The sequence below is a fragment of the Prunus avium genome, chromosome 2 (assembly GCF_965620075.1).
Source record: "Prunus avium chromosome 2, drPruAviu1.hap1.1, whole genome shotgun sequence".
In the NCBI taxonomy this organism is placed as follows: domain Eukaryota; kingdom Viridiplantae; phylum Streptophyta; class Magnoliopsida; order Rosales; family Rosaceae; genus Prunus; species Prunus avium.
This window is the reverse complement of record NC_142285.1, coordinates 30616379-30760557: the sequence shown is the minus strand read 5'-3', so window position 1 is coordinate 30760557 and position 144179 is coordinate 30616379. Positions and strand designations below refer to the sequence as shown.

The window sequence follows — 144179 nt, the reverse complement described above, 5'->3', positions numbered from 1 at the left end:
GGAGCAAACGGCTGCCAAGCTACCCATCCCTGGCAAGCGAAACGTCCTGATCACCAGCGCCTTGCCTTACGTCAACAATGTCCCTCACCTAGGCAATATTATCGGCTGTATTTATCTGCTCCTTTTTTTTTTCCTTTTAATTTTTCGGAAACCAAACAGATTCTTGAAATTAATTCATGTATTCTTAGATCATTTTAATTCATGTATTATTTTTGTTGTGTTGGCTAGGTGTGTTGAGTGCCGATGTCTTTGCACGCTACTGCCGTCTTCGAGGCTACAATACGATATATGTATGTGGAACTGATGAGTACGGCACGGCGACGGAGACCAAAGCTATGGAAGAGAAGTGTAGCCCCCAACAGATTTGTGACAAGTAAATTTTTCAGTAAAATTTATATCATTTGGTAAACTTAACTTCTATTTATTGTGTACGTTTTATTGAAATTTATTTCAAATGGTTATATTCTTGTAGATATCATGTAATTCATAGGGAGGTTTATAAGTGGTTTAATATAAGCTTTGACAAATTTGGGCGCACATCGGCACCACAACAAACGGAAGTATGCCAAGCGATTTTCAAAAAGTTGTTGGAGAATGAATGGCTTTTAGAGAACACAATGCAGCAGGTAGCATTCATTGGCTTGTAAATGTGTCTTCTATTGGTTTAGTCACTGATTTGCATGCTTATGTCCATGTATTGCAATTGAGTTATGTTTTAAAGTGTATTTCTATAATTTATTTTAACTTGAATTTGTACTGTAATTCAGCTTTACTGTGATACATGCAAACGGTTCTTAGCCGACAGACTTGTGGAGGGGACATGCCCGACTCAAGGTTGTGACTATGCTTCTGCACGAGGAGATCAATGTGAAAACTGTGGAAAGCTTTTGAATCCAACAGAACTAAAAGATCCTAAATGCAAAGTATAGATTTTTTCATACCCTTTGTGTGAGAGTTTTTTTTTTCCTCACATGTAACATTAAATGGAGAGATGCGGTATTGTTACAACCTTATATTTCTCATTTTTGTCAATTGCAAGCAGGTGTGTAAGACAACTCCACGAATTCGTGATACAAATCACTTGTTTCTAGAACTTCCTTTGCTCAAAGATAAACTGGAAGAGTATATCATTAAAACATCAGTGTTTGGGTCTTGGAGCCAAAATGCTATTCAAGCGACAAATGCATGGCTCAAAGAGGGACTTAAACAACGATGTATTACTAGAGATCTAAAGTGGGGGGTTCCAGTTCCACATGATAACTTCAAGGACAAGGTTAATACTACACTTATGTTAATTCTACTAATTTTTGTTAATGATTTTCAAAATTTGTTACATTTGTTCTAACTCTGCTATTGGTAGGTTTTCTATGTGTGGTTTGATGCTCCGATTGGATATGTATCAATTACTAAATGCTACACTGATGAATGGGAGAAATGGTGGAAAAATCCTGAGAATGTGGAGTTGTATCAGTTTATGGGCAAGGATAACGTGCCATTCCATACAGTAAGTATCGTATTCTCAGCATTTCTTGCTTCGAAAAAGAATTTATTTCAACTATGTACTTATTTATTTTTCTTTCAGGTGATGTTTCCGTCAACGCTTCTTGGAACTGGTGAAAATTGGACTTTAATGAAGACTATTAGTGTTACTGAGTACTTAAACTACGAAGCAGGTATGGACATGATTCTAGAAGACTTTATTTATAAAAGCTCAAAGTTTTTGTCTTTGTGCAATATGTACTAGGTGATCTAAATTTTAATGGTTTTCACAGGAAAGTTTTCTAAGAGTAAAGGTATAGGGGTTTTTGGAAACGATGCAAAAGATACAAACATTCCTGTTGAAGTATGGAGATATTACTTGCTAACTAATAGGCCTGAGGTAACTTTAATGATTCCCATCTTCCTTTTTGACTTTTATTTTTATTTTTTTGGGCGATGGTTTGTAATTCATATCCTTCTTTCTCTGTATCTTTGTTTACTCGTTTTAATATTTTGTTTTTTGATGAAATAGGTATCAGACACATTATTTACATGGGCCGACTTGCAAGCAAAACTGAACAGCGAATTGCTGAATAATTTGGGCAACTTCATAAATCGAGTTTTGAGTTTTGTTGCCAAGCCTTCAGGTTGGTCAGCATTTCGTTTTAACATGCATGGTATATGTGGCACTTTGCAGCATATAAACTAACAAAATCCATGTACAGGTCAAGGATATGGTTCCATTATTCCAGATGCTCCAAGGGCAGAGTCAGATCTTTTAACAGAGAAATTAGCTGAAAAAGTTGGAAAATATGTGGAGCAATATATAGAAGCAATGGAGAAGGTAATTGATATTTAGATGACAGTCTTGTTGCAAATGACTGGAAGCTTCTCCTCCCCACCTTCCTTTTTCACATGTGTCTTGCATTGGCATGACATTCCTATCTACATTTTGTGTAGGTTAAACTAAAGCAAGGACTGAAAACAGCAATGAGCATTTCTAGTGAAGGGAATGCATATCTGCAAGTAAGCACGTTTTTAATCCCTGTTTGAGAGACTTGTTTATGGATATGTTCTTTTGTTAAGTATATTGCTTGGAAATGGCTGTGAAACCGATTATTCAGCTGCCGCTAAGTTGCATCATCTGTAATTACCATACAGGAAAGCCAGTTCTGGAAGCTTTACAAGGAGGACCAACCTCGTTGCGCTGTTGTTATCAGAACTTCAGTCGGACTAGTGCATCTTCTTGCTTGTTTGTTGGAACCTTTTATGCCATCATTTTCTCTCGAAGTAATAAATTCTGTTCACAGATGATTGTGTTAGTCTGAAATATTTCTTTGATCATGTGATATTACTATAATCATCCATGCTGATATATATATTTTTCTTTAACTGTATTCAAGGTATTTAAGCAGCTTAATTTACCTCCTAAGACGCACATATCACTTTGTGATGATAAAGGAGATATTGATAGGGCAAGACGACCTTGGGAGATTGTACCTGTTGGTCACAAGATTGGGAAACCAGAGCCATTGTTCAAGGAATTGGTATGTCTTTGATGTTCTTTGTCTTTCAATGTTGGACTCTCTAGCCTGCCATGATATGATTGCTGCATCACTTGCCTACTATTTGTAGATTCTAATTTAGTGAAAGTTTGTACTTGGACACAGAAAGATGAAGAAGTGGAGTCCTTCAGGAAGAAGTTTGCTGGAAGTCAAGCGGACAGGAAGGAGAGGGAAGAAGCTGAAGCAGTGAAGGTGGCTGCACAACTCAAGAAAACGAAAGTTTCAGGTTAGAATTTCCTTACGTTGGTCTGGTCCACAAGAAAGCAAGTTTCAGTTATTGCTAACATAAATATATATATATATATATATATATATATATATATATATATATATATATCTATTCTAATAATCCATTTTTGTAACAGACAACAGTGGAAAGAAAAAGCAACAGGCCACAAAATCTGCAGCTGAAGCAGAGATTTCCATTTCTAGACTTGATATTCGGGTTGGCCTCATTACGAAAGCTCAGAAGCATCCGGATGCTGATTCGCTTTACGTACAAGAGATTGATGTTGGTGAAGGACAGACTAGAACAGTTGTGAGTGGACTTGTCAAGTATATACCTATCGAAGAAATGCAGGTTTGTGTTTGCATCTACAGAATTTTTAAGAATAAAATTCGAATTAATTTCCGTAACTTTTAGGAGCACCTACTTATCCATTAGTTTATTCATATTAATTTTTCTGTGGCAGAACCGGAAGGTCTGTGTTCTTTGCAATCTGAAGCCAGCAACCATGAGGGGTATTAAATCACAAGCAATGGTTCTAGCTGCTTCGAACAGTGACCACGCCAGGGTTGAATTGGTCAATCCGCCTAAAGCAGCTCACGTTGGCGAGAGAGTTACATTTCCAGGGTTCGCAGGTGAGCCTGATGAGGTGTTGAACCCCAAGAAGAAAGTGTGGGAGACCTTGCAAGTGGATCTGCATACTAACACTGACCTAGTGGCCTGCTACAGAAATATTCCCCTCACAACATCAGCTGGTGTTTGCACTGTATCCTCAATTTGTGGGGGGTCAATTAGATAGAAGATAGTTAATTCTCTAGACTAGAGGTTGAGAAGGAACTAAAAAGAAACAGCCAATTTTAGATTTTTTGTTGTAAAATGACAGTAACCAATGAATTTTTTTTTTCTTATGGATGGGAAACCACTTTTTCTTGTCTTTTGGGTGAAAAAAAGGAAACGTCTAACAAAAATTTGGTATTTGAAATAATTTTGCATATATTGTGCAACTGCTAGTGCTACCACAATAATTTTGCATATAGTATGTTAACCATTCTGTCTCGCCTGCCTGCTGGCCCATGAATTCTTCAGATCAGGCCAGCAGGCCGGTCGGACAGGCCGTCGAAGCCACTACTTTGACTCATTTTATGCAATTATGAACTCCACGGAACTTTTTCGTCTTTTATAACACTAAAAAAGGGGAAAAGAAACAACCTTTGAAGCCCAATCTGCATATGTGCTAATAGCATGTCCCTTATATAGGCTGCTCCTTGTAAGTACGCACCCACAAAATGGGTGGGTTTAAAAAGGCAAATGAGGCTGTAAACATAAAAGCCAACAACAGAAATACGAAATAATGCGCTTTGGGTGTTCTGGTCTTCAAAACTTTGTTATTTTGCACTTACCTGATATTAAGACAGAGGCACCAGTGACGAGATGATGATCGGAGCGGCGACGGCGAGTGGCTTCTTCGAATTGGAGTGGCGACGAGGAGTTGCTTCTTCGAATTGGAGTGGCGACGGCGAGAGGCTGTGTATCGAGTTGAATTGGAGGCGCGGTGAGAGGAAACGTTGTTGACACTTACGGATAGCCCCGGTAAGTGTTGTTAACACTTATGGTTGAAATCAAGTGCGACATGTCCCATTGTATCTCTGCGGAACCTCCACTTACATATCCCCATTTGTAATATGTAAATAAATTAATATTATTTTAAATTGACTGGGCCAAATTGATCCAGTTTTTGTTGGCTTAATATCACAAAACATCCACTATCAGATTGCATACTTTTTCTTTTTTGGCTGACGTGGCATATATATTTTTTAAAATAATTAAAAATGAATAATTACCAAATTGTTTCACTTGTAAAAATCACAGTTATAACTCAACCGGCAGCATGCACAAGTTAATAACGCGCGATTGACATAATAGGCCTCTAGCCTTACAATTAACCCCAACTGAAAACATTTTACAAACAGAACGGAGTTCAACACAAGTAGAAATAGATAAAGATTGCCCTAAACAAGCTCGGGCTTCAGGTCGTCGATAAAATCCAAAACTAAACAACTCTCGTAAATAGGATTCGATCCCAATGACCAAATTAAAGTCCACAAAAATATGGTTTACCTTGCGGCTGGACCTGGGTGAGACCCCACGCTACCTACGTACCCTTACTGAGGGATCAAGTCACACGTAGTTCTTCAGTCAATAATCACGAACCAGATAACATACAATTATTTTCAATAATACCCACAAGTTTAATTTTAGAATCATCTTTTCCCTTCAAATAAAATCTTCATATCTCCGCCCGTGAACAACAGAGCCATTTTTCTTTACTCACTCCGTACTCAAGACTCATGACCCAATAACCCCCATCCCTTTAACAATGCACATATGCTAACCACAATTCTTTTAAACATTACTCTTTTTCCCGCCATAGTATAATAATCATTATCCCTATCCTCGTTACTTTACTACACACCGGAGAATCCAATGCCACGTGTAGTAAAGTAACAGTAATCAAAATGTCTGGATCCTTTGCCACACGCCTGAATAATCCAACGCCACGTGTGGCTATGCCAAAACATGTTCTACGCGCGGACACAACTTTATCGCACGCCAGAATATCCAACGCCACGTATTATAAGCTAACAACATAACCATATATGCCCACACATCGGATAATCCAATGCCACGTGTGGGTACAATAACCAAGGGAGGGTACTTAGTTAGCATGGTGTAATCCCATATTCACATAGCCCAACAACAAAGTACCCCAAACTCGTATAATCATAAGGTGAATAACAATATATCAACTTACATAATCCATATTTCGAAAAATCATAACTTAAAATATCAATATAGTAGAAGCATATATATCCTTTCCCAAATCATGAAAAATCATAAGAGATGCATGGTAATTTAATAAATAAAAAATAATGATATTTCAAACAATGTTCACTCACTCCAAATAATTATAGCCTAGACCCACGACTCACCTTCACACCTTGTTAATTAAGTATTCCATAAGAATAAAACAATCTCATAAATCCAATATAATCAAAGTAACTCAAATAACAGTCAAGACTTGTGGATAAGGTCGTTCTAGTACTTCTCAAAGGGTGAAACTACCTTGGAAGACTCACGGTCAACCGAGGGGTCAAACTGCTCAAACTTTGTCAACTGGGCCCGCGGGGCCCACAACCTTCGATTTTCGATCCAAAAGTTCTTATAGGTTCAACAAGGTTTAGGATACACGTCCTACAAGTTTAGTCCGAATCGAACAGTCGGATCGTTTGCGATCGCACCATCGGACGGTTATCGTTTAACGCAAACTTTAAGTTATTGAATCGGAACATCCGGGGCTCCGATTCACGATCCGCAAATTTCTACACGATCCTCGGGATGTCTACATCAACATATATTGAAATGAAGTCGATCCAAAAATCCGAACATATCGAATCAGGATAACGCCTAATATGCAATATCCAATCGATGATCAAACGATAACCAAATTCAAATATGAGCATATCGTCGTACTCAGGACGACATGGGAATTACTTTAGGACTCCAAGACCGGCCAACAAGTGGCCCACGCACCGCCACATGCTCCGGCATAGCGTGGGTGTCCAAAGCGATTTCTGACGATCGGAAAAACTCCAAACCGCCAGTCAAAACCTATACTTACATGATCAGCACATTGAATGGAGCAAGTTTTGTTCGTGGACCAACCCCAAAAAGTGGCCGGAGGTGGCTGGAATCGAGGGCCAAAACCGGCCAAAACTTTAATTGCTTAAATTCGTTTCAAAATGCAGAAATTAAGCCTAAATAACCCAACCAACAGCTAGAACACATCGAGAGGATGAAAAAGCATACCTAGATCACAATATTTGGTAGTTGGAAACGTCCGAACGAGGGAGGAGAAAAACAGGTAGAAAATCGGCCGGATTTCTGCACATTTCGACTAGAACTGGCGACGGTGGCCGCTGGGATCGGGTGGGGTAGGATGGGGGAGACTGGCTGGTCGTTTTGGGACCGGTCCTAGCTCCGATGGCTAGCCATGGCGACGGTGAAACCGTCGCTGCTGTACAACACCGGGGGGAGGGGGGGGGGGGGGGTTGCACTAGAGGGAGAGAGAGAAGGAAATTTGAGTTTTTAAAACTTGGACTTCGAAATATTTACGGTTGTGCCACTGCACTTCCGTAGATCATAACTTCTTCGTTACAACTCCGATTCGAGTACACTACATGTCTACAGACTCATCTCGATACGATCTAGGCAATTGTACCGTTCATTTCCCCCAAATCCTTCCGGATTAAAAAAGTGACCAAATTACCCTTACCCCTGGAGGCAAAATTGTAATCTCAAAATTTATTAAATTAATCAAAGTATTGAATCCTTTAAATTTAGGTCAGGATGTTACAGTCCTTCTTGTTTTTTTTTTTTTTTGTCATTCGTGGTCCTCAATGTTAATATGGGTACTCACAAATGGACCCTGCTAAATTTTTGGTTTTTTCATTTAAATTCATTAAATTTAAAAATGAAAAAAAACTAAAATTTTATGCATTTTAGGGTTTAGGGTTTAGTGACATAAAGCCTTCATAAAATTTAAAAATGAAAAAACCTTTGTGCATAAAATTTTGGTTTTTTCATTTAAGAGTTTGGTTTTTCATTTCTAAATTTAAAAAACTCCCTTAGTTTGCTCAAGTGGCATATATGTGGAGCCCACATCTCCAATAATATAGTGTCACATGTATTTAAAATGCAATATATATTTTTAAATCAAAAAATCAAAAAATTTCACGAGGACCATTTGTGAGCATACATATTAACCTTGAGGATCACAAATGACAAAAAAAAAAAAAAAAGATGCAATCTGATAGGTACGTGAACCTCAGGGACATTTTGTGTGACATATATATATATATATATATATATATATATATATATGTCACGTCCGCAAACTAATAGAGTTTGTGACAGAACCTGACGTCATGGACCATTTGTGAGCACACATACTAACCTTGAGGACCACTAATGACATAAAAAATATATATATAAAGAAAAAGCACGTAATTTGATAATTTCGTAAATCTTAGGGACGTTTTGTGATATTAAGCCGTTTTTATTTCTAGAGAACAGGAACTGAGTTTGATCTTTTTGATACACAGTTTTTTTCGACGCGGTTTGATTCTGTTGTCCGGTTTTTCGGCCCATATGTCCACCCCTAGTTGAGACTCGAAAGAGGGTAATATTTGTAAGCTTTTAGTTTGTTTTAAATCATACATGAATGATTGAAGGAAAATGCTCAAGCTCAACAAAGCATGTTGATTCCGTACTTTAAGAAATATTTCATAAATGTTTATGGACAAAATCATTTCTCTAAAGTAAATCACGCATAATATTAAAAGCACAATCAGCTTGGTATAAACACATGCGGGAAGAATAATTCACAATGTAAGAATAAACACACATACCATAAGTCCAAAAACGTAATCGCCCAATGTGGTTCTAGTCCACACATTATTGTTTGTTGATCCAAATTCTTTATGTAGGATTACCTTCCTTAATGGGATGAGTCATATTTGTCTTTGGCTATTTTTTGTTCTTATTATGTCCCTCCGGTTTAAAAGGGTAAGTTATTGATTTGTAGGACATTAATTTATTATTTTTTATTGACTTATTTACACTAACACTTCCTAAGATTTCTTGTGTGTTCACAAAATCCCCTCAGGTCTCAAAAATTACAGGAATACCCCCTGAGGTTTAAGTTTGTTTTCACAAAATCCCTTTTCGTTGATTGTTTGTCCAAAATTTGATGATTTCATTGAAATTTTTTATGCAAATGGAAAAATTAACCTCAATGAAGTATATGCAATTTAATCTCAAAGGCCAACTTTGTCATTTGGAGAATGTTTTTGTATAAAATCATCAATCTTTGGATGAAAAATCAATGAAAAAGAGTTTTGTGAAAACAATTTAAAACCTCATGGGGTGTTCATATAATTTTTAAAACTTCAAGAAGTTATGTGAAAAAGACGAAAACCTCAAGGGGTGTTAGTGTAAATAACTTTTTTTTATCTATATATATAAAGCAAAAGGCAAAGAATGGTGAAACATTCAAAATACCAAAAAATACCCTTGGTTAATGCAAACATTAAGAATTGAAATTATTAATTAAATGAGGATAATATGGTAAATTCACACTTTTTCATATTAAAAAAATTTAAATTTAAAAGAAAAATAAGATGATGCATCCTATTTTTATGGAACACAAGCACAACTACCCATTATCTTTTTTAATTATAAAATAAATTTAAATATTTTTTTTAAAAAAAAGCTTCTTGCAGACGCAGAAGCGTGTGCAGAGAGGCTAGTTTGAATTTAATCACAGGTCTATTTATTGAATTCTGAACATTTATAATCAACTTCAGTTTGTTGTTTTGAGCAAGTGATGTCGGCTGCATTGTTTCACTCACATTGGGTACGTTGTATTTTTTTTCAAATATATTTGCCAATGCCAGTGATTCTAATGTTGACATTTTTCTTCTTTGGTAATTCAATTTCTCACTCATATATCATGATTTTTTCTTCTCTGTTTTATTTGTCGTTAGGTTGAGTTTTGTCCTTGCTACCTATAGCCTATAGGCATGGTTAATCAAGTTGTTTTAATTGTTTCTCATCATTTTTCATATTCGTAAAATACTTAATATTCAGGTATTAGGTCAATAGGTCAACGGGACATATTCCGCATAAAAACGCAAACCGGTAAAATATCTCTTTGATGCACCTATACTCAACATATTACCTATTAACCTAATACCTAGCCGATAGATAAAGTTGAAAATGATGTATCATGTACCTCCATTGCAGGTAAGGGAAATATTCAACTCAATACTTAAATCATTAAGCTCTTAAGTTTTATTATTATGTAAAAAGATAAAAAAAAGTCATCCAACTTAATACTTAACTTTCGTACATCTAAACACACACCTCATCACTCTTCATGTTAAGTTTTAGAAAAACACAAACATATGGGCACCTGTAACCACGGGAGGAACCTCTGGCGTTGAAGTAATTAAGCCTAGAAACAATATATATGATGCCTAGGCCATAATTGAGTTGATTAAGCATGAAATTATTACATTAAATATTTGACTTGAAAGATGTTGTGCTTTCCCAGAATCGAAGGATGCGTTTTTATACTTGCCTTCTGAACTAATCGCCTATGTAATAACCAAGCTCAATCTCATACCCATGCAAGTGTTCAATACACCCAAGCGCATCGAGATTATATTCCTACAACACCTCAGCATACCATTTCTTCGTGCTTATCTAGTCAAGACAGCTAGCAAGGACTGTCCCCTAGGCTGTCTGTGTGGTTTTTTTTTTTCTGCTTTGCTCCTGGGCGGGTCTGTCCCCTAGGCTGCTATCCTTTTCATTCCTTGTTTCTGTTCCTTTTGGGTTGTTTTCCCTTCAATGAAGTTTCCCTTTCGACCAAAAAAAAAATCAGTCAAGACAGCTAGCAAGGACAAAGGAATATCCGAATATGCCTCTTGTATATTTTCGATACTGTTCTAGAATACATACAATTGTATAGCTATACCTATATATATATATACTCGCATTACACAGTGGACAATTAGGGTTTTAGTCTGCAGCTTTATTGTATACCAAATACATCAATGAAATATACAACTTTCATCTCAACCCTCTGAATCTTTCTGAAACTTTCCTTTCTTGTGTAGAAGCTCTTTAATTTTTCTTTAAAATTATGGGTACAACAATTGCTACCGGACCAAATAGTTCTCACAAAGTTTCTGCAACTATGGAAAAAGCATGTCTCTTCACTATAACACCTTTTCTGCAAATTCATTTGTTTATTTTGGTGTTAGCCATCAAATTTCTAGAAACAATTATAACGTGTTATGAAGGAGGGTGGGGCGCTATACAACCTAGCTACATTGAGACATTGTCTCCGAGGGGCGAAATTCTACTCTTAAGGACACTGACTACACACATCAACCTAAATCTATTATTCTACTCAAGCATGAATGGAGATCTAAGTAATAACAAAATAATTATGACATAGAGACCTTTGACTACACGCCAAAAGTATTTTGTTATTATTTTGTTTATTTTATTTACAATGCAATGTAAATTATAAATCATTAAAAATTATTTTATGTGATGTTTTGCAAGAAAACTAGCATCCATCAACCAAAATTTTCCAACAATCTTAAGAGTAGATCGGATGCTACCTAACTTACACTGCAAAGCATAATGATCTGCCTACATTATTAGCAAACAATTCCTTTGAGCATTATGAGAGGAACAAAGGGTGATACACTTTTTTTTTTTTTTTTTTTTTTAAACAAAGGGTGATACACTTTATAATACTAGAGTAGAATAGAATTATATCTCTTGAATACTACGTACTTTCAAACTTGGTGTAAAGATATGGACCCTTAAATCTGAGTCAAAAGCATCCAAGGTTTATATTGGTATGAGTACCTTATGGAAATATTTCTAATAGACATGCAGGATGAATTTGAGGTCAAGTGGTGTAACAACATCTTGGCTATGTCCCTTAGTGGAAGAAAAACCAACATTGAAATGACTGCATTGTGAGAATATCTTGTCAGATATCCCTTTATGGAAGAGGTCAGCTTTGCTTGTGTCTATGCGTTGTGATATTAGGCTGCAGAGTCATATATTCTCCTGGCTGTGGATAATTCTGCCTCTCTCTATCGGATAATGGTGGTGGAGAAGTATAAAATGTTTTTAATTTATTAGCTTTATCTTAAATGTTTTGATTTGATTTGTGTTTTTTCACTGCTTTTAAGCGAAGTCTGTCCAGTTGTTCATTGATCTGTTACCTTCTTAAAAAAAAATTACTTCACAACCGAAATCCAGTCTACATATAATGAGCAATTACTACAATAAACAACAGCTACATAGAGAGCCTGCCAGTCTGAAAACAAACTACATTGCATCACTGATACATGTTCCAATCTACCTTGGCTTAAATAAAGGAGACACCCTCCTCCGAACAATCTCTTGAATCTGCTCTGAAGACAAAACTGATGCAGCACTGTCAAAATCGGCATTTTCCATCTGCTGACGCAATACAGCTGCGAAACAATATGTTATTCAGAATACATTGGCTTTGTTGTTCTTTGAATCTCAAGTTGGGATTGCATTCGCCTTCCTAAACTCCCATCCAATTAGATAAAACAAAACCAAACTTTCTGTCGTTCGAGTTCCAAATTCTTAATCGAATGTGAGCTAAGAGATAATATACAGCCACATACCTTCTCAAGGATTGCAGATTGATCATCCAAGGGAAATTTCCGCATGTGCTTTAGCATCTCCAGTTGCTGAAAAATATTTACCTCTGGTAACATCCACCTTTACCATTATAGTTGTTATATTTGAACAGACATTACCTGCTCCTGTAATTTTTCTTGACTATGCATCCTTTCCGCAAATTCATCTGCTCCAAGCTCAGCTTCATCACAGGCCATCTCCTCCCTGTCATTCCATAGATGAGTACCACTAACAGCAACATGCAATACAAATATCCGAACCTTTCTTGTTATCCTTCCCCACCTTTTAAAGGTAAGATTTGTAGTTTTAGCCCAATATCTAAGGCTAACACACATGAGCACAAGGCTTACAAGTTACAATGAATTCAAGCACTCCTTGTGATTGTTACTTCAAAAGGCAATAAGAAATAAACACTAAGCAGAATTTTTAACTTCAAAAATGGGCAGAAGAGGATTACCTTGCAATGAACTTAGCTTTATCTTAAATGTTTTTTTAATTTATTTTTAATGACCGAAATAGTGTTCTGATATTGGAGAAGTATAAAATGATGATATTTAAACCAGTTTTATTTCTTGGACCACAATTTCATTGGGTTATAGGGTGCAAGAGAAGGGGATTGTCAAGCTGCAGTAGCCCGAGCTCATAATAGAACTTATAATGGGAAAAACAACATGCTTGACACACTGGGGTGATATCCCTAGATTTTTTTTTATTTTATTTTTATTTTTATGTCAGAGATGAACTTGATTAATCCTCTGACAAAATCACTATGTCGAAAGCTAGTGAGTGATACATCGAAGGGGATGGGGACTTTTGCATGTATCAATGGTCAACAGCCTATGTATAGGTTCATATGGGTAAGAACAAGTTACTGGTTGATCTGGCCTGCACTATCAAATTTATATGACTAAGAATTCCTCCCTATGGTGCAGATATAGTGAGGTTGAACTTATAGATGGGGTGCTTGATTACAGTGCATTCTTGATGGATTCACCTATAAGAGTGTGGAAATGCGGCCGCTTCCTACGAGAGCTTAGGCAATACTCGTGAATATCCAAGTGGGCGCATTGCCCATTCGCACCAATTCGCTTGAACAAACTTGAATCTGATAATTTAATGTGGGTTTTGAGTCCAGGAGGGACTCACAATAAAAAATCTTAGTTCATAGAAAATATTATTTTCACCAAATTTGTGTGGCTCATGACTATCATATTCTAAGGCTTTCATAGTCCAAAAGACACCAGTTCTGATGCATTGAATTTTCACTTTTGCTTATTGACAAAAAAACCAAAAAAAATAAATAAAAAAAATTAACTTTCCTTATTTTTTTTTTTTAAAAAAAATATGTGGGGGATTGTTGGATTTTTGTGAGTATTTCAAAATAAAGTTAATTTATTATTTGATTTATCGGAAAACTGAAATTTTGAAGTGTTGTTGGTTAACTTGATTTGATTTTATTATAGATATTTCAGAACAAAATTTATTTTTAATATCATTGTTTTGGACGTTGGTGCAATGCAATTGTTATCATTTGAAATGGTTGCTGTTAATTTTCTGTTTAGTACCATTTAATTGGTCTTCAATTTCGTTGTATTTAATTAGCATTTAATTGAATTTTTTTTTTTTCAATTTATTTGATTTCAGCCGAAAAAACATGCAGACCCATTGCGTCAGTTTTGTACTCACCCTTTATTATAGATTTAATTGCTTAGGGCACGTTTGAGTACAGAGGAACAAGAGGGAGAATGGAAGTGAGAATAAGAAGAGTGAATGAAATTAAGATGGAAGATGAGACGGGAGGATTGGAGGGAATAAAGTTCTTTAAACTGTTTGCGTGTGCCTCTAAGATTAGTCACATCCTTTAGGTCTTCATTTAATAACACAACCTCTAGTGTTAGCTACTAAGTCACGTGCTACTTACACGTTGATTAGTTGTATTTGAATTCAAGCAATAAGCATCAAGATTGTAGTCGTACAATGGTCCTCGCTGGCAATGGATAAGGACCTCCTCTGTCTAGGGTTTTGTCTAGTCTAGGGTTTTACCCAGTATAGAAACATTGTATTCATTCTTTTGTAAAGTAAGGCAGAAGCCAGTCAAATATATAATTTTCAGAATCAATTTTTTCCTCAGACAACTTCTCTTTCACTCTTACATCTCTGCAATTTTCCATCAAGAAATCTTCACAGTAAGTACTCACTTTCTATCTTTTTTTTTCTTTTTTTTTGATGAAACAGGGGGGAAAGAACCCCAAAACCCAAAACAACAACTACACAACTCAAACCAAACGAGGGTGACCACTCACTTTCTATCTTTCAGTAAATCCTCTATGTTACTAATAATTCTTATGACTCTACATAATTATATGATCAAATAAATAGTTACACAAATACAATTTCTAATAAACATTAAAATTTTAGTTTTTAGTTTTTATTTCTTGTGTTAGAATACAGAGGAAAAAGAGGGAGAATGGAACTGAGAATAAGAAGAGTGAATAGGATTGAGATGGAAGATGAGATGGGAGGATGGGAGGATGTGAAAACAAAAACTAAAAATTGAAATCTATTTGAAATTGTTTTTATTTTCAAGTTTTTGTTTTCACTTTTATTACTCATTCCTATCCCATCATTCCCTCTCATCTCATCCTCACTCCTATTATCACTTTCATTTTCCTCTATACTCTAGTTCAAAAAATGAAAACTAAAAACTAAAATTGAAATGGTTATCAAACGGGTCAGATTTTGTAACTTAGAGTTTGAGAGCCTTCAGTTTTGTCCATAACGTGCAAGTGTTTATAACCCAACGTCCACTTGGAAGCTCCATCCCCTATATAAACCATTCGCGGGCTAAGTTTGAGCAATTGACCAACGTCCACATGATCCTCCGTACAAAAGAACTCATATGTGTACGGAAGAAACTGAGTTGGTTATGAAGAGAATTGCACGAAAAAGGAAAGTTTCAGAATTCAGAGAGAAAAGATATTTGTATTCAATGGTATAACGGTATACATATGAGTCAAAGGAGTTGTGGATGGGTCTGTAATAATATATATATATATGCTGGTGTGTTCCAAGTCTGTGCTGGTTTTGTATCGACCTGGGTGTGCTGAGTGATTTTCTGCGTGCGAATAAAGTTCTTTAAACTGTTTGCGTGTGCCTCTAATAATACGATTGACCTTGAGCTTCCATTGCAGCCTCTGATGATAAAGTTCTTTCACATTTGGAAATTATTGGCACGACCGTGATGGCAAGTGGTGGAGCATATGCACAGAAATATATGTAGAAATCTATATTTTCTTATTTTGTTTGAATTAATGAAGTGTAAGGAAAAGAAATATAAGTACACGACTTATGTACGGTACGTATAATTATCCTATATAGTGCTACATGGTGCTACCACCACACAAAAATTCTTTTTTCAAAAACGAGTAAAAACCCATTAAACATATAATACATCAACAATACTAAAATGCACACTATTTCTATTTTTTTTCTCCCTAAATTTTATGTGAGAGATCAGAAAACGTTAAGGCTTTGGAATTATATTGAATTTGTTGCTATTATATATTTCCTATATAAAGGTAGGTGGTTTTACTATTATTGAAGTGTTCCATTTCTCAGGGGAAGATTAAATGACATAGCTAGTGATATATGTCTCCCGAGAATGGCGCAGTCACCACTTTTTTTTTAGTTGAGGGGCAATATGGTCTAGACCAGTAAAAAAGAGCCTTAACTAATAGTCCCATGACATCTTGGTACGTAGTAGGTGTATAATAAACCCCCCTTCTCCCTTCCTAAGTTAACTTTGGCCAAAAAGAAAACATTTAGAATTCGAATATTAGCTCCTTAAAAACAAAACCTTAACTGTCTTAAATAATTTCCAAGCATTCGAACATGCACACACAAAAATCCAGAGAGGGAGCTTTAAGAGATCCATTGGAGGACTCACTAGTAATGTAGTACAATATTCACATCCTCTATTTTTTTGTGCAAATATTACCTCTAGTAAGTCACGTGCTACTCACATGTTGATTAGTTATATTTGAATACAAGCAATAATCTCAACTACAAGAAGGGGTCTCTCACACACACAGGACGTGTATTCAATTTAGATTTAAATTGATTTTAAAAGAGTTATAAAGTTTATGGAGTTTAATTGAATTTAATTGAGTTTGACCGAATTCTACAAACTCTAACATAGATTTTGACTGAATTCATGTATAAATTTTAACTCAGTTTGTTAGAGTTTTATTATTGATTTTAATGGAGTTTATAACACTCAAAAAACAAAGGGTTTAGGGGTGATAACGGTGGTGATGGCGATGGTGGTTTGTGGGTGATGGTGGGGGAGGTAGCGGTGGAGGTGGTGGTAGTAGGAGTGAGGTGGTGGAGGTGGGAGTGGTGGCGACGGCGGCGGTGGTGGTGGCGGTGATGGTGATGTTGCTGGCGGTGGTTGTGGTGGTGGTGGTGGCAGTGGCAGTGATGGTGATGGAAGGTGGGGCACTATACAACCTAACTACACCAAGGTATTGTCTCCAATGGGCGAAATCTACTCTTAAGGACAGTGACTACACACATCAACCTAAAACTATTATTCTACTCAAGTATGAATGGAGACCGAAATAATAACAAAATAATAATGACATAGAGATCTTTGACTACACGCCATAAGTATTTTGTTATTATTTTATTTTATTTACAATGTCAATGTAAATTATAAATTTGAGGCCATGTGGTGTAACAACATCTTGGCTATGTCCCTTAATGGAAGAAAACCAACTTTGAAATGTCTGCATTAATATTGTGAGAATATCTTGTCAGATATCCCTTTATGGAAGAGGTCAGCTTTGTCTGTCTATGCACTGTGATATTCAGGCTGCACAGTCCTGTTCTCCTGGCGTTGGATAATTCTGCCTCTCTCTATCGGATAATGGTGGTGGTTGTTTGGTTTCTCAGCTTTATCTTATATGTTTTTTTAATTTATTTTTAATAACCGAAATAGTGTTTTGATATTGGAGAGTAAAAAATGATGATATTTAAATCAGTTTTATTTATTGGACCATAATTTCCTTGGGTCATTGGGTGCAAGAGAACGGATTGTCAAGCTGCAATAGCCCGAGCTCATAATAGAACTTATAATGGGAAAAACAATATGCTTGAGACTGGAGTGATATCCCTAGATTTTTTTAATGTCAGAGATGAACTTGATTGATCCTCTGACAAAATCACTATGTCGAAAGCTAGTGAGTGATACATCGAGGGGGATGGGGACTTATGCATGTATCAGTGGTCAACAGCCGATGTGTAGGTTCATATGGGTAAGAACAAGTTACTTGTTGATCTGGCCTGCAATATCAAATTTATATGACTAAGAATTCCTCCCTGTGGTGTAGATAGTGAGGTTGGACTTATAGGTGGGGTACTTGATTACAGTGCACTATTGATGGATTCACCTATAAGAGTGTGGAAATGCAGCCATTTCCTATGAGAGTTTAGGTAGTACTCGTGAATATCCAAGTGAGCTTAGGCAGCCCATTCGCACCAATCTGCTTGAACAAACTTGAATCCGATAATTTAATGTGGTTGTGAGTTCGAGAGGACTCACAATAGAAATCTTGGTTCATAGAAAATATTATTTTCACCAAATTTTTGCGGCTCATGACTGTCATATCCTAAGGCTAGTCCAAAAGACACCAATTCTGATGCATTAACTTTTCACTTTGCTTATTGACAAAAAAAAAAAAAAGAATGAATTTTCACTTTTGCCCTAATTTTTTTTTTTTTTTTTTAATATGTGGGGGATTGTTGGATTTTTGTGAGTATTTCAAAATAAAGTTAATTTATTATTTGATTTGTCGGAAAACTGAAATTTTGAAGTGTTGTTGGTTAACTTGCTTTGATTTTATTAGATATTTCAAAAGAAAATTTATTTTTAATATCATTGTTTTGGACGTTGGTGCAATGCAAATTGTTATCATTTGAAATGGTTGCTGTTAATTTTCTGTTTGGTACCATTTAATTGGTCTTTAATTTCGTTGTATTTAATTAGAATTTAATTATTGAAGTTTTTTTTTTTCGATTTATTTGACTTCAGCCGAAAAAACATGCAGACCCATTTTGTAGGTTATATACTTTGATTTGCTGAAGGTTTGATTACCAATTCAATTGCGTCAGTTTTGTATTAACCCTTTATTATATATTTAATTGCTTAGGGCACATTTCAAATTTTAGTTTTTAGTTTTCATTTCTTGTGCTAGAGTGCAGAGAAAAAAGAGGGAGAATGGAAGTGAGAATAAGAAGAGTGAATGGGATTGAGATGGAAGATGAGATGGGAGCATTGGAGGGAGGAGTAACAAAAGTGAAAACAAAAACGAAAAATTGAAATCTATTTGAAATTATTTTTACTTTCAAGTTTTTATTTTCACTTTTATTATTACTCACTCCTATCCCATCATTCCCTTTCATCTCATCCTCACTCCTATTATCACTCTCATTTTCCTCTATACTTTAGCACAAAAAATAAAAAATAAAAACTAAAATTGAAAGCCTTCAGATTTTGTGACTTTGAGTTTGAGTTAGCCTTCAGTTTTGTTCATAACGTGCAAGTGTTTATAACCCAACGTCCACTTGGAAGCTCCATCCCCTATATAAACCATTCGAGCTAAGTTTGAGCAATTGACCCACGTCCCCTATATAAACGGTATACATGTAAGCCCTGCAGCTAAAACCCTAGGTTTTATCCATTGTGTAAAATGAGTATATATAGGACTGTACAGTGGATGGGTATGTAATAATATATACATGCTGAGGTGTATTCAAAGTCTGTTTGCTGGGTTTGTATCGACCTGGGTATGCTGAGTGAGTAGCAAGGGTGCACCTTATTTTCCTTTGCAAAACTTTGCGTGTGCCTCTAATAATACAATATAGTACAATATTCGCATCCTCTATTTATTTTAGGCCTTCATTTAACGACGTTCTTTGCAAATATTAGTCACATCGAAGATCATTATAATAATACAACCTCTGGTGTTAGCTACTAAGTCACGTGCTACTCACATGTGGATTAGTTATATTTGAATACAAGCAATAATCTCAACTACAAGAGAGGATCTCTCACACACAAAGTGTCATAGGATTCGAATTTGAGATCACTGGTATGCAAATTAAAGCCCTATTCCACTGTGACACACTCCGTTGACTGTTGTCTAGTCATTTTGTAAAGCAACGATATTGTCAGCTATATTACTATGATTATAAATACTCAAACTCTCTTGTAAGTGTTAACCACACTCTTAAATTCACTGAACACACCCTGTATTCAATCTACTCAACACCCAGACAAAAGATTCAAATGCTGAGCACAACACTCCTCCTGAATCCTGATAAGCATCAAGATTGTAGTCGTACAATGGTCCTCGCTGGCAATGGATAAGGACCTCCTCTGTCTAGGGTTTTGTCTAGTCTAGGGTTTTACCCAGTATAGAAACATTGTATTCATTCTTTTGTAAAGTAAGGCAGAAGCCAGCCAAATATATAATTTTGAAAATCAATTTTCCTCTGACAACTTCTATTTCACTCTTACATCTCTGCAATTTTCCATCAAGAAATCTTCACAGTAAGTACTCACTCTCTATCTTTCAGTAAATCCTCTATGTTACTAATAATTCTTATGACTCTACATAATTATGATCAAATAAATAGGTACGCAAATACACTTCCTAATAAATACTAAAACTTTTATATGATAATAATGAATGGCTATTTCATTTTAAGCTTGTTTTTTGTATGCATAATTATTAAAAACCTAAACAAATATAAGATGGTTCGGATTATTATTTGAATCGTATTGCGACCAGGCATATATAGTCTAAAATATTGATAATATTGACGAAATATTGAGGATATTATCATTTTTTCGGGTCAAGGATATTTTTGAACTTATCCATACACATATCGTATAAATATCAATAATATCGGAAAATATCGACATCGATAATTTCTCTCACACTTCAACAACATTTGGCGAAAATATTTCTATAATATCACTAGAATATCGATAATATCGAGATGATGAAGACAATGAAAATTTTGAAGACTTATTTACACTAACACCCCATGGGGTTTCTTGTGTTTTCACAAAACCCCCTCAGGTCTCAAAAATTACATGAACACCCCCTGAGATTTCAGTTTGTTTTCACAAAAACCCTTTTCGTTGATTGTTTGTCCAAAAATTGATGATTTCATTGAAGAAAAAAAAAACTTATGTAAATGACAAAATTAACCTCAATCAAGTATATGCAATCTAATCTCAAAGGCCAACTTTGTCATTTGGAGAATTTTTTTTGTATAAAACCATCAATCTTTGGATGAAAAATCAATGAATAGGAGTTTTGTGAAAACAATTTAAAACCTCAGGGGGTGTTCTTGTAATTTCTAAAACCTCAAGAAGTTTTGTGAGAAAGCCGAAAACCTCAGGAGGTGTTAGTGTAAATAACTCAAACTTTAACCTTATATAAGAACTCTATGTGGTACTAAGTCACTCATGTATATGTATAAAGTGTAAAATATTGTAGTAAATCGTTATAAATAAATGATTATGGTGCGTTTAATCTTCTTTCATTAATTACTACATATTTTCTACACTCGCAGTGTTTGTCATCTCGCTATATAATCAACTTAAATCAATTAAACTCATCATGCAATGCATTTCTGACAGGACCCGACCCAAATTTCTCTTTGGAATTCGAGCCAAACCCTGTGTGTGTCCGACATCTAGCGGGTGCCGTGCACAAATGACTAAATTGCCCTTCTAGTTAAAATTCAATTTATTTCAAGTTCGACTTCTGCCGAAAATTCGGCAGAGTTCGGCAGAGTCTTCCCTGTAATTTAATCATTTGTGCCCGGCACCCGCCAGGTGTCGGACACACACAGGGTTTGGCTCGAATTCCAAAGTGGAATTTGGGTCGGGTCCTGACAATTTGGTATCATAGCCACTCTGCCGTGTGGTGTGAGTGTGTCAACGAGGACGTCGGGCCCCTAAGGGGGGTGGACTGTAATATCTCACATTGACCAACGGAGAGAGGGTGATATGCCTTATATGTACATACCCGCCTCCATCTAGCACAAGGCCTTTTGGAAGCTCAATGGCTTCAGAGTCATGGGAACTCCGAAGTTAAGCGAGTTTGGGCTAGAGCAATGCCAGGATGGATGACCCACTGGGAAGTTGCTCGTAAGTTCCCAAAAACAAAACCGTGAGGGCAGAGAGGGGAGCCCAAAGTGGACAATATCGTGCTACGGCGGAGCCGATCCGGGATGTGACAATTTTGAAATCTATTTGAAATTGTTTTTACTTTCAAGTTTTTGTTTTCACTTTTATTACTCATTCCTATCCCATCCTCACTCCTATTATCACTTTCATTTTCCTCTATACTCTAGTACAAAAAATGAAAACTAAAAACTAAAATTGAAATGGTTATCAAACGGATCAGATTTTGTGACTTTGAGTTTGAGAGCCTTCAGTTTTGTTCATAACGTGCAAGTGTTTATAACGCAACGTCCACTTGGTCTCCGTACAAAAGAAGTCATATATGTGTACGGAAGAAACTGAGTTGGTTATGAAGAGAATTGCACGAAAAAGGAAAGTTTCAGAATTCAGAGAGAAAAGATATTTGTATTCAATGGTATAACGGTATACATATGAGTCAAAGGAGTTGTGGATGGGTATGTAATAATATATATATGCTGAGGTGTGTTCCAAGTCTGTGCTGGTTTTGTATCGACCTGGGTGTGCTGAGTGATTTTCTGCGTGTGAATAAAGTTCTTTAAACTGTTTGCGTGTGCCTCTGATGATAAAGTTCTTTAAACTGTTTATAATAATACGATTGACCTTGAGTTTCCATTGCAGCCCCTGATGATAAAGTTCTTTGACATTTGGAAATTATTGGTAAGTGGTGGAGCATATGCACAGAAATATATGTAGAAATCTATATTTTCTTATTTTGTTTGAATTAATGAAGTGTAAGGAAAAGAAACATATAATACATCGACAATACTAAATGCACACAATTTTTTTTTTCTTTCTCAAATGTTACTGCAGTCTGCACTAGTTCATTGGAACATAATTTAAACTCCCATCATGGTTGGTGCTGTAATATATTTCATATTTCTTTCCTTCTCCAATGTAAGGATGTTTTAAATACTCAAGGAAAAATATATAATGTCACATATCCTGCCCCCTTCATGGGAAGGCCAGCCCAGTTCTTCCTTTACTCCCTAAGGCTTTGGAATTATATTGAATTCGTTGCTATTATATATTTCCTATATAAAGGTAGGTCATTTTACTATTATTGAAGTGTTCCATTTCTCAGGGGCAGATCCAAATGACATAGACATAGTGATATATGTCTCCCGAGAATGAAAAAGTCACCACTTTTTTTTAGTTGAGGGGCTATAGGGTCTAGGCCAGTAAAAAAAAGTCTTGACTAGTGGTCCAATGACATCTTGGTACGTAGTAGGTGTGTAAGAAAACCTCTTCTCCCTTCCTAAGTTAACTTTAATTAGCCAAAAAGAAAACATTTAGAATTCAAATATTAGCTCCTTCAAAACAAAACCTTAATTGTCTTAAATAATTTCCAAGAGTTCAAACATGCACTCACGCAAAAATCTAGAGGGAGCTTTAAGAGATCCATTGGAGGACTCACTACATAATTAATGTATACAATATTCACATCCTCTTTTTTAGGTCTTCATTTAACGACGATCTTTGCAAATATTAGTCACGTGCTACTCACATGTTGATTAGTTATATTTGAATACAAGCAATAGTCTCAACTATAAGAGGGGGGTCTCTCACACACACTAATGGCATGTTTACTAATCCGTAATTGGATTAGGAGGAATTGAATTCATGAGGAGAATTAGATTCCAGATTCCTATTGAAGTTGTTTACTAAACCATATGGAATTGAGGTAAAAGTGGAGCTAATTACTAAAATGTCCTCGTTGTTGTTGGGTTAAAGTAGATGATAAATTTGGATTATATAGTTAAGCCTTTGGTATTATTATTGTTTTTTTCTTTTTAATTTGAAACTCAATTAACACTTGTCATTAATTTGAAGCGCCAATGGCTCATATCAAAAAGTCCTTTTCTTGTTTTCTTTTTTCCTCGTATAGTCGATTATCCTTGTCCATATCCCATATGTGAAGTTTTGCCTGAAGCAAAAGTTCTCTAGTTGATAGGAAAAAGATGGGCTAATAATCTATATACAAAAACTTCTGATAAGAACTAATAAATTTGAACGGCTTCTAAATAATAAATAATTCACACGTATTGTTAGTAATCCAAGTCCTCTGACTTCAATGCCACATAGGATTACATTCCTTTTCTAATTTTATGATGTAATCATATATATATTTTTATTTTTAAATTTATTTTCATATTCCAATTATGCCCTTATGATTTAAATCGGGAAAGACTGATTTATATCATAATAATTAGCTAATTAATACAACTATTGATTCTGATTGCAATTCATAAACGGATAAGAAATTAATTTTAGGCCAATAATTACTATATTTGACCTTTTAGTTAATTATGATTTGAATTTATAAAATATTTTCTTGTCTATCCATTTTAATTTTGAAAATCCCTTGATACAATAAATAAATTTCCTATAATCTTTCTTCTTCATCTTCTTCTTTCTTCGTTCTTCTTTTTCTTCTTACAATCCTATGGAGGAGGTATAATTATCTATGGACTAGGAATATACATCAATGTTAATTAGGTATGGATAGGTAAATTACCTATGGAGGAGGTATACATATGAATGCTATTTATCTATGGAGGAGGTATACATATGAATGTTAATTACTTATGGAGGAGATATATCATTGACATATCCCGGATCGGCTCCGCCGTAGCACGATATTGTCCGCTTTGGGCCCTTCTCTCTACCCTCATGATTTTGTTTATGGGAACTCATGAGCAACTTCCTAGTGGGTCATCCATCCTGGGATTGCTCTAGCCCCAACTCGCTTAACTTCGAAGTTCCCATGACTCCGAAGCCAATGAGCTCACAAAAGGCCTCATGCTAGATAGAGTTGGGCATGTACATATAAGGCACATCACCCCATCTCCGTTGGTTGATGTGAGATGTTACAATCCACCCCCCTTAGGGGCCCGACGTCCTCATCGGCACACTCGCACCACACGGCCGAGTGGCTCTGATACCATTCTGTCACATCCCAGATCGGCTCCGCCGTAGCATGATATTGTCCGCTTTGGGCCCCCCTCTTTGCCCTCAAGGTTTTGTTTCTGGGAACTCACGAGCAACTTCCCAGTGAGTCACCTATCCTGGGATTGCTCTAGCCCCAACTCGCTTAACTTTGGAGTTCTCATGACTCCGAAGCCAGTGAGCTCCCAAAAGGCCTCGTGCTAGATGGAGGTGGGCATGTACATATAAGGCACATCACCCTCTCTCCGTTGGTCGATGTGGAATGTTACAATGATATGAAATTACCTATGAATAAGGTATACACAAACCTGGAAAAGCAGGTAAATCAAACCACCCAAAGACATATATACCTCACAAACCTGAAATTACCTATAATTGTAGAAATGTGATATTAATTTATTGATTGCAGTAATTAGTAAAATTTAGAGGATTGACTGTACAATGGCAATATGTGTAAATGTTTTAAAAACAGTGGCCATGGCTTTGCATACTTGGATGGCCTATTGAGTCGCTGGACCCAATTCTACGTCAAAAGAGAGGTGGATTGCATTCATAATTCAAACTCAAAATTGGACCTATATCAAAAGACCCCTATAAATAATTATCAACGTCTCAGTGGCAAATTCTCCAAGCATAATATGCAAATCTTTTACATCACATTAGAAATATATCAAAATACATCATATGGGAACCTATCAATCAATACAACATCATGTTGTCAACAAAAGGGTCATACTCTCAGCAAGAGTCATAATCTCTACTAAATAGTCATAATCTACCCAAAAGTTTCATAATCTCAACAAAAGTATCATAGTATCTTCAAAAGATTCATGTGCTCAACAAAATGGTCATGACTTGTTCCCAAAAGTATGCTGCCAGCAAAAGATTTATTTGCAAAAACTCCCCCCCCCCCCCCCCCCCCCCCCCACCCCCCAAAAAGAAGCAATGTCTTCATCACCTATATGCCATATTGTGCCCAAGTTTGCAACAAAGTAGTTATATATTCTCTTTTCGATTCATCATGCATGGTAAAAAAAACTCTTAGCAAATCATGTTCTTTGGCCAAAAAGTTTGTCACTTTAAACAGTTACAAGGAAGTCAAAAATTCCATTTTGATCAACTCACCATGAAGTTTATCTTGAAATTAAATCAAATTTATTTATGTTGAGAGAACATGAACTAGACCACCAAGCTTAGGTCCCACTCCGGCTATAGCTTGTGCCATAGAAGAAAATTGCCTAGTCATCTCATCTACAACTTTTGGCCTCTTATTGCGACTATTGTTAGCAACACTTGATGTACTATGTGTAGGCCTTTGTTGTTGGGTATTTGGCTATGTAAAGGAAGCATCAAAATCATCAAGCCCCCTCGAATGGTGACCCTGAATCAACATTCATGTTCACATTTTCAACAAAATCATTGTCCTCACCTTCATTGTGATTCATAGTTGCATCTTCATACCTAACTTCTTCATCATCATCATCCGCATTACCAATATTTGCACATACAACACGATCTTTTCCATATATCACTCCCTAGAGATAGTAGTGTAGTGGAAATGGTTTATCATACAAACCACTTGCCTCTTTTTAGACTACACATATAATAAAAACATATAAGTAAGCATTCCAATGACATGTAATACAATTGTACATGATAACAAATTTCAACAAATAAGTTTTTTAGTTGCTTGATGTTGCTACAACTACAACACAATTAGGCTCACCATTTATAAGTAAGGCACATAAAGTATCATACAAAATATAAGCATCATATATTGGTTTTATAAAGAGGGAATAAGAACTAACTAAGAAGTGTACCTTCACCCACTCGTCATATACATTTTTCTCACACACCAACATGATTTTCTCTTCATTCCATCCAAATCCGATTAAAGATAACATCTCAGTTAGGGCAAAATATTTTAACTTCAATCTCTTGACTCGTGATTCAATATGAGGAGTGCCTTTAATCCACAACTGGGAATTTTGGCTTCCAACATACATTCTAACTTGCCCAAGTAACCATTCTTAAAACCAGTGTCAGCTCGCCACGTCGTGTCATGACATAATTCCTTCAATGACTCCATCAAAGCTGCATCTTATTGGCTATCCAAAAATGTTTTTGTTAGGCCCCTCTTCGTTTCAAATTGGACCTACACTCCATACTGCATTAGCAACAAACATAAGTATGAAACCTAACCAACATTATACATTCCCTTCCTTTTATAAAGTTGTCAATCAAACCAAAATCAAAGTATCTAAACATTCCTTACTAACATGTTAAACTAATGAAATGTAAATCACCATACAAAGATTAAAAAAGAGAAACAATGCTTTATTTAAAAGAAGCATTCCAAACTTTATTACAAAAACAATGAGACATACAAATAATGTCTATGTCTTTATAACATTACACGCACATTAAAAATAAAGAAAACATACCTAGTTGCATTAACTTATTAAGATTCCCTAGCTTCCCTAACTGCTCTACAAGTGTTAAACATTTCTAGTGCAAGGTTTTGCCTCAATGTAGTCCACTCATCTGAGGACTCAAAAACGGTAATGTAGGCATTCGCTTATAAATTCCCATCTTGCAATTGATTGTTCATAATATCTTCTATATGATCTACAAGCATCTCTCTTCTTATAAAATTATGGAGCATACAACACGCTGAAATTATACAGCGCTGTGTTGTAATGTCATAAAATGATGGACCCATAAGAATTGGCCACTACATTTTTAATAATCCAAAACACCTTTCAATGACATTCGTAGCGCTTGAATGTCATATTAAAAAGCTTCACACCCCCAAACCTAAATTAAGCATGATGGTTGATGAAGACATGGAAGTTTAAATTATGCATTGTCCTCAAGCGAAACGTCCTCATCACTAGCGCCTTGCCAAGGTCGAGGACGTTATTGACGTAAGGCAAGGCGCTGGTGATGAGGGCGTTTCACTTGTCAGGGATGGTAGCTTGGGGGACCTTCTGGTCCTCCTTAGAGGTCACTGTAAGGTCTCCCATGTCCAGCTCTCTCATATAGTGGCTGAGCTAGAAGAAACAGGAGCTTAAAAGCCTACAACTCGGAAAAATAATAAAAGTTAATCTCTTTCTAATATTTTGTTATCTGTTTTCTTAGTTTTGGAAATCAAACAGAGCATATTATATTCATTATATATTCCCCTCAGTGACCAAACATGTATCCCTGTATTTTACGAAATAATCAAACGGGAAACCACATTGTTGACCAAAAACAAAAAGGGAAACCACGGGCTTTGGGGACTGCTTGTATAAAAAGCACTTATCTTCGTAGTCGCTTGTTGTAGAAGGACATTGAAACTTTTTAAAAATAATAATAAATCAATTCTTTTATGACCCACTAGCCAATTGCTTTGTTTAAAAAAAAAAAAAATTATATTAGTAATTCAATTTAAAATTAAGAAAGAAATGCCTCTAATTGTGTCCCATGAAAATAGAGCATGTTCTCATTTTATTTTTTATTTTGAATTTTTTTTAAAAATAAGTGTTGTTAATTTACTATATTACCCTCGATTGCTTTCAGTGAACTCACTCTTCTTTGAGCACCTACATACTTGTCTCAGTGTCTTTCACATGAATGACTTGAGACCAGTCATCCTCTTAATTAAGCAGATATAGCATGTATCGATCTTATGGATTATCAATGCATATTTGATAATTATATGACTAGGAACTATTTAGGATATTAGGGTTAAAGAGAAAAGTCGCATGAATCTAACTTCTTTAGATTGTTTGCTCTCTATCTCATATCTTGGACTTCTTATTTAAATTAAGCATAATTCTAATACATGAAATATCCTTACGGGATGTTGTCTAAAAAAATATGCTTAAAGGATCACATAATATAATTGGCTTTTATGACATACTTCTAATATGGTGCTCTGCGACACATGGTGCTTAGTTATGTTTTGTGCTCGGAGATGTTTAGTATTTGGCTATACTCTGTGCTCAGCGATAGTGTCACGACCCGATTCGAGAATAAGGAATATTCTCAAATCATGGTGTGAGTCATACCATAGTCATAAGAATAAAATCCTAGAATAATGATATAATGAGAAATAGAGCCACAAATAATACAAATTTACTTAATAACACAGAATCATAGTCGCAGTAGCTCGTAGTTAAATACACACTAAGATCCTTATCAAACGGTTGACTACTTATAAATATTAATTATACAATTCAACAACAAATACTTAGTAGCCTGGTAGAAACCCACTTCCTCAAACTTCGCCTTGAATCCTACACAATCTATTAGGGTATGAGCATTCTAATGCCCAGTAGAGTACCGTCAAACCCCTCAAGGTCAACTATCACAGTTAATCAAAGTGTCATGCGTCAAACAACACAAAATACATAAATTATACAACCAGAAGAGATAAATAAATTTGCATATGTGATGATGTCATGGACTCACTCCCTTATAATCCCACTAATTCATACCTTAGGGTAACAACCCTGCATGTCTCATAATATGTTTTACTATTGTGACTCCTAATACCCTAAAATTTGAACTACCGCTCATCCATCCCTTAACCCTATTTTTTAATAACGAATTTCTCAACTTTTACTTTTCATTAGAGGCCTGCTCCCATCACCTCAACATATTCAAGCCATGCTCCCATCACCTCAATATATTCCACATTTTTACTCATATATATATATCTAAGGTCTTCTCCCATCCCTTAGATATACCTCAACCCAAACACAAATTCAAGACACAACCGTATTTATGATGCATATGTAATGCAGCTCATCATTTATCTATGCAGAATAAAATACAAATGATAACAATAATATTTCAAGTTTAATCACATGAATAATAATATTCACCCAACATCAAATAATATCCATGGAGTAATATTTTAAGTTTAATCACATGAATAATAACATTCACCCAACATCCACTAATATTTCATCGAACATCAAATAATATTCACCGAGCAAAACAACAATAATGTTCATATTTATAGTATTATATAGGGCTGGGCATTCAAACCGATAACCCGGTCAAACCGCCCAAATCAAACCGATGGTTTGAGTTGGTTTGGTTTTTTTTCAATCTTTTTTTGTCATCGGTTTGAACCTAAAGCAAACCGAAATATATGGTTCAGTTTACGGTTTGCTAAATTCAAAACCACGGTTTAACCAAACCAAACCGATGGTATTAAAAAAATATTATATATAATATTATTACAAGAAATATATATATATATATATAACACATAGTTTCAAATTTTTTTTCCTTCTTCTTCTTCTTCTCTATCTCTCCCTCTCTTTTTTCTTCTTATCCTCTCCATCTCTCCCTCTCTCCATCACTTTTATTTCTTCTATCTCTCTCTCTCTCTAAGAAAGCCAAAAAACCCAAACCGAACCAAACCAACCCACTAAGTCTGGTTAACCGAAGTGGTCGGTGTTCATCAACTATGGTTTGGTTTCGGTTTCCAAAATAGCCAAACCGAGGCCTACGGTTCCGTGTTCGGGTTGAGCCCAAAATCGAACCAACCCAAATCGAGCCCACCCCTAGTATTATATATAAGCACCAAGATTAAAAATGATATAGCCCAATCATCGGGAAATCAGGAAACCCTACCTCGTGTCCGACTAGTTGGATTACTGAATTACCCTTCCAATTTTAAACGTACTTGTGTACTAACAATCACTGGATTTTTCCTCTCGAAAATTTGTAGAGACCCTCAAAACCTATATTGGTACAACTCCAAAATTCAAGCCTATTTCCAGTTCCTTTGTGGAACTTCACAAGTTCTACCCGAAGAATATAATACCTGGGCTCTGATACCATCATGACTCACACCCTAATTCGAGAATATTCCTTATTCTTGAATCGAGGCGTGACAGATAGGCTTGTAAAAATGTCCCAAGCCCGATCCTGTTTTTGGGCTATGGGTTGGCCAAACTTTGTATTATGCCCGGGCTATGTCCAGCGCGTTCTATGAATGATAGGGCATGAGCCTTAACTTTTATGCTTATTGGACTGCTTATAGTCTTAAAAATTCGTTGCCCTTAGGTAAGGCCTAGACTTAGCCTATTTAAGATAAGTCGGGCCTATTTTACATTAAGGCCCTAAACGCCCGTGATTGGGTAAGGCATGTTTTAACCTTTTTGCCAACCCGACCGACTCATTTTACAAGCCTATTCGGCGATGTATGGTACTCGGCTATTCTATATGCTTAGATAGGCCTTGTGCTATGCTATGCTCTATGCTTTAAGATGTTTCGAGCTCAGATATGGTCAATGCTCGAAAAGGCTTTGAGAGATATGATTTGGAGGATTAAGCGAGCTCAACCATCTTAACAGTTAATAAGTAGTAACTCTATATTTCAACATGAATGTTTGTATATTTTGCATCGTTTCAAAAATCCCACATACATTTACTCATAGAAAACTTTCTTGTAAAAACCATCAAAATTATATCACCTATAATACGTATTGCACAAAGGTAAAAACTTTGAGCTTTCATTAATAAGGTGTTCTAGAATCATGCATCCATAATTTAACTAAACATTTATATACATTCAAATTTAAATTTTGCACAATTAGTGGTCATAACTAGATTGTGACTAAAGCATTACTAAATAGACAACCAACCTACTTCATACTTTAAGTACACAATAACACTGATAGTTTTCATCAAAGTCCAATTTTTACTAGGTCCAAGATGTGTTAATGGAAACATCACCTGAAAGATAAAATAGGCACGGTTGAGTTGATTATTTTTAGAAGTACAAAATTCTTATACAAATGGAATTATTCACAAAAATAATGAAAACATGACTATGACAAAAAGCATGCTCTCGCATCACCTTTGCTCCTTTGATTATAGCGGAACTCGGGCTGATAGATTTGAATAGGAATGTTAAAAAATAAGAACATTAACCTCTCCAAAAAAATTATGATTTCAGACTTTCAGTTTCACAATCATATATAGTATGATTTCCAATAAGATGGTAATGGGCAATAAATGTTGGCAATTTCTTAAACAATCGCTCAAAACCTACAACTATACAACTACGCTAAGGATATTTAGTAAATGCAATTACCAAACTGTACTTGGCGAGGTGTATTTCGAATAGGACATACATTGTATGGTATGACACATTATCCTTGCCCATAAACTTATATAGTCCACATTCTCAGAATTCTTCCACCACTTCTCTCAATCATCAATATAACATTTAGTAATCTCTATATATCCACTCGAAGCATCAAACCACACATAGAAAACCTACCAGTAGCAGAGTTGGAACAAATGTAATTGTTTTTGAAAATCTTTAACAAAATTTAGTAGAATTAGCATAACTTAAATGTATAGTATTAACCTTGTCCTCGAAGTAATCATGGTCGAAATTTAATCCCCAACATTAGATCTTTGGTAATACATAATTGTTTAAGCCCATATTTCAACCATGCTTTTGTCTCTAGAATGGAATTCTAGCTTTAAGACCCAACCATCGATGTTTTATTGATATACTTTTCCAATTTATCCTTCATCAAATGGAGTTCCATAAACAAATGGTTTGTATCACAAATTTGTGGAGTTGTTTTACACATCTTCTTGTCCTTAAAGTTATTATGTGGATGGAACTCCCCCTTCATATCCCTAGTAATATATTGTTGTTTAGGCCCCTCATTGAGAAATGCATTTGTAGTTTGAATGGAATTCTGCCTCTAAGACCCAGTCACTGGTGTTTTATTGATGTACTCTCCTTGAGCAAAGGGAGTTCCTAAAATAAGTGGTTTGTATCAAAAATCTGTGGAGTTGTCTCAAAAATCTGTGGAGTTGTCTTACAAACCTGCTTGTAATGGAAAAAAATGAGAAATATAATGGTGTAACAACATCACGTTTCTGTCTATTTAATGTCATATGTGAGGAAAGAAAAGTTACTCTCACAAACTCTTATTTATTAACTCATTTTGTAGAAAACAAGAAAAAGTTACGAGGGTTTCAAAAAGGTTATATGCGAGAACATAACTTGAGTATTTTAATCGAATGAGGAATTCATGACTCATTCTCATGTTGGAAACTTTACATACTGAAGTTTCTTGCTTTTCTTTCAATTGAGTTACATATGTTCATAACGTACATACGCACATAGAAATTTATTTTATACTAGTAATGGATATGACAAATGCATTTAGGATCTTTTAGTTCTGTTGGATTCAAAAGCTCTCCGCATTTTTCACATTGATCTCCTCTTGCAAAAGCATAGGCAAAGCCTTGAGTCGGGTATGTCCCCTCCACAAGCATGTTGGGTAAGAACCTTGCATGCAGCACAATAAAGTTGAATTATCGTATTAAAAAGTTACATTCACGAAGGATATGAGAAAATATGTACCTTACATTTAGGATCTTTCAGTTATGTTGGATTCAAAAGCTTTCCACAATTTTCATATTGATCCCCTCGTGCAGAAGCATAGTCAGACCCTTGAGTTAGGCATGTCCCCACCACAAGTGTCTCAGCTAAAAACCGTTTGCATGTGTCAAAATAAAGCTGAATCATAGTACAAATTCAAGTTAAAATAAATTATAGAAATACACTTTAAAGACATAACGCAATCACAATGTATGAACATAAACATGCCATCAAAGAAGCATTAACTAAATCAATCAAATAGAAAATAATGGATACAATTACAAGGCAGTGAATATTACATGTTGCATTGTGTTCTCTGAAAGCCATTCATTCTCCAACAACTTCTTGAAGATCTCTTGGTATACTTCTGTTTGTTATTAGACCTGGTAATATTGTACACGACACAAATTCGCACAAAATTATCAGTATTTGGGTTGAGCTTAATGGGTCAGGTTGAAAACGGGTGAACCCGTTAGCCACCCATTAAGGAGGTTAATTTTGTAATTTTGCAAAATATATTTTTCTTTTCTTTTCTTCTTCACTCTTTCCTCTTTAATTTTCTTCTTTCCGTTGTGTCTTTTGCTTTTTTCCTTTTCTTCTTTCCTTTTTGTCTTTTTCTTCTTTCCTTTTTTCCTTTTCTTCTTCCTCTTCTTCTTCTCTCCACTCAACGGACTCCGCTAGCCCAACCACCAGAGTCCACCGATGAGCCCAGCCAGGGATCAAGGAGGAGGTATCTGGGTCGGGTTCCACAGGGTGATTGGTTCTAGAGTTGTTGGTTTTGGTTCTTTCGGTCAATTTTGAATTTTCTTTCTTCCTCGGTTTCTTTTGTTGTTGGGTTTTAAGATATATGTGAGAGAGATATATACTGTTTTGGGGTGAGAAGACTAAAATGAAGAGGGAAAGAGGGAAGAAAAGTTAGGGTTGGGGTTTAGGGGAAAAAGGACCAAAAAGGCGTGTTGGCTGGCTGGGTAAAAAAGCCGTGCTGTGATAGTTTTTTTTTTTTTCTCTTATAGTTTATTCTTAACGGGTTGTGTCGGATATTCGTGAATTGTAACAGGTCATGTTCGGGTCTAGTATTTATCACCCGTTAACTTAATGAGTCGTGTCGTGTTAACCCGTTAACGACTCGAAACCCGTTAACACAACCCGTTTGCCATGTCTATTTGTTGTGGTGCCGATGTGCGCCCAAATTTGTCAAAGCTTATATTAAACTACTTATAAACCTCCTTATGAATCACATGATATCTACAAGAATATAACCATTTTAAATAAATTTCAATAAAACGTACACAATAAATAGAAGTTAAGTATATCAAATTATATATAAAAAAAATTGAAACATTTACGTGTCATAAATCTATTGGGGTCTTCTCTTTCCATAGCTTTGGTCTCCGTTGCCGTGCCGTACTCATTAGTTCCACATACATATACCGTATTGTTGCCTCAAAGACGGCAGTAGCGTGCTAAAACATCGGCACTCAACATACTTGGCCAACACAACAAAAAGAATACATGAATTAAAATGATCTAAGAATATATGAAATTAATTTCAAGAATCTATATGGTTCCTGAAAAATTAGAAGGAAACAAAATAAGGAGCAGATAAATACAACCGATAATATTGCCGAGGTGAGGGACATTGTTGACGTAAGGCAGTGTGCTGGTGATTAGGATGTTTCGATTGCCAAGGATGGGTAGCTTGGTATCCGTCTCCATGTCGTATTTATCAGTTACACATATGTATACCGTATTGTAGCCTCGAAGATAGCATTATGGTCTGCTTGTAGTTCGTCATAGGATACCATTTGGTTATGGCATCGAGGCTGCTTGTAGTTCATAATGGGATACCATTTTGTTATGGCATAAACGTCTTGGACATCCATCATTTCATTATTTACGTAAATGATTTCCATCATGGTTTTTTAATTTTGTTGTTTCTAGATCATTGTGAGACTTGTGAACTTGCTAAACACCATTGTGTTTATTTTCCAATACGTCTTCATCAAAGTGTCATTGCTTTTTCTATTATCAATAGTGATGTTTGGGGTCATTCTCATGTCACTAATATCTCAGGATCAAAATGGTTTGTTACTTTTATTGATGAATTTCACAAGTCACGTAGGTTTATTTGATGAAAGACAAAAGTGAAGTATTTTCTATTTTTAAGTTATTTCATCGCATGACTCGCACTCATTACAACTTTCTATCAAAGTCTTCCACTTACATGATAGTGGGAGTGCATAAATTCTAGTATTCAATCTTATTTTTCAAGTGATGGGATTGTTCATCAAATATCTTGCAACTATACCCCCAACAAAATGGAGTAGTTGAGCGGTAAAATCGTCATCTTGTTGACATTGCATGTTCCTTGCTTATTTCCATCTAGGTTCTCAAATCCTATTAGGGAGATGTCATTCTTATTGCTGTTCACCTCACAAATAGGATGGCTTCCCTTTTTTCTTCAATTTAAAACACTTTCCAAGTGTTTCGTCATCTTGCTCCCTACCAACTCTTAATCAACTTACACTTCAAGTCTTTGTGTTATGTTCATATTCATAAAACAAACAAAGGTAAGCTTGACCTTCAAGCTCTCAAATGTGATTTCTTTGAGGTAATCCCCCACAAAAAAAGATTATAAGTGTTTTCATCCTCCACCATGTCACATCCCGGATCGGCTCCGCCGTAGCACGATATTGTCCGCTTTGGGCCCCCATCTCTGCCCTCACGGTTTTGTTTTTGGGAGCTCACGAGCAACTTCCCAATGGGTCACCCATCCTGGAATTGCTCTAGCCCCCAACTCGCTTAACTTCGGAGTTCTCATGACTCCGAAGCTAGTGAGCTCCTAAAAGGCCTCGTGCTAGATGGATGCGAGCATGTACATATAAGGCACATCACCCCCTCTCCGTTGGTCGATGTGGGATCTTACAATCCACCCCCCTTAGGAGCCCGACGTCCTCGTCGGCACACTCGCACCACACGGCAGAGTGGCTCTGATACCAAATTGTCACATCCCGGGATCGGCTCCGCCGTAGCACAATATTGTCCGCTTTGGGCCCCCCTCTCTGCCCTCACGGTTTTATTTTAGGGAGCTCACGAGCAACTTCCCAGTGAGTCACCCATCCTGGGATTGCTCTAGCCCCCAACTCGCTTAACTTCGGAGTTCTCATGACTCCGAAGCCAGTGAGCTTCCAAAAGGCCTCGTGCTAGATGGATGCGAGCATGTATATATAAGGCACATCACCCCCTCTCCGTTGGTCGATGTGGGATCTTACACACCAAAAAAATATTTTGTTTCTATGGATGTTTCCTTTAATGAAAACCTAGATGATTTCTCTAATTCTCTTTCCCACACTTCCCTTCAAGGGGAGACCATGACTAGCCAAGAGAAATCTTGGGATGTTATATTAGATATGGAGAACAAAATACATAACAAACATCTAAGTTATATAAATCTAGAAAATCCAAATATCAAAAGTACTTCATTGAATCTCCTATGATAGGTCATTGTATGTCACTATTTCATTCCACATATCAATGAAAAAAACACCTATCGAGCAACATGACCAGCCATTAGACCTGGCAAACGAGTCGTTTTAACGGGTTTCGGGTCGTGTTCGTGTTAACCCGTTAATTTAACGGGTTGACACGACACAGCCCATTAAGCTAATGGGTGAGAAATACCAGACCCAAACACGACCCGTTACAATTCGCGAATGACTCGACATGACCCGTTAAGAATAAACCCCCCCAAAAAAAAAACTATCCCCCAAAACGAGCCAGCAACCCCCAATCTCTGCCCTTTTTCTCCCAATTTTCATCTTTCATAAACACCATCCAAAAATCTACAAGTTCAGGATTAGTCTTGCATAATGATAAAACAAGAGAAGCAAAATAGTTGGTTGATTAGATTATTTATAGATAAAAAAATGACAGAGAGGGAGAGAAGAAGAGAAGAAAAAAAAAAGGAGGGGAGAGATGGACAATTTCCGAAAGGGGAGAAGAAAAGGAAAAAAGTGAGAGATTGAGAGATGTAGAGAAGAGAAAAAAAGAGAGGGGGAGATGAGAAAGTCGATGAAGAGAGGAAGTGGAATGAAGGAAAAATAATATTAAAAAGATAGAGAGAGAGAGAGAGAGAGAGAGAGAGAGAGAGAGAGAGAGAGCGAGATAAGGAAAAGAAGAAAGAATATATAAAAAAAAAGGTATGATGTTGGGGATATGAGATATTTTTTTTAAATATATTTTTATAAAATTATAGAATTACCCTCCTTAACGGGTGGATGCGAATATTCGCGAATTGACCCGACACGACCCGTTAGCTTAACGGGTGGCTAACGGGTTCACCCGTTTTCAACCCGACCCATTAAGCTCAACCCAAATACTGATAATTTGATGTGAATTCGTGTCGTGTTAACGGGTCGTGTGCAATATTGCCGGGATGCTCTCGAGACAGATAATCCTGATGTATAATCTATTTAGTTTATGCTTTCTCATGTTGACCATAATGTTCAAACTTATCCTAATTCATTTGATGATTTAGATTTTCCAATTGTCTTCAGAAGATCCCAACGTACTTTTCCATTAACACATAAATATCATATTTTCAGTTTTATGTCTTCTCATGATTCTCACTATCTTTTAAACGGTTTTCCCATAAGTTGTCCTCTATATCTATTCCAAAAACTTTACATGACGCATTTTACAACCTAGGGTGAAAAAAGGCAATGGTTAAAGAATATTGAGAGCTCTTCAAAATAATCTACTTGGGAATTGGTGGAGATACCAAGAGGGAAGAAAGTTGTTGGTTTCAAGTGTATGTTCAACATAAAACATAAGGTTTATGGCTCAATTTACATGTATAAGGTTAGACTGGTAGCAACATGATACACACAGACTTATGACATCAAGAAACGTTTGCTCAAGTTGCTAAATGAACACTATTCATATTCTCTTATCATTAGCAACTAACTTGGAGTGGACCCTTCAACAATTTGATGTCAAGAATGTTTTCCTTCATGGTGATTTAGATGAAAAGGTGTGCATGGACACTACGATGAACACATTAGAGGGAAGGTGTGTAGATTAAGGAAAGCATTATATGTCTTGAAGCAATCTCCTAGGGCATCATTTGGCATAATCTCATGAATTATGAGAAAGTCTGGATATCATCCGAGTCAAGCATATCATACATTATTTTTTCAACATTTTGAAAAGGGTAAAATTTTTATCATTATTGTTTATGTTGATGACATTGAAATGATAGGGAATGACCTTGAAGAAATCAAGAGATTGAAAGTTCATTTGACTAAAGAATTTGAAATCAAAGACTTTGGTATCCTAAGATATTTTCTTGGGATTGAAGTAGCTTATTCCGAGCAAGGATCTTCGTTTTAAAAAGAAAGTATGTGCTTGATTTTTTAACAGAAACATGGATCCTAGCTTATAAGTCAATAAGCACTCCAATAAAACAAAAACAAAGACTTGGGTTCCTAAGATATTTTCTTGCGATTGAAGTGGCTTATTCAAGGAGGGTATCTTCGTTTCACAAAGAAAATAGGCTTATTTACTGTAATGCCCCCTGAAACTTTGGTTAAATCTCACTTTGCCCCCTGAAACTTAGAATGACCCACTTTGCACCCTTGACCAAGGTTCGGTGTACCACGTTGCCCCCCGCCGTCAACTCCATCCAAAATTCCGTTCAGTTTGATGACGTAGCAAGGGTATATTTGTAATTTTCTACACCTGAATTATTTACACACTAATTTAAGTGGATGACTTGGCAAAGTGGAAGCTACCTCACATAAACCAAAAACATGATAGGATATTCTTAGTATATTTTAATTCTTAATTTCTAAAAATAATTAAAATACAATCTTGCACCAACCCACCATCCCATATGATCTGGGCTAGATCTCCTCTTAGAACTAAAAATAAATACAATCCCAACAAAAAATATACGAATGAAATTATAGAAAAAAAAACATTATTGGAAATAAAAAATTTAAAAAGATAAAAACAAAAACAAGAGTCATCATCTTCTCCACAGCACCACCACCACCACTCCCAGCCCACATCACCATTTTATCTCTCCAGAAAACCCATCCCAGATCTCCACTTAGTCAACCCAGATCTTCCACCTAGCCCGCGTACCACCGCGAGCAAATCTGGCTCCCTACTTCGTGAGCACTACGCAAGGGAGAGACACAAAGGGAAAGAGAAACATATATAGAGAGAGTTTGGGTCGTGGGGGGCTGGGTGTGCAAGAGAGAGACACACACAAAGGTAAAGAGAAAAATATACAGAGAGGCTTTGGGTCTTGGGGGGCTGGGTCTGCGAGAGAGAGAGAGAGAGAGAGAGAGAGAGAGAGAGAGAGAGAGGTAGAGGAGCTTCGGGGTTGGGTCGCGGGTATGGATGGGTGGTGCCTTATGCCGGTATGAAGCTCCACCATCCATCACTGGAAGCTCGCCGACGAAATCTCGGAAAAAATAGAGTCGCGGCCAAGGTTATTTCAATGTCACGATCAATATGCTTTACCATTTGGATAGAAATTACAAAAGAACAAAAGTTACTTTCAACAAAATCAAAGATTTCACGTACTATATTTGGAAAGAGGGTGTAGGGATGGCAACGGGCCGGGTATGACAATACCATCCCCGTCCCCGCTCTCCATCCCCGAACCAATCCCCGTTTAATAGGTTTCGGGGAATCCCCGTCCTCGTCCCTGTCGAGGGACTATCCCCCATACCCGCCCTGAATCTTTGATTTTTTTTGCATAAAAAATATTTATCATACATTTTAACATTAAGTTTCATATTAAATTATCATTCAAATTAACTATTGCAGGGGTCTTTTTCTTCCGGCAGCTACAGATGGGCTGGGCCGCCGTAAGGAGCAAAATGGCTTAAATTTCCCCCTTGTGTCTGAGTTCAAAGATCAGACCCCAAAATGTTTCGAAAGGGTTGTAAAGCCTTAGGAAACACCTTGGTTACCTTCACCAACGAAAATAATGGCTGCTTACAAATAAATTCTTGGCTTGGCATGAGAAGCTTGTGGCATGGGAGCAAAATCGACATGACTTTAGCACCGAAGAGAAAACTGAGTGTTCTTGGGGGAAAAAATGGTATTAAGGTAGGAGATGGAGAGTTTGCAAAGAGGTTTGGCTGAGAAAGGAGGGAGAGAAAGCTTGACAGAGACTCTGTCAAGTGTTGGAACAATCTGCCAGAAGAAGAAAAATGGGCAAGCAAAGCACGAAATTACTGAGTTTTGCAGGTGAGAGAGGAAGCTTGCTCTCCAGATGTGTGTTGTTTTTGGTTGGGTAGAAGAGGCCTCTTTTATAGCCGCTAGAAGCTATCATTTTTCAAGAAACCCTAATGGTTTCTATCCAATTTGGCCAAGATTTTTCCTTCCTTTCTCCTCCCATCCCTCAATCCTCCTATTTTGGTGAAATCCACTCTGCCCAATCCCACAAAATCAGGGATTTTTGGGAGCTCAATGCTCTTCCCGCAGCTGCCTCAGTGGAGAACTTCTATTTTCAGCCATCCTTATTCCTTCTTTTCTCCCTTTCTTTTCCTCCTTCATGGTCAGATCTGATGAAGGAAAGAGCTTGGTATACATGTTGGTTCGAAGGGTGGCTCCTTGCGTGCCAATATCTTTTGGTTCCTTGGATGTTTTGTTTGAAAACTTGTTCCTTCCCTCCCAATAGTTTTGTATAATGGACCTTCAGACTTCCCCTTCGTGGATTCTGTTTTTTCAGCAAGGGGCTGAGGCTTTTGCTGCTTCTCATTTCTAATTGTATGGACCTTCTAAGATAATGGGTTGGTTTGTCAAAATAAATGGGCTAACCTCAACAAGTGTTGGCCTATTTTTTGTTGAGGTGCTGGGCTAATTTGGTTAAGCTAATGGGCTATTTCAGTTGGGCTTTTTGGTTGGGATATTTTCTCTTTGTGCTCATCCACATGTTTGGGCCTAAGAAATGGGCTTGAGTTCCGAGGCTCCCAAGCAACCCGGGACTTCCATTTCTCGGCCCAGCAATGGGCCTCATGTCGATTTATTACCATCCATACCACAACCCACTCAAGCAAGCCCCGGGTATTTGAGTGGCTTAGGCCCACTTAAGCTTGTAACGTGGCGTGTTGCTTATTTGCTTGGCGTGGCATGTGTGTAAGTGCATATGATGAACTTTCGCGTACCCAAATTGGGTTTCTTCTCGATAAGGTATCGCATTAAGCCGAGAATTTATTTGGGCCTAACCGTGGATTTTTTGGGCCTCAACAACCATAAAGTTCAACTCAACTATTCAAAAACACATCGATATGAAAATCCAGAGAAGATTAGGAAGAATTAGGAGAGGGAGGTTAACTTAGGGTTAAACATAAATATTATAATTATATATTTATTTATTTAAATATAAATATATATATTTTCAGGTCGGGTTCGGGGATGGGGACGCCAATACCATCCCCTCCTCATACCCGTCTGGGATTTTTCAAGTTCGGGGATCCCCGTACCCGATACCCGTTTGGCCCCGAAATCTGCCCCCGTTAGGGTCGGGGAACCGACGGGGACCCGCCCTCGCGGGGATTTTTGCCATCCATAAGAGGGTGGGTGGGTATGGAGGCGGCTGGGGAGAGCGGGGCCAATGTCTCAAAGATTTTACTCTCTGGGCGCAATTATTTAGGTGGGTTTAGGGTTTGCTTTTTTTTTTTTTTTTTTATAAATTTATTTTAGTTTTATGTTATTTTATTGTGTTGTTTAATTAATTTCTATTTTTTAAAAGTATTTAAATGTAAAAGATTTTTTTATTAACATTTTGGTCATAGTGGAGTGGGCCCCATTTTGCCACGTCGCCCACTCAGATTGGTGGTAAATGATCAATGTGCAAGAAATTACAAATATACCCTTGCCACATCATCAAACTTAACTGACTTTTGGATGGAGTTGACGGTGAGGGGCAACGTGGGACATCAAACCTTGGTCAATGGTGCAAAGTGGGTCATTTTAACTTTCAAGGGGCAAAGTGAGATTTGACCAAAGTTTCAGGGGGCACTACAGTAAATAAGCCAAGAAAATATGTGCTTATAACACCTCGCAGTGTTAGGGGCTGGAGTCTACATCCTTATCTGATTAGTTACTTGAATTAAGAGAGTTGTTATTGGTACTCCAAAAATTATTATCATACTTCTTTTTATTTACAAGAAAGAAGTACATGATCACTATTTTGAAGTGCAAATACGGGTTGTTTTGATATTAAAAAATAATTAAATTCTAGACTTACTATATTTTTATACCACATTGTGTGCCACTTCTCTAATAGATGTGGCCCATTGTATTAGTGGGCACAATTTTTAGGCTAAAATCACAAACTTTTAAAATTTATATATAAATAGTGAATTTGATAGAATATTATATATTTTTTAATACTGGAACTTGTACTCATCTTTATCATACTTCTTTACCAAATTTCAAAATCGTCTTAGAACAACAGAAAATAGTTGTTTACAAGTTGGAATGAAAAGGAAAAGAAACTTACACAAATATTGGCCGCAGGATTGAAATATTTTACTGTTACAATTACGTAGATTAAATCTAGGCTGTCAGATGAGAGGATAGCACGCAATCAGGTCAGGTCCACCCTTCGCGGCGGCACTACCTGACCAACCGAGACTTTTGCATTTCTTCTCAAATTTTGGCCCACGCAAGGGCGTTTTTTGTTTTGGGCTGAAAACCCAATTTTTGAGTTTGGCCCCCTGTAGCGTTGGAGACGGCCTAACCGAGCAATCTTCTGTAAAAGAAAAAAAAAAAACATAGCTTCAAACAGAATCAGTCTCAGCAGCTTCTATTGGGGTGGTGGTTCCTCAGAGATCCTCTCTCTCTCACGCTCTCCCAAACACCACCGTTTCCCAATTTCCTCACTCCAAAACCCCTCTCTCTCTCTCTCTCTCTCTCTCTCTCTCTCCCCAATCTCCTCCCCCAAATTCTGAACCACCGAAAACCTAACTTTCCACTGTTGAACTTTTCACCGTCTTCTATCCATTTTTTATTTTAATTTTTTTCCGTTATTGCGGATCCTACTTCTGTGCTCTAGAGATGGACATTGAGCAAAAGCAAGAAGAGATCATCGATCATTTCGTGAAGCAAGCCTCGTCTCTCGAAGGCTCTGCCCTCGGCTCCCTCGTCGTCGAAGCCACCTCGCACCCTTCTCTCTTCGCCTTCTCCGAGATTCTCGCCGTTCCTAATGTTCTTCAGGTTTCTTTTCTTTTTCTTTCCTTCTCTGTTTTGTTGTGAATTTTCCTTTTCTGCTCTGCGGTGGTAGAAACTAAGAATGAATAGAGAATTTGAATGTTAAGTTAGGAAATAGGAGATGATATCCTCACTGCTACAACTGGTATTTTTTTTTTTTCCCAATTAATGATGGCCAATGGATGTGGTGGAATATGATGTGGTAAATTTTTAATTTTTAATTATTTGGGATGTTGTGCTTAGCTAAACAGAAATGTTATTCTTGTTTTGGTTGAGAGAAGGGTTCTGTTGTTTTAGGAGTTGGGTCATTGATTATGAACAAATAATGTCTAAATCACAATTTTGTTGTAGCCAAAGAGAAAATTAAATTGTTTATTATTGTTATTGGGTTTTCATACTACGAGTGTCATTGTAGGAATAGTTCTTTTGACTCTGTAACATTTGCAGCTTGAAGGAACAGAAACTTCTGTGAGCCTGGATGTGCTTCGCTTGTTTTCACAAGGAACATGGAGTGACTACAAGAGTGAGTGTGCAAAACTTGCTTCATCTTTTGGTCCATTTTCTCATTAGTGAATCTCTAGCTGTTAGTTTGATTGCTTTGGCCTTCTTGCACCAAATTGATTAATGTTTCTTTTCTGCTTCTATGTCTGATACAATATCAAACGCCCTGAACTCTAAATGTAAGTGTTAAACCCTGTTGCAACATGGAAACAAAAATCAGAAAAAGATAACCCAAAAATTGAGCCGCCATTGGAATGGTCTGTTGGCATTGCGTAGTCTGCACCTGAAGTTCAATATATATGCGTGTAGATGTACATATGTAGCCGAAGAGAAAATTAAATTGTTATTGGATTTTCCTTTTCCTTCTATTTGTTTTCTTCTTTTTCTTGGTGGGTAGTTGTATTTTTAGCGCAAGTTTTCGGGGTCCATGGTGATATTTCAAGTTGCATATATTTGAACGTTAAATGGTTTTATTATTCAAAACATATGCAGCATCTATAACTACCAAGTGCAGAAAAAAAAAAAGTTAAAAAATACAAAAGAAACAAAAGAACTTTATCTTCATTATCTTCAATTTTTTATATAAAAAAACTACTACTGTTTCTTTTAATGTCCCTGGAGTTTGGCTGAAATGATACCACTCCATAACATTTAATCGTTTTCATTTCCACTACAATAATTTCCAAAATTTTGGAGGATATAATGTCTTAAGAAATCATCTGTTAACTGTTGACCATTTTAAAAGGGAACACAGCTATAATTTTATGCGCCATTGCCTCTGTCATCAACTCCGTAACATTATTAAATCCATGGTTCTCTTTTCTTATGTTTTTTTTTTCCTTATGGTAAATTTTATTATTTTAGAGAACTACTTCCCTTAAATTTGTCTGAGTTTTTGTTTAAAAAAAAAATTATGTAAGCTTCTCTATGGCTTATTGTGATGGAATTTAAGAAACTGAAACATAGTTCAATTGTAGGTGATGCCAGTCGTCTTCCCCAATTGGTCCCTGATCAAGTCCTAAAGCTGAAGCAGCTCACTGTTCTTACACTAGCTGAGACAAACAAGGCATGATTCAAATGCGTAATCCTCTTATTTTTCAAAAGTTGTTGGCGATTTACATCTCTGAATGTGTAGTAATGGTTAAGGCTATATGGTTTCAATGTGATTATGTGGAGTGTGTCACTTCTGGTACTTTATGTTCTCCATGCTTAACAAATGTCATCCTAAAGAAAAAATTAAAGGATATAGTGAAAAATGCATCACTTTTGGACAAGTCCTTTGGACATAAATTTGTCTTAATTGCACTTGGAGCAAATTGACTGCAGTTACCAATACCGCTACCGCTTAAAATTGAATTCTTATTGTAATAGATTATGGAGCCTGCTAAAGTACTGGAAACGCAGATTTGAAAAGTTAATTGAAACGGAATGCCAGAAGCTTATTTGGTCTAAATCCAGAAAAATAGAAGTGTTACCTATCTTAGTCATCTGATGCCCGACTCTAGTGATTGATCAGATCATGAGCTAAAGGCCTTATGATGGAGAAATTCTTCTATAACTTTTAGTATGTAAGGTAGCACTACATTAGCTAATGAAATTTATCCCATTCCTGTTTTTGTTATAAATCAAATGCTGATGCATCAAGCGTGTTTTTTTTCCTCATTCAGCTACACTTGGGGATTTTCTAGGTCACTATTGTGTATTCGATTTTCTTAAGTATTCTTGAAAGCTTTTGCAGGTACTACCATATGATCAACTAATGCAGGAGTTAGATGTTATAAATGTACGTGAGCTCGAGGATTTTCTCATTAATGAGTGCATGTATGCGGTAATTCTTCTTTCATCCTGCTACCTCTTTTTTTTCGGTTCTATATTGAAACATGGACAAAGCGTTCTAGTGAAGGATGTGGAATGAATAATGATAACTTTTAACGAATTATCATTCAAATACAGTCCAAGTGAAAGAATTGAAATCAAATGTGTTGAAAAACCACTATTCTCCCTTGTCTTTCTGCCAATCTGTCTTGGTGTGTGCATATGGGCGGATGATTATTTGATTATTTCTACAACCATTGAAATAAAATGTGTTCTCGCTTGTGTAAGAATATTCTTTTGAATATTGGACAGCAATATCTGAAAGTTGTTAATGTTAGTTTTGGTCGATGAAGCACGGATATTCCTAATATTGCAGGTGCAGAGTATCCGATATGGATATGGCCCTGATGCCCCCCAATACACCTTGACACTTGTCGGATACAGATTTGGAGTATTCTGTTGACATTTTTGTAAGTTTGATGTTTGGATATAGTGCGACATGCGTTGTGTACATACGCATCTGGATGCAAGAGGTGTTCTTTTGTGATTTTTTCTCCTAAAAAAAGGGGGGGGTGTCTGAGGTATTTTAAAAAGTTTTCAAATTATTTAAAAAAACCAATGGTCTGAATATTACTTTAAAATGTTATGGGTTAAATGTGAAATAAACAGCAGCTTCTTTAATGATTGTTCCGCGACAAAGTTGATTTTCTAGCTAGTAGCTATTTGTAACAAACTAATGAGTAATCACACATGAATGATGGAATGGAATCAATGGATATAATCTTTTCCTTTTGTCTATTTTTATGTAGTATCTTTTAAATTATGAACTAGATTCCTACTTTCTTGGTTGTGTAGATAACCTTTTTATGATATATATGTAATGTTATATATACTATTTTATTATGGATGAGATGTGTGGTGATTTTTAGGTTTGTTTTCTTTTAGGGCATAGTAAGAGGAAAGCTTGACCAGCTGCGGAAGTGCTTTGAGGTTTGAGCTTTATTGCTGCCTTTGCTTTAAATTATTGGATTTTTTTTCTCCTTGTTTTCGCTTTCCTCTTTCTTCTCTTTGGTTTCTTCTCATTCCCTTTAGGTATTCAATCTTGTGCAAAGCAGGTCCAGTTTGCTGCAGGGAGAGACCCCAGACCTGGACAACTTGGGAGTATGATACACACACTATCAAACTGGTAACATCTCTGATTTTGATGGCATTGGTGTAGTTTCTCTACCTCTCTTGGCATCTGCATTATGATCTCAAAACATTAATGTTTTTCCCTGATTGTGTGAAAGTTTCATGACTGTGAGGTGTATAATCTCATGCCATGGAGCATCTTTTACCAATTTGCTAACAATTTTTCCAACGAAGATTCAGAAAAAAACAAAAAAACTGAAAAACATGGTCCCATATCTAATGAAGTAATGTGTTCTGATTTTTGGCTGCTGAGTTTATGATTTATGAAGTTTCTTCTCTAGATAAAAAACTAATAGAATTGTCTAAATTTTCTGAGTGAAAACATAGGTTGGATACCTCAAACAATCTTCTTATCGCGATTCAAGAGAAGATGAAGTGGGCTGATACTATGACTGAATTGGCCAAGGAACACAAAAAAGAAGTCGAAGATAGGGTGGAAGAAGTAAAGAAGTCCTCTTCCCACAAGGTCAGTTTAATCCAGTTTTATTTTTTGTATTGCTTCTCCAAATAATCCTTTCCTAATCAAGTGGACAAGTTGCACTTGATGATTTGGACATGCCATAGTAAAGAATACTTTATGATTTTTATTTTATTGATATGTTTCTCTACACCAAATGTGCACATCAAGGCTTTTGTGATGATCTACTCTGAAGCTAAATAATCACTAGATGAACGAGCACTTTGTTCTCACCCCACACACAGCACCTACCAATGTGTTTATTAGAGTCTTTTGTTTAGTTATTGGCTATATTGGTCGATGTGTCTTACTTACGTTGTGGCAGAAGTTCCACACTGTAAGCAGGCCGACACTGACTTCCGGGGGCACGAGGAGATTTACTCCGAACCTGGTGGAGTGATGGACTATGAGGAAGACCGAAGTAGACCAAAGAGGTAATGCATACACCTCACTTTCTTAATTATGATGTGTATCTACAGATGTTTCTTGCATGTGTTCAATTCTACCAAAAAACATTTTTAAAAATCAAATTCTCTCTCTTTTCCTCACGTCCTTGGGGTAGGTGGTCTTACCATGTTCCACACAATAAAATATTCATGAACCTTTATTGCAAAACCTACTACGTGCATTATTTGAATATTTGGTTTGGATCGTCAATATGATTTGCCTTTACTCTACTTTTTGACTTGGAAATGCAGGAGACGGCATCCGATATATAGATGAGAGTTAAGAGGTGGAAAGGATGAGTGTGTTTAGGCGAGTCTGAGTAGGCTTGATTTTTGTTCATGGCTTTCCCAGATGTGTTGATTTTTCCTTTTTGGAGACCGTAACCTCTCTGATGTTAAACCTTTTTCTTTGTTGTTTTAGGCTCATATTTCATATGTTATTTAGCTTGTCTTCAACCCATTGTTATTCCAATTGAGTTTACAAGAATGAAACCACATTTATTGGTGCGGCTAACATTGTTCATGGATTCAGATACTACAACTGTTCTTGTTTCTCAATGTGTCTTGAGTTCAGTGGTTCTTATATTGGTAAAAATTGGGGGTGAATGGTTCAACTTCCCATTAATGATTTTGAGTGCCTTTTTAAGTGGCTTTGTTTCTGGGTGCTCTTGTTTCTTTGTTGTTAGATCGGATACGGATGGTTGAGATACACAATGGAAATCTGGTTGATTCAATACTTATTTTATATTTTTTCAATTATTCAATCTCAAGTAAAAATATGCTAGTTATTCTAGGCAAAGTGCAGCACAAGAATGAATGTTTTCTTATATGTACGAGTTAGGACAGTTGCATGCACTCAGTCCAGAGGTAACTTCCTTGTAAAAGCATTCACAAGTGCCTAACATGCAAGCTTCTAAGTTTAATTTAACCCATTGAGAAAAGAAAAAAGTTTTATTTCACCCAAGTAGACATTTTGAATTGAATATTTCCACTTCTTTCCTTTGCATAGACACCAACCATTAACATTATATGGTGTAGCGACAAGAGTACCAAGTACTTTGATACAATTTTCCATTACTCGATAGTGAACAATACTCCATCTGTTTTGTAGAATCATGTGTACTTATCAAGCCAACAGGATGCGTGTGTCCAACGCAGCCATTTTGCAAGACTACCAAGGCGACGCCGTGTTGAAGAGGCTCCGAGGAAGCCACCACCTGAGATAATTGGTTAGACATTCTCGATCGAGATACTATAATCAGGGCCAGCCCAGGGTGACGTCGAAAATAGACCCTATATATATACCATACAAGAAAAATCTATGTGAATGTAGATATTATAAAATGAGATCTACATAAAATCATTTATTTTATATATATCTCTATATAAGAAAGGATCAAAGACAAAATAGAAAATGAGAGATGTATCTCTACATAATATTATAAAATGAGATATATCTATGTGGTTTTTTTATATGTATCTCTACATAATATTATAAAATGAGAGATGTCTATAAAAGCATTGGATTACTAAAAAGAACCTGCTTATTTTATATACATCTCTCTATAAGAAACTATGGAATACCCAAAAAGAAGGAAACACACAATGCTGAGATTCGAACTTGGGGAGGACTTGAATTAAAAACCAGGCCTAACCAACACCGACGTCATTACTTTATGTCAATATGTCTCTTTTATTTATATAACAATTGAATATACCTGACAATGACCAAAAATTTAAAAAAAAAAGTTGGGGCCCTCCTTGAGCCAAGGCCTAGGGTGGTCGCACTTCCTGCCCTAGCTCAGGCCGGCCTGACTATAACAACGTTTCATATAGTACTAGAAGGCCCTGTTTGGTGGGCTGGACTGAACTATATATATTTCAATTAAAATGGATAAGAGTCTAGTCTGTTGTTTGATGGGCTTAATTGTATCACAGACTGGATATTGGACCTTGGATCCAAGTCCCAAATACCTACGGCTCTGGAACCCAACCTCAGATGTGGGTTTACAACAACATAAGCTCCTCTTCCTCTCTACGAACGTGAGCTCCTCTTCATCTTCACGAATTCGAGCTCCTCTTCTCTTTGTGAACGCAAGCTCCTCATCATCTCCCTCAGCCTCCTTCACATCGTATGTTCTATGGTTTTGCCTTCTTCTCTCTCCTCTCACTCTCCCTCTCTTCTCCTTTCTCATGCCTTCTCAAAATCGGTGATCTGGGGTTTTCTTACCGATCTCAAATGGGTGTTTGTTGTGCAAATAGGGTTTGGTTTTGGGAAATTTGAGTGTCGTTTTGGTCTTGTTTAGCATGGTCTGGGGTTGATTTGTTTGTTTTTTGGGGGATTCATGTTGTGGTTGTGCCATGGGTATTCACAATCTGGGTTGATTTCTTCTTTCAAAAATGCTCAGATTTTCTTGTGGTGAATCTTTCAAGTTTCATAGCTTCATACAATCGATGTTTTCGTTTGTTTCCCTTCTGTTTTGCTATTCTGTTTTCCAAAATTTCAAAAAATATTTTATCCAGTCCAGTCCAAAGTAAGTATAACATCAAACAATAGACTCAAAGTCTGGTCCAGTCTTAACCAGTCCAATCCATTAAATCCAGTCATATCCTATCCGTGCCACCAAACGAGGCCGAAAGGTTTATGTAAGGACGGGTAAGAAGAGGATGTACCAAACGCCAAACTGCTTTCTTTCATAGTTGATTTCTCTTGCAACAAATATAAAATAAATTATTTTCACAACACAGCAATGTCAAATTAGTCCTAAATTAAGTACCTCTGTAAATTAATTTGTCGTGTTTTGGCCGACATAATCTAACACCTAGATCGTTGGAAATAAAGAATTGAGTAAAATTTGAAGAAGGAAATACACCATGTGTACACCATATATTTTAAATATTAAAAGACAGATAATAGAAGTTGGTCATTGTACGTATATGTATTATTAACATACTATCATACGTTGACCCAAAAAAAAAATATATACTATCGTACGTATAAGAAGGAAAAAAAAAATAACTTTGTTTAAACATTGCACATGCATTTTATAATATAATAACAATTATGAAATAAAAATGAATAAACAAAAGTGAAAATGCCCAGTTCTGGACTTTGAAAATGGAAAGTTGAAACAAGGTGGCATCTGGCTCAGTGTACATTTGAAATGGCTTTGACCAGAGGCCACGTAAGCAAAACCGTATTTAATTTTAGAAATAGTAATATTTATGGAAAGTAAAAATCTACTGCGAGCTATCGAATCCCTCTTTCTCATTAAAGCAAAAACCTAAGATAACTATAAATGGCAACAACAACAACAACAACAACAACAAAAGTACTATTCCTTAGAGAAAATCTGTGACTTGTAATCTAATCCGTAATGTAATAAATCCGATCCGTAATTTAATAAATCTGAAGGTTCCCTTGTATGTCTTAAGATTTAACAATAAAACTTTATAAAATATAAGATAGTATTTGGATAAGTAGAATTGTAAATCATGTTTTTAATTTCATTGACGAGCAAATGGGTCAACTCCTTATAAATTCAGATGACGCGTCGCGTATGTGTTGTCATTGGGTTTCACGCATAGGTAAATTAATTGATAATTGAAGGGGAGATCTAACTCTTTATAAGCTCTTAATACAACCATTGGGTTTAAACTTTCCAACATGGATTCACATCCTCACAATCGTAACCCTACAAATTATTATTATTATTATTTTGCTTTTAAGTATACAAGAACAAAGAAAAAGACAAAGAAAAAAGAATCTAGATCCACGATATAAGCCAACAAAGAGAGAAATAAGAAAATCGATCACCCATCTCAACTACAACAATATTCTAGGGTTTAGAATTAAATACATGATAATAATTCATGCCCATGTGTGTAACACGCGTACCTGGAATCCAACATACCATGCTCTCAAAATCTAACAAAACTGCATATAGATTCGATTAATTTAGTGCATAGTGCTAATTAAGTATCAGATAATTTCTGTACGTGACTAAAGAGACACATGGATTCCATTAATTATTTCACGCACTGCCATGAAACTTGAAGCTTCATTGAAGCTGCCTCCGATACCATATGAGCTCATATAAAGCTTCATTGAACAGGTGCCAACGTTCGATCGATCATAGGAAACTCAGAGCTTCGACCCACTCAATCGATCATAAGTGCGTGTATAGTTCAGGAACATGTACGGAGAGACAACCTTAGAACTAGAATCTAACTTGGCTCTTCTTGAGTCCATTCGCCACCATCTTCTCGATGATTTGGAGCCTCAGGCAACGAGTTTTAGTGGCAATAATGTCTCGGTGACTTTCCCGTTTTTCGTGACCGAGTATTGGTGGGAATCATCTCTTGAAGCCGAAGGCGTGGACAACACCATACAGGACATGCTTGAAGCTTTGCATGACGTAAATTACGTTGGATGTGTTGTGTCCGACGACGAGGTTCAATTGAAGGAACAAGTGGCGGAGAGTGCTGTTCACGCGCCAAGGGGGGAGAGGCATTATAGAGGCGTGAGAAGGAGGCCGTGGGGGAAGTTCGCGGCGGAGATAAGGGATCCGGCAAAGAACGGCGCGAGAGTGTGGCTTGGAACTTATGAGACCCCGGAGGACGCGGGGCTGGCTTATGATCGAGCCGCATTTAAGATTCGCGGCTGTAAAGCCAAGCTGAATTTTCCTCACTTGATTGGCTCGAGTAACGTGGAGCCCGTTCGGGTGACCCCTAAGCGGCGCCGCTCGCCTGACCAATGCTCTTCGTCATCCTCGTCTGCTTACACATCGGATAATGGGTCTTCCAAGCCAAAGCGAAGAGAGGCCGGGGTTGATAATCACTTGGCAGCTTGAGATATAAATTAATATGAGTTATGAAAATACTTGTATAATTAATTAGCTGAGAAATGGTTCTTACTGCTAGAGTTGCATTTCTCTTTTCCTTATTTTCACAAGGAAGAAATTTAGGCCTCACTCTAATCTTGAGTGGGGGAGCATATAAGGGCAAAATGTTCATCCTCGTTTCTTGTTGATAAATTAGGGCCCGTTCGATAACGTTTCGGAGAATGTTTTCTTATAATATTTTCAGAGAATGAAAACAAGAAAACAAATTTGCATTTTCAGGAAATGAAAATGCGTCTGTTGCACCGACACTCCAAACTGCTGGAGTGTCGAAGTGTCGGACACGCCGACACACCGACACGCCTCCGACACGCGTTGGACACGGTCAACGGCTGGGACACGGTCAAGACACGCCGCTGACACGGTCAAGACACGGCTCCGACACGGTCAAGACACGGCAGGGACCAGATTGAAATTTTGAAAATAAAAATTGGGGTCTAAACGTGATTTTTGAAACTTTAGTGGACTGATTTGAAATATTTTTTAAAAAGATGAGTTAAAAGTGGAAAAAGACTTTTTTAAACCTAAATGAATCCCACATTTTTCCCTTTGTTTTCAAATTCTTTTTTCATATTCTCTATCTCTATTTTCTTTTCTTATCTCCCTTTTCATAGCAGTAGAAGAGTTGAATTTGGTGGTGAGGTGAAGATTATTTCATCTTCTTTTTTTTTGAAGAGAAACACAACAAGAATGACGATTCTTTCTTGCAAATCGTGACCAAGAAGGACGATTCCTTCTTGCAAACTCAAGTTAGGCTTCACAGATTTTTAATTTTGTTTCTCTGTTGTATTTTTTGTGTGTGGGTATTTTGTATGATTGTATCTGTTTGGAGCTTTTTTTATTTTTAATAAAAGTCTTGTTATTAGTTGTTGAGTATATTTGAATTTGTTTTATTAATTGGGTATTAGACTATTAGACATAATGAATGTGAACCATGTTTTATTTTGTTTCTCTGTTTTGATGTGTTTTGTATCTTTGTATGATTTTATCTGTATTTGGTTTTTTATTTTTAATAAAAGTCTTGTTTCTCTGTCTTGAAATATTGAGAATTAATTATTATTTTAATTGCCGTGTCCTAGCCGTGTCCGTGTCCTACTTTTTTGAGATTTTTCGTGTCGCCGTGTCGCGTTCCCGTGTCCCCGTATCCGTGTCCGTGCAACATAGGCGTCTGGTAGATTAATTAGAAAACATCTTCAGAAAACAAAAATAATGAAAACGTGTCTGGTAGTACAATTTGAAATAATAATATGTGAGTTATTTTTATGAAAACGTTTCCCATGAGAATGAAAACAACTTTTTTCTGTTTTCTACAAGTACACATGAACTTGTTTTCATTTTATGAAAACATTCTCAGTTTTCATTCTCAGTGTTTTCTGTTTTTGGGCCACCAAACGTATTTTTACCTCATTTTTGTTCTCTGAAAATGAAAATAACCCCTTAAAACATTACCGAACGTCCCCTTAATATTTAAGAAGTCATGAAAACAAAGTTCGACTAGTTAACCTAAATGGCCCACTTTGGTTGCTATTGGGCTAATTTTTCAATTCCTTTGGGTTTCATTCAGAAAGTATTTTACTTGAGTTCATAAACCCAAGTAATTAAACCACTCTCATAAAAAAAGAAAAGAAAAAAAAGAAATTAGAGTTATAATTTTGAACGAAACAAACTACAATTGCAATTGAGTTTAATTCAATTCATTAAGCTCCAAAAATAATGGCAAGTGACTCTCAGTATATGAAGAACTTTCCTCTACTATAGGTCCGTTTGGTTCACGGAAAGAATTTGATGAAAAATTATTTCCCATGTCTTTTTCCGAAGAATGAAAAATGGAAGATTTCCCAACCCAAGTCATGTTTTCCATGAACGTGATGCACCCTAAGCCTAAGGTGAATGTGTTTACATATACAATCTAGTAAAGCATTGAGCATCATATCTGTTTTCCCATTTCTTCACTCAGTGGCTTATTTGGTTAAATACCTAGTCTTGTTTTTTTTTTCCTAGTGTGAATGTCTTTTAGAACTTTTCCATACTTCTCGAAGGCATATTATAGTCAAAATATGATTCCACATGTTGATTTGCAGGTTTTTATGTCAAATATTGAAACATGTGTTCATATCTTCTATGTTACACGTGCAGGTCTACTATGATCCTTTAGGAAGACAAAGAGCCAAGTTCTCGAATTCTGTAGAGATCAACAACGCTACGAAAGATGAAAAGACAAAGTTGAAGTGCAAGATTGTCAATTTTGTTTGGGAAAATTACTTTTATTATGTCCAACTACAAAAAATAAAAAAATAAAAAAATCCGATCCAAAAATAAACTACAAAAAAACCAAAATGAATAATCCAAGTACTCAGATGGCCAAAAGTCCGTCATATGTGTACAACTCGTCCACCAACAGCTGGCCGTCAAGTGTTAATGAGTCCACTTGAAACACATGAAACTGTTCAGCTGCTTCTTCCGACTTGGCTTTAGTTGCCGAGTCAACTCCACTCTTTCTCCTCTTAAGCGTCGGGGATCCACCATCATCCGACGACGTGGCTGACGAAAACGATGGCTCCGGCGAGCCACGCTTGGGAGCCACACGACCGGGCTCTGAATCATGTGAACCAATGAGGTGAGGAAAATTAAGCTTAGCCTTGGAGCCACGCATTTTAAAAGCGGCTCGGTCATAAGCCAAGCCAGCATCCTCAGCAGTCTCATAGGTCCCCAGCCACACTCTCGCCCCGTTCTTCTTTGGGTCCCTAATCTCCGCCGCGAACTTCCCCCACGGCCGCCTCCTCACGCCCCGAAAATTCCGGGCACTTGGCGGGGCGTGGTTTACACGCGCCTCCACCTTGACATCATTTGGCCTATCCAAATCATGGTCCAAGATTGCAATTGTGTCACCCCAGCCCTCTAAACCAAAGTGAGCATGGCTAGAGCTTGAAGTACTTGGAGCACAATCATACAACGGTGCATCATCTTCAGCGACACTGGCCAAAAACGTTGCCTGGGTTTCGAAATCGTCATCTAGTAGATGCTGTCGGATTGACTCCAAGAGAGCCCAGTTGGAACTTGTAATGCTTTCCGTTGACATTTTCCGAGTTGTAGATCTGCTTCTTTTTTTTCCTCAAGAGTTTGATGATGGTGAGATGAGTTTGATTTCTAAATCTGGATTGTTTTTGAAGTTGGGACATATCAGCCTTATCAGGATTTCCATATATACATGGAGATGTGGGGAGAGAGACGTCTTGCTTGTGGGACATGTCAGCATTATGTTATTATATTGATGTGGTTGTTGCTATGAAACCTCACTGGTTTATTTTCGATCACATGTTTTGAATGCTTCAAAGAAGTTCAAAGAAGGTATTTTTTAACACGTTTGTGTTGGCTTGATATTGCTTTTGTTAACTGGTTGATTGAGGAATAAATATAAAAATATTCGAGAGTCCAAAGCATTGTTTAATAATAAAATTTGAGCCCGTTCGTAATCTTTTTATGTGCGCATGTACAAAAATAAATTATGGTGCTGCATACGACAAAATAAAATAAAATATAATAAAACGAATTAAGTTCATGAATTGGCATAGTAAAACACATTATTGGTGATTATAATTTATGTACTTGCAGTTTTGTGCTCGAAATGGATGAGGTCATGAGTGTAAGACTTAGCAAATTTCGTATGAACACTCACATAGTAACATCTGAAACCTTTAACTATAGCAATCATTATATATATATAAAGGAGGCTAATAACAATAAAACATTCATTAAATAAAAATAATATGGTAAATTAACCCATTTTTATATATTTTTTTTAAATGAGAACATAAGTCGTAGTATTTTCATGGGACAGAATTAGACTCATTTTCTCTTTTTTAATTCTAAAATGATAAGTAAAATGGAAAGCAACAACAAAAATTAGATTGTTACATGTGTGAGCATGTGCCAAGGGCTACTCTTTTTAATTCTAAAATACAAAAAGATAATTTTTAATAATAAATAAATAAATAAACTGAGAGAAGCATGTTTAGACGAAATCCCTAGCTCCCTCTCTCCCAAAAAAAAACACTCTACATCCGTTTTGACTTTGAAGAAGTGGGAGGGGGCGGCACAGGCCGCGCGCGCGGGGGGGTGTTGGGGGAGGGGATTGTGGGGTGTGGTGGGGTGGGGTTGGAAGCTGTTGTTCTTCCTCCCCTCTCCCCTTCTCCTCTTTTCCCCAATTTTCAGAGACATTAGGTTTCCCCTACTTGTCTTCATTTTGTAATGAATTTCCTCCACTTATCATAGGCGAATACGTCTAGGCATCGGATCTCCACCCACGTTTCAGTGTTGGATCTCTACCACTATCTTTTTTGCGGTTTCTCCATGTTTAGAATAAATCGCAGAGACTCTTTCGGTTTTATGTGTAGTTTTCACATCTTCTTTTGTGACAGTTTTTCACATCTCCTTTGTGAGAGCTTTCGACCTCTTCTTTGTGAGAGTTTTTATTTTTATTATTATGACTTGGTTTTTCAAGCTTTATCTATTCTTGGTTGTTCTGAGTTTACACTCTTAGTTGGGATGCCTATGCTCACTACTAGAATATCATTCACTACATACTGATAGATAGATACAAATGCATAAGGGTGGCTTTTGAAAGTTTTAAGCAAACTGATAACTCAACAGTCCTTGTTAAAAATAAGTGGGATAGACATCAGTATCCAATACAATTAAAATGAATTCACACTTTTGCTTAATATGGTTTTGCTTCAATTGAGTCTCTTATCAGTCCCAATTGGAGAAAGCCGACTACCACCAGTGAGGCTCCATTTAGAAAGCTGCTTTTTGCAGCTCAAGTCGGATTAGTTGGCTACTTTTTATCCTTTTTGCTTCTTACTTTTCCAACTAATAGAAACTGATAATTTTAAATTGAATCTAAAAGAAAAGAAGATATTTTTAAATGCTTTTTACAAATATAGGAAGATATATATACATTACAGATATTTGCTTTTTTAAAATATTTTAAAATGCTGGAATTTGACATTTCCCGCTAAAATGCCATAAGTTTGCTCCTCCACTGTGGAGAACATCAAAAAAATTAATTTAAAAAAAACTATGAATTTGAAATGAGATGGATGCAGTCTCCTAGGCCACTTTCTCTTTTCTTTATCTATTCCCGAAGTGTCATCCATCTTCTTCTCATCTTTAGTATTCATCTTCTTCTTCTTCTCTATCTCTTCTTCTCTGCAACTAAAAACTGAGAGAGAGAGAGAGAGAGAGAGAGAGAGAGAGAGAGAGGCACAAGTTAACAATGGTGCTTCCTTGATATCACTGTGGAGCACGACCACACCTCGAAAACCCCAAAACGGACGCCTACAGCATCCACATGGTAGGATCTGGAATTAGATTTGGATTTACTCTGTTTGTAGATAAATCTTTTCACTTTGTTTTTTTTATTTCACTAACAAGGACTGTTGAGTTATCAGTTTGCTTAAAAATAAGTGGGGGTGGTTGGAATTTGAAAATTCAATTTTGGATGGATTTTTATTTTTCTAACTAGGATTATAAAATTCGCTATGTTTGTATAAAATTTGGTTTTAAAGTGTTGTTTCTTTAACGTGTTGTGTTTTTTTTTTTTCCAGCCCCTTCACAGAGTCAGTTGGAGCAACCCTAGATCCAATCCAGCAGAAGAAAACGCCAAACCAGACCACCTAAGAATCCATGGGAAATATGTAAAGCTGTTTTGTTATTTTACATTTTAGGCTCATTTTTTGTTGGACATAATTTGTATTCTGCCTCTTATTTTCTAATAAAGTTAAGGTTTTTTAGTGCATGTTGTGTGATATGGTTCTCTCTTGGAGATTCTCTCAGAAATTAATCTGCATAAATATTGATTGTTATTGGAGGGATTTTGGTAACAAAAGGAGGAATTGTTGAATATATTTGAACAGTTTTATTAGTAGTGATTCCAGCCCCAAAAAAACATTTTCAAAATTCGGCATTATTGGATAGGAATCAATATTAAAATAATAGTGCATAAATTTTGAATTTTAAAAATGAGCTTTTTTAAACAATTGGGGACTGATGTTAAAAAATACTATCTCAAATATCAGACCCTCCAAAGACACCATGGCTTGAACTGTGGCTTGGCTGATAATGTATTTCTTTATTTGAAAATATTGAAGGACTGAATTCCAAAATGGTATCCTATAAGCAATAGCAACCCCAAACTAGGATACTGATGTAAAAATGGTGGCTGCATAGTCTCTATTGTTTAGTATAGACAATTAATTGTCTCAAAAATCAATTTAAGAGACAAATCAAACTCAGTATCTTCTGTGAGTTTTTTTAGTAGTGGCTAGATTTTCTTCGATCATGCGTGATCGTTGGAGGAGCCCTATATTATCTTAATTTTGATGTTAGATCACTATGTTATTGTAATGGCCCTTTGTGGCTAGTTCATATTGACTATTTGTGATGGCTTTTTTGGCTGAATTATGAATGCAATCCAAGAATTTCTCAACCAAAAAAAAAAACAATTAGAAGCGTGTGCCAAGGGACTGGTATATCTAAAGTAAAAGCAAAACTTATGAATATATTTTTAAACAATCCTGAATGCTCGCTTAACTCTGTTCACGCACACATGAGCTAGCGCTAGTCGTGAAACTAGTTTTCACTAAATAAATAGAAATATTAAAGGATAATTTTTCCGTGATTTCACATTAGCTAGATTAAAATGAAACATGATCAACAAATCTCGAGATGATTTCACGTGAAGTCATTTTTATGGACAATTTTTTAAAGGATATCTCAAATCGAGAGTTCTAGTAGTAGGTATCATCTCAGATCAAACTGCTGTAAAACATGTCCATATATTTATATATCAGGGAAATACAGGTATCGCGCACACACGAACATGAAAAAGGTGCTGCATTGATCCCAGGTTCTACACTAAAACAATTTTCTTTACCAGCAAAGGAGATAAGCGTGGAGAAGGACTTTGAAATTACACACTGTTTCTTCTTTCGTTGAACTCCAAGTTATTCAACATCAGCTGCGTTTTTTTTTCTTCCATCCAAAAGATCTTTGACTTTTTTATTCTTCTTTATTTCTTTTGCAACCACTTGCATGCATGCGTACGTCTAAATATTTGTTCCTTTCAAGGTGTAAATAATCGAGGTTATGTAAATATAATAACATAATTATAGCCAATGCGTTCCCACCGGTGGTGGATTCCCCCTTTCCCCTGGCACCCCGGATCGAACCCAATAGGATTTCTTTCTTCCAAAATAACCAAAAAAATATAATTATAAAAGGCCCCTGAGGACATGTTACATGACATCATGTTCCAGTTACCTTAATTAGACTCGATTAATATATACTTTCATGAAAAATTCCATACAATACAAACTACCTGGTCCTTCGTAGTTTTTATTTTATTTTATAAACTTTAATAATACTTTATCAAAAGTTCCTTCATAGTGGGAGTGGTTAGATGTACTAGCTTTTTTACAATTAAAACTTTGACTTTTTGACAAGAAAATTATTTACATTGGTTGCTTTTTCATTGTACTAACCAATTAAATTGATTCAGATTGAAACATATGCTCCTTTTCTCATCGCTGTACACACAAAGGGCGAACTCAGGAAATTTTATAGGGGTGGACTAATATTTTTTAATGGGAGATCCATTATATATTTTTTTTTTCTTTTTAAAAACAAGTTTGCATGGTTTTTTCGGTGAGGGGTTTACATGATTAATTGGCTATAGGCTATAGGTTTTTTTTTTATATGGAAAGAAAATGAGTGGTAGCAATTATTCTTCAATTAACAATTTTTAAATTTTATGGGAGCACACATAGACATAGGGAGTGCAGTCATATAAATGTACAATTGCACAATCACAAGCTACAAGCATTCAACAAAACCAAGGGACAACTAGACTATATAAAAGCATAGATCAAGTAATGAATAGATTAAATTTAAAAAAAATGACGAGTCATCAATAAAATCCTAGAAAATTGCATAAGAAAAAAAAACCCCAAAATTTAACACCCAAACTCTAAATCATAAAAAGTTAACAATAACAATTGAAATTGGAAATTAAACAAAAAGTAAGAGAGAAACTTACTAATATTAAAGAACCCATTGGATATAGATTGATACAGGAGGAGACCTACTACTTCTAAGCTCTCAAGTTCAAATATAAAGTTATAGCTTACATGGATGGGTAATAGAAGAACATGATATTTGATGTGTGGGGGTGCCTTTAGAGATAAAATCTTACGATTGTGATAGGCTAATTTCAACAAAGAGGGGGGGGGGACTATTTTTAATTCACTTGGGTTGACTTATAAAATTAATATTAATTTTTTTTATCTCCAAATTTAGCACTGGGCTAGAGTGGCTCTAACCCATGCCTAGATCCGTCCTTGCGTACACATATAAACTAAAAATACAACTTGTCTTTTAAATAAGTTTTAGACAAATCTTTGACGTTTTTTCAAATATAAACTAATCTTCATACTAAATTGTGCAATGTATTTTTCTAATCTCGTAAATCACCAGCGATGTGATTCCCAAGGAAACGTTATTTTTTTGAAAAATAAAAATAAAAGTTTCATATCTTATCGTAGTTAGGGAAATTTGTGTGACTAACAAGGGGAATAGTTTTTTTTTTTTAATACAGAAAGAGGAATTTTTTACGCACACACTAACAGTTTAACTCTTGGGGTAAGTGTAAAGCTTAGTGCTTTATCACTCGAATTGAAATAATTTATATAAATACTCACGTTTTACATATTGAATTGCATTTGTGGGCAGGTGGACATGTGAGCCTCCTCTGTCGAGTCTGAGAGTATGGGCGGCCATGAAGAGGATTATGGGCTTCATGTGGTCAGAGAATCCTTCCATGAAAAGCAAGTTGCTTATCATGATATCCATTATGTCTGTTTCCTAATTCATTCTTCATGAAGACTTTTTTTGACCAAGTAATTACTTGTGTTCTTTTTTCCTTTTTTTTTTTGTTTTTATTATTTAGAATAAGTGATAGTAATTATTGATGAGCAAACAAAAGTACAAATCAACTGCTGTGATATGGGTAAATCGTTTCTAATAACCAAACACAACAACCCGTTAAACTTTTTAAAATTTTAAAAAAAAAAAAAAAACTAAAGAATTGATTGGTTGTGTTTTGTATACCAAAAAAGTTGAAGTCAGAGTCACGTTTGATTGATAATGTTTTCTACATTAACAAACAGAATATATCGTTTACTATATTGGGAATAGACCTTGTGGAATTCATGCTCTCTTTTATTTTGTTTTTTTCAACATTAAATTATAGTACTAGTTTTTCTTCTCCTCCAGGCTTTAAGTTCACTTTTGGTGCCACTCTATGTTTGAACGCTGATGTGGGGGAAAATTTCAAGTCTCCTCCCCGCCCCCAAAATTTACCACCCAAAGGAAAATCTTGTAATTTTAGTTCTTTTTTCTTTTACTTGGTCCAAATATGTTTGAAAATATAAGTATGTTCTTCGGCTTTATATGAATACGACTACATGATCATACATCAAATAAGTGTAAGGCAGTGTCTCCAATCTGAGACCATGTTAAATTCAACAAGCGCAGGAATATTAACGAAAAACAATCCGTTGACAAACGATATTAGAGGATGGATGATTGAACACATGACTTCGGAAATAAAGATAAAACATTATTAACCACTTGAGCTAGAAGCTGTTTACTTTGTAAATGCTATTAATTAAAGGGTTTTTATGTCCGAAGAGACGAAATAAATTATGCTTTCATAGAAATATTTCAAAGCAACCCATTAGCTTCCAGCTTTGACCTACTAAGCTTTCAACAGTCTATGCAAAATTTTCAAAATAATACAAAAGTGTATTGCAAGAGATCTAGCAACATAAGATGTTTATATTGACGATTGATATAAATAAGGCTTATTATCACAAAACATCCCTGACGTTTGCGAAATTATCACATTGCATCCCTAATGTTTTTTTGTATCATTAATGGTCCCTAACGTTAATACAGGTACTCTTAAATAGTCCCTCTGTCAAAAAAACCGTTAAATCCAAGGGTATAATCGTCAAATCAATCCAAAACTATAAATTTTTTTTCCTTCCCTTCTCTCTTTTTTTCTTTCTTCTTTCTTCTTTCTCTCCGCCTAGCCCCGCTCACTCTTCTTCTTTCTTTCTTTTTTCCTTCCCTTCTCTCTCTCTCTCTCTCTCTCTCTCTCTCTTTGTCTCCTCTAGCCACCCAAACCACCAAAGCCACCACCGTGGGATCTTATATCCCTGCCCCTCTCTCTACTCTGTCTGCAACTCTCTCCCTGCCCCCTCCCACAGCCCACCAACCCATCCACTCTAGCCACCCAAACCACCACCTCGACCTCCATAACCACCACCGTGGGATCTTATACCCCTGCCCCTCTATGTACTTTCTCTGCAACTCTCTCCCTACCCCATTCCACAGCCCACCAACCCAGCACTCTAGCCACCCAAATCACCACCCCGAGAGAAGGAAAGAGGAAGAAAAAAGAGAAAAAAGAAAAAAGAAAAAAAGAGAAAGAAGGAAAGAAGAAAAATGAGGAACAAAGAAGGAAAGAAGAAAAAAAAAAGGGAGAGAAAGAAGAAACAGCGAAGGAAAAGAAGAAGAAAAGAGGAGGAAAGAGAGGAGAAAAAAAAAGAAAAAAAAAAGAGAAAGAGAGAGAGAGAGAAGGGAAGAAAAAAAATAATAATTTTGGATTGATTTGACGATTATACCCCTAGATTTAACGGTTTTTTTGACAGAATGACTATTTAAGAGTACCTGTATTAACATTAGGGACCATTAATGATACAAAAAAAACGTTAGGGATGCAATGTGATAATTTCACAAACGTCAGAAATATTTTGTGATAATAAGCCTATAAATAAATAAAGTCCATTGTTCCGAAGTGACGTTTAGAGCTGACGTCCCACATCCTAGGCAGCGCTGAATCACTCTTGTCTCATGCATTTACAACAATTTGTTTTTATATTTCGAATCTTGATATTAAGCGATGGCTATTGATTTCCTTATTTTATTTTTCTTTTTGACTTGCCATGGATGTAGATCAAGAATGGGAGAGATGTGACAGTGACGTCGAAATAAATTTACAGGAGGATACAGAAAGTGAAGAGGAAAAGTGTCCATGACTTGAGTAAAACTTATCTGTGCAATTTCCAAATTTCTGTGATCTTCAATTGATGAGATAGCTGATTGGATAGATTTATATAAAATTTTAACGTGAAGAAAGTAAAACTGTTATTAGAATTTTCGTAAAAGTTTGAGGAATTACAATCTTCAAGGGCTTAAAGCCAAAAAGCTTTCGAGTTTAAAGCTCATGTGTTGATACGGCAAAAACCGAGTGAGGCTATAAGGAAGAATTATTATAAGAGGATGTTTGTCAACGGGTTCTAATAGAGGGGAAAATGGTCTTAACTTGTTAAATAGTGGTTTCAGGTTTGAACTTTCATAACATTTTCGCAGTATGTGTGTGAGAAAACCTCTCTCACTAAATATCACTTATATCAAAAAATAAATAATGAGAAGATCCTTAATAACCATCCAAATGAACCCAAAATCTAGAATTAAAAGACAATTAAAATCATGTAAGGTAAAATTCCTCATAAATAAGTTGGGCCATATAAGCAACTTTTATTTTAGGTTGGATATTTCCATCTGAATTAGGAGTGAAGTATAATTAAAAGGCTGTTGTGGCTCAAGTATGGGCGTTCTGTGGCTGAGCATCTTACTGTGGACAAGGAGATATTGCAATGCTGCTTAAGTCCCATGATATCCATGATGTGTTGTTTCATAATTCATTCTTCATGACAACCCTTTTTTACTTACATTAATATCGTCTCCATCTTGCAAATCACAGTTTGACACATGTAAAAATGTTTTATTAAAAATACAAAAAGTGAAAATTTTATTAAAATACAAAAAGAGAAAATTTTATGCGTACATGTGAAATAGCGATATATATATATATTCCTTTTTTTTCCCACTAGCAGTATTTGTGCATTATATATATATACCAAAATATGAAGAGTTCACGCGTGGTTGATAGTTTTCTTTTTCTATATAGTACAAACGAAACATGTTAATGCTTTGGCACGAAGAATTCATGTTGCTTTTATTTTGATTCATATGTATTATTACTTGTTTTTCTTCTCCTTGATTTAAGTTCATGAACTTTTGGTACATGCCACAGTGAGTTCTTGACGATGCAGTAAAAATTGCAAGTTATGTCCTTCCCATCCCCTAAAATTTACCTCCCCAATCATCTTAATTGTAATTTTTTTTCCTTACTTTCCCATATATATATATATATATATATATCCGTGTCTCTTTATTCTCTTTATTTTTTTTTATAATTCATCTTTTTTCTGGTAGAAGAATTAGGGCCGGCCTTGAGGGTGGGCGGGAAGGGCCATGGTCATGGGAGGGCCCTAAATTTTTTTTAAATATTATATATATTTACTGGTGTCGAACTTAAAAAAAAAACTCACAATGAAATTAAATGAGGAAACACGATTCCTCTTCCTATTAGAAACCCCAACACGCTTCCTTTTTTCCCACACAGCAACGCCTATTCCTAGTTTCTCCATGGAAGAACATGCTATGTATTGCATCCACCGAGCACTTAATCCACAACCATATTATTCTCTGTTTTCACAATCTCTCTTCAATCCATCCATTATTTTTAGTTTCTCTCATCCCTCTTTTCTCATATTGTAATCCTAAGAATCAATCTCTCACTAAGTCGATCCTTCCAAATTTGCTACATAGCTTCCAAATTTGTATCTCATGTTTAAATATTTGAAACATATATCTCAATTACCTTCATATCAAAACCTGCAAATCAACCCTGTGGAATCCTATTTTGACTAATATGCCTTCAAAGTCGAGTTAATTACTTATTGATTGAAAAACGAGCCTAAAAAATAATTTTAATTTTTCATATTTTAGCCATCTCAGAAAGATAACATAGAGAACTTCAATGAAAAATTTAAAGATGGAGAAGACACAACCGAAGTGGCCCGTTTAGGTTAATTAGTCGAAATGAGGATGAACATTTTGCCCTTATGCTGCTTCCTGCTCAAGAACAAGATCAAGTGATGAGCCCTAAATTTCTTCCTTGTAAAAAGAAGGAAAAGAAAATACAACTCTAGCGATAATTTATTTGAAGTTATTTATAGTAATTAACCCCATTTTGCTCCATCTCAAGCTGCCAAGTGATTATCAACCCCACCCTTGCTTAGCTTTGGCTTGGGAGACCCATTATCCGATGAGGACGACGAAGAGGAGAGGTCAAGCGAGCGGCGCCGCTTAGGGGTCACTCGGACGGGCTCCACGTTACTCGAGCCAATCAAGTGAGGAAAATTCAGCTTGGCTTTACAGCCGCGCATCTTAAAAGCGGCTCGATCATAAGCCAGCCCCGCGTCCTCTGGCTTCTCATAAGTCCCAAGCCACACTCTCGCGCCGTTCTTTGCCGGATCCCTTATCTCCGCAGCGAACTTCCCCCACGGCCTCCTTCTCACACCTCTATAATGCCACTCCTCCCTTGGCGGGTGAACAGCACGCGCCGCCACTTTTTGTTCCTTCAATTCAATCTTGTCATCGGACACAACACATCCGACGTAATTTACGTCATTCAAAGCTCCAAGCAAGCCCTGCACGTCGTTGTCCACGTGTTCGGCTTTAAGAGACGACTCCCACCAATTCTCCATCGCGAAAAGAGGGAAAATCACCGGGACATTATTTCCGGTAAAACTCACTGCCTGAGGCTCCAAATCATCAAGAAGATGGTGGCGAATGGACTCAAGAAAAGCCAAGTCAGATTCTAGTTCTAGGGTTGTCTCTCCGTACATGTTTCTGCACTATAAACTAGTACACACGTAATTTTAAATTGAGTGGGTCGAAGTTTTGAGTTTCTTATGAACGATTTAAATGGAGAGAGTTTACTCGGAGGGCATCTGGTTTATATAAGCTTAATATGATATAGGATGCAGCTTCAAGTTTCATGGCAGTGCGTGCAATAATTAAGGGAATCCTGTGCCTTTTTAGTCACGTGCAGAAATTATCAGATACTTAATTTAATTAGCACTATATTAGTTTATAATTAACTAAATTAATCGAATTATCAGCAATTTAGAGTTTGAGAGCGTGGCATGTTGGAATCCAGGTGACGTTGCAGCCTAATAGGGTTAAGGCTCCACGTCACCAGCAACGGCTCATTGCTTGTCTTATTATAGGTTCGTGTTGCACACATGGGCATGGATCACAATTATCATATGTATTTATTTGGTCGGAGAATAATTATCATGTATTTATTTTTAAGGGTTATTCGCAGCAATGGTCCTTAAATTATACCCTAAGTTACACTTTGGTCACTCAACTCAAATATTAGTTGCAGAGGTCACTCAATTAAGTGTTTTGTTGCACCGTTAGTCCTACCGTCAAGTTTGTTACTTTTTCTGTTTAAAATGATGATGTGGCAAGTATCTCTCAGATTATTGATGGGCAAATGTGACTTTTCAGTTAAGATTATTTGTAGCAATGATCCCTCAACTATACTCGGAGTTACATTTTGGTCACTCAAGTATGTGTTGTGTTGCACAATTAGTCCCTACCGTTAGAGAGACTTGACGGTAGGACTAACGGTGCAACAAAACACCTAATTGAGTGACCTCTGCAACTAATATTTGAGTTGAGTGACCAAATTGTAACTTGGGATATAGTTGAGGGACCATTGTTGCGAATAATCCTATTTTTAAATATAAAATCTTGTTGTAGTTGAGATTAAGATGGGTGATCGATTTTCTTACTCTCTTTCTTTTACTCTTATCATCGTGGATTTATATATATTTTTTTCTTTTTTCTTGTTGTATACTAAAAAGCAAAAATAGGGTAGAGCGGCGATTATGTGAGGATGTGAAGAAATGTCCCTCGTTGAAAGTTAAGAAATCTTGTAAGGGTTTATAAAGAGTTGGGTCATTCCTTCCATTGCAAATTAGTTTGAAAATGTGTAAAACCCAACGATAACACATAGGAGTTGGGCCACTTGCTCGTTAATGAGATTAAAAACATGATTTACATTTTTGCAACAAAACCTTCCTTTGAAAAATGGGTGAGAATTCTTGCATGTTCTGACGTGCATTACTTAGACTTTTTATTTGAGTTTGTATTACGGATTCAAAGAATGCCAATAAGATTTGCCATTTATAGTTATCTTAGAAGTTTGCTTTACGTAGAATGCTTAATATCACAAAACATCCCTAACATTTACGAAACTATCAGATTGCATCCTTATTGTTTTTTTGTGTCATTTGTGATCTCAAGAGGGATTCAAAATAGCCATTACTATTTCTAAATAAAACAAGGTTTACTCTATGAAACACGTGGTTTCCTCGTTAAAGCCATTTCAAATGCACAGAGAACCAGATGCCCACTTGTTTCAACTTTCCATTTTCAAAGTCCACAACTGGGACATTTTTACTTTTGTTTTATTCATTTTAGGGTTTCATAATTGTTATTATATTATAAAATGCATGTGCAATGTTAAAAGAAACAATAATGTTTTATTTATTTATTTTAGGGTTTAATATTTATAGCATATGATACACATGGTGTATTTTTATTATTCCTTCTTCAGATACTTAATTCTTTATTCTCCCTCATCTACGTGTTAGAAGAATTATGTCAGCCAATACGCGATATAATTCAGTGGTTGAAGAAAACGTTTTGAAAGCTTCGAGTTAAACTACTCTTTCCTTTCCCATCGTGTAAGCTATGCTGATTTATGGCATGCATGGTTAACAAGTTTAAGTTAAACTTAATTAATTATTGTACACAACTTAGTTAGCTGAGTTTAATCTACTTTAAACTAATTTAAACTACGGAAAGGGAGATTTAAAATCGGGTGCAAAGTGGAGAACACATCCGCTCTAACCAACTTGATTAAGCCCATACCTACTCTCAACTTTGATTTCCAATAATGTAAAAAATTGGGTGAAGATTATTCTTGATAAGGAAAGGTACAAATGTTATTAAAACCACATGATCAAAAGAACTAGTCAAATGTTATCAAGATCCTCAGTGTTGACCAGTCCAACCGAAATTAGTTGACCACCAAAGTCTTCTTATCTGCTGCCTCTTGAGACTACTTAAACGTGCATTTGATATTAATTAACTGCAAAATTTCGTGTTAAAACAAGCAACTGAACATACGATAATTTTGGAGGCATGCATGCTTTCTCCTCTGCGCACTAACCTTTTTCAGACAAAGAAAAAGAAAAGAAAATACAATTCCGATGATCTAAGCCCTAAATGGTTTTCAAAGAAACCAATTAACTTAAAAAAATTATGATAAAATAAGAGTGCTGTTATTTCCACCCTCATGTTCTATTTTCCCACTCACCTTATCTTCAAAACTTTAAAGACAAACTTACCCCTTTGTAAATTAACTTCTCTATCCCTTAGGTGGGTGGAAATATTTGTTTAGTTATTTTCTTTTCGCTTACATTTGTGTGAATTCAAATGTTCCAATTCAAACCTGTCTTTTCATGTGTCAATTCAACCCTGTAGGGTATGTGTGATCATTATACCAATTAACAATCACTATATAGCAACTAGCTATTTTTCTTTATTTGATTGAAGGAAGTCTCAAATTTGAATCTTGTGGATAAGAGGACGATATATATTTGTGATGAGTTTGATATTTAGTTGTAGTCAATGCTGGACCCAAAGAGGCGCAAGGAGGTGCAATTGCACCTCCCCTAGCCGGAAAACGCTTTAGAGTTGCCGAATATTGCCCATTTGCTTTGGCTTGGAGGTGCCAACCAAGGTATTAAATGTCGATATTATCGACGATATTATCCCGATAATATCATATTTTTGGGGGGCCGATATTTTCCCAACAAACCATAGTGTTATAGTCAATATATCGATATTTTTATCGATATTATCCCGATTATATCGGGGACGATAATATCAACATTTTTATGAATGATTTGGGCAATATATCGCGATATTATCGATAATATCCCAATAATATCGCGATACGAAACCCAAAAATATTTATATACATGGTTTTTGTGAAAACCATTTTACTCCTTCAAATGATTTTGCTTATGGACAACGTCAACCAATCTCAGATCCATATGGGTGACATATTAACAATTACATGCGAAACTATTTTGGGGATATATCATTTGATGACTACTCTTTACAATATACTTACTCTACACATAGAGATGATGAAGATAGTGAAAATTTTGAACCTCATATGAACTCTATGTGGTACTAAGTCACTCATGTATCTTACCATGCAATGTATAAAGTGTAAAATATTGTAGTAATTCATTATATATAAATGATTATGGTGTGTTTAATCTTCTTTCATTAATTACTACATATTTTCTACACTTACAGTGTTTGCCAGCTCGCTATATAATCAACTTAAATCAGTTAAATCCATCATGCAATGCATTTCCTTCCAATTTTTTGTGATAAACTAATAGATAATTGACTAAATAAATATCCTGCAAAGTTTCAATAAAAATTTCCAAGTTTTTCTTACAATTTCCGTGGTTTTTATTCAATTTTTACCGATACCGATAATATCCCGATATTTCCATCGACATTTCCGTGTTTTTGGACTTCCGATATTTCCGATACCATCGATATTTTAGATCTTGTTTGAACAAATGACTGAGCAAGCGACCTTTCTTTCTCTTCTTGGATGGGTTGCTACGCGCAGCGCGTGCATGTGCATCCCCTTTTGTTTTTAGATCCTAGCCAAAACAACGTCATTTTGGACGAGGTCTAAAAACAACTAAAGCAGCTTTACCTTATACGCAGAAGAGTCATGAAAGATACCATGCCAAAGTTGAAATTAAGTGATGCGTTCAAACTATAACTCTTGAAGAAGACTAATAATTTGATTTAAATTCCCATTAAAGAAAAGCATTGAAGAAGCTTGGCGTGGGCGTGGCCTTGAAGGAGGAGGCTCTTGCTGCTTCAGACTTCAACTTTGAATGTATTTTTTCTTCGCATGTTTTTTTTAATAATGTCTTTTTTTATTAATTTTTTTTATTTGGCTTTCTCTGTATTAGTATGATCAGTAATAAACTCGAGAAGGAAGAGGTTGCACAGCGCACAACTTGCGAGGTATGATCAATTATGATTTATTTGTTTAATTGATAATTTGATTTTGATTTTGATTTTGATTAGATTATTTGATGATTTAATATGAATTTTGATAATTATTGTATAAATTGGCATGAATTTTGTTCATATATTAATTGATATGTAGACATAGTCAATTAGTTATAGACCTAAATTTTACTTTTTAAATATTACCCCTTCCCTAAAAAATTCATGAATCCCTCAGTGGTTGTAGCTAACCCACATGTGTATTGGCTCATGATAAAACTATCTTGGTAAATATTCTATGGTTTGTAATAGTCAATTAAATCTTTGAAGACCACATAGGCTACATGTGCTTTCATATTGCTGTGTAAACTCGAGCAGGTTCTCAATGTTTTATTATAATTTCTTTCCATTTATGTCCCATATGATCATGTTAGCGGGTAAAATTCCTTGATCTCGAACAAGTAATCCCGTTGTTAAACCAAATTTAAGCATAAACACATGAGAATGTGAACAAATGAGATTGCTAATTATATCTCTCTATTTTGAACAAAAATGAAGCAATGAGATTTATTAATACAAAAGTATTCTAATTAAGGCACGTGATTATAAACCATTTCTCCATTTGAGTAATTTTTGAGTGTTCCCGGTACACCACGTGGTTGGTGTACCATCCAATAGACGGAAGACATATGAAATATGTCCAATGCAGTCCGCCACATGTCATAAGAAGAAATGCAATAAGTTGAATAATAATTCTACATATTCTATGTTTATTGGATGGTACAGCAGACGCGTGGTGTACTTGGAACATTTAAAAATTTCTCCATTTGAGTCCATTTCTAGGACCACGGAAATTTCATAGAAGCAACGAAAGTATACAGTGAAGCAAGTTTTGTTGCTTCTTTTGAACACCGACACATATGAATATATATATATACACACACAAAGGCATAGAAAACCTCAACCGTACACAATCACTGATCTTTGACATATTTACAAGAATTTGGAAAGCCTAAGCTAAGCTTTGTCCCCTCCCCCGAAAAAAACGGAAAATGTTAGGAGATGAAAAAAGTAGCTTGGATTCTGATTTTTCCCTGTTGGAGACCATTCACCAACATCTTCTTGATGATAATTATTTCCATGAAACTTTCATGGCAAGTCTTTTCCCAAATATCCCACCAGCAGTGGAGGATTTGGGAAAACTTAGCTTAATGGTTCCTGGTGGTGAGTCTTCTGAGTCTTCCTCATGGAGTCCGCCCAACAAAAACGGCGTCGCTGAGCCAGCTCCCGCTATGTGGGCCGAGACAACTGAGATCAAAGATCATGTCCAGCCAAAGCTTGCGGCGCGTGAAACCCACTGTCCTCCGAGAGGGAGGCAGAATTACCGGGGAGTGCGGCAGAGGCCTTGGGGGAAGTACGCAGCGGAGATTAGGGATCCGGCTAAAAACGGCGCCAGGATGTGGCTCGGGACCTACGAAACGGCTGAGGATGCGGCTTTCGCTTATGATCGAGCCGCCTTCAAGATACGCGGCTCGAAGGCTCTTCTGAATTTTCCTCACCTCATTGGCTCAGCTGATGATGTATGCGACCGGACCAGAGTGAATTCCACGCGCCGCTATCGAGAGTGTTGTGATTCATTGGTATCTTCGTCGGATGGTGGCTCACCGAAACGTAGGAGGAGTAGTGGAGTTGGGTCGGTTGGCTCAAGCTGAGTCGAGTAATTAGCCGAGTGTTCTCAGACCACCTGAATTGTTGATAACTAAAGTTTTTCTTTCCTTTTCTTTTTCTGTTGGACGCATTAATGAAAACCCAATAATGTCTTGTTTTATGGTTATAAATAAATAAATAAAAGCTTGATAATGTTGGTGTATTGTTGTGTTCGAATTTGAGTTGAGTATTAGAAAATCCTAACTCGATTATCTGTTTAACTTTTATAGCTACTAGCTATTTTTCTTTATTTAATTGAAGAAAGTCTTAAGCTTGAATCTTGTGGATAAGAGGATGATATATATTTGTGATGAGTTCGATATTTAGTTGTAGTCAACGGCGGACCCAAAGAGACAGAAGGAGGTGTAGCTGCACCTTCCCTTGTCGGAAAATGCTTTAGAGTTGTCGGATATTGCCCATTTGCTATGGCTTGGAGGTGCCCACAACTTGTTTGAACAAATGACTGAGCAAGCGACCTTTCTTTCTCTTCTTGGATGGGCTGTTACGCGTAGCGCGTGCATGTGCATCTCCTTTTATTTTTTTTAAATCCTGGCCAAAACGACGTCATTTTGAACGAGGTCTTTAAAAAAAACAACAAACAACTAAAGCAGCTTTACTGTATACGCAGAGGAGTATTGAAAGATGCCATGCTAAAGTTGAAATTAAGTGATGCGTTCAAACTCTAACTCTCGAAGAAGACTAATTTGATTTAAATTCCCATTAAAGAGAAGCCTTGAAGAAGTCTGGCGTGGGCGTGGCCTTGAAAAGGAGGAGGCTCTTGCTGCTTCAGACTTCAACTTCGAATGTATTTTTTTTCTTTATGTTTTTTTATTAATAATATGTCTTTTTTTCTTTGGCTTTCTATGTATTAGTATGATCAGTAACATACTCGAGAAGGAAGAAGTTGCGCAGCGCACAATTTTGCGAGTTATGATTAATTATGATTTATTTGTTTAATTGATAATTTGATTTTCATTTTGATTAGATTAATTGATGATTTAATATGAATTTTGATAATTATTGTATAAATTCACATGAATTTTGTTCATATTAGATATACAATATAGACTATAGTCAATTAATTATAGGCCTAAGGGTATTTGATTATCTTTTTTTTCAGTCTTACTTTTTAAATATTGCCACGTCCTTAAAAATTCTTGAATCCATTAGTGGTCGTAGCTAACTCACATGTGGTGATGTAACTTTGTTAGTGTGTATTGGCTCATTATAAAACTATCTTGGTAAACATTCTATGGTTTGTAAAAGTCAATTAAATCTTTGAAGACAAAATAGGCTACATGTTCTTTCATATTGCTGTGTAAACTCGAGCAGGTTCTCAATGTTTTATTATAATTTCTTTCCATCTATGTACCATCAGGGACGGATCCAGGAATTTTCCTTCCAGGGGTCAACGTCCCGACGGCTACTTGATATTGATTTCGGAGCTGAGGTACATTCATCTGATCAATGTACCTTGAAAGCATGGGAAATTGAGTTGCAAAGACTTGCCTAGTTTCTAGCTTTACTGAAATTGTAAACAAAAAGAGACGAGAAAAATTAGACAAGGAGGAGATTTTAGAACGCAATAAACTGATAAACCTAGAAACAAGATCAATTTTTGGAACCAAATGACATAGTTAAAACTTGAAAAAAGAACAGAGCCCAATAATTCATCAAATATATTGTTCTAGCCATTAGAACAAAAAATGGCAGAAAGGTCATCAAATTTAAACAGATTTTAAACAAAACAATACTAGAAAAGACAAATCAATGATTCAGACAATTAATTTAATGAAATGAACTTTAAATTTGAACAAAAACAGAGCCCCAAAAAACCATGTTTATGCCAGAATATTGGCAAAGTACAGTGATTATTCAATTTCCAAATTTCTACATTTCTAAAACCCAGCTAAAAAGATTATAACTTGAAAACAAATTCCCAAGATACGTTTACAATTAATACCCAAATCTGGGAGCTGAAACTGATATGGGGAGGGGAGGTATTGGGCTCTCTGTGTTAAACAGAGTCTGCGCCTTTTTTTTTTTTTTTTTTTTTTCAAAACGTGAGACAAAACGATGTGGTTTTGTCCTTTTAAAAATAAAAATAAAAACATTAGTAGAACGACGTCGTTTTGACGTCGAGGTTAAAAAAAAAAGAAGGGGAAACGCGCAAGCAGCGCTGCGCGCAAGATCTCTGCGCGCTGGAGAAGCAGATTGTGGCTCTTTGGGGACTTTCATCAAACACTTTGCAGGGGTCAATTTTCTCCCCTTCCATGGCAGATTTCAGAGGTTGCAGGGGTCACTTGACCACCCTTGCTCCTCTGTAGATCCGTCCCTGTGTACCATATGATGATGACCAATCAACAAGGGATACCAGACGCGTCTGGTACATAGATGGAAAGAAATTATAAACCATCTCTAGGACTACGGAAATTTCATAGAAGCAACCAAAGTCCAGTGAAGCTATAATTTTACAATTATAACTTTGTCCCCTCCGCAGAAAAAAGGAAAATGTTAGGAGATGAAAAAAGTAGCCTTGGAATCTGATTTTGCTCTTTTGGAGACCATTCACCAACATCTTCTTGATGATAATTATTTCCATGGCACTCTCATGTCAAGTCTTTTCCCAAATATCCCACCAGCAGTGGAGGATTTGGGAAAACTTAGCATAGTGGTTCCCGGTGAGTCTTCTGAGTCTTCCTCATGGAATCCACCCAACCAAAAGACAACGGAGGTCATAGATAATGTCCAGCCAAAGATGGCGTAATGAGATTAATAGGTTTTATATTTAGAAAAAAACCCTCAGGATTAATAAGTTTCTTCCATGTGCATTTGCTCCCCTCATTATAGACATATATAGATAGTTCAACCAGGTACATTTAATGTCACGAGAACTCTGAATATACTAGATATGCATATGACCCCAAAATAACCGAATTAAAATTGACCATTGAGACAAAGGGGAATAAGCTTAAGTATTTTACCTTTTTTTTAAATTTATCAATAGCGTAATGAGATTCAAACTTAACACTTTTTTCAAGGTAATGAGGTTTGAACTTAAGACTTTAATTTATCAATATTATTTGAACTTAAGAACTTAAGACTTTCTACTTACCCGTAGTCTCTCTTCACACCTTTTTGCTTTTCTGGATTCGAGTCCTAATATATGTGTAGTGTGTGTGAATTTAGTATACTATCGCCCCTCTCAATAGAAAATATCATGTTGATTTTAACTTTTATCCCACCGTGCACACACATGCATGTACATTGTACCGTTTGTTAATTGGTAATTCGAATTGAAACAGATAAGCCCCTGCATATTAAAAACTTGACACTCAATCTCATTATTATCTCTAACCAAAGTGGTGGATCATCACTAAAAACGCTTTTGAAAGCAAAGTAACAACTTTAATTGAAGAATACATGTCTTTTCTTAGAGAGGCACCTCCCCTTACATTAATTAATGTCAATAAGAATATAATAATTTGAGGTGTTTTTTGTGTGTTTGCGTTACGTATATTATCTTAATAATTCTCTAACGAGCTAAATTGCAAGAGTGGTGCACTTTTGAGTTCGATTTATCTTTTTTTTATTTATTGAAATTATTTGGAAATTGCTGTAAGACTTATTATATTTTGTTAATAAAAATATAAGGTGCTGATTTATTTAGTTAATATTCATTTTGTTTTGTCACTGTTGATATTCTCTTTTGATGACATGATTTTGTTGGGGTGACGACTGACCACTGTCGCCTAATATGCCTAATTTATATTCTCCAGATCAGCAGCCCGCAGTTGTTAACACGTACGACGTCAGCTTTGTTTAATAAAAAAGATTTCTCATTTTATCGTCGACAATATATGTGTTTTTTGGGCTAACATCACTGAGACGAAGGTATATTCTCAATCCTTTATATTACATTTTTACCTAGCATTATGTACAAACTGGCAGGCATATATTGGCATCAGTTTTACTCATCATAGATGACGTGGACTAAAGAGCCATCGCACGAACCAAATTGCCCTTGGATAAGGGTGGAGAAGATGAAGATCATGGAGTAGGATTTATTTCCAAGGTAATGATCAATGTGGGCTTCGCTTGAGCCCACACAACGGAAAGCCTCTTATATTTTGGAGCTTCTATATTATTTGAACTCAAATTTATAATTATAACATAGAAGAAACAAATAATATGTAATTTACATAACAACTTTATAAAATGCATCAAAATTATCACTTAAATATCACTTGTCTTATATTTTTAGATTCAAAAGTATCAATTAACTTTACATATGAAGAGGTACTTAGGTGGAAGGTGTAAATTTAAAACTTACTTAGACAACTTACCACAACAATAACCAAACAATCCTGGACACAATAAGAAGACAATGCACAAAATTAATCCAGATCAACAAATCAACACCTGCAAATCTAGAAGAGTTCTAATGACAACCTACGCACTCAGCATATTTTGGTATATCTAATGCACTCAGCAAATCTAGAAGAGTTCTAATGACACCGTCAGTCTAGGCATCCCCTGTGCTAACAATAACTAAAGTGTAGAGTGTGTGAACATCCATTGAATCAAAATGGAAATACTCAGCATATTATGAGTAGTCAACAAGCAAGAATAGTACACCATAAAATGGTTACCCAGAAACCCACCTCTTGGAAAAACTAGGGGTCATCATTTGACCAGACAATCCACTAAGCTGAAGAGATTCTTATAGAGATAAAAAGTACAAGCTCAATGATCCTAGATGTATTTAGGAAAGCTACACCTTTATGTGCAATCTTCTTCTCCAAGCTAGTTGAGCTAGAAGCTAGTCCAGTCCTTCATGTAAGTGGCAGCTAGTCCATCAGCTCCTTCACTCCATGGCACTGATGACTCAACTCCAGATCGAACAGACATAATGAAATATAGATTCTAAGATGAAATGACCAATTCCTTCAAGAAACCATACTCTTGAAGAAAGCAACCAAGAATGTGATCTAGACTTAAGAAGATGACTAGTCAACACAAACCCAAATGCAGATTTTAAAAACCATTTTCAAAATCTCACAAGGAAAAACCTTAGAGAATGCAAAGTGAAAGTTTTACTCTAAAAATTTCTCACTAGGTGAAGTAGATTTCGAAAATAAAAGCATATTTCAAAACTATTTGAAAATCACATTTGAAAACTCAAACCTCACCCAATTGCAAATGCAGAGAACAAGAAAAAGACCACTCTATCTCTAAAAATGTAGACCTCACTAATCAAAGAGAAAAATGTAGAGCCAAAAAATCACGCTCTCAAAAACCTCTCTCGGTAAAAGTGACGGCCACCAAAACCTTTTGTTGCTCTTTTACCCAAAATGGGTAGGTTAAAAAAAGAAGACTTAGCAGCTAATAGTTGGAGCAAGAATAACACAAAAATTCATAAGGACTCCAACTGGTAATACGTGAGAAGTCAAATGAGCTAGCAGTTCACATGTTACTCAAAAGATGACTAGTCATACACATACAGGTTGACTAGTGATACCGTAATGTTGTCTAATGTAATGCAATGCATGATTTAGCTTGAATGATTTTGATTGAGCTGAGCCATGACAAGGTTGATCTCTATTGTTGTAATCATCTTGAGTACAGACTTCAACTAGCCTAAATTACTTGAGCTTGTTTGATTACATATAAGATTACAAGTTTGTCAAGGAAAGCTAAAAACCTTAGCTAAACAAAACCTAACAACATATAATCAAGTTGACAATTGCCTTGAGTCCTTGCAATTTCCGCGTTGGTGTTGAATATATCATTCTCTTGTATTTTATTTCTTAATTTATTCAACTGGGTTAATGAAGCTATAAGTTTAAAAAATAATTGGGCCTTTATTGAGTTTCCTATTTTTGATTTTGAATTGTATCATTGGGCAAGGTTTTTTTTTTACAATACTTGGACCTAACATAAACATAATACTGATATATTTTTTATTTATTTTAAAATAATTAAAAATATAGATATGTATATATATGGGTTTATACAAATTGGGGTCCCTCTCAATTTGGGGGCCCTAGGAGGTTGCCTTGCCTGCTTGTTCTTAGGGCCTCTTCTAGGCCTTGCAAGGCTTTACGTTAGACAAAGGCCCACGAGCAAGCCAGCCCAGCACGAGCCCAAACACCTATACGAGCTTAGTTTCGGCTAGATAAGGCCTAAAACATTAACCCAAATTTTGGAGATTTTCCTAATAACTGCAACTACAATAATTTAGGATGCTCACCCACTTTGGGTAAATATCTCACACGTCCAAAGTTTAACAGCTAAATGACTTGACATGTACATCAATAGTTCATCACACCCCAATTAATTAGTGCCAAACACGTAGCCTCCTACGGTGATAAATTAGTTGCCAAAGAGCCAGGGGCGGAGCCACATGCAGGCCTGCCATGGCCATGGCCCCCCCCAAACTCCATGAAAACCCCATTATTTCTTAAGCATCAACTACAATATTAGTTAAAATATAACTCTATACAATCTTGCATTTATATATAGTACTGGCCCCCCTACAGATTAGCTTCTAGCTCCGCCACTGCAAAGAGCTAAATATAAACAAACATCCACCTCTTTGAGAAGGTAACTATTCGATCAATTAAGAAATCCTATTTTTCTACAGCCAAATTAGTTTAGGCATCAGAGACTCTTTGACTACTCTGCACTGTTGTGCTCAAAGACTGATGATCGTCTTCTTTCATAGTTTCAGGGAGCAAAAGTCTTTTCAGAAGACTAACGAATTCATTCCCCGCAATAAATGCTTCCCTTCTTATCGTTGGAGGATATTCTAAGTTCTCTCTCCAACAATAAAAAAAAATTTACTAACCAACATTTGGTATGGCCAAAGGTATATATGCATATTGCTTCGGAACAACACAGTTTTGTTGCATTATATAGAGCATCAACTCAACAAATTAATATCAATTTTTTTAGGATTAAAAGGTCAGGCAAGATACAAATACAATCGGACAGTTTGCTAGAATCCCATGATTCTCAATCTTGATATTTTGATTGTTATTAATTTTAGTTTTGATTGGACTATAATTGTAAACGGAATAAGCATAATGTGCGGTTGGCCTGTCTTTCAAGTCCCCTGCCAACTTCTTACAAGTTTTTGTAAAATCAATGAAAAAGATTCGATCTCGGCTTATGCATAGGTGGACTCAGGGATATTGAATTACAACTGGCATTAAATTAGGGTTGGAGACCGCATTAAACGTGTGTTAGAGATTTCCTTTAGATTCATAATCTATTGTGTACATTTTTCTAGAGATTTTTTGCCAAGTTATTTTCCTTTATCAGTTAGGTTCCAATATAAATAGACATTATTCTGGTACATGTGCGATTTATTTACAGATATATATTTTTTTAATCCATACCATGCTATAATCGTGGTGCTTTTAATCTACTATACCATTAAAACGATCGTGGTGCTTTTATGGGGTGGCACCAGGGACGGACCTTTAGTTTGGCAAACCCGGGCTATAGCCCAAGCGGCTTCTTTTTTCCAGCCAAAAAAATAAAATCCTAGCTCACCCAATTTAAATAACCTAACCTCATCTAGTTCTCCTAGTCATTAAAAAGAAGAGGGCTCACCCAATTTAAATAACCTAACCTCATCTAGTTGGGGTGTAGGGGATCACACATAGAACAACAAAAGAAAAAAAAGAGAAAAAAATAAAATAACTCACACACAGCCCACCCAATTTTAAACTAGGTCCGTCCCTGGGTGGCACGACAGTGTAAAAGTGAGCTAAACTCTTCCCCTTTCTAGCAAATGCACCTGAGTTTGATTCACGTATGAGACAATCTTGAGGCAACCCAATATAATATTCTCCTCTCCCCTTCCTTTGGGTATTTCTTAACTAGTACCTATTACCTAACGAAATAATTAGCTACTTTTGTTTTGATACTCCAATTATTTTTAATTAACTAAGCGATAAGTTTTGTTCTTTAGCTAGGAAAAAAACACAGATGATGATGGATTTTAATCTTTCTTATCTCAAGCAATATATATTAGAGATGTTATTGGACTATTACTATTACATGGTTCATGCACTCATGCTACCACCAACCAACATTGAGAGAGAATAATTCAGGGTGACCTGTGCCCTATTGCAACTTGCCACTATCGGCCATTTTGGCCTCTTGTGATCACTGATTTCGGAGTCTATAAACAAATAGGTAAACTGAGCCACTGGCCAATAGATTAATCTATCCCTGGGTTTTAATATTTATTTAATTCATAAATAATTTTTTTAAGCATGTAATGCATGTGACTAAAGTAATCCCCAGATCAATGAAGTTTCATGGCAATGACAGCACTACTGTGAATAAAATAACAAATATATGCATAGCCCACGTATAAATACACACAACACACACAGGGCCTGAACCACAACAGCTACATCAACCCTCCTAAGCCATTCGAATCTAGTTTTACAAGAGCTTAAGATTCAAAAACCCAAGAACAGTTTCATCCAAAAATGTTTGGAGAGATTAGTTTGGAGTCTGATTTTGCTCTCTTGGAGTCTATTCGGCAACACCTTCTCGACGATAATTTCGATAACGTTTTGGAAGAATCGTCGCCGACGGGTTCAGGCAACCCTCCTCCTATGTTTTGCCGGAGTTTCAGTTTCAGTGCCCTTTTCTCGGAGGAGAGTTGGAGCGACATGCCGCTGAATGTGGACGACAATAACGACGTGGTAGTTTACAGTGGTTCCACAGACAGCGGATGGAGTCCATCATCAGATCACAGTCACATTGATGTTGTTGAGACCACACCCGTGAAACCGGAGCCTCAGGAGGTGGTTTTGGAAGGGATAGAGGTGGCGCGTGAGACTCACGCGCCGTCATCGGGCAGGCACTTTCGAGGAGTGAGGAGGAGGCCGTGGGGGAAGTATGCGGCTGAGATTAGGGATCCTAAGAAGAACGGGGCAAGAGTGTGGCTTGGGACTTATGAGATGGCTGAGGATGCGGCATTGGCTTACGACAAAGCCGCTTTTAAGATGCGCGGCTCCAAAGCCAAGCTGAACTTCCCTCACCTTATTGGTTCGGAGGGATGCGAGCCGGTTAGAGTAACCCCAAAGCGGCGGGCACCGGAATCTTCCTCTTCGTCTGCCTCTTCAGACAGCGGGTCGCCAAGGCCAAAAAGGAGAAATACCGGAGTTAGCTCGGTGGCTGGAGCAGAGTCGGGTAGCGAAAGCCTAGTAGAGATGGTCGGGATGAGCCAGCTAGCTGTTGTTGATCAATGGCTAAATGATCTCAACACTGCAGTGTTCCCCATGTCACATGAATTATAACCAATTAATATTTTTTATTGGATTTTTTAGACATGGAGATTCCCAATCCCAAGTGTAAAGCGTTGGGCTTTTAAAAAAAATATAATTCCACCCTTGGTTAAGTACATGATCATTATGGACCCTTTTTTCATTGGCAATTTGTTATGAGTTTTGTTTCATAAGATAGAAGAAAAAGAGAGCTCAACTTGCCGCTATTCGGTTTCACGTTTTTCTGTGAAGACGAAATTTATCGTATAATACTTAGCAAGCAACATCCGATCCTACAAAGCAATCTAAAGCCAACATTAAAAAGTAGATATCAATGTCATCGGTTTTCAAAGTTGATATGCAAAATGATTTCTTCCAGATAAATTATTTGTTAGCTAGCTAAGTTGACTTTGTCTTACTTATTCTATTTCAAATTATAGAAGTTTTATGATGATCCGTTTGAAAGTGATTCTGAATGAGTCAATAATTACCTTTTTTGAAGAAGTACATGGGTAGTGTTTTTTCCTATAGTTACTTAAAATCATTAAAAATGATTATATAAAGACGCACGTGAGAGGTGTATATATCCCAAGAAGTGACAGAATAACTCCCAAACGAATTTGGTAGATTTTCGTCATCATTGGCAATGCAAAAGTATCCTGGCTAGTCGCTAGATCAAGTTCCAATGATCAATTGCAATTGTGTCTATAATTTTAGCTGGAATATTAAAAGGAAATTCCAATGCAAAAGTATTTGTAATTTTATATTTATTCAATTTCCAATATTATGAGTTACATAATTACACTACTCTATTGAGAAAAGTGGAGAGAAAAAGAAAATATTCCAGTTTAAATCATTTTGTTCTATAACCTTGGGCATCTTCATCAAAACATTATATATATATATATAAATTTAAGTAATATTTCTAGAAATGTTACTTTAGCTAATCTTTTTAATTATTAAAATATATATTATTAGTGTATTTATATGCTTATTAAAATATATAAGTTTGGCCTTGGAGTGGTAGAGTGCGGTAGGTTAGGTATAAGATAGGTCACATGAAGAAATTTTATAAGGCCTTGAATCTTGTTTTTTTCTGATTTGAATCTTGATGTGGCAAAAGCTTATCTGAAGGGAGAATATCTCCTGTAATTAATCACAGATTCAAATGAAGGCTCATAAAACTTTTATTTTATTTTCTGTTTTATATATGCCTCTGTCTATAATGTAGGGCTGACAATGCCATTGACATTTGATTATTATTGTTTTTGTTTAATTCCCAAATTTTGATTGAGATAGTTTTTCCTCAGCGATCGTATATATGGTACATGAAATTAGCAACTTAGCATGCATGTATGTATGTGCCCGTATTCTCTAAGACCAAAGCGTTATGTTATGTGTCACATGTTTTAATGTAACTAACACGATGTTGATAATTTTTAGTTGTACTTTTTACTTTTTGTTAATAGATAAGGGAAATCCGAACTTGACACTGTCAAATTAGGGCAGATAATGTCATTCGAGCCGACTGCACATTCTAACTGATTTGTTTTTTTTTTTAAACCGAGAGCAAGTGATATTTCATTCAACTCAACAGCACTGAAGTCATATGCAAGTGAGATTCTAACTAATTTGTTAAGGTGGCTATGAGTTGATTGTACATAGCGCATCAAAGAATTGGAATTCTGTCCATACTTTGTTGTTCCATTTGCAAAAGCAAAAGCAAAATTACTAATCTTAGATAGTATTGATCAGTGCGTACTTGCTTCTTTTCCTTTCTGTTCTTCTCATTTGTCATCTTTTTCGGACTGCCTATAGCCATTGTTAACTATAAGTTGAGGGTGGTTTTGGATCCAAACAAAATTTTATTGAAAATCCTGAATTGAAGAGATCAAGTGAGGCCACCAAATTGTAAAGCCTGCAAAGGCCTAACTGAAATCAGCCCAAAGCTTCTCTTCTTTGGTCTTTGTTATCCCAGTGACATTAGAGGGCATATAAAGAGGCCAAAATTCCACAACTCTTTTTGTTTAGGCCATGGATACTAAACTGTTATATATACAAACAATGTTAAGTGTGAACAATCCATCCCCAAAGCACAAGCACAAGCACAAAAACACAATCTCACTATCAAGATTTTCACTTAGATTTCAAAATACCAAGAAAAAAATCATGAAGGGAATTGTGATAGCAATGTTGGTTGTGCTAGCCCTGGCTCACCCAATGGTGCAGCAAGGAGAGGCAGTCAATTGCGGCCAAGTCAACTTGAATTTAGCCCCTTGTGTTACCTACCTGACCTCCGGGGGCGTACCCCCAGAGGCATGCTACAAAGGGGTGGAAAACATCAAGGCAATCACGCAAACCACTGCAGATAGGCAGCAGGCTTGTGAATGTTTCAAGGCGGCCGGCAATCACTTCCCTAATGTTAAGGAAGATGCAGCTACTACTCTGCCTGGCAAGTGTGGAATTGCGTCGAACATCCCTATCTCAAAGAGCATCAACTGCCAGAAGTGACTGTCACATTTTAAAGAATTGCTCTAGCTAATGCTAAGTGGGGAAATTTTTTTGCATATTGGCATGAAATTTATGTTTTTTTTTTATCTTTCCCCTAATTAATTTATGAATTTTGCTACATATAAAAAATATTGCTAACTTGTCTTGTTTCTCTTGGACCAGTATCAACTAAGATGGAGGTGAACATGAGCGCAGGAAATAAAGCAAGGGATAGAGTTGAGGGTTATATGATCATGTCATTGTATGATCATTCCTTGTCTTAATAAAATATTTGTATGATTTTCGGTTGAAATAATAATGATTTTTTATGATTTAAGTGAGCCACTTAAATAAAAGACAATTTTCTTGGTACTTTTCTTTTCCTTCAATGCATATGAAAAAAAAAATTCAGAATAGATTTCAGTAATGCGCAAGCAGAGTCTTGATGATGATGGTGTTTGCCAATAACATCTTGTTTCAAATCAAAACCAAGCAATGGATCATGCACAGATTAAAACTGAGGCTCATAATAATCACTTTTTATATTTGGAAAACGAAAGATAAGCTTCAATTGGATCAAAAAAAGTTACAAACATGACAATTGCAACATCAATAAACATCCTTTACGTCAATTGAAACTTCATAAACAAAGTCCACTCTTTGGACTTGGTGGTGGTGCATTGAAGCCAGAACTGAGGTCTCCGTGGCCTACTAGTGTCTCGGAGGAGGTAGAGGCAGGCTGCAGAATCAGAGTGATGGAGGAGGGAGGGAGACACATCACTCTTACAAATAGGGCACTCTGGATGAGCGAGGGAGAAGATCTGCAACCAATTTTGGAAACAAATCGCACAAAACAAATGGCCACATGAATTCATCGCCGGCTCTCTTGCCATTCTCAGGCACAAATTGCAGTCAAAATAGGATGGTGAAGAAATTGATGGGCCAGAGTCGCTCTTTGGGCTGTTGATCTCATCAAGTTCATGGCTTTCTCCCTCATCATCATCATCCCGAGATGGGGTGGAATTGGAACCACAAACTGAATGAAAAGCACAGCTGCCTTCCGTGGAAGAAGAGGCCTTACAAGGACTGCAAGGCTTAATTTCAGAACAAGACAAGGCAACAGGTTTATAACCATAGGCATATAATTCATCTTCATCCATGAGATCACATTCTTCTGGTTTTGGTTCTGCTTCTGCAAGGGTGGAACCAGGAATTTTTCAACGGGTGGGCTAGCTAAAGTTATTAGCTTAAAATTTAATTATTATTATTTTTTTGGTACTTATAATTTCTATAGTCTTTGTAGAAATAAAAGTAAACATTAAATCATATAAACCACGCTAGTTCATACCTCCATAAACTAATTTTCAATAAGTTTTAACATAAACCAAATAGGGTTGAACACCATAGTGGATTGAACATCTCAGGCTTTTTATCTAGATTGACCTTAGTTCCTTCATGCATTCATATCACTAGCCTCTCTGCACGCGCTTCCGCGCTTGCAAGAGGCATTTTAAAGAAAATTTTAAATTTATTTTACAATTAAAAAAGATAATGGGTAGTTATGTTCCATAAAAATAGGATATATTATCTCATTTTTCTTTTAATTTTAATTTTTTAATATGAAAAACTGTGAATTTACCATATTATCCTCATTCAATTAATAATTTCAATTCTTAATGTTTGCATTAACTAAGGGCATTTTTTGGTATTTTGAATGTTTCACTATTCTCTGTCTTTTGCTTTATATATATAGATACATGAAAAATTGTTTTATGTAAAAATATTGACTAAGTATGAAAAATGGGTTTTCAGAATAATCATTTTTTGAAGATAATTTTTGGCGGCTTTTATTCCTCACACATCAAATAAGAAAACTTGATTTTATGGGATTTTAGTATGAAGTATATATTGACTTAATGAGCCATCATTTGTAGCATAAATTGTATTTTGTACTAAAATCGATTTTTCATATTTTGATTTGGTGGGATTCTGAAGTGGAAAGCCTGAGGGTGCTTCATAACTCGCATCCTTGGCCTGCAGCTTTGAAACCCAGGCTTGATCATTTGTGGCGTACCTTCAATGTTGGAAGCCATAGATTCACGGCTGCCCAAAACGAATCAAACCCAGAATGCAAAAAAGAAATTGAACACCAACAAACAAGAAGTGGAATTTGGAACGAACCCGAAGGCCAAAAATTCAAGAAGAAATGGAAACTGAGAATAGAGTTGTGGGTTTCTAATTTCCTAAGGAGAGAGGTATATATATATAGGGTTTTGATTTCGCGGTCTGCAAGTTTTCAACCTGATTACCGTTGTAATTTTTGTTTTTTTGTACATAAATCCTTTTCGCTTTTTTTAAAATGTTTGACTTTAGAAAAACAAATATTATATTCGTTTATGAAGGACTTAACGCATTTTTTTTTTGAGATTTTCTATTTAAACCCCACACTTCTCTTAGTTCACCCCAATACTTAAATCATTAAACTGTAAATTTTATTATTATGTAAAAAGACAAAAAAGTCGTCCAACTTAATACTTGACCCTAGTACATCTATACACACACCCACACACCCCACCACTCTTCATATTAAGTTTTACAAAAATACAAACTCCTATTGTCAGAGACGTAGAACATTGACGAGCATGCCTCTTTAAAATCTGCGTGGGAGCTGATAGAAAGACTTGTTGATTGTTTGGCTGTAATGATCTTATTCTCTTCCCTTTGTTGATTGCTTGGTTGTTGATTGCTTTTTATTTTTATTTTTTTAATACCCGATGTTTTGGTAAAACTGTTCTCTTTCTCTAGAAAGTATTAAATTTTGAATTTGAGGTTCCATTTGTTTGTGTCTTTTTTCTCTAGAAACAGTAATATTATTGTCACTTCTGGAATTCCAGTATGCATCTAAAATCATAATCCTGCTGCTGCTACTTCAATAGTTGGGTTATTTTTCTTGTTGCTTTTCCACTCTGATAAAAGCTTCAACGTATTCTCCATTGGTGGCCGACCAGATGGCCTACTCCTAGTGCAAAGTGTCAATTTAATATTAGAACTATTTGGCAACATTCAATCATTAAATTGACACTTGTTTGCAGCAAATGAAACGTCAATATTAGAATCAATTTGTTCCCTAGGTATCACTGGTAATATTATCGTCACTTTTGGAATATCAGTATTGGGTAGCTTGAATTTTTCTTCATGTTATACTAAGGGTAGCTTGTGGGATTTAAATAGAAAATTTTTCTTATTTATTATTTTTTCAGCTTGGGGTGTATTTAAGGGTAGTTTGGGAAGATAGTGGGGTTTTCTTAGAAATTGTGAAAATTTAAATTAAAAGTTGGGGTGAACTTAGAACATGGGGTGAACTATGAGAAGTGTGAGGTTTAAATAGAAAATCTTTTTTTTTTTTTTTTTTCACACAAAGCTTAAATTCTCTCTTTTCCCTTCCTTAACTCATTTTTCTCTGTGAAAGTGTGGGATTGAAATTGATTATCCCCATTGTGAAGTGAGGGTCTCTTTTGATGATTGCACTTGCTCATGCTAAGTGGAAAGTTTAAGTGTGTACTATATTTACTGACCAAAATTACAAACATGATAATTGTATTCAACCTTGGAAGAGCTCACACAAGCTCACTAGCAAATACTGTTGATGAGAAACCTTATGGAGAGAGATTGAAAATTCAGGGAACACGCTACCAAAAAAAAAAGCAGGAAATGTTAAGGAAGAACATTAACAATGTCATTGCTGCTGCTAGTGAGCTAGTTTAATACAGCATGCTAGTACTGGGCAAATGCTAGTACTAATAAAGCTGCCTGCAGCACCAACAGCTCCACATTACTTGAATCTTCAAAAGCAAAGTCCCCCCTTGGGTCTCAGTGGCACATCGAAGAGAGAATCAAGGCCTCTGGCATACTGGTGTCGGCCTAATCGGAGTGATCAACGAGACAACCACAAGTAATATATGGGGGGCAAGAGTGTGATTCCAAAATTGGAATTTTTTTTGGCTGGGAAAAGAGATAAGTTCTAGCTTTATTGATGTCTATGATTTCAAGGATTTCTTGAAATCCATTACTACCTAAATAATAAAATGATTTCCTATTTCCCATCACTCTTTATACAGTGGAACTGAGAAAACTATTTTCCATCACTCTTCATAAAGGGGAATTGAGAAATAAAATGGCCGAAGATTGCTGCTCGTGTAAGCACTGCAACTGTTTGAGACTTTCGCTGAAGCTTTTCATTTCATCCCAACTTGCACTAGAAAGAATAGTGCTGATCAAAGTTCCAGTTCTGCGTCCCATACCTGATTGTAGTTTTTGGTCCATAGAATCTCCATCTGATGTAATTTCTCATGTTCTTGTTCAGCGGATACGATTCACATGGGCAAAAGGCTCTTTGGGAGCAGGTTTAACCTCCTCAGGGTCCCCAAAAACATTCCAGAAGTTCAGTGTTTCACCAGCTGCTGATGCTACTGTGCAACCATTTGGGCTCTGAGCCATATGAAGGACTCTAGACGTATGACCCGTGAGTTCTGCAATTCTAACCATTGATGGGTATTTCCAAAGAGTAAGCTGATTCCGAGTAAACCCATGTGAGCTAAGCAGTTCTCGTTCATTCATATTCCACAGCAAAGCACAGACCTGAGAGCCAGTGTCGACCGAGTTCAGGCATGCACCTGTGTGAGTGTTCCAGAACTTTATGCACCGATCATTCCCACCTCCACCAGAAGCTAGCAAATTTCTCTGGAAAGGACACCAAGCAAGGGCTTTTACAGCAGCTGTATGGTCTTCAAGCCTGTGAAGCCACTGTGATGGTGCCACTGATCTGTTGTCCCATATATGGAGCAGGTTATCATTTCCTCCACTTGCTAATTGCTGGCCTGAGGCCGACCACTTAAGCCCACAAACCTCTCGTTCATGTCCTCTGTATGTATTGACAATGTGCGATCTAATTCTTACATCATTGTTTACAATGCGGCCATCCATTCCTCCAGTAGTAAGAATGTGATTGTTCCATGCTAGTGAGCCTACTCGTGATCTGTGACAACCTCTCAAGGTTCTCAGATACTGCTTAGTAGTTGAATCCCATAGCTGTACTTCGGAATTATCCAGTCCAACGGCAATGTGACTTCCATCAACAGCCCAACTGACACTGGTAACAGGTCCCATTTCAACCTCAAATGTGACTGCTTCCGAAGTAGAATGATCAGTAGCATCCCACAAATAAACTGTGTCTGCAAGAGCTATTGCGATAACATTGGAGCTTCCCCAATCCAACAAATTCAGGTAATAATCATCAATAAGGTGAGGAGCATCCAGTGTTGTCTCTGGAGTTTGAGGAATGTGTCTCTGTGGCTTAGAGTTTGCCGTTTTATCCTGTGGCAAAGAAGAGAAGTTGCTCGGGAAGAGCTCTACAGGGGGAGGAGGCTTGTTCTTGAAAGCGAGGATTCTAGTGCGATTCATGTTCATAGCGTCTGCCAACTGCTTCCTATAGTCTTTTCCATATCTAGATGAGTTTTCCTTATCTTTCCTACCTTGAGTAAGCATGTAATGCGCAAAATCAAAATCCATTGCAGACCTATTTGGTATGAACCTGTCCAAATTTTCCCGAGAATTCCTTTTCTGAAGAAGCCGTTCTTCAAGAGGGCACCTATACCTCATTGTTATGTTAAGATGCGACAAGATAATATATATGTGAAAAATGAAAACAATAACAAAAAAGCAGAGAGAGAGAGAGAGGGACTAAAGATCAAATATCCTGCAAATATCCAACAAAACAATAAGCAAAAAATAAGAACTCCTGCAAATGGATCACTCAGTATGCAAAACCCATACAAAAAAGAAACAGAGAGAATATGAAAAACCCAGCAAGTAGATTAACGGGTGCACAAAATCAAAGCCTGCAAAGAAATCGTTAGGTTCAATTCAATAAACCCAAAAGTAAATTATATAAGAATACACAAAAAGAACGGAAATTGAATAGTGGGTTTTAATCTCTGACCGTTGGAAAACTAGGGTTTCCGGCAGCCGTTGAAGCCAAAGATGGAAGCCCGCCGAAAAACGAATCAAACCCAGAGAACGCCCAAAACGAATTCAGAGAACGACCAAACGAATTCAGAGAACGCAAGAGAATTGAAGCGCTAATCAAGACAAGAACGAAGTCGACGGCCACTGAGCGTAAATTGTAGAGTTTCTAATTTTTGTTAAGATCAGAGAGCGGATTGGGTTGGATGTGATTTCAAAATCGAGTCCTAAGTTTCGCGGTGACGACGACCGTATATATTTCGTCGAATACGCGTCGAATTAGCGTAAAATAAGCGTAGAATTAGCGTCGAATACGCGTCGAGTTAGCGTCGAAGGCGGATAAAAATGTTGCGCGAACGCCCAAACTGCTCTCATTATGTTATGATATTTATTCGTCTTAATAGAATATCTGATTGATTTGTTAAAAATAATGATTAATTATGATTTAAGAGGGCCACTTAATTAATAAATAAATAAATACATTTGTGTGATATTTAAGGAAAAATTAGGAAATTATTTAGTAAAATACAGAATGGGAAAAATACAAATCAAATACGTATGTGTTTTACTCTGCTAAATTTTGGCAAGATACAACTGAAAAGTTCGTCCATTATATAATTTATTTGTGCGAATGATTAGCGGGTAAGGATGGCAACGGGCCGGGTAGGGGCCGGGTATGACAATACCATCCCCGTCCCCGCTCTCCATCCCCGCCCCCATTCCCGAACCAATCCCCATTTAATAGGTTTCGGGGAATCCCCGTCCCCGTCCCCGTCGGGGGACTATCCCCCATACCCGGCCCGAATCCCCGATTTTTTTTGCATAAAAAATATTTATCATACATTTTAACATTAAGTTTCATATTAAATTATCATTCAACACATTCAAATTAACTATAAAGTTCAACTCAACTATTCAAAATCACATCAATATGAAAATCCAGAGAATATTAGGAAGAATTAGGAGAGGGAGGTTAACTTAGGGTTAAACATAAATATTATAATTATATATTTATTTATTTAAATATAAACATATATATTTTCGGGTCGGGTTCGGGGATGGGGACGCCAATACCATCCCCTCCCCATACCCGTCGGGGATTTTTCAAGTTCGAGGATCCCCGTACCCGATACCCGTTTGGCCCCGAAATCTCCCCCCGTTAGGGTCGGGTGCCATCCCTATTAGCGGGTCATCATGGGGAAAAATAACATCACGCTCCCTCTCTTCGTTGAAGGCATCCCAACTAACCTTGGGCATCTTCGGCATATGTCTATGTTCAGTGCTGAAAACCTAATGTGCATAAGAGGACCAAACGTAGTGCTTCAGGGAGTTAGTGGATGTGCCAACCAAAGTAAGGCCACCGCTGATGATAGAGATCATGTTGATCTAGCGTTGGTGAGGGTTTAGATAGCTTGAAGAAGATACCAATGTTTGGTATCGTGGCCATTGAATTGATGGAGTTGGTAGAAGACGTTAGTGTTCGACATAGGCTTGTTGGTAGGCCTTTGGGCATGAGGTTTAGGAATGATGGGTTCTTCATTAACAAGCAACCATTCATATGTGGTGTTCAGCATAGAGAAGACCTCAAACGGTAGCATAGAGTTTAAGTATTCGACCTTGGCATGGATGAGGGGTTATTTTCTTAACTCAACATAGGTGTTCCATGGGTTGCTATAAATTAAGTACAGGAAGTTGGATTCATGAATGACACTTTTGAACGCATCGAAGGCTGCACGGTCATTTATCTCTTGGTAGAAGGAATACTCATGGCTGAAGTGGGTAAAGTCCCGAATGGGATTTGTCTTCACCCTGCCAAATCATGTATAGATTGTTTGCTGAATATAAACGATCGGTTTGAATTATGAAATTATCTAAAAAATGTGCTTTAAACGGTCGAATGAGTTGATGGTTCAAGGGTCCAGCCGATAGAACAAGTTCAAGTTAGCTCTAGTAAGAGTGGAGGGAAAAATAAGGCACATGTTTTCATCACTAAGACCCTTGCACCCTAGGGCAAACCAGAATGAGTGGATGTGGGTCAGGTGATCTTTTTTACCAGTATAGAAGGTGATGCAAAATGGTTGAATGTCATTTTCCTACCGATAGGTAAGGATTTGCTTGGTAAAGAGGCTAGGGCGTGCCTTCGTCGAAAGGGGCTGATGGCTGCACTATTTCTCGTCCTCAAGGAGATGAACCTTCTCAAATATTGCATGGCGGGATTGTTATGAGGAAATGTGTTGGGTGCCGAAGATTGGTGGTGTCGAGGGGGGTGGTAATGGATAAGTTTCCCATTCCTTGAAAGCTTTTGAATGGTAAGGCTCCCAGTACTTAGGGTTATAAGGTTCCCAATCTTCAGAATCACCAACCTCCTCTTGAGTAGGGAGATGTGTGGGCTTCGGCAAAGGGCCAAGGTAAGCAACACGTGGGTCATTGAGATTTACGGGATTTGAATGGGTTTTGGCCAAAGCTCAGAGATGTCATCCCTACAATACTTGTATACCTTGGTTGGGGCATGAGACTGGTCCCTGAGTGGGGAAATGTGGAGAATTCATGACTTGGCCGCTTCAAGATGAAGGTGACCTTTGCCTTTGTCATGCCGAGGCTACTTTGAAACACTGTGAAGTGAAATGGCTGGCTGGTTCGGCAAGCTATGCTAGACACCTTGGGTGAGATCGTGCTAGGCTAACTGGTGGCAAGTGTTCTCCCAGTTACGCTTCAAGATTCAGGAGTCATGCTCCAACTCGACATTTTTGGTGCAGAGGTGGTCATAGTTCTCTGCCATTTTTGCAACGTCTACATGAATTCGCTCCACTTTGGCCTAAAGATGCGCATCGATTGAAGGTTTCCTTTTGGAGGATTCCACATGGGGGTGTGATGTTGAGTGCCAAGGTTAGTTTCGCTCGACATGACGAAGTGTGATGGACCGAAGAGGTGATGAGGTCTGATTGGCAAATGAGATAACGGGGCTAGTAGAGATGTGAGATTCAAAATTCGATTTCCATAGATGACACCAAACTGTTGATGTCTAAAATTGGATATCAACTTAGATAGAAGAAGTGCGGAGTCTGCATCAGGACTAGGGGGTTGTGGACCTTCAGAAGGGGAAATCTTCGATCACAAGGTTACCATGTAGAAGGACAGAAGAAACAATCATCAAGCTTCAGGTACTGGTGTGGTACCTACCAAAGGCTTTCCGATGCTTAAGTCAGCAAGTGTGAGGTACACAATAATTTTGACAGAGTAACAGTAAAGGTGAAAAGTAGTTTTTTTTTACCTGGGCACTATTCCTTTTTTATATATAAATGAAAGTGGGGGTTTGCACAAAGTTTCGATGTGGGACTTTGTGTAAATCACTGTGGTGGCGACATGTGTCCAAAGCTTAGGTTCAGTAATTGAGAGCTTCGGCAATCGCCTTTGGCAGACAATTACCATATCGAAGGAAGATTTCTTCGATAGCTGAGATCATGATGGTGTCATCAATGTTTAGGAATTACCATAAGTGTCTTACCTTCGGTAGGTTATAGGTCTATTTGAGCGCTGGTCTCACAGTACTGAATGTGCCCGGTTGATTATAGTACAAACAAAATTAATGGTCCAAAGTCGCTCTGTGGGCTGTTTATCTCATCAATTTCATGGCTTTCTCCCTCATCATCATCATCCAGAGATGGGGTAGAACAGAAACCACAAACTGAATGAAGAGAAGAGCTACCTTCCGTGGAAGAAGAGGCCTCACAACGACTACAAGGCTTAATTTCAGAACAAGACAAGGCAACATGTTTATAACCATAGGCATATAATTCATCTTCATCCGTGAGATCACATTCTTCTGGTTCTGGGATTCTGAAGTAGAAAGCCTGAGGGTGCTTCATAACTCGCATACTTGGCTTGCAGCTTTGGCAAAGATTCAACAAAAAATGGAAACTGAGAATAGAGTTGTGGGGTTTCTAATTTCCTAAGGAGAAAGGTATATTGGAGAAGTGGGATTTCGTGGTCTGCAAGTTTTCAACCTGATGATGGTTGTAACTTTTGTTTTTTTGTAAATAAATGCTTTTCGTTTTTCTTTTAAAAGACCTCGTTTGACTTTTTTTTTTATAAAGGAATATTATATGCGCGTATGAAGAACTTAACGTATTTTTTTGACACAAGGCTTAAATTCTCTCTTTTCTCTTTTCTCCATGGATGTGTGGGATTGAAATTGATTATTCCCATCTCAAAGAGCATCCATTGTGAAGTGAGGGTCTCTTTTGATTATTGCACTTGCTCATGTTAAGTGGAAAGTTTAAGTGTGTATTATATTTACTGACCACATTCTACCGACCGTTGTATTTATGTGAGAAATGTGTTTAATCAACTATATCATCATTAAGTATATGTAACATTACATGATTGATCATGCTTTCATTATATGTAGCATTATTCAATTTATATATCTCGTGCTTACATTAATATTTGCATCTTGATCATGCTAAGTAATCTTCCCTTTGTTTTGTTGGACCAGTATCGACGAAGATGGAGGTGAGATCTTGAGCGCAGGAAATAAATCAAGGGATAGAGTTGAGGATTATATGATCATTCCTTGTCTTAATAAAATCCATGTATGATATCCGGTTGCGAATTGATTTATTATGATTTAAGAGAGCCAAATTCATTCATAAGAATTTTAGAAAAAGGATATTTTTGTTGCTTCTGTTCCTTAATTCAATTGGAGTGTGAAAATTAAGGATAAATTTATGTTGCACAAGCAGAGTATTGATGGTTTTCACCAAAATTACTGAATCTTGGTCAAATCAAAACCAAGCAATGGGACCATGCACAGATTAAAACTGAATCTCATAATAACTTTTTTATTTGGCAAACAAAAAGATAAAGCTTTAATTGGTTCACCGAAATTACAAACATGATAATTGTATTCAGGGAACACACTTGGAAGATAAACCTTTATGGAGAGATTGAAAATTCAGGGATCACACTACCAAAAAAAAAAAAGAGGAAGTGTTAAGGAAGAACATTAACAATGTCATTGCTGCTAGGAAGCTAGTTTAATACAGCATGCTACAGGTTAACAAAATGAGACACAATAGAATCTAGGCAAATGCTAGTACTAATTAAGCTGCCTGCAGCACCAACAGCTCCACATTACTTGAATCTTCAAAAACAAAGTTCCCCCTTCGGTTTCGGTGGCCTCTGTGGCATACTGGTGTCAGCCTAACCGGAGTGATCAACGAGACAACCACAAGCATATATCAGGGCAGGGGTGTGATTCCAAAATTGGAATTCTTTTTTGCTGGGAAAAGAGATCAGTTCTAGCTTTATTGATGTCTATGATTTCAAGGATTTCTTGAAATCCATTACTAACTAAATAGTACAAATTTTTCTTATTTCCCATCACTCTTCCTACAGGGGAATTGAGAAAGAATATGGCCTAAGATCGCTGTTCGTGTAAGCACTGCAACTGTTTGAGACTTTTGCTGAAGCTTTTCATTTCATTTCAACCTGCGCTAAAAAGAATACTACTGATCAAAGTTCCAGTTCTGCATCCCATACTTTATTGTAGTTTTTGGTTCATAAATCTCCATCTGATGTAAGTTCTCATGTTCTTGTTCAGCGGATATGACTCACTTGGGCAAAAGGCTCTTTGGGAGGTCGTGGAGCTGGTTTAACCTCCTCAGGGTCCCCAAAAACATTCCATAATTTCAGTGTTTCACCACCTGCTGATGCTACTGTGCAACCATTTGGGCTCTGAGCCATATGAAGGACTCTAGACGTATGACCCGTGAGTTCTGCAATTCTAACCATTGATGGGTATTTCCAAAGAGTAAGCTGATTCTGAGTAAACCCATGTGAGCTAAGCAGTTCTCGTTCATTCATATTCCACTGCAAAGCACAAACCTGAGAGCCAGTGTTGACCGAGTTTAGGCAAGCACCTGTGTGAGTGTTCCAGAACTTTATGCACTGATCATTCCCACCTCCACCAGAAGCTAGCAAATTTCTCTGGAAAGGACACCAAGCAAGGGCTTTTACAGCAGCTGTATGGTCTTCAAGCCTGTGAAGCCACTGTGTTGGTGCCACTGATCTGTTGTCCCATATATGGAGCAGGTTATCATTTCCTCCACTTGCTAATTGCTGGCCTGAGGCCGACCACTTAAGCCCACAAACCTCTCGTTCATGTCCTCTGTATGTCTCAACAATGTGCGATCTAATTCTTACATCATTGTTTACAATGCGGCCATCCATTCCTCCAGTTGTAAGAATGTGATTGTTCCACGCTAGTGAGCCTACCCGTGATCTGTGACAACCTCTCAAGGTTCTCAGATACTGATTAGCAGTTGAATCCCATAGCTGTACTTCGGAATTGTCCAGTCCAATGGCAATGTGGCGTCCATCAATAGCCCAACTGACACTGGTAACAGGTCCCCTTTCAACATCAAATGTGGCCAGTTCCGAAGTAGAACTATCAGTAGCATCCCACAAATAAACTGTGTTTGCAAGAGCTATTGCGATAACATTGGAGCTTCCCCAATCCAACAAATTCAGATAGTAATCATCAATAAGGTCAGAAGCATCCAGTGTTCTCTCTGAAGTTTGAGGAATGTGTCTGTGTGGCTTATGGTTTGCCGGTTTATCCTGTCGCAAAGAAGAGAAGTTGCTCGGGAAAAGCTCTACAGGGGCAGTAGGCTTGTTCTTGAAAGCGAGGATTCTAGTGCGATTCATGTTCATAGCCTCTGCCAACTGCGTCCTATAGTCTCTTCCATATCTAGATGGGTTTTCCTTACCTTTCCTACCTTGAGTAAGCATGTAATGCGCAAAATCAAAATCCATTGCAGACCTATTTGGTATGAACCTGTCCAAATTTTCCCGAGAATTCCTTTTCTGAAGAAGCCGTTCTTCAAGAGGGCACCTAGACTGTGACCTCAAGGTATATAAAGACCTCATTGTTATGTTAAGATGCCACAAGACAATATATATGTGAAAAATGAAAACAATAACAAAAAAGCGGACAGAGAGAGAGACTAAAGATCAAATACCCTGCAAATATCCAACAAAACAATAAGCAAAATATAAGAACTCCTGCAAATGGATCACTCAGTATGCAAATCCCAAACAAAAAAAAAACAGAGAGAATATGAAAAACCCAGCAAGTAGATTAACAGGTGCACAAAATCAAAGCCTGCAAAGAAATCGTTAGGTTCAATTCAATAAATCCAAAAGTAAATTATATAAGAATACACAAAAAGAACGGAAATTGAATAGTGTGTTTTAATCTCTGACCGTTGGAAAACTAGGGTTTCCGGCAGCCGTTGAAGCCAAAGATGGAAGCCCGCCGAAAACCGAATCAAACCCAGAGAACGCCCAAAACGAATTCAGAGAACGCAAGAGAATTGAAGCGCTAAACAAGACAAGAACGAAGTCGACGGCCACGGAGCGTAAATTGTAGAGTTTCTAATTTTTGTTAAGATCAGAGAGCGGATTGGGTTGGATGTGATTTCAAAATCGAGTCCTAAGCTTCGCGGTGACGACGACTGTATATATTCCGTCGAATACGCGTCAAAGACGCGTAGAATTAGCGTCAAAGACGCGTAGAGTTAGCGTCGAATACGCGTCGAAGATCGAATAAAAATGTTGAGCGAACGCCCAAACGGCCCATTTTAACTTCCTGCTCATTATGTTTGATTTGTTAAAAATTAGTACACATAGGCAATTAATAAATAAATAAATACATTTGTCTGATATTTAAGGAAAAATTAGGCAATTAATTAGTAAAATACGTAACAGGAAAAGTATGAATAAATATGTAGGTGTTTTAGTCGGTAAAATTTTGGCAAGATACAACTGAAAAGTTCGACCATCATATAATTTATTTTAATATTTTAATATATATTATTTTTTCAATAATATATGAAAAATACATGTATAATACATTTACTTTTTAAAATAAAAAACAATTAGCCCCCACAAAGAGAATCAATTAGTAGCTCATGAAGGTTTCAACCAAAATCTTGTTATAGTATATAAATTTTTCTTCGATTTTGTTGTCTAAAATCTTGAATATTTGAACTTGTTTTTTTCTATATATTTTTGTTGTTGTTGTTGAGTTTGCCTCATTATTGATTTTTGTGTTTAGCTTAGGTTAAGCAGTTTTTAAAGTGTTTTTCTTTTTCTCATCAATATATATATTTTTTTATACAAGCGATATTGGGGGACTGGGGAAACGAACCTGGGACCTAAGATGTAAGGATAAATGCTCTTAACTACTTGAGTTACAAGCCAAAGTATAGTTTTTTAAAGCTAAAAGCCCCTTATGCATAAGGTTTTTATTTTATTTTTTATTTTATTTTTAGGACCTTTCCTATTCAGAGGGGTGATAGTATACTAAACTTACACACACAACACGGATGCTAGGACCTTTCCTATTTGTTTTTTAAATTTGCTTAACCATGGGAAAAATTGTGAGTATGTGGTTGGGGCACTTACCAAGAACATTTTGTTCAAAACCAAGCAATAAATAATGCACAGATTAAAATTGAGGCTCATAACAAAATTTTTATTTATTTGGAAAATGAAAGACAAAGCTTTAATTGGATCAACAAAATTACAATTATACTACTAGTAGGAAGAGCTCACACAAGCTCACTAGCAAATGCTGCTAATTCATGAGATGCAACATACTTAATAGTTGCAGTTGCATAAACTAACAAAAGGATTCATAACAGATAAACAAAATTCACAATATATATCTTGGAAAAAGTGGCACGAGTAGGCTTGTACTAATTAAGTTTCCTGCATCACCCAAAGCTCTCCACATTAACCAAATCTTCAAAAGCAAAGTCCCCCATTTGGTCTTGATGACAAATTTAAGCCATAATCCAGGTCTCTGTTGCATACCGGTGTCGGCTTAATCGGAATAATCGATGAATCAACCACCTTACTATGACAAACAGGGCACTTCATTTGAGAGGTGAAAAAGTGCAGCCATTTGTCCAAACAATCCCCACAATACAAATGACCACAAGAAGTCACAACTGGCTCTCTTGCCATCTTCAAGCACAGCTTGCAGTCAAAATAGAAAGCATGTCTTGGTGGAGACCATGGCTCTGGACTTGCAGGGCAGAATGAAGCTTCAAGTTCATGGCTTTCTTGCTCATCATCATCATCTTTGTTTGTACCATATCTGACCCTCCGCTCATACAACGACACGTGGATCTTAGAAACTTACCCAAGTGCCCAAGGTTCCGAACAATTAGCATCGGCTACCGATAATATTGTCTTAAGTGGGCAAAAGGTCGCTACAGGCCCAACATAGACTACAATCGGTATCTCCTACCGATTCTGCAGAATCAACCTCGAAGCACCCGTCCGAAATATCTAAGGACTCGTGTCAACCTCGCAGGGCCCTCCCACGAGTCCCACATCGAAATTAAGTGCTAAGAGCATACAAGATGCCCTATATAAATAGGCCCCTTCGCTATAATACAGGGGTAAGACTTTCCAGCTTGACCTTTATACTAATATATTGTCAACAGCGAGGGCTCTTAGAAAACAAACTGACTCTAGCATCGGAGGGTCTTAGGCTGGTTCCACACCGGTTCCATAGACCTCACGAGCCTCAACTCTCTTCTATTCAGGATCTGCGTCCAAGGACAAGAAGAATCTGCATCTATCACTCAATCGTTCGGCTAGATCGTCCCGACCACTTGTAAGTTGCATTCATCTCTATCTGTTCAGTTTTGGTGCCAACAGATTGGCGCCGTCTGTGGGAATCGCTTATCGATTAACCCATATCTCAAAAAGAAAACTCTGAGGCCGAAAAATGAATCCATCTTCGGCCCTCCCTGTCGATGGCCCTATCCTCAGCCTCGGCGGTGAGCCGAGTCTAGCTCCCTTGCTTCAAACACCACGGACAGAGACACCTGCTCGACCGACCACTCTGGAGGCTCGCATGGAAACTCTACAGCAGGAGATGGCAAGAATGCAGGAGCACAACAATATCCTCACCTCTAAACTTGATGACACCCAAAGGCAACTACATGACCAGCAAACACACTCCACCCAGTTACAGGACGGTTTGGAACGAACCATGCGGCTTCGGCACGAGAAGTCGTTTAAAAGCGTACGAAAGCCCAACGCTCAGGATAAGGAAAAGCGGCATGCCGTAGACAAACCATCTGCTTCCCGAAGGCTGTTCATACCCTCCTCAAGGGAGCAGCATCAATAATACCAAGTCTACTCCGACTGCCGCGACAGGATCAACGATCAGTGCGAGAAACGACAACCTTCGCCCATCAGAATTCAGGACGAGCTCAATGATCGACGTCTGAGGTCGCTCGGACCCAAATCTCCTGTACACCGAAGGTACGGTGCGATCGGCCTGGAAGAAACGGACGAATCTGATTACGTTCCGACTTCACCAGGGACTACAATCTCTCACCGATCGGCAGGAACTCCACGGGAACGTCAGAGCAATAGCCAACGATCAAATAGAGGAAGCGATCGGCAGACCGGGGGTTACAAGAGAAGCCCCAGCCGAACGGCAGGCCAAGGAGCTCACGGCCACAACATTGACCAAGGCATGGAAAACCAAGCCAAGGACCCTTTCGGTGACGACCTTCCCTCTACCGATCCAACAATCTGTCTCCTCCTCCAGAAGATGAACCGTATTGAGGAGGAATAAAACCAGGCTCGGACGCCAACATGGGGAAAGGTACAACCAAGGCCATTAACCAGCCGCATCCGAATGTTCAGGCATGAGAAGGAGGTCCAAGCACTCCGGATATCGTTCTACTCCGAGGTGGAAGATCCCGTTACTCACATTCATACCTTCCAATCAGCTCTGGATTGCAAAGGACTGACGGATGAAGGCCAATGTTTACTATTCCCCTCCACCATGACCGGAGCTGCACTAAATTGGTTCTACCGAATGGAACCAGGCACGGTTGACTCTTTCAATCAGTTGAAGCAAACCTTCCTCGACCATTTTATGATTTAGACCGATCGCCTGTATTCTGCCGACGATCTCTATACCGTTCGACAGCAAGACGATGAGCCTTTGAGGGAATATGCGGCTAGGTTCAGCCATGAGTATTCCCGATGTTCGGAAACTGATGATAGGGCATCCTTCGGCGCCTTCAAAAGCGGACTTCGGTCATCTCAATTTCGCTATCTGGTCCATAGCAGCAACTGGACTACCTACTCCGAATTAATGAAGCAAGCAGCTATCCACGCCAAAGCAGAGCATTTCAACTCCAAGGGATCCGCTTCGGCCCTACCAGGCAAAGCGGTGACGACCGATCGATCTCCGGCACAGAACTATGACCGATTTCCAGCAAATCGGACCACGGATCAGGCCCCCTACCGAACGGCACCCCCTGTCCCTGCTTTTTCCGGGGGGCGAAACAAACGGAAAGACCACTTCCGGGATCCGCAGGACAGCAACAAGAAGGGCAAGGACTCCGACGGGCGAAGTGACTTCGAGAATCCGAAGAAGCATCGGCCAAAGGAAATTTTCACTTTGCTCAACACTACTTATGAGCATGTTCTCCTAACAGAAGGGGAAATGATACCAAAATCGAACAATCGCAAGCTCCCTCCACAGAACGATAAGGATACGGGCGTCTTCTGCAGATACAACCAGTACAACGGCCACGATACGGAATCATGCATCGCCCTTCGGAAAATCGTGGAACGCCTCATCAACGAAAGAAAGCTGGATCAGTATTTGAGCACTAAACCGGCACCAGACAAACCACCGAATCGGCAGATCAATATGATTAGCGGGGGAACACCCATCGCCGAAACTAGCAACCGATCTGTCAAAGATTACGTTCGTGCCGTTCGATATCCCCAGATCCTTAGCGCGGATGACGGCCGCAACAACAAGGTCCAGCGAATCGGTTGGGAACCTATTACCTTTTCTGAAGAAGAGGAGCGCGGCATCATTTTCCCCCACTCCGATCCCATGATTATACGAGCCGACATTTCAGACTTCGACATAGGCCGAATCCTCATCGACACAGGCAGTTCGGTCAACGTCCTCTTTGCCAATGCTTTCGAGGCCCTCGACATAGACCCTCGGCACCTAAATAAGGATATCATCCCCCTCTTAAGTTTCTCTAGCGACGTGGTTGAACCCATCGGCAGTGTTCAGCTCCCGTTCGCTGTCGGCACTACACCCATTTTCTGGTAGTCGATTGTCCAACGGCTTACAACGCCATCATCGGCAGGACATCGCTCACGAAGATGAAGGCCATGCTGTCACCACACATGCTCCTCCTCAAGTTCCCCACGCACGTTGGTGTCGGCCAAGTGCGAGGTGATCAGTTGAGTGCACGGACATGTTACGTTGCAGCGACAAAGGAATCGGCACGAGCGACGCTTCGCGAGGCATATTCAGTTTCGGCCAAAACACCTATGCCGAACGGGAGGGGGACAGAAAAACCAGATGATCCCCGAGATGAGGCCGTCACCCCACAAGCGCAAGCCATTGAGGATCTAGAATCGGTCTCCCTCTCCGAAGCACAGCCCGAACGACTAGTACGAATCGGCACCACATTGAGTCCGGCACTACGGACCGATTTCATTACTTTTCTGCGTTCCAATACGGAAGTCTTCGCCTGGTCGTACGACGACATGCCCGGCATCGCCCCAAGCGTCATCAGTCACAAGCTCAGCATTTGCTCTACTTTCAAACCCATTAGACAGAAACGGCGGGCCTATGATGCCGAACGGTACGAAGCAATGAGAATCGAGGTGGACAAATTACGAACAATTGGCTTCATCCAAGAGGTCACATACCCAATTTGGCTGGCCAATTCGGTACTGGTCAAGAAGTCAAGTGGTGCCAATTCGGTACTGGCCAATCCAGAGCCTCACGGGGCGTGTCGCCGCTCTGGCCCGATTCATATCCAAGGCCACCGATCGGTGCGCTCCTTTCTTTAAAGCCCTCAAAGGAAGCAAACGGCAGATTGTCTAGACTGCCGAATGCGACCGCGCCTTCCAAGACCTCAAGGCCTATATGAGCAGGGCGCCCCTGTTATCCACCCCTCTTCCCGGCGAAGAATTAATTCTCTACCTATCGGTATCGATAACGGCATTAAGTTTCGTGCTCATTCGCAAGCCGAACGGCATAGAGCTTCCGATTTTCTATACTAGCCACGCTCTGCAGGATGCCAAGATTCGGTACCTTGAGCTGGAAAAACTTGCCTACGCTCTCGTCCTCTCAGCTCGCAAGCTTCGGCCGTATTTTCAAGCTCACAGTATTGTCGTTCTCACCAATCAGCCTCTGCGCCAAATACTACAAAGACCAAAGACATCAGGTCGGCTAGTGAAATGGGCCATCGAACTCAGCGAATTCGACATGCACTATCACCCTCGGCTTGCCGAAAAGGGGCAGGCCGTAGCTGATTTCATCTCTGAACTGACTACATCTGACGAGGCCACCCCAGGCGATGCCAACCCTAAATCGGCTTCGGCGACTTCAGTCACCCATCCTACTGAAGGAACATTTATTTCATCAATCCCCCTGTGGACTCTCTACGTCGACGGCTCATCCAACCGGCAAGGCAGCGGGGCCGGCTTAGTTCTCAAAGCCCCTGATCAAACGACCATCGAGTATGCCATCAGATTCCAATTCAAAGCTTCTAACAATGAAGCCGAATATGAAGCACTCTTAGCAGGCCTTCGGCTCGCCAAGGAAATGGGTGCTCGTCAACTGAAGATATGCAGCGACTCACAACTTGTCGTTAATAAGGTATTGACTGAATTCGAAGCCAAAGATACTTCGATGGCTGCCTACTTGACGCATGCCCGCCGATTGCTACACCACTTCGACGCGTATCAGGTTCAACAGATCCCCAGATCTGAAAACAGCCATGCCAATGCCCTGTCACGCCTGGCATCATCTATTGACGACAACGTAGGCCGCCACGTGCCGATCGAAATCCTCGCTCGGCGCAGCACCACAGAAGGCGAGGTACATGCCGTTCGACAGGATCCAAGCTGGATGGATCCAATATATGCTTACCTCTTAAGCGGAACACTACCGGACGACAAAACTGAGGCTAAGACTCTCCGCCGCCGATCGGCACGCTACTTAATCTTGAATCAGATTCTCTATTGGCGTGGCCATTCCTTGCCGTTGCTTCGGTGCATGACCCCGCAGCAGGGAAACTACGTCATACGGGAGATTCACGAAGGAGCCTGCGGGGACCATTCTAGGGCCCGATCTCTGGCCTTCAAGACGATTCGGCAGGGGTATTACTGGTCGACCCTCCATACCGATGCCACCGCACTCGTCCAGAAGTGTGATCAATGCCAGCGTTTCGGCTCCGTTCCAAAACTGCCTGCCGAACCACTCACTCCGATTGTTAGCCCATGGCCCTTTGCTCAATGGGGTTTAGATCTCATCAGCCCCATGCCCCAAGGGAAGGGACAGCTCAAGTTTGCCATCGTCGCTGTCGACTACTTTACAAAGTGGACCGAAGCCGAAGCTTTGGCAACAATCACCGCGGCCAGGGTTGAACATTTCGTATGGAAGAATATTCTTTGTCGATTTGGCCTCCCGAACGCACTCATCACCGACAACGGAAAACAATTCGACTCCTCTCAGTTCCGGCACCTATGCTACCGATTCGGCATCCACTTGTTCTTCGCATCTCTAGCACATCCACAATCAAACGGCCAGGTAGAAGCCATCAATAAGATCATCAAGAAGACGCTGAAAAAGAAGCTTGGGGCAGCTAAAGGAGCCTGGCCCGATCTCCTTCCGGAAGCGCTATGGGCCATCAACACCTCATACCGGCGATCGACTGGCGAAACACCGTTTTCCCTTTCTTTCGGTACCGAAGCGGTTGTCCCAGTCGAGATCAACGCACCCTCATGCCGAACAGCATCTTACAAGCTAGACCAAAACGAAACCCTGCTGACGCTCAATCTGGACCTCATCGATGAACACCGTTCCCAGGCTCAGCTTCGAAATGCTGCCTACAAACAACGGACCTCTCGCTATTACGACTCGCGCGTCCGACGCCGATCGTTTAGAGTGGGGGACTGGGTTTTGCGTAAAATCTCTCTCGCCACCAAGGACCCCAACGAGGGCACCCTTGGTCCATCATGGGAAGGTCCTTATGAGGTCGTCACTGTCTGCCAACCAGGAACTTACCGACTGCGTGGTACCGATGGTCAGACCCTCGACCATCCTTGGAATATAGAGCATCTCAAGTACTACTACAAGTGATATCACCTTCGGTCGTCACCTGTGTACAAGTGATCGCCCCTTCGGTTGTCACCTTCGGTCGTGAACTTTGTACAAGTGATCGCGCCTTCGGTTGTCATCTTCGGTCGTCACCTTTGTAATCGGTTTATTTCAATACAATCCCTATTCTTTACATACGGCATCACCATACAGCAATATTATATCACGAATATTCTACATAGGGCATGCACACATACGGAATTACGGACATAGATAAAAAGGCCACAGAATGGCCATCTGTCTTTACACATTGCCATTCCGCGTTTTCAAAAATCAAATCCATTTAAAAATAAAACAACATCACTAAGGGGCTTAGGGTTCGGCATCAGCAGCCGCACCTTCAGGATCGGGATCGGCATTCACATCCTCGGCAACAGTCGAAGCTTCGGCGATCGGCACGCTTGACGCGTTCGGTGCAGAATGGTTCTCTTCCTCCTCGCTGCTCGATTCGGTGTCATCGGCTTCCACGGGCTCGGCATCCTCGCCCTTGTACGCCTCCACCATCTCTTCGGTCACCCCTTCTGGCAACGGCGGCGGATCCCGGAGGAAGTTCAGCGTGAACTCCTCCGACGCTCGGTAGTCGGCAACGGCTTTCGCCTTCGCCTCTTCCAGCTCCTTGGCATGCGACCGTTCGGCTGCATCCATGGCCACCTCCACCGTGGCCTTGGCCTCATGAGCGGCCACCACCTCCAGCTCAGTCGCCGCCAGCTTCGACGCAAGCTCGGCAATCTTAGCAGCATTCTCCTCGGCGCGCCGATCCGCCTCCTGGAGCATCTTTTCGGCATCGGCTATCTTCGAACGGCCCTCCTCAAACCTCTTCTGGTACTGTTCGGCAGCATTCACAGCCCGCTTTGCGCAGAGCCACATTTCCATATCAGCCTGCAACACAAACCGAAACATTAGCTCATGCCGAATCAAAATACACTTGAAATTCAAATTTCTACGAACTTACCGCCGCCTGAAGCAGGAAGGCGCGTCCGGTCTGCTCACGCAATGTCTTCGTCGACAACTGCTCGATCTCTGACAGCTCCATCTGAGCGCCATCGATCATACAATTGATGAACGGCACCGCCTTCCAAGGGCAGGCTATGTTGACCGGCCCCTCATCTCCCTCTCCTTCATCATCGGGAATCAGCACCGATGTCCCTTCATTCGGCCCCCTTGGCCGCTTGGGCAACGGCGTTGCATCGAGGGCACCCTCGATCATCCTTTTGCCTGTCACTTGGAGGTGGACCTCCCAAACGGCCTCGGCTTTGGCCGCCTCTTCTCCCGACGGCGATCAGCCACCATCATCTCATCCGCCGAAGCCCCTCCAGCAGCTCCTGCCGTCTTCTTCTTCTTCGGCCTGGGGGACTGCCCCTTCTTCTGCTTCGTCGCCCTTTGCCCCTCCAACCGGAGCCTGGTAGCTTCGCTCATCGGCCTCCCCCCTGCCACTGCAAAAACACACGAAGTTAGAAAAGGAACGGTAGCTTTAGAAAGTAGACAAGACCGACCGTGCCGAACGGCATCTCTTACTCTGCCTTTTTTCTTCTTCCTCTTCCTCCCTCACTCTTCGGTCGTGTTCGACCCTACCGATCAGACCAGCCTTGAACAAATTCTTGAAGTAGAGCAACTCCTTAAAGAACCGATCTTCTTCGGCAATTTTCGTCCTCACCTTCTCGATTGCTTCAACCTCTCTGATCGGTGCAGCAGGCCATTTCAAGGACACTGGAACAAAAACGTAAACGGTCAAAAAAAAAAAAAAAAAAAAACAACACAACACTCCTGCCGAACGGCAGGCCTTCACCTACCGACTGTCTGGAAGGTTGTAGGGATCCGCCTCTCTACAATCACCCCCGGTGCCGATTCCTAGTCACCAGAGACAATGACCCGACGCCGATAGACAGTTGACCTGAACCCACCCCCCTTGATCGGTACTCTTCGCCCTTTTCACACTGTACAACTGGGCCCACTGTTCGTAGCTCGGCTCTCCCTCGCCAGCCAGGCCGAACGCCGAGATCGTCCCCAGCAACGTAATCCAAAATTTTGGATTATATTGCCCCAGTGCATACCTTATCGCGGCCAAAATTTTCTGCACCGAATGTCTCAACGGCAGCCTCAGCCCATGCTTGAAGACATCGGTGAAGAAGACCACTCCCTTGTCATTGTCACTAAGCGACTCTAAGGGCTCCGGAATTCGCATCCCTACCAATTCCGGAATATTGTACTCCGCCCGAATCTTAGCCAATTCAGATTCGGTCAGTGTGTTCGGCTCTAGGTGGTCTACCCCGAACACCAGTTCTGTCAGCCTCAGTACCCCCTCCCCTGGCGCAGCAACGGACACGCCACCACCATCGGCCTCACGACCCGAAGTCGACGGCTCACTGCCTTGGGGCAATCCACGCGAAGTGCCACCAGCTTCGGTGCGCACTCCCGCCCCCTCCACTATTTCACAGCTAGAAGAGCTCCTAGAATCGGCACTCTCACCCCCCTCGGACGAACTCCCCAAGGACGATTCGTCCTCATAGGCCCTCGGGCTACGCCTACTCTCGGATTCGGTATCGGACATCTACAAACACAAGTAAAGGGACACTAACGGCCATGCTTGAATCAAAACTTCTATTCTACCACCTACACACCTATGTTCATGCTTGTTCATACTTGTTCATGCTTTATTCAAACCAAAATTCATCGAATTCAACACTTTGATTCGTAAAAATCCAAAACACGGCAACATACCTTGTTTGCACAGTGGTTCAAGTTTGCCAGAAATCGCCTCCGCCTTGTTCACGCTCGCCGAAAATCGCCTGCTTAGCCTTCGCACGGTTGCCGAAAATCGCCTCTCACAAGCTCTGATTGCTCTAAAAAATTCCAAGTATTCGAACTCTCGTCCCTTCCTCACATTTATAGGACGAACCTAGCATCGGGAAGCGAAGCGGCGCATCGAGACACGAAACGACGCGACTCCTCACAGCCATGCTAACACGTGTCACGCATGCACGAGGGAGCCCAAACGTTGTCAGTTGAAACGTATCCCATCCTCAGAGACGCTTCAACTTCCCGAACGTTGCAGCTCTAGCCACCTTCGAGCACAACTCCATTTGCAAACGGCAGGTGCACATTGTTGAGTTTTCACTCACCTCTCGTGCCGAACGGACGGCGCACATTGACGAGTTTTCACTTACCCCTCGTGCCGAACGGCAGGCGCACACTGATGAGTTTTCACTCACCCCTCGTGCCGAACGGCAGGCGCACATTGTTGAGTTTTCACTCACCTCTCGTGCCGAACGGTTGGTTTTCCTACCCTGACCTACACTATCCTCTCGGGCCATTCGGTATCGAGTGCCGTCTCTTTTCCAAGCTCACTCCCTCGGGCACTTGGGGGACTAAATACCACCATCGGCAACAACGAGACCATCGAGTCTGGGTCAGAATGCCGAAGACAGATTCAAGTCCCCAACCGAGAAGCTTCTCAATCGGTAACTTGGGGGACTACTGTTTGTACCATATCTGACCCTCCGCTCATACAACGACACGTGGATCTTAGAAATTTACCCAAGTGCCCAAGGTTCCGAACAATCAGCATCGGCTACCGATAATATTGTCTCAAGTGGGCAAAAGGTCGCTACAGGCCCAACATAGACTACAATCGGTATCTCCTACCGATTCTGCAGAATCAACCTCGAAGCACCCGCCCGAAATATCTAAGGACTCGTGTCAACCTCGCAGGGCCCTCCCACGAGTCCCACATCGAAATTAAGTGCTAAGAGCATACAAGATGCCCTCTATAAATAGGCCCCTTCGCTATAATACAGGGGTAAGACTTTCCAACTTGACCTTTATACTAATATATTGTCAACAGCGAGGGCTCTTAGAAAACAAACTGACTTTAGCATCGGAGGGTCTTAGGCTGGTTCCACACCGGTTCCATAGACCTCACGAGCCTCAACTCTCTTCTATTCAGGATCTGCGTCCAAGGACAAGAAGAATCTGCATCTATCACTCAATCGATCGGCTAGATCATCCCGACCACTTGTAAGTTGCACTCATCTCTATTTGTTCAGTTTTGGTGCCAACAATCTTGATGATGGGTAGAGCTTGAGTCATCCCGATGTGGAGTAGAGCGACCACTTTGTGAATTGTCTCTCTCATGACCATGTTCACTTTCATGGGCATCACGTGAATCACAGATTGAATCAACCCTAGAGCTCTCATGCTCAAATTGGTCATATTGGGGATTAATTTCAGAACCAGAATATTCATCAGATACAGAGATATCACCATAATCATCTTCACCCATGAGTTCACACTCATCTGGTTCTAGGAGTCCATCAAGTTCTTGACTTTCATGCTCATGATCATCATCTTGATGATGGGTAGAGCTTGAATCATCCAGAGATGGGTTAAAACTTAAAATCAGCACTTTTGGGCTATATGTCTCATAACCATCTTCACTTTCATGGGTAGAATATGTATAAAAAATTGAACCCACATAAGAGCTATCATACTCAAAGTCACAACCAAGACTAGGGCTTTTACCTTCCATGGAAGCGCAAGCCTTAGTTTTCGAGCAAGAAAACTCATCAGGTTCAGAGATATCATCCCCATAGCTATAATCAACATCTTCATCCATGAGTTGATACTCTGGTTCTGGGATTCTGAAGTGTAAAATCTCACTAGGTTCGATAGCTCGCATCCTTGGCTTGCGGCTTTGAAACCCACGGTTGATCAGTTGTGCTTTACTTTCGTTGTTGGAAGCCATAGATTCAAGTATGACCATAACCAGTCAAACCCAGAATGTAGAAAACGCAAAAAATTTGAACACAGAGAAAGAAGCGTAAATCGTAAGCAAGAACGAAAGCAAAGATTGAAGAAAGAGGAGGGGTGAATCCTAATTCTACTAGGAAAGTAAGATTTGTCGACCGTTTGTAATTTTCATTCGAAAATAATCCTTTTCGTTTTTTAAATATAAAAAAAGACCATCTTCATTTTGGAAATAATAATAATAATAATATTGTTGGGCTGGAAACAAAGCCCAATGGGTCCAATAAAATGTCGCCTCCCTTCTCAAAAAACAAAAAAAGAAAAAGGCTCTCTTTGTTGAGAGTTAAGCTGCATACTAGCCTTGAATCAAGCTGCAGATGTTAAGCCTGCAGATTGACAATGAAGAGGATGAAGAAATCAAAGGAGCTGAAGAACTTTCCTTTTATAGCAATAGCCGTTATAGGTTATGTCCAACGGCTAGTTTTCTTACTATTTTGGGAAACTCTACAGCTGTCTTTCTTAGCTGTCTTAGTCCTATCTGTTGTAACGATTCCTTGCCTAGGTGTAAGAATCGTAGCCTCCAATGACCTTGAAAGGCTGGAGATGAATCCTAGTGTCCTAGATATTTTAGGATCTGTTTTTTGACAGAATGAGTCATGCATATATTCTGTGTTCTTGGCTCTGTTGAATATACAAGAAAATATACTGAAACATTTATTCTCTCTGAGTTTTCTCTCCTCTGCATACGTTGCTAACAAAAGGTTTTGTTTGTTGCTAACCAGAAAGTTATATATCAAAAATCAACATGGTATCAGAGCTTGTGGTCTGATTTCAGAGAGGGGCGTGAGCTGTGAGAAAGAGGGCTTTCCTGAGAAATTTCCAAAAGGGATAAAGGTTGCTCTTTTAGTGTTTGGTTCACTGAGACTCACTCAAAATGGTGGGTTCAGGTTCTTCAAGTGGAGATTTAAGAACTCCACAGTTTAATGGTGCAAACTATGATTTTTGGTCAATAAAAATGGAGACTATTCTCATAGCATATGATCTATGGGATGCAGTGGAGCTTGGATTATATCCACAGCCGATTCTTGAGGAGGAAGAACAAGAGAGTTCTGAAGGAGAAGAAGGCTCTGTAAAAGAAGAAGATGAGACTGTGCAAATTCCAGTGGAAGCACCTACTATCTCCAAAGAAGATAAGATAAAAAATGCCAAGGCTTTGAGTCTTATTCAAGGAGCACTAACTGATGAACTCTTTCCTCGCATCAGAAATGAGAAGACTGCAAAAGGTGCTTGGGAAATTCTGAGAAGAGAGTTCAGAGGAGATAAAAAGGTAAGAGCTGTGAAATTACAAGCCATTAGAGCTGATTTTGAATATTTAAGAATGAATGATGCTGAATCTCTGGATGACTACTTTGCTCGATTTTTTGGAATTGTAAACAACTTGAAATCTCTAGGAGAAGATGTAACAGAGAAAAGGATTGTCCAAAAATTGCTGATGAGTATAAGTAGGAAGTACAAGTCCATAGTGTCAATCATTGAAGAAACCAGAGACCTTGAAACTATTAGAGTTGAAGAAATTCTTGCATCTGTCAAAGTCTATGATAAAAGAGAGGATTTGCATGATGAAAGGGATAAGTTGGCAGGAACTGAGAAAGCTTTTAGCAGCCTCAGAGTTGGAAATAATCAAGCTTCTGGAGCTAACAAAAGTTCTTAGGGAAAGCAAAATCAAAAATGGCAAGGACAAAACAAAAAGGGCTCGAATTGGTCTCAAGGTGGAAACTCAAATTGGAATAATGGCTCTGGAGGGAATTGGAACAATAGTTTCAATTCACAAAACAAAATAGAAGGAAGTAGCAGTCAAGGTGGTGTGAAACCACAGTGCCAAGTGTGCCAGAAATACCATTTTGGTATCTGCAGATATAAAGGAAAACCCAAGTGTGGGAAGTGCAGTCGATTTGGCCATTTAACTAAGGACTGTGAAAGTGGTAAACAAGTTGCAAACTGTGCAAAGGAAGAAGAGGTAACCACAGGAACAATGTTCTATGCTTTTCATGCAAGTTCAATTGCATCAAGCAAGTCTGTGTGGTTTGTTGATAGTGCATGCAGCAACCACATGACCTCTCAACAGTCTTTATTGATCAATCTTGATATGTCAGTGACCTGCAAAGTGAAAATGGGCACTGGTGATCTTGTTCAAGCCACAGGAAAAGGGACACTTGTAGTTGAGACAAGAAAAGGGAAAAGATACATGAATGAAGTGCTGCTAGTCCCTGGTCTGAATGAGAATTTGTTGAGTATAGGACAAATGCTGGAGCATGGGTACTACATTCTATTTGGAGGAAATCATGCATTAATATGTGATGACAGCAGCCTTGATAATGTTGTTGCCAAAGTTGAAATGGCTGGAAATAGATGTTTTCCATTATCTATGGAATCTATCTGCTCAATGGCAATGAAAGGAGCAGTACAAGAAGATCCATGGGTTTGGCATAGAAGATTGGGGCACTTGAACTTTGCAAGCATGAAAAAAATGCAGCAAACACAAATGGTGCTAGGCTTGCCTAATTTCTCAGAAAAGGAAGGAGTATGTGAAGGCTGTGTGTATGGTAAAAGACACAGAGAACCATTTGAGAATGAGAAGCCTTGGAGAGCCAACAGTCCACTTGAGTTGATACACACAGATGTATGTGGTCCAATGCAAAATGAGTCCATTGGAGGAAATAAATACTTCATCACATTCATTGATGACTATTCAAGAATGTGTTGGGTATATTTTCTAAGAAACAAGTCAAGTGTGATAAGTGTGTTCAAAAAGTTCAAAGCATTTGTTGAGCTACAAAGTGGATTCAATTTAAAGAAACTAAGAAGTGACAGAGGTGGAGAGTACACTTCTCATGAATTCCTTGAGTATTGCAGTGATCTTGGCATGGAGAGGCAACTGACTATTGCCTACTCACCTCAGTAAAATGGGGTTGCTGAGAGAAGAAACAGAACCATCTGTGAAATGGCAAGATCAATGATAACTGAGAAGAAAATTCCTGTAAAGTTCTGGGCTGAAGCAGTTGGTACTGCTGTGTATATGCAAAATAGGTGCTATACCACTACAGTCACAGACAAAACACCATTTGAAGCTTTCACAGGAAGAAAACCTGGTGTAAAACACTTAAGAGTGTTTGGAAGCATCTGTTACAGTCACATTCCATCAAATCTTAGACAGAAGTTTGATGACAAAGCAAGCAAAGGAATCTTTATGGGTTATGGCAGTTGTGAGAAGGGTTACAGGATTTATAATCTTCAAACTGAGAAGATAATACTCTCAAGAAGTGTTGTTTTTGATGAGAACAAATCCTGGAATTGGGAAAGCAAGCAAGTTGAAACTGTCTCCATGCCTTTCAGTTTTGGAAATGAAAATTCCGAGACATCTGAAACAGATGAACTTCCTCATGAAACTCAAGGCATTGACTCTCCAAATCCCACTCAACAAACCACAGATGATGAACATACCTCTGGAAGCAATTCCAGTGGTTCCAGTCAAGGTTCAACTCCAAGCAATACACCAGTAAGGCTAAGAAGCTTGGAGGACATCTATGCAAGATGTCATATGACTATTATTGAACCAGAAACATATTATGAAGCTATTGAAGACAAAGCATGGAAGGAAGCAATGGAAGCTGAGATTGAAACTATAGAAAAGAATGGAACTTGGGAGCTGGTGGAAAGACCTACACATAAACCAGTCATAGGAGTAAAATGGGTGTTCAAAACCAAGCTTAATCTGGATGGATCAGTTCAAAAACACAAGGCTAGGCTTGTAGCTAAAGGGTATGCTCAGAAACCTGGTATTGACTTTAATGAAACCTTTGCCCCAGTGGCAAGGTTAGATACAATTAGAACTTTGATTGCACTTGCAGCACAAAAGGGTTGGAAGTTGTTCCAACTAGATGTGAAGTCAGCCTTCTTGAATGGAGTACTTGAGGAGGAGGTTTATACTGAGCAACCAGAGGGCTTTGAAGTGAAAAAGGCCAGTCATAAGGTTTATAAGCTAAGGAAGGCTCTCTATGGTTTGAAGTAGGCTCCCAGAGCCTGGTACAGTGAGATTGACACTTATCTCACTAGCTGCAAGTTTCAAAGAAGCATTAGTGAGGCCACCTTATATACCAAGACTGATGAAGAGGGAAAATTGATCATTGTCTCTATATATGTGGATGATATAGTGTATACTGGAAACAGTAATGCATTGCTCAGTGAGTTTAAAAGGGACATGATGCAAAAGTATGAAATGACTGATTTAGGACTCTTACATCATTTCTTAGGAATGGGAGTTCTACAATCTGATAAAGGGGTGTTTATTCATCAAAGCAAGTATGCAAAGTCCTTGCTTGTGAAGTTTGGCCTCGAGGATTGTAAATCAGCAACAATTCCTCTACCCACTGGTGAAAGACTAAAGAAAGTTGATGGAAGTGAATTAGCCGATGAAGGTCTGTTTAGAAAAATTGTTGGTAGCTTGTTATATTTAACTGCAACCAGGCCTAATATAATGTTTGTAGCCAGTCTGTTATCAAGATTCATGCACAGCCCCACAAAGAAGCACATGGGAATTGCAAAAAGGGTTCTCAGATACATTCAAGGCACTCTCAGCTATGGCATTGAATTTACAAGGGACAAGAATGATGTTCTGATTGGTTTTTGTGACTTTGATTGGGCTGGCAGTGAAGATGACAGTAGAAGTACATCTGGATATGCATTCAGTTTTGGTAGTGGAGCTTTTTCATGGGCTTCAGTCAAGCAAAACACAGTTGCTTTGTCAACTGCAGAAGCTGAATACGTTTCAGCAGCTGAGGCAACAGCTCAAGCTATCTGGCTAAGGTTTGTGTTGGATGATTTTGGTGAAATGCAATCTGATGCAACGCCATTATTTTGTGACAACATGTCAGCAATATCAATGGTTAAAAATCCTGTTTTCCATCAAAGAACAAGACACATAAACTGAAGGTATCATTTCATAAGGGAAGCCTTACAAGAAGGGGTGCTTGACATGAAGTTCTGCAGAAGTGAAGAACAGTTGGCAGATATTTTTACAAAAGCTCTGCCCAAAGATCGATTCAATTACTTGAGGTTGAAACTTGGAGTGAAACCAGTAAGCAGCTTAGGAGAGGCTGTTGAGAGTTAAGCTGCATACTAGCCTTGAATCAAGCTGCAGATGTTAAGCCTGCAGATTGACAATGAAGAGGATGAAGAAATCAAAGGAGCTGAAGAACTTTCCTTTTATAGCAATAGCCGTTATAGGTTATGTCCAACGGCTAGTTTTCTTAGTATTTTGGGAAACTCTACAGCTGTCTTTCTTAGCTGTCTTAGTCCTATCTGTTGTAACGATTCCTTGCCTAGGTGTAAGAATCGTAGCCTCCAATGACCTTGAAAGGCTGGAGATGAATCCTAGTGTCCTAGATATTTTTGTTAGTAAAGACAAAGACAAAACATAGACATCCCTAAATGGCTTGTCTACCACCTTGTTACTTTTCCTTGTTTTCATTTTCCTTGTTTTAGGGATGGAAACTCTCCATGTTTCCCTCCATGTCTTGTGCATTGTTTGTAACTAATAATCACCTTGTATACTTGTATATCTAACCCTTCACCAAGTAAGTAATTCCATTGGCAGATTTGAATTCTCTGCAAAACCTATCTTGTTCTTCTTGTTCTACATTCTCAACTCTCTCAATTACACTATATTTGGCAATTTTAGGATCTGTTTTTTGACAGAATGAGTCATGCATATATTCTGTGTTCTTGGCTCTGTTGAATATACAAGAAAATATACTGAAACATTTATTCTCTCTGAGTTTTCTCTCCTCTGCATACGTTGCTAACAAAAGGTTTTGTTTGTTGCTAACCAGAAAGTTATATATCAAAAATCAACACTCTTTTCTTTTCTATCAGAACTTTCAGAAGAAGCCCGCAGAACCAGAAAAAGACCGCGCACTTGTACTTCTGCTTCAATTAAAGTAAGCTCTCTCTCTCTCTCTCTCTCTCTCCCCCCCCCCACACGAGAGAGACTTACCTGCACCGGGGATAGGGCTACAGTCCTATCCCCCTGCAATTGCAGCCCGCCACTTGTCCATTTTCTGACAAAATTGGACACGTGGCGGGCTGCAATTGGAGGGGGATAGGACTGTAGCCCTATCCCCGGTGCAGGCAAGTTTTTTTCCCCCCCCACCCATAATTTTCTGATTATTGTTGTTATAATATTTTGCGGTTTGTTATTTGAATAACCTTTTGTGCCTGTTAGCTGTTTGTGAGAAGTTCTCTGATGTAATTTTCTCTATGGGTTTTTGCTTGATTAACGCCAAAATTCACAATTCTAATGATCTGGGTTTGCCTCGTCATGGAGAAAGTCTTAGAATTAAGGAAAAAAGGTTTAGATTTAGGTTTTTCTTACGTATTTTTAACTTGCCAAATAAGAGTCTTTTAGAAGGAAGGTTCTCCTTTAATCAGATTATGTGAAATATATGAGGAGGAGGAGGTTGTGCAAGGGATGCTGGAAAGAAAGCAGAAATGGTGTCTGAGATGAATGCCTTTAACAGGTTTATAATATAACTGTGGAAGGCTATTAGGTTTTTATTGGCTCACACATTCAGCATCTTCTATAGAGAAAGCCTAGAATGAATTTGGAATCTTTTACTCTAATTCTTAACCCATATCTATCCGCCATGCTCAAGCGTAGTATGTAATGTATATCTAATTTTAAACATAAAATATAGATCATTGCTTGCTCTTTTGCATTTTCAGTTGTCTTTATGTAGTTCTCACTTCTTGGTTACTGAATACATATACCAGAAAGTCATTTCTTTCAGCTTGTTAATTTCTATTAAACTCTGGCACATCCCATTCTCAGTTCTGTAATTGTCTATTTTCCTTACAGTTAATTTATTTATGGACCGTTGGCATGGGGTTCTAAAGGTCCCATTGAACCCTAATGCCAGGACCTACTACCGAGTTGCAGTATCTCTTTGCCTCTCACGTACTTCCAAGACACTAACCGTAAGTTCTGCATACTCAACCCTTTGACTCACTATGTCACATAGCTTACTATTAATAACTCAAAGACATGCAAACTTTTGTTTCCTGTCTTCAACTGAATTCTCTTGAAAGATTCACACTTTAGTCAGGTTTCCTTCTTTCTCCTGAAAATGTTAGAAATACATGACTACTAATTTCCTATGAGGCGTAGTCTATGAATTCTGAATGCATATGTCTTTTCTTCAGGACAGATCTTAAACCCTTACTATATTTGTCTCCTTTCTGACTTTGGAAGAATGAAGACTTGACTGTCTTAAAATTTTCCTGGAGACAGGTTCCTTCAGCAAATGCCATCTTTTTCAATGGAGATCGAGTATCAGGCACTGGTAATCCAGTGATTGAGAGGCTATCTGACTTGCAAAATATAGCTGAAATACTGGTCTCAAAAATTGGCGAGTCGACCAATGCTTGGGTTATTGATGCTTCTGTTTTCAATGGGCCTTTTGCTGTGTATCACGATTTTGTACCATCTGTTAATCAATGGGGAGAGCCAAAGTCATACTGCCCTGTTGGATCCCCAGATTTTGAGTCCATTATTTCGCTCTTATCAAGTTGCCTTCAAGAGGTATATATAGACCTGACGTTGTAGTGTTCCTGGCATCATTATTTTTTTTGGTTATTTAATCACTCAAGTAGTGTTTGCTTAACTGTACATTTTATGGGGAAGAGAAGAGTGTGCATGCAGATGAAATACGCTCTGCATAATATCAGTGATTGTCAAAATTTAAATTGGATAGACTGAGGGCTATTGCTTAAAATACTCATCCTTCTGATGAACTCTGAATTGCTCTTAGCAGTAGATGGTTCCCATCTCTAAACTTTTGACAGTTGCAGGTTAAGAATGACATTGCGAGAGAGAAAGAACTGCTTGTACCAGGAATATCTGCATCACATTTTAACATACCTAAAACATTAATCTTTGGATTCAGCAAGGGTGGTACTGTACTTAACCAGCTAGTTACTGAGCTTGGCTTCTCAGTTAAACCCACTGGAGATCCACCGCTCTTGGAGGAAAAGGAAATTGGTGTGGAAGACGAGATTCATATCATACCCAGAACAAAACAAAGCCTGTTAAATAGCATCAGAGAAATTCATTACGTGGATGTTGGATTAAACTCCCCTGGTGCATATGTCACTGACCTAGCGTGATTGAGAATATCTCCGAATGCCTAATACAAGGAGCTAGAGGAATCAGGTTTGTCCTTCATGGAACTCCCAGGCAATGGTGTGACAGCAGACGACCTTGTATACGCAAAGAAAAAGACAAATTGGTTCATCTGCTGGAGTCTGAATCTCAGAGAAGTGGAGGGAAATTACAGGTGTGTGAGAAATTTTATTTTCCTGATAGGCCCCCGGATTTGCAGATGCATTTTGAAGTAATTGATAAATTGGATTTGAGTTAACAGGTAAATGTAGACCAAGATTATTGTAATTATGTTGTAAAAAAAAACTGTTTATCATTCTTTTATACAAGTGAAAAAAATAAAATAATGATCTGTTAGACAGAAGGCATCATATTCATGTGAGAAAAAGGTGGGAAAATGGCAACTTCTAGGCATTCAATAGAAGAGTCTTTAGAGAAGGGAATGAATTTTTAAGGAATTTCTTCATTTGTAATATTCCTCTCCATGAAATTGTTATATTAACTATTTTCCTAGAGGATTACCATGGAAGACAACTAAACATAAGTTTTTACCCATGTTAACCATCTCATTAGGTTCCAAACAAGACTTGTCTCATGCCTAGGCAGGCATATGTATTTTACAGCCTTTGGGTCCCAAATGTGTAGCTTGGCAAATTTTTTAATGAAGGTAGCTTGGCAAATTTTAAGTTGCCAATAACAGCAGGTAAGTTTAGATTTGCAATGAAAAAGATAGATTGGTTCTTCTGCTTCAATCTGAACCTCAGAGAAGTAGGGGAAAATTACAGGTGTGAGAAATGTTTATTTTGCTGGTGGGCACCTGATTTGCAGATGCATTTTGAAATAAATGAAAAATTGGATGTGAGTCAAGCCGCTATAAAAATGTAAACTGTCGTTGTTTAATTGTATTATGAAAAAAGAAACTGATTGGTTTTTATTTTTTATTTATGAACTAAATGGACTTTACAATTGCGTTATCATTGGCTTTTGCTTACATTATGAAAACACCATGATTGTTGTAATTATTATAAAGGTAAAATAAGAAAAGTGCATTTTTACTCATCACTTTAACTTAAGATGTACTCTCATCACTCTTCTCAATACTTGATATGTGTCTATGAACATAACCATGTTCCACAAATATAGAGTAAATAATTAATTATGGTTATGCCCATGAACAAGCATCAAGTGTTGAGAATGATGATATGAGTATACAATAGGTTTAAGTGGTTTGCAAAAATATTCCTAAATAAAAAAACAGAAGAATCTTGAAGTAATGGTGGGAATTGTTGGATAATTTTTTTTTTCCAAGAGAATACCATGGACGACAATAGACAAAAGTTTTCACTCCTTGAGAGAATCATGTCATTAGGTTTCATATTAGACTTGTCACATTCCTAATATGGATCATGCAGCCTACAGGGTTTAGGCCCAAAATTTGTAGCTTAGCAAATTTAAAATGCTAATACAATGTCTTTTTAATTAATTTGTATTTTTATTTAACAAATGTGTATCTAGAATAGTACTTTCTAAGTTGAAGAGGTGATCTGACTCAAAAATGATTTGTCATTGTAAAGGGAATTTTTTTTTATATGGCTTAAAATATAGCAATGGAGTCATGCCGTACAAATCCGTCCTTGGGATTGAATTGTTTAGAATGGATTTTAGAGGACCAAGAAAAGAAGAAAAAGAAAAGGAACAACCTGAATAAAACAAAGTGAGAGAATCCTTTGGTGAAGCAGCTGCTTCTTCCCATTGGCTGAACAGTGGTTGCTAAAAAGTCCCCATACTATACTCTAAATACTCTTCAAGCCTTCTATGGTTTCTTCATTGTTTTTTTATTTTATTTTCAAGTGATTAGAGAAGGGGATTTTACACAAATATTCATTGAGTATTTGAAGATTTAACCAACTGAGCTATACCGCACTGACATCGCTATTTAATTGTTTAAAGCTCTGGCTGACCATATTTTTCTTCTGCAACTTAGGTTGCAGTAAGCCGAAAGTTTTTGTTTTATTTTACACATCATTTTGACTTTACTTGGTAGTGATCAAAGTAGAATAACTAGCTAGGCCTGGGCACGGTTCGGGTCGGTTCAAAATTTGGGCGACCCGTGGGCCGAACCGATGAAGGCTTCGGTTCTCGGATCGGATCGGGTCTAAATAAAAACCCGAAAATGGGCCGAACCGGAAATGAATTCGGTTCTCGGGTCGGTTCAGCCTTGTGATCGGTTTGGGCTTGAGCCCAATTTTACATTTTCAAAAGCCCAAATTAAATTAAATTTCAGCCAAAAAAAGCCCAAATCGAATTCTCTTTCAGCCAAAACCCTTTTTTTGTTGTCAAATTGACAAAACCTAATAAATTCTTATTAACAAGCCCAAATCACATTTTTACTTCTCTTTCAAATCCTAAAATTATGCAAATTAAACCTATAAAAATCCATCATTCCAATCTAAGTTTCTAAACAACTAAATGAATCCCACATTTACACAATCATCAACTAAGTAAGGAAAGAAAATATAACGTCTTACAATCATTACAAAAAATAACTTACAAATAAAACAAGCAATTTAAATGAAACTTATGAAATATTACAACCCATCACAAAAATACACATAAAGTCTAAAGATAATATCCTTGCAAAAAATCAGCTGCATCCATTCTTCCAAAAGCCTTAACAAAGCAACCTACATAACACTTAAAAGAATTAACACAAAGTTTCACCATAAACAAATCAGCAGCAGAGATGCTAAACAACTGTGAATGAAAACAAAAATAGGGTTAGGTTATGAACAAAATATAAACAGAGATCAAAGAAATATCAAAAGAAGGTTGTCAAAAAGGCAGTACTTCTACCCAAAATTGTTCAGAATCAATACTCACACAAAGCAGTCTTATGAAAAAGGTTTCAGTTACCCAATATTGAATTCAATCCCAAAGTACAAGCTTTTTGACCAAACCACCGAAAGCCCAAAGCCAATTATTAATTTATGCACCATAAACATAGCACTAGACAAATTAATAGTTTAGAACTATATCCAATATTAACAAGCTGATTTTCAAAATTTGAAGCACTGGTAATGAATTTTTTTACACCCAGCTGTTGACCAAGAACAAAACTCTGCAGAATTTTAGGAACACTTACAAGTGAAATACCAAGTAATGGAAATCAAATAAGAACCACCAAGAAAGTACAACAGACCAAACCTTATCTTTGCAGGGAAGATAGAGAAGAAAGAAAGCAGTTTTCAATGCAATATTATATTGTACTTTGTTTTAGTGAGAGAAAAATGCTAACTACTGGTTTAGATTTAGAATGTCTATTTCTCAGGTTTGGCTCTTTGCACTTCCATGAGGCATACGGGAGTTTTTTGAGTCATTCACATATACAGTACAGTCAAGAACCATGGAAGAGGTTTGGAAAGACATCAATCTTGCCTCTCTCTCTGAGACCACCCCAAACAGGAGATCATCACCATCACTTTAACCCCAAAGTTTCACAAAAAAAATAGAACAGATAAGAGAGAGAGAGAGAGAGAGAGAGAGAGAGAGAGAGAGAGAGAGAGAGAGAGAGAGAGAGAGAGAGAGAAGCTGACCTGCGTGCAGTGATGGAGGCGGCGCGGTGGCTGATCGACTGAGAGTGAGAGGATCGGAGATCTGAGGTGGGTCGAGAGAGAGAGAGGCGCGCCGCAGCCTCTTAGTCTTAGGTCAAAAACAAAACGAAAAATTAAAACAGAAGAGAGAAGAGAAGACTGAGTGAAAGAGAAGTGAGGAGGGTTACTGGAAAAAAAAAAAGGTGAGGGATCTGCTGCAAGCAGTCTCACATGAATATATTTTTGACCAATCACACGACGCCATGTGTAATATATATAGATTTATTTATTTATTTAATTATGTACCGGTTCGGTTCAGGTCCTCCGGTTCTGAAAAAATTAGACCCGAGAGCCGAACCGTGGACCTTCGGTTCGGTTCAGGTCCAAGTTTGACTTTTTCGGTTCAGTCAAAAAATACCCTTTTTCGGTTCGGTTTGGTTCGGTTCGTTCGGTTTGATCGGTTCATCGGTTTTTATGCCCACCCCTATAACTAGCCCATAATCCGGCCTAGTGGAAATGTACAAAGCTACCAGAATTAAAATATAGTAACCTAGGAGTTAGGGTATCAATATCTTGAAACCGACTCCTATCTCTGGCCACCAAAGAATTACAAGGAATGATTTCTTGTCTGACAAATTGAGCACATTATTATATCGTTAGATTCTCGATAATACCGTACTTTCAAAGATAAGTTTATTTGTTCAATTATTATGATTGACAAACGAACAATATAATATATATATTTTTTTAAATGGTATTCCTAACATTACTCTTGTGGTAAAAAAAGATGATTTCCCTAATATTATCCTTATTATTAACATTCTAAAAAATTAATAATGCACTCCGCAAAATGTAATTTCTCAATTATGTTTTTTAGAGTGACTTGAAAATGAGTTGTTAGGGCTCAACGACTTGAATATCACTCCCATTCCTGGTTTCTGAAGAATTAATAGGAATGATCTCTTGTGTCACAAATTTAGCATTGAGCATATTATGTTGCTAGATTCTCGATAAGACCGCACATTCAAACATGAGTCCATTTGTTCAATGATTATGATTGACAAACGAAGCATATAACATTTCACCCAAAAATTACTATTATAAGAGTTGTTATTGACACTCCAAAAAAATACAATTATGTACTTCTCAAACTGTAATTTCTTCCTTATGTTTTTAACAAGGAGGAATGCAAGATTATTTTTTGGAGCGTCAACAATAATAGTTCCTTAAAAATATTTATTATACATATAATTGCTCATTACAATTCTTTAATTATTTTTATTTGATCAAAGTCGGTCCTTGTGTGCAAAAGCCACCCAAGGATTTTTCTTCTGAATTTTTTTATTTATATTTTTTGTATTGTTCTGATCAAACTCTATCAGCAAAGTAATTTAAGTTTTCAGATGCTAGCTACTTGAGTGGTAAATTAATTATCATTGCTATGGGTTTATAGTTCAAGCGGGTAAAAACATTTATCTCTTTCATATCCGAGGTATTGTGAGTTAAAATCAGATTAAGACTCATCTTATATTAAAATATTCAGCAAAATCAACTTCCTTTCACTTCATTCATAACCTTTGTCTTTTCTAAAAAGAGAATCAAATGGGGAAAAGAGACATTATAAAATTGGAGAGAGAGAGAGAGAGAGACATTAATAAATGACAATTTGCTGACTCCGTACGGAACCTAAAGAATAGAAACGTTGCGACCAAAGCCCCTACCAGCAAATAGCGGCAAAGTAAACAACCGTTTGAACCAAAAAAAAAAAAAAACCTGTAAATAAGAAAGTATTGGTTTGGTTGGCAGAGCTTTATGCTGGCCTTGGCCGGCTGATCTTCACAAGCGGCGGAGATGTCATTTTGCATCTGGACCGACCCACATACTCTTCTTAATTTTAATTGGTACATCTTATATTGTACTTTGCCCAATTCAGAACACGTTGATTGGTTGTGTTTTGTTGGTCCCTTAGTGGTGTGGGGTGTCTTTATATATTCCAAGGCATTTGTACATTTCCTGGCACTCTCTACTCTCACTCCAAACACTGCTAAGTGCTTTCTTTTGGCTCTTGGGCTCAGGGGAGGTTAAAAGGGTAATGAAAGTTTGTGGCTTTCTATGTTGCAGAGCTGGGATTTTGCTTAATTTGCAGACCACAAGCTTTTCTGGGTTGTGATTTAATCACATTCTTGGTTAGTAATTTTCTTTGATTTGAGTATTGTGATTATGTTGATCAGCTGGTTTTTTTTCCTCTTCATTTTCTTTCTGTTGTTTTGTTAATGGTGCCATAATCTGTGTGTTGGTATCTTTCATGGGGATATATTTTCCAGGAAAAGTTAATCATGTTTATAGATAGTGTGATCCTGCAATAAGTTTTATGTCCTTGCAAAGAAAATGAAAGGAAAAAGAAGGCAAATTTTGATATGAAGTACTGTCTGTGCAGGCTCCTTACCGACAACTTGCTAGTGGAGGAGTTGAGGAGGCTAAAGGGAATCCAAAATGGTGGCGGACTCGATTGCCCTCGATGCTATCATCAAGGAAGCTGTTGATCTGGTATGACCAAATGAGCATTGATAGTAGTTTCAAGTTCTACAATTTGACAGCAGAAAGCAGAGAGAAAATAAAATGTTTCATTACTCTACAATTTGATAGTTGGAGCTAAATAGCCCTTGATAAAACTTGGATGTGATTTATGCAGGAGAATGTACCCCTGAAAGAAGTTTTTGACCATCTGAAATGCACAAGAGATGGTTTGAGCTCTGATGAAGTCCAAGAGCGGTTGGATTTATTTGGCTATAATAAACTTGAAGAAAAAAAGGTCAGAAACCAACTGTTATAGCATGATAATCTCTTTATATATATTTATGTGTTCATCCATAAGGATTGTTAAAGATTGTTTTATTTTCTGTTCATCCATAGGAAAGTAAATTCTTGAAGTTTTTGGGCTTTATGTGGAATCCTCTGTCCTGGGTTATGGAAGCTGCAGCTATCATAGCCATTGCTTTCACACAAGGAGGGGTAAGTCTATATTACTTCAGGCCAACTACCATTTGGTCTAATGGTTATTACTTTCCACTATGTTGAAGGAGGTCCTGAGTTCAAATCTCATTGACGGCCATTTCTGAATAAATCAAAAAAATATGACACTAAAATATAAAAAAAAAGTTGGGGGTGATTTTCTTCAGTGCAAGGAATCTACAGTACAGTGATTGTGACATAACCCCTTTTTTTTTTTTTTTTTTTTTTTTCCAGTCAAAACCAGCAGATTACCATGATTTTTTTGGCATCCTGGTCCTCCTCATTATCAATTCTACCATCAGTTTTATAGAGGAAAACAATGCAGGAAATGCAGCTGCTGCTCTTATGGCTCGGTTGGCCCCTAAAGCAAAGGTCTTTCTCTTGATGACTTTTGGATAAGCTAGCTTTGCAGTTTGACCTTCCCTTTCTTCTTTTGTTTCTTGTTGAAGCTCTTGCCTACATTAGCCTTACTTGGATTGGTCAATGATTAAAATTGCTCTAGATAGATTGGAATTTCTGAATGATGAAATATCTTGGCATATTGGCATGTAGTAAGAAACTATGAATTAGCATCTTGTTTCTACTTTGTTTTGACCTATGAATGTTTACCAGGTCCTGCGTGATGGAAAATGGGCTGAAGAAGATGCAGCTGTTTTGGTTCCTGGAGACATAATTAGCATCAAACTTGGTGATATCGTTCCTGCTGATGCACGTCTTCTTGAAGGAGATCCTTTAAAGATCGATCAGGTAAATCAATAAAATATGATGTGTGTATATAAGTTCGATGCCGCAGAACAGACCATGTTGAAAAAAATATATCTGTTAATGAGACAGAGTCAACAATCTTCTCTACACGCGTTCCTGTTTCTGTCTTAAGTTTATAAGCTTTTTATAATTAAGGAATATTATTGATATGGTGTAGTATCAGCCTTTCCGGAATTTGAAATTCTCCTTTTCACTTGTAGTCTGCTCTTACTGGAGAATCACTTCCAGTGACCAAAAATCCTGGTGACGGGGTTTACTCGGGATCAACATGCAAGCAGGGAGAGATTGAAGCAGTTGTTATTGCAACTGGAGTTCACACTTTCTTTGGAAAGGCAGCTCATCTTGTGGAAAACACAACGCATGTTGGCCATTTCCAGCAGGTTATTTTATAAGTCATTTTGTGTTGAGTGTTGGGTTTTGAACAACGAGAGTTTTCAAGCACTCGTGAAAAATTTCTCTACATTGTTATAATAACTAATGTCACATGTGCTCACTGATAACAAATGGCAATAATGGTTTCATGGTTGCAGGTTTTAACATCAATTGGAAATTTCTGCATTTGTTCAATTGCTGTGGGGATGGTGATTGAAATCATAGTAATATATGGAATTCATGGGAGGGAATACCGTGTGGGTATTGATAACCTACTTGTCCTCCTAATTGGTGGGATCCCTATTGCTATGCCAACTGTTCTTTCTGTTACAATGGCCATTGGTTCACATCGTTTGTCTCAGCAGGTTTGTGATTGCACAAACTCCACTTCAGAGATTGATTTGGAAGATAAAATTGAAGACATTTAATAGATTTTCCTATTTAAATTCAAAGGTGCATAATAGAAATCCATGTTTTTTGCAGGGTGCCATAACAAAGAGAATGACTGCCATTGAAGAAATGGCTGGAATGGATGTACTATGCAGTGATAAAACAGGGACACTGACACTTAACAAGCTTACAGTGGACAAAAACATGGTTGAGGTATTGCTTGTGGTCCCTTCAACTCACTTTAAAATCAATGGAACAATAAAACATAGTAAATACTTCACCCTTAGGAACATATTTTTGTAAGTTCAGTCACCGGCACACATCACAGGAAGAGGGATGTACCAAAACCAACATATTTTACACACTTAAATTAAGTGATGTCCATTAGACAATTACATATCTTAGGTGATCAGTGAAGATCAAGGTAGCAAATTTTTGCTAATGCATATTAAGAGAACTTTTTCTAATTATTCCTAGATATGAATTGAAAGCTCATGCTTTCTTCTTCTTCTTTTTTCCCTGGTAAATGAAAGATTACACTTTTTCTTATAATGAAAGCCTTTTAATGAAAGATCAATATGTTGCAATTTTCATTTATTTTGATGTTATCCATGTCACGGCAGGTTTTCGCGAAAGGTGTTGACAAGGATCAGGTTATACTTATGGCTGCAAGAGCATCGAGATTAGAGAATCAAGATGCTATTGATACTGCAATTGTTTCAATGTTGGCAGACCCTAAGGAGGTATTGTCCAAATTACTCTTTCTAAATCATTGATTTGAGTCTTATCTTTAGTTTTGGGCTGATTTTTTTTATGTAATTCTTATGTCAACTTTTTAAGGCACGAGCTGGAATCAGAGAAATTCACTTCCTTCCATTCAATCCTACGGATAAAAGAACTGCACTTACATATATTGATGCTGCTGGTAAAATGCACAGGGTCAGCAAGGGTGCACCAGAGCAGGTGAAATACAGATGTCAAAAAATTTCAGCAGTCCTGTAAACCTTAAGATTGCTAACAAAAATTTTGAGCTCTAATCAAATGTATGTTATGCAGATTCTTCATCTGGCACATAACAAATCAGAAATTGAAAAGAAGGTACATACAATGATTGACAAGTTTGCTGAACGTGGACTACGATCCCTTGGTGTTGCCCGTCAGGTAGTTAATGTCATTTGAATTCTTTACTGCCTGGTGGACATGTTTTTTGGTTTAGATTTTTGAGACAGAGATTTCCTCCAGGAAGTACCTGCTGGAACCAAAGATAGTCCTGGTGGCCCTTGGGAATTTGTTGGCCTTCTCCCTCTCTTTGACCCTCCTCGCCATGATAGTGCTGAAACAATCAGAAGAGCTCTGGATCTTGGTGTCAGTGTTAAAATGATCACTGGTACAAACCACTGAGCTTAGAATTTTTTATTTTTACTGGCCTTTTCTTTTTCCTCCATATACAGTTTCACCTTAAGCTATTAGAGATGTAACCTTCATGCATCACCATTTGCAGGGGACCAACTTGCAATTGGTAAGGAAACAGGAAGGAGGCTTGGGATGGGCACAAACATGTATCCCTCTTCAGCTCTGCTTGGTGAAAGTAAGGATGGGGATCTTGCTACCATCCCCATTGATGAACTCATTGAAAAAGCTGACGGTTTTGCTGGCGTCTTTCCTGGTTAGTCTTGTTCTTTTATTATTTAAGCGCTGTGGATTTGATTGTTTTATTCTGTTTCTCATCATATCTTTCTTTCCCTTCAGAGCATAAATATGAGATTGTGAAGAGATTACAAGCTAGAAAACATATCTGTGGAATGACTGGTGATGGAGTGAATGATGCCCCTGCCTTAAAGAAAGCTGACATTGGAATTGCAGTAGCAGATTCCACAGATGCTGCCCGCAGCGCTTCTGATATAGTTTTAACAGAACCTGGATTGAGTGTAATCATTAGTGCTGTGTTAACAAGTCGTGCTATCTTCCAGAGAATGAAAAACTATACGGTAACCTAATGATTTCAAAACATCCATGAACTAGTTAGTAAAATATTTAGTTGTCAAGAACACCTGCTTAGTTTCTTTTTCTTGTTTCCCCTTCCCAGATATATGCTGTGTCGATCACCATACGAATTGTGGTAAGCTTCCTGTTTAAGTTACTATTTTTATATGGAATCTTATAGAATGTTTCTTGCCATCAATCTTATCTCATTTCCAACATAAATGTGTATTACAGCTCGGTTTTATGTTGCTGGCTGTCTTCTGGAAATTCGACTTTCCTCCTTTCATGGTTCTTGTCATTGCTGTTCTTAATGATGGTTAGCTTTTCTAGTTTTACGCTTTTCCATCCATTTAATGAATTTTTGCTCCTGCTCATTACCTAACTTGTTAGCTTGCTGATAGGAACTATCATGACCATATCGAAAGATAGGGTCAAACCGTCTCCATTTCCCGACAGTTGGAAGCTCAGTGAAATTTTTGTAACTGGAATTGCTCTTGGTGGTTACCTGGGTCTAACGACTGTTTTGTTCTTCTGGATATCCTATGAAACCAACTTCTTTCCGGTAAATGGCCTCCCTTTTCTTGTCATGTTGTGAAGAATTTCATAAAACTTCGAACTTTTGTGGTTGGCTAACAAAATTCAGGGTGCCCTTTTATATTTTATACATAGCAGACATGACTGTTTTCTTCCCAAGTGTTTTTGTTCCAAAAGAAGTTTTGTCTTTTGTTGTTTAAATTAGGGTTGTATTCTACTGATATGGTCATTGCAAAGTCTATTGTATGTTCACTTAAAGAATAGATGAAATCATGGATAGATTTTCATTACTTTCTTGACTTTGGACACTGACCTTTCTTCTTGCAGGAAAAATTTGGTGTGAGAGACTTCAATCAACACCATTTTAATATGACAAATAAGACAGTTGCTGCTAAACTAAACGACCAGATGTCGTCTGCTCTGTATCTTCAAATCAGCACCATCAGCCAGGCCTTGATATTTGTCACTCGCTCCCGGGGTTGGTCTTTCACCGAAAGACCTGGCTTTTTGCTTGTTATTGCTTTCATCGTTGCTCAACTGGTAATGAATTTATAATTTGGTTACATGAAACATACTTTCTGCCAAATATAGGATAGATATGGTTTCTGAAACAGACTATCAAAACTAGTTTAATTAATACAAAAGAGGACCTATTTGGGTCAACTGAAAACCGTTCTAAAATCCACCCCCTCATTTTTCTTTCCTTTTCTTGAAGTGGATATTTTCTGATTTATTGTCTATAGTTTGATAAAATAATTCTAGTTTATATGAGATGTCTGATCTCCAGACACATCCTGAGATTTTAGATAAATTTTGGAGGGAAAAGCTTCATGCATTGTACACCAATTACCTCTGCCCTCTTAATGTCTCAAATTCAGTTTATTAACAGTTCCTACCTTGATATTACCCTTTTACTTCCAATGTTTCGAAATATTTTTAACGGCGAATAATTTTTTGCAGATTGCAACTGTAATATCTGCCACTGCAACCTGGAAATTTACTAACATCAGAAGTATTGGTTGGGGATGGACTGGTATAATTTGGTTGTACAATATTATCATTTACATGCTCCTTGATCCCATCAAATTTGCTGTCCGTTATGCTCTCAGTGGACAGGCATGGGGTTTGGTAGTAGATCAAAGAGTGAGTACCTGACTTCACCTTGATTGCTTAAGATTGTGAACAAACTTCTCATAAAATATGCAACGGTGATGAACGAAACTATTGTATACCTTTAATCATCATGAATTCCTTAGTTAAGACTGATTTGGTATGCTTTTATCCATCTTACCAGACCGCATTTACCAGCAAAAACGACTTTGGAAAGGAAGCTCGTGAGGCTGCATGGGCAACTGAACAGCGAACACTACATGGACTCCAATCTGTTGACAGAAAAATGTTCTCGGAGAGGAACACTTTTAGGGACATTAATCTCATGGCAGAGGAAGCTAAAAGGCGGGCAGAGATTGCAAGGTAAAGCTTACAATGGTAGAGATAATAGCTGAGTTAAATGCCGAGATATAATGAGAATTCATTTGCCTATTTGCTTATCCTTCTTTTTCTTACTTTGGTTTTTGATATTGCAGGTTGAGGGAGCTTCACACTCTCAAGGGCAAGGTTGAGTCATTTGCCAAGCTGAAGGGTATAGATATCGACGCCATTAACCAACACTACACTGTCTAACTGCTGTGATCTGGATAGTGATCCCATTCACATTCTCCTTTATACATAAACGTTCTTTCTGTATTCATTAACAAATACCAAGTCCAAGCTGGATTTTGAATAAGATTGATGTATTTCATGATGATATCTATTTAACAAGTCAAATGGAAATGCAGTTATTTAAAACATGTGTCGATATGGAGACATTCTCGTTGTCGCTTTTTCTTGCAAGAACACCAGACACCACTGGAAACAAGTTTGTGCACTTCTTTGTCTCTCATTCATTTTAGAGCTCATGATGATTGACACAGAAGAAGTGCAGATATCAAACCACACCAGAGCTGCAATGTTCTGTGTAAACAAAACTTCCTTAACATTAAAATCCAAAATTAAATGAATTGTAAACTTTGTATTTTGGATTGATTTGATAAGTATGATACATGAGAGATTTATACAGAGTTGAAAACCCTAGTAGAAAAAAGAAGTAATAAATCCAATCAATATAAAATCATATGCAAAACCTTAACAGTAGAACAAATAAACCAGAAGATCAAACACACGAACAAATACAAACAACGGTAAAAGCACATACAAAAGTTTTTTTTTTCCATTGCATAAAGGTGCCACACCAACATCAACATAAATGCAAACTAACATAACCGCTGTCATGCATCCATCAATCCAGCACACACTACACTACAGACTCAACAAAGGATAGAAGGAGAAGGAAAGAACCACACAACACAGAGAAAAACAGAAGATGCAAAGCCTAATTAGTAAACTCAATTTATGCCTCCGCAACTCTCCCTTTTGGTTATCATTAATCTGATCATTCCAACACTCTTCAGAAACATCTCCTGCCTCCTTGTGATTGCAACGTCCGCAATAACCACTCCCACGACCAACCCGCTTCCCAATCCCGCCAAAATAAATTTCCAATCAAATTCAAATGCTCCAGCTGAGCCTGAATCATTTTCTTCCACGCTTGAAGGTGGCAGTTGAGGGGCCTTAGCAACTCCGCATTTGTTTGGCAATATATCTCCACACAATCCAGGGTTTCCCTCATATGAAGTGCTATTGAATGTAGTAAGTTGCCTTCCTTGTGGTATTGGACCTGTAAGGTTGTTGTGAGAGACATCAAATTCTCCAAGGAAGGTAAGCTGCGCCAGTTGTGGAGGGATCTCTCCTGAGAAGTTGTTGTGTGAGAGGTCCAATGATTCAAGCTGTGTTAAGTTCCCTAATGATGATGGGATGGAACCAGTGAGAATGTTGTTGGACATATTGAGTGAGCGAAGGCCCTTTAGTTCTCCAATAAATTCAGGAATCCTTCCCTCAAATTTGTTGCTGGAGAGATCAATGGCCGTAAAGTCTTCTTGAATTTTTGCAAAGTATCTCTCCACACCTTTAATTGTTGCTGTTATTGAGTACTCGACATCAATACGAGTTGTGAAATCGATACGAGTTGCGAAGTCCATACGAGTGGCGAAAGAAATGTCAATAGTTATCTCTGCCTTCAAATATGTGGACTGGTTCAGAGTGATGCCTCTCATGGCATTCCCAGAGAAAATGTATTCAAGTGGAAACTCACCTGTGAAATTATTGTAAGACAGATCAAGAAAGCGCAACTCAGGGAAACTAAGATTCTTTTCAGGCTTCCCTATCACATCATACAACTCATTATGGTCCATCGCCACAAGTTTTAACTTTGGGAGAGTCCCAAACCACAACGGGAAAACATCATTGAATTTATTGCTTGACAGAACCATAAACTCAAGCATCACACAATTCGCCAATGACCTCGGTAGGTGCCCTTGCAATTGGTTATGACTAACATCAATCATTTTCAGAATGCTTCTGTTAGCCGTTGTGTATGTTTGAGGAAGAAAGCCATGAAAAGAGTTGTTTCTGAGATTTAAAACTTGCAGACCATCACTAAAGTTTCCAAGACACTGCGGAAGCATGCCACTCAATCTGTTATTCGACAAATCAAGAAACCGAAGTTGACTCAAACTGCAAATCAATGGTGAAACTTGTCCAGTTAAATTGTTGTTTGACATTTGATAGTATAGGAGGTTTGGCGGAGGTATAGGTAGTTGTCCGAGTAGCATGTTGGATGACATGTCGATGTACTTCAAAGTTTCTGTGCTTGTGTTCCACATCCATTGCGGTACTTGGCCATGCATTTTGTTTTCAGCAAGTCTCAACCACTGCAAGTTTACTTGATATCTCAGGAAATCTGGGAACTCTCTTATGTTGCATGAACCCAATCCTAGAATCCTGAACTGTTGAATAGGTGCATTCACAGTTCCGGATTCAATGAGCAAGTCTAAATTGTTATCACCTAGACGGAGTGCCGTGAGATTTTGTAGCTTAAGAAACATGTGAAACTCAACCGGACCGCTGAGTCTATTGTGATCTAGAAAAAGGTCCTGGAGATTACTTTGATTTGATAATGACTTGGGAATGGAACTATTTAATTGATTTCTACCAAGATCTAGATGAGTTAGTGTAGTAAGGTTACCTAGCCAAGGTGGGATTGGACCAGTGAATTGATTCTGATGAAGCGAAAGCCAAGTGAGCTGGGTAAGGTTTGCCAAAGAATCAGGAATGGGACCTCCAAATTTGTTTTCAGAAATGTCTAGATAAGTGAGCTGCCTAAGATTACCAAGTGAAGCTGGAACCAACCCTTCGGAAAAATTACATGCAGGCGCATCCAACTCTTGCAACAAATCAAGCTTTGCGATTGAACGCAAGTTTCCGAAAATCCTAGTGTACCCAAGTTTCAGTGACATGAGAAGACTACTTCGATTAAATTCAGGCATAAAACCAGTAAGATCCAGGTTGTATCCCACATTCAGACGTTGTAAGTTTGGTAATTTGAAAATTCTTACTGGGAATTCACCAAACAGCTCACAGTCCAAGAGGGCCAGGGATGTCAAAAATGATAAATTTGCCATGGAATTGGGCACTGTCGAAGATATACTAATGTAACTGAGATCAAGCTTTTCTAGACTGGTTAAGTTTTGAACTAGACTTCCAAAATTGGATGCGTTAAGCAACAATCCATTACCGGAAACTATATCAAGATTGAAAGATAGATCAAGGGATGACAACTTGGACAACTGTGAAACTTCCGATGGAACTTGACCAGAAAATGCAGAGGCAGAGAAGTTGAGATAAGTGAGCCTCGGAAAATTCCTAATGTTGGTAGGAATTTGAGAGTAATTGAAGTGATTATCAGCAAGGTTCAGTCTCTGAAGATGGACAAGGCGGAAGAGGCTGCTGTTGGAGTGGATAGATCCATAGAGACAACTGCTACTAAGATCAAGGCCAATCACGTGACCCGTCTGCACATCACAATCCACGCCGTCCCACGAGCAGCAGTTGCTAGTTTCTCCATCAGCTAGTTTCCATGATGAAACTTTCGTATAGGCACCCTCATAAACGGAAGCAGATAAGTTAACAATAAAGCTTTGCTTGAACTCCAGCAAGGCAGAGCTCTCCTCATCATGGCATGATGGCTGCTGTAAAGAGTACAAAGAGTTTGCAATAACCACAAGATTAGACAAGAGAAATAGTTTGTAAAGCATGTAACTGGACATATCAAATAAGCACTGGGATAACCCCATACTAGAATCTGTTTTCATAATTCTGTTTTCAACTCTTAAAGCATATGTGGAAGTTGATAGAGCTATATACATAGACTGGTTTGAACTCGAATTCCTGAGCAATAATACTCACAAGATTAATTTTCAAACAAGATGGAAGGGCATGCAGGAAACTTGACTTCAAGTAAACAATAATTTAATCTGCATGAAGTCAAGTCGTCCAACTACTATATGAAATATGGATCAGAAGTTAAAGAGATATTGTTAAAGTCAAAAACGTAGGTTTCGATCAATAAGACATGCAATCAAATAAGACTATCTGTACAACTAAGCCTATCTAAAATTACATATAGGTACTACCTGTTCACTTTTTGGCTACAAATTGAACCAAAAGGTCCGCATTTATAAAGGAGCAGGGATGACAATAGTGAAAGTAAGGCTGGCATGGACTGATCAATTCTTGATCAAATTGTTAATTATTTATATTATCACATAAGATTAAAAAAAAACAAGATGGGGATCAGGGAATAACAATGCATGCATTTGCAATAATTGTATAAAAGAAACATGTAATAGGAACCCCGGAAATCGGTTGGTGGCGATGGGTGACCAGTCAGCCAGCCATGTTCGTGAAGTTGTCCCTCTCTGTCCAAAGCAAACCAGTCGAGTCTGCGTGAGTTAAGTTTTCTATTTCTAGTTTTGAGTTCTATTTGGGTATATGTTTTTGGGATTTTTTGTTTTATTAGGCTTGGATAACTTGTGCTAGTAGAAGCTTGTACTCACCCCATTGATTCAAACACATCCAAATGCAGTTAATCTAAAAGTGACAAAGGCCATGGAAATATTTTTTAAAAAAAAATAACAAAGTAAAAAGCAAATCGTCATACACATCACCACAATTGAAGCATATGATAGATTGAATTTAGACATTAGAGGAACAATATAGCTGGAGAGTTTTAAGACATGCAAAACAATGAGAAATAGCGAACTAATGCAGTCACTGTGCATTTATGCATTTATGCATCCATTCATCCAATCTAGAATCCACAGAAGAAGACACAGAGCAGGAGACAGCCTATATATGAAAACGAAAAGTGCATTAGCAAATGCATTATGGATTGCCCCTTTGGACAAACTGATCAACTGGGACAACATATGTGTGCTACGTGGACAAAGAATTATCAACAGCATTGACATTTCTTTTGTCGAAAATTTAGAGTCTAACTCTAAATTGAAACCTTACGTACCCGACCACATTTATGTGATTTCCGGTCAGGTCTTAACTCTCACCAATTCCCAAAGTTATGTGATTTTTGTTGATGGCATAACAGTTTATTTATTTATTTTATTATTATTATTATTTAAATAAAAACCTCCATGGTATGAGGAGAAATTTATTAAAAAGAATAAGTAAACAATGGGGGGGATAACTGACCAAACCCCACAACAAAGCCAACCCCAAGGATGGGATCAAACTAGACACACAAGATCAACGAAAGCGAAACATGAGAAAACCCACAAAATCTTTAGCATAAGCGGTAGCAGCCCACGAAAGTAAGGAGTCCCACCAGTAATAGGCACCGTTATCAGCACCAAAATTTGCTAATATATTTGTGACACAATTACCTTCCCGATAAATATGAGTGCAAACAAAATTTATCTTCTTAATGTGCCAAAAACAGTTCTTCCACTCCATATGCAAAAACAAGGGAATGGAATAAGAGGTAGAGGAGAAAAAATGACCTACCAAAGAAGAATCAGTTTCGAGCCAAAGATGCTTCCAATCTCTCACCCAAGCAACTCTGATAGCCTCAAGAAAAGCAAGACCTTTAGCCGCAGTTGAGCTAGGCCAGTCTTGATTAGAAGCAAAAGCACCAAGAACCTTGCCCTCACTATTTCAGAAAACACCCCGAAAACCTGAGCCTGAAGCTTTACAAGAACCATCAATGTTGACTTTAACCCAACCAGTAGGGGGAGGAGACCACATCACACAAGGTTTGTCTACTAGGAGAATCTCTCCTAATTATACAAGGAAATAGATACATTAATTAAATAGGAGAATCTCTCCTAATTATACAAGGATTGTCTACTATATGAAAAAAGGAAATAAATCACCTAATTAACTTAGGAAATAAATCTCCTTAATTTGTTAGGCCTCCTACCCTTTTCTGTGTTTGATTTTGTATTGTCAATTACAATGCTATGTTCTTGTCCTCTAAGGTGGTATTTATTAGGTGTACTGTGTTCGGAAAGATGTGTTTTCACTTCAAAATTATGTATGCATGGTGTGGGAGTGATTTTCCTCCCTAGAGAATATTCGTCTCAAGATCCCTTCTTCCTCTTAACTCCTCTTTCTCCCTAGAGAATGGTCTTTTACTCACGAGGAGAACCGGGTGGCCGGAGCCTTGTGTGAGAGAGGGAGAAAGTGGCAGCTCAGCGGCGGACCCAGAAAATTTTCAAGGAAAGGGCAATATTTCAAAGCCTAAAAGCTTAACGAAAAAAACAACCAAATACCCTGATAATTTAAACGATATTTAAAAAGGCTAAAAACACTATATTAATCACATTAACCAATTCACCATGTTAATTATATACAAATAAACACCACATTGAAATATTAACCAATTCACCATATTAATCATTTAATCAAACCACAACAATCTTTATTAATTAATTAAAAACTCAAAATATAGAGAAATAAATAAATTCAAAAAAATCTATACAAAATAGCCAAAACAAAAACTCAATCAATTAACCAAAACCCAACAATCCATCTTAATTAATCAAAGCATAAAGAGAAATAACTTTGAAATTTGAGAGAGAAATTAATTTTCCAGACAAATTGTGGAGGGTTGGTCCATTGGTGGATGGCTTATCTCTTCTGGTTTTGGAGCTGCCATGGCTTATGCCCACTTCACAACCCTTCTTTTGCCTTTGAAACAACTGGGTTTCTACCAAATGAATCAAAGAATACAAAGAGGGAGAGAGATCCTTTCACAGTTTCGTTGTTGAATGAATGTAATGGAATTTACTTGTACCAATTTGAGAGAGTGACAGATAGTCAATGATAATGAAAAAAACACAAAGAGAAAAGCTAATGGATGATGGAGGCAAAGGAGGATTGAGAAAAAAGGAATGTGGTTGGGGAGTTGGCCGGTGTGGGTAGCGGCTAGTGGCCCTTTCTTTTTATTTTATTATTATTATTTTTTTGGTTTCACTTGGACCAAAACTTTGCGTTTTGGACATACCACTTAAAAAAAAGAAGCCAGGCAGCCTTGCGCAGCAAATAATCGAACAGCTGGTGGGCAGTAGCAGAGGGGCATTTCCAGCTTCTTAAAGAGATTTTCCGGCGAGGGGAGGTGTAGCTGCACCTCCTTGCGCCTTTGTAGATCTGTTGCATTCCTAAAAGGACACAAATTAATGTGCAAACAACCAATTAAAAATACCCGCAAGTGCACGAATCTAATGAAGTATAGATTATGTAAGTACGGGGTCGATCCCACGAAGAACTTGTCGGTTTCCTATAAGTTCTAATTTGAGTACGTAAAGAACACTAATTTTACACAACACACAAACACAATACAAATTGGAAACTAAAAATGAAGTAAGGAAGATAAAAGAAATGAAACAACACAAGAAAATAAAGAAAAACACAAACAGCACTTTCTATCACCCGTTTATCACCATTTGGACAGATTCGTTTCTCTGTTTTTCAGTTTCGACCTCTGTCCAGTTTTTGACCTATAACTTTCCAACCGTTTATCCAAAATTCACGTTCTTTATACGGTTGGAATCAGCACAGAAAATTCAAGAACACAACGCGGACCAAAAGTCCAAAACAATTACGAAACAAACAAAATTCAGTGACAAAGACACAAAACGTGTCAAACACGCAACTCACACACACATTGGGGGGGTTTTTTGATTTGGTTCAAGTGACCTATTTCTATTGCATGAAAGTAAATGGACTTTGAATTTAAATGTGAATGGCAGAGATGAATTATCAAAATGTGAAATTAAAATGTAACAAACACTAGGGTTTCGGAATCCACCCTAAACAATTCTACCCATGTTCATGGATACTCAAGTGATGAACTCTAAATGTATTGATGAAGATGTTCGCAATCAAGACCATGGGTCGTGGCTCAAGACGCATTGATTCTCTCTAATATACGTAAAGTGCATGGTTCGTGCTACAATACTTGTGCCCTCCTCATAACCGAACCTAGGTATGGTTCGTACTTCGATTCGATTGCAAGGAAAACCCATTAAGTTCAAAGAGAATATGAACATCACAAGAACCCTAATAGCATGGTGTTTACATTAGGTATTCAAGAAACCAATTCACATGGATGGTTCTTACTCCATCCATCTATTGCTTAGGAAAACATGAAGATACACATAATCCCAACAACCTCAAGAAGCATGCTTTCAAAGGTAATCAATCAAGGAAAACACACATCAAGGATAGATTAATTTGGTGAATTGGAATTCATCAATTGTTGTCAAGAAACCAATTCACATGATGCTCACTTAAACAAGTTCAATCATTTGTTGCTAATTAGAAATTGTGTTCTTGGTTATCTTACACAACTTCTCAACTTTAGCTACATGCATACAACCTAAGGTGATTAAGCAAAGGAAGCAAACACATATCATAAAATTCAATTAGTGAATGGGGTTCATCAACAACATCTAGAAATTCATACACTCAAGCATCAAAACAATAAGGTAATCATGTTTAGGGCTTCAACCTAAGCCCTAGCTATGGAGTTTAGTTCCTCATAATCATTTCAAACACAAATTCAAAATGAAATTAGAAAGAGTTTACAGATTTTCAGAAAATGATGAAAGCTTCAAGATCATCAATGGTGGAAGTCTTCTTCTCCACTTTTCTTGACTGCACCTTGTCTTTCTCCTAGCTCCAAGCTCCAAAATCTGCTCTCAATTGTGTAGAATGGTGGAATACCCTCTCTCCCGTTGCAAAAACTCCCCCAAATCTGATTGCAATCCCTTTTGACTTCTCTCTCTCCTCCTTTCCAGCTTTTCTTTTAGTATAAAACTTATTCTTTCTCTAAAGCTATTGCCCATTGTCCCCTTGCAAATGATGAAACCTTGTTTTAAGGTATAATCCAAGGCTCCAATTGACTCAGGAAATGCCACTCAAATGCAATCCATTGTTACCAAAAGGTGTGGTAACAAGTAGAAATAAAATGCTATTAAGTGGGGGTGAAAACTGGGCCAAAACAAACATCCAGAGCCAGCGTCAATTGTCCGATCAGCTGGATAGGCTACACTTGCCCAATGGAGCTCAAATTTGGATATGTTGTAGTTAACATCCATTGGAACAAGTCTTATGAAGATCATCACCTCATCCAAGGACCGGAACATGCTGATCCAAGGCCACGAAGTTGACCTACGAAAATGAACAAAAACAGAATTTATATCAAATAATGCACTTTTAGCTCATTTTCATACAAACCAAGGTAAAACCTATTAAAACACAAAAAAGAAGTAAAAAGCTATAAAATGTCAAGAACTAACTCAAAATAGTGGGTGAATAACATGAAAAATCATGTGTAAAAATGAACCGAACAAGATCCGCCAGTGCAGCTAGGGTTTGTGAGAGGGGATTTCTGCAAAGCTTCAGACGTACCTCAGGCCTTGTGAGTGGCAATGTATTTATAGAAGCCTTGGTGGCTAGGGTTTCGTAAGAATAATACCTCACATGGAGATGCACTACTAAAAAAAACCCCTTGCGCGACCAAACTTTGTGCGACGAAACAAAATTCGTCGCGCAAAGTGACTTTGCGCGACAAATATAAATAATCGTCGCTCAAAGTCTTACGCGACTCAATTTTGCGCAACGAAAAACAAATCGTCGCACAAAGTCTCTTTGCGCGACAAAACTTTGCGCGACGACAAAGAATCGTCGCGAAAAGTAACTTTGCGCGACGAATACTAGAATTCGGTGCACAAAGTTTTGCGCGACGAATAGTGATTCGTCTCGCAAAGTATTTACAAAAATAAATAAATAAAAAATTATTTTTAAAAATTTTTGGATGCCTTTGCGCGACGAAATAATAATCTTCGTCTCGCAAAGTCTTTACTAAAATTAAATTTAAAAAAAAAATTTGGATGACTTTGCGCAACGAAATAATAATCTTCGTCTCGCAAAGTCTATACAAAAATAAATAAAATAAAAAAATTATTTTGTTAGAAAAATATATTATTGTAGTTCGGATTGGGTTTTTGTTAGAAAATATATATTTTAAATTGACGATCAAATTGGTTCATTGTATTCATATAGGGTCAAGGAATGTAGCTGTAAAAAATCATCAAAATCGGAGTTAAAATAACTGTTTAATCGTGATTTTTGTTTATAAGCATTGAAAAATTTGTCCCATTACGTGATCTCTGAATGTTTATTTTTTCCGATTTTTGGGGTATACGATCTCGAAGTATAAACAAACAAGTTTAACGATTGGATCGTTGAAACTGGTTTCATAGAATACATATGCTATTAAAACAATATATTCACTAACAATTAAGAGTTTATTTATACTTTTGTTAAATATAACATAAGATTTTGTGGTATCCACTAGTGTAAATATTTTAAATTGACGATCGAAGTGGTTCATTGTATTCATATAGGGTCAAGGAGTGTAGCTGTAAAAAATCATGAAAATCAGAGTTGAAATAACCATTAAATCGTGATTTTTCGTTTATAACCGTCGAAAAGTTTTATCCTATTACTTAATCTCTGAATGTTTATTTTTTTCCGATTTTTGGCGTATATGATCTGGAAGTGTAAACAAACAAATTTGACGGTTGGATCGTTGAAACTAGTTTCGTAGAATGCGTATGCCATGAAAACAATATATTCACTAACAAATAAGAGTTTATTTATACTTTTATTAAATATAACATAAGATTTTGTGGTATCTACTAGTGTAAATATTTTAAATTGACGATCGAATGCAATCATTGTATTCATATAGGGTCAAGGAGTGTAGCTATAAAAAATCATGAAAATCAGAGTTGAAATAACCATTAAATCGTGATTTTTCGTTTATAACCGTCGAAAAGTTTTGTCCTATTACTTAATCTCTGAATGTTTATTTTTTCCGATTTTTGGCGTATATGATCTCGAAGTGTAAACAAACAAATTTGACGGTTGGATCGTTGAAACTAGTTTCGTAGAATGCGTATGCCATGAAAATAATATATTCACTAACAAATAAGAGTTTATTTATACTTTTATTAAATATAACATAAGATTTTGTGGTATCTACTAGTGTAAATATTTTAAATTGACGATCGAATGCAATCATTGTATTCATATAGGGTCAAGGAGTGTAGTTGTAAAAAATCATGAAAATCAGAGTTGAAATAACCGTTGAATCGTGATTTTTCGTTTATAACCGTCGAAAAGTTTTATCCTATTACTTAATCTCTGAATGTTTATTTTTTCCGATTTTTGGCGTATATGATCTGGAAGTGTAAACAAATAAATTTGACGGTTGGATCGTTGAAACTAGTTTCGTAGAATGCGTATGCCATGAAAACAATATATTCACTAACAAATAAGAGTTTATTTATACTTTTATTAAATATAACATACGATTTTGTGGTATCTGATCGGTTCATAATTGTATATTATTTCTTACCCTTCTAGCTTATGATTTGGTTATGTTTTTGAGTTAAACTTGTGCTTTTAATCCTTTTTGTGTTTATCTTTCAGTTAATTGAGCTTTAGGTAACAATGATGGCTTTGGAGAACATAATTCATGCAATTAAAGCATGTTAAGGCCTAATTTGGATGAATTGATGAAGAGCTTAAAGACAAATTCATTATGGCTACAGCCCCCTGCCAGTCCAGTTCCGTAGGTCATATTGCAAGCTTTGTTTCAGCAACCTACATAGCTCGGATGAGGCCACATTCTTCATGAAAGTTGCTCCAATTGGTATGTACTATAACATATCCAAAATTCAGCCCCATTGGATAAATCTGGAGTCCGTTACCTAGCAAACACAGAACCATGCTCAGGATGGATCTTATCAGCGCGGAAAATGAGTTAGCAATTTGTTTCAACCTTAACTTCTTCCTCCGACCTTGGATTGGCCCAAATAACATATGGCTGGAAAGAAGACATTCTGAACTTCAATTTAGAGTGCTTAAAGTCCTAATTTGATTAAGAGAAGCCCAAGTTGTAAGCCCTTGAAGTTGCTGGTCATGCTGACCTCAGCATGTGCTGGTTGGATGCTTGGTCATGGTGAGCTAGGTATGAGCTATCATTTCTGGTTGGAAGCTTGGTCATGGTGACATGAAGATGAGCTAGGGCTGCTGGTGGGATTTATTAGTGAAGTGCATCAACCATTTCAGATTTTATAATGGAAGTGTTGTATGCATTAGTGAAGTGCATCAACCATTTCAGATTTTATAAAACAAGTGTTGTATGCATTAGCCATACTTAATTCAGATTTTCAGCTTCCTTAGGCCTATATATAGTGAGGTTTCCCAAGCTTGTAAACACACCCCAAGGGGGGGAGCTCTCAAACACTTCTCTAGAGCTCCCTTCCCTTCTCTCCCTCAAATTCTCTTAGTTTCCCTTTGTAGTTCTCAATTGTTGTAATAAGATCATTCTATTAAATTTTCTTTGTACTAAATATCAAACACTTTTCCTTTCTCTTCTTCTAATTCTCTAAAGCTTTCAAACACATGTTCTTCCAAAATCCTCAAAGTTCTCAAACATCTCTCTACTTCCCTTCTCTTCCAAAAGTCTCCATGTCTCAAACACTTCACAAACACATTTCTCTTCCTTCCCTAAGTTCTCAAATTCTCCAAGTTCACAAACATCCTCCAAGTTCTCAACCACTCTCTTCCAAATTCTCAAAGTTCCTAAACACTCTCTTCCAAAATCCACAAAGCTCTCAAAACACCTCTCTACTTTCTTCTCCAAATCCTCCAAGTTCTTAAACACTTTCTTCTCCCTCCTCAAAGTTCTCAAACACTTCCTTTCTTCCTCAAAGTTCTCTTAGTTTCCTTAATGTTTTCTTAGTTGTAATTTATTTTTCTTTGTTATGTAAATTCTTTTCTTAAGTTTTCAAGTTGAATTAGTTTCCAAGTTTCAATTATGGTTTTTGTTCTTATTCATTATGCTTATAAGTTAATATGCTAGTTTGAATGATTGATCACCATTTAGGCTTGCATGTTAGCTATCTTGGTTTGAATTAAGAGTATACACCATGCTTTAATTCGAATTGAACTATGAATAGGAAGAGTATGTATGGACATTCGACAACAGGGATTAGATACATACTTGGTTGTTTAAAATGTTCTTCTATGCTTAATGGGTTCCTAATGCTTAATTTTAGGTTAGACAACAAATGATCAAATTAGGGAATTAGGAACACAAGGTTATGACCACACACCATGGCTTAATCATACTTTAGCTAGAATCAATCCATTAATCTAAATTGAACTTGGGAACTTATTTGCTTGAGTTACTTATTTCTTTCTTCCTTGTTTTATGTTCTTTGTTTTTGTTTCTATTTTGTGTAGGGAAACTAAATTGGATCATTCAATCACCAATCCCTGT

The 144179-nt window shown here is 37.8% G+C and overlaps 11 protein-coding genes, 2 long non-coding RNA genes and 8 pseudogenes across 21 annotated transcripts in view; 12 read left to right on the top strand and 9 right to left on the bottom strand.

Moving 5' to 3' along the window:
• LOC148296842 (putative methionine--tRNA ligase) overlaps nt 1-4069 on the top strand; it is a 4104-nt gene extending 35 nt beyond the window's left edge. Inside the window, exons 1-16 of the mRNA XM_088249339.1 lie at nt 1-107; nt 229-373; nt 473-626; nt 768-923; nt 1043-1273; nt 1361-1504; nt 1583-1673; nt 1773-1879; nt 2012-2126; nt 2205-2323; nt 2440-2505; nt 2641-2769; nt 2883-3026; nt 3150-3270; nt 3410-3624; nt 3737-4069. The exon at nt 1-107 is cut by the window's left edge and continues 35 nt beyond it. Coding sequence (XP_088105465.1) covers nt 1-107; nt 229-373; nt 473-626; nt 768-923; nt 1043-1273; nt 1361-1504; nt 1583-1673; nt 1773-1879; nt 2012-2126; nt 2205-2323; nt 2440-2505; nt 2641-2769; nt 2883-3026; nt 3150-3270; nt 3410-3624; nt 3737-4069 — 2377 coding nt within the window. The remainder of the gene's footprint in view (nt 108-228; nt 374-472; nt 627-767; nt 924-1042; nt 1274-1360; nt 1505-1582; nt 1674-1772; nt 1880-2011; nt 2127-2204; nt 2324-2439; nt 2506-2640; nt 2770-2882; nt 3027-3149; nt 3271-3409; nt 3625-3736) is intronic.
• An 8487-nt stretch (nt 4070-12556) lies between these two features.
• Nucleotides 12557-13063, bottom strand: LOC148296841 (uncharacterized). 2 transcript variants are annotated; one of them, XR_015833463.1, is made up of 3 exons: nt 13049-13063; nt 12711-12795; nt 12557-12641 (listed from the first exon to the last, which is right to left on the bottom strand). It is a non-coding gene; the product is annotated as an uncharacterized LOC148296841 (long non-coding RNA). The 2 variants fall into 2 exon arrangements; XR_015833464.1 differs by lacking the exon at nt 13049-13063 and adding an exon at nt 12874-12968.
• A 12715-nt stretch (nt 13064-25778) lies between these two features.
• On the bottom strand, nt 25779-26941 carry LOC148296840 (uncharacterized; annotated as a pseudogene).
• A 4212-nt stretch (nt 26942-31153) lies between these two features.
• On the bottom strand, nt 31154-34952 carry LOC148296839 (methionine--tRNA ligase, cytoplasmic-like; annotated as a pseudogene).
• Nucleotides 34953-43085: 8133 nt separating this feature from the next.
• LOC110768812 (COP9 signalosome complex subunit 7) lies at nt 43086-49283 on the top strand. 6 transcript variants are annotated; one of them, XM_088248839.1, is made up of 9 exons: nt 43086-43478; nt 43920-43995; nt 44951-45039; nt 45712-45801; nt 46734-46778; nt 46904-46974; nt 47307-47445; nt 47782-47870; nt 48994-49282. In XM_088248839.1, exons 1-9 carry the CDS (start codon nt 43320-43322, stop codon nt 49106-49108), a joined length of 873 nt encoding a protein of 290 aa, XP_088104965.1. In that variant the 5' UTR covers nt 43086-43319; the 3' UTR covers nt 49109-49282. The 6 variants fall into 6 exon arrangements, with proteins under 6 accessions (XP_088104965.1, XP_088104970.1, XP_088104969.1 ...); XM_088248844.1 differs by having other exon boundaries at nt 43091-43478; nt 47765-47870; nt 48994-49283; XM_088248843.1 differs by lacking the exon at nt 48994-49282 and adding an exon at nt 48135-48440 and having other exon boundaries at nt 43093-43478; nt 47765-47870.
• A 2795-nt stretch (nt 49284-52078) lies between these two features.
• Nucleotides 52079-52735, top strand: LOC110747137 (ethylene-responsive transcription factor 1-like). The gene has a single exon (XM_021947337.2). The coding sequence runs from the start codon at nt 52079-52081 to the stop codon at nt 52733-52735; it is 657 nt and encodes a 218-aa protein (XP_021803029.2).
• A 2310-nt stretch (nt 52736-55045) lies between these two features.
• On the bottom strand, nt 55046-55932 carry LOC110747138 (ethylene-responsive transcription factor 13 pseudogene; annotated as a pseudogene).
• Nucleotides 55933-65828: 9896 nt separating this feature from the next.
• LOC110768817 (ethylene-responsive transcription factor 1A pseudogene) lies at nt 65829-66717 on the bottom strand (annotated as a pseudogene).
• Nucleotides 66718-71902: 5185 nt separating this feature from the next.
• On the top strand, nt 71903-72818 carry LOC110768820 (ethylene-responsive transcription factor 2-like). Its single transcript, XM_021972679.2, has one exon. The coding sequence runs from the start codon at nt 72001-72003 to the stop codon at nt 72658-72660; it is 660 nt and encodes a 219-aa protein (XP_021828371.1). The 5' UTR covers nt 71903-72000; the 3' UTR covers nt 72661-72818.
• An 8284-nt stretch (nt 72819-81102) lies between these two features.
• LOC110768816 (ethylene-responsive transcription factor 1-like) lies at nt 81103-82064 on the top strand. Its single transcript, XM_088249217.1, has one exon. It carries the CDS (start codon nt 81166-81168, stop codon nt 81979-81981), a length of 816 nt encoding a protein of 271 aa, XP_088105343.1. The 5' UTR covers nt 81103-81165; the 3' UTR covers nt 81982-82064.
• A 1948-nt stretch (nt 82065-84012) lies between these two features.
• LOC110768815 (non-specific lipid-transfer protein A-like) lies at nt 84013-84459 on the top strand. Its single transcript, XM_021972673.1, has one exon. The coding sequence runs from the start codon at nt 84013-84015 to the stop codon at nt 84457-84459; it is 447 nt and encodes a 148-aa protein (XP_021828365.1).
• A 3673-nt stretch (nt 84460-88132) lies between these two features.
• On the bottom strand, nt 88133-90769 carry LOC110768811 (cell division cycle 20.2, cofactor of APC complex pseudogene; annotated as a pseudogene). Its single transcript, XR_015833906.1, has 2 exons — nt 90437-90769; nt 88133-90335 (listed from the first exon to the last, which is right to left on the bottom strand). The product of XR_015833906.1 is annotated as a cell division cycle 20.2, cofactor of APC complex pseudogene (transcript).
• A 4502-nt stretch (nt 90770-95271) lies between these two features.
• LOC110768810 (cell division cycle 20.1, cofactor of APC complex pseudogene) lies at nt 95272-97966 on the bottom strand (annotated as a pseudogene).
• Nucleotides 97967-102007: 4041 nt separating this feature from the next.
• On the top strand, nt 102008-102637 carry LOC148296838 (uncharacterized). The gene has a single exon (XM_088248647.1). The coding sequence runs from the start codon at nt 102008-102010 to the stop codon at nt 102635-102637; it is 630 nt and encodes a 209-aa protein (XP_088104773.1).
• A 224-nt stretch (nt 102638-102861) lies between these two features.
• On the top strand, nt 102862-105685 carry LOC148296837 (uncharacterized). The gene is made up of 3 exons (XM_088248646.1): nt 102862-103299; nt 103616-104779; nt 105134-105685. Exons 1-3 carry the CDS (start codon nt 102862-102864, stop codon nt 105683-105685), a joined length of 2154 nt encoding a protein of 717 aa, XP_088104772.1.
• A 5695-nt stretch (nt 105686-111380) lies between these two features.
• Nucleotides 111381-112846, top strand: LOC148296836 (uncharacterized). Its single transcript, XM_088247862.1, has one exon. The coding sequence runs from the start codon at nt 111381-111383 to the stop codon at nt 112155-112157; it is 777 nt and encodes a 258-aa protein (XP_088103988.1). The 3' UTR covers nt 112158-112846.
• A 1912-nt stretch (nt 112847-114758) lies between these two features.
• Nucleotides 114759-115433, top strand: LOC148296835 (secreted RxLR effector protein 161 pseudogene; annotated as a pseudogene).
• Nucleotides 115434-116712: 1279 nt separating this feature from the next.
• LOC110746355 (uncharacterized) lies at nt 116713-119339 on the top strand (annotated as a pseudogene). Its single transcript, XR_015833574.1, has 4 exons — nt 116713-117021; nt 117360-117478; nt 117792-118082; nt 118346-119339. The product of XR_015833574.1 is annotated as an uncharacterized LOC110746355 (transcript).
• A 4991-nt stretch (nt 119340-124330) lies between these two features.
• Nucleotides 124331-131157, top strand: LOC110746325 (plasma membrane ATPase 1-like). Its single transcript, XM_021946538.2, has 22 exons — nt 124331-124437; nt 124689-124798; nt 124944-125063; nt 125165-125263; nt 125498-125635; nt 125876-126010; nt 126229-126408; nt 126559-126765; nt 126884-127003; nt 127414-127533; nt 127631-127753; nt 127847-127951; nt 128033-128177; nt 128292-128456; nt 128540-128778; nt 128877-128909; nt 129008-129089; nt 129175-129335; nt 129635-129847; nt 130268-130450; nt 130602-130780; nt 130894-131157. The coding sequence occupies exons 2-22, from the start codon at nt 124745-124747 to the stop codon at nt 130988-130990; spliced, it is 2898 nt and encodes a 965-aa protein (XP_021802230.1). The 5' UTR covers nt 124331-124437; nt 124689-124744; the 3' UTR covers nt 130991-131157.
• Nucleotides 131158-131457: 300 nt separating this feature from the next.
• LOC110746322 (receptor-like protein 9DC3) lies at nt 131458-136474 on the bottom strand (the record flags this gene model as incomplete). Its single annotated transcript, XM_021946536.2, has 2 exons — nt 131458-134493; nt 136325-136474. Coding segments are annotated over 2 exons (2892 nt in total), but the record flags the coding sequence as incomplete, so codon positions are not given.
• A 2756-nt stretch (nt 136475-139230) lies between these two features.
• On the bottom strand, nt 139231-140175 carry LOC148296834 (uncharacterized). The gene is made up of 2 exons (XR_015833376.1): nt 140122-140175; nt 139231-139993 (listed from the first exon to the last, which is right to left on the bottom strand). It is a non-coding gene; the product is annotated as an uncharacterized LOC148296834 (long non-coding RNA).
• Between the last annotated feature and the right edge of the window lie 4004 nt (nt 140176-144179).

Coding starts and splice junctions, on each gene's coding strand:
- LOC148296838 (XM_088248647.1), top strand. CDS start 102,008: ATGATACCAAAATCGAACAATCGCAAGCTCCCTCCACAGAACGATAAG.
- LOC110768820 (XM_021972679.2), top strand. CDS start 72,001: ATGTTAGGAGATGAAAAAAGTAGCTTGGATTCTGATTTTTCCCTGTTG.
- LOC148296836 (XM_088247862.1), top strand. CDS start 111,381: ATGGTGGGTTCAGGTTCTTCAAGTGGAGATTTAAGAACTCCACAGTTT.
- LOC110768816 (XM_088249217.1), top strand. CDS start 81,166: ATGTTTGGAGAGATTAGTTTGGAGTCTGATTTTGCTCTCTTGGAGTCT.
- LOC110747137 (XM_021947337.2), top strand. CDS start 52,079: ATGTACGGAGAGACAACCTTAGAACTAGAATCTAACTTGGCTCTTCTT.
- LOC110746325 (XM_021946538.2), top strand. CDS start 124,745: ATGGTGGCGGACTCGATTGCCCTCGATGCTATCATCAAGGAAGCTGTT. Junction 125,064..125,164: donor ATAAACTTGAAGAAAAAAAG/GTCAGAAACCAA, acceptor GTTCATCCATAG/GAAAGTAAATTCTTGAAGTT. Junction 129,848..130,267: donor CTTTCATCGTTGCTCAACTG/GTAATGAATTTA, acceptor AATTTTTTGCAG/ATTGCAACTGTAATATCTGC.
- LOC110768815 (XM_021972673.1), top strand. CDS start 84,013: ATGTTAAGTGTGAACAATCCATCCCCAAAGCACAAGCACAAGCACAAA.
- LOC148296837 (XM_088248646.1), top strand. CDS start 102,862: ATGCCGAACGGGAGGGGGACAGAAAAACCAGATGATCCCCGAGATGAG. Junction 103,300..103,615: donor AGTCAAGTGGTGCCAATTCG/GTACTGGCCAAT, acceptor CACGCTCTGCAG/GATGCCAAGATTCGGTACCT. Junction 104,780..105,133: donor AATGCCAGCGTTTCGGCTCC/GTTCCAAAACTG, acceptor TCAAACGGCCAG/GTAGAAGCCATCAATAAGAT.
- LOC110768812 (XM_088248839.1), top strand. CDS start 43,320: ATGGACATTGAGCAAAAGCAAGAAGAGATCATCGATCATTTCGTGAAG. Junction 43,996..44,950: donor AACATGGAGTGACTACAAGA/GTGAGTGTGCAA, acceptor GTTCAATTGTAG/GTGATGCCAGTCGTCTTCCC. Junction 47,446..47,781: donor AGAAGTCCTCTTCCCACAAG/GTCAGTTTAATC, acceptor CACTGTAAGCAG/GCCGACACTGACTTCCGGGG.